Source organism: Lissotriton vulgaris, unplaced genomic scaffold, assembly GCF_964263255.1.
Source record: "Lissotriton vulgaris unplaced genomic scaffold, aLisVul1.2 SCAFFOLD_3358, whole genome shotgun sequence".
Lineage (NCBI taxonomy): Eukaryota > Metazoa > Chordata > Amphibia > Caudata > Salamandridae > Lissotriton > Lissotriton vulgaris.
The window spans coordinates 110,792-247,767 of record NW_028244284.1 but is presented as its reverse complement, the minus strand read 5'-3'; the positions used below and the strand labels follow the sequence as shown (position 1 = coordinate 247,767).

The following is a 136,976-nucleotide window of genomic DNA, read 5'->3' as shown; positions in this document are numbered from 1 at the left end:
ATTCGGAGCTCGGTTAGACAGGTAAGAGGAGCTGAGAAGCTGTGCTGGAGAGGGGGAGGGTTAGTAAGCGGGGTTGGAAAAGAAGGGAGATGCGAGGTGCTGGGCTGCGGGGGTTGGAGGGGAGAGCAAAGCTGAGGATACAGAGAAAGGGTCGTGCTTGGTGGAGGACAGGGTGGAGATAGTGGGGGAGCGCCGTCCCCGGCTCGTGCTGCTGCCTGCCCGGGTCCGCCCTGCTCAGCTCCGCCTGCAGCGCTGCACGGGTTAAACAGGACGGGCCTGGCCCCGGCAACTCTTGGAAAGTCCCTGAAGTGACGTGTCCGAGCTGATAATTAAAAGAGGTTTAATTATAGAGGCGAAGAGCGGGTATGCAGGGCCCTGGGCCCCCCCGGGGGGGGGGGGGGGGGGGGGGCAGGAAGCGGGCAGGACCCCCCCCCCCCCCCCCCAATGTCTGCTGGCATCCAGACCCCTGTACTCGTGGCCCCGATAAGACCCCGCGTGCCCCTCCGTAGTTTGATCATCTTTTTCAGACCGTGTCCTGGTGAAACTCTTGGGGGGGCACCGGGCATGCATTTTCTCATTCTGCAACCGGAGCACCCATCTCTGGTAGCAGCAGCAGCAGCGTGCCAGGCCTTCGAGAACCTTCCTTCCCGTAGCGTGCGCCAGCGAGGGCCAGGCGTGTGCGCAGCAGGCTGGCACTTGCCACCGCGATGGCTGTGGGTGGGACGCCTTCCAGATGTGCGGCATGTGTTACGAACTCTTAAACTTTAGCAGAGGCCCGCGGAAAAACGGCAACCCAAGACACTCGTTGCACGCAGCCCCCTTAATGACATGATGCCTACTCGGGGTAGATAAACAGCACCCAAAGGGGGTCGAAATATGTCAACCGGGGTGCAGGGCAGACCTGAGATTTGCATGACTGTGTATAAATTGCCCATACGTTTTTTTTAACCTCTAGTTGTTCTAGAATGGTCCAAAGACAACTACATGTCCCAGAATGCAGAGTTAACATCTGGAGTAGGTGGGCAATTAAATCGTGGATGCGTGAGCCGCCACGTGATTGGGAGCCGATAGCGTCCGCTTGTAGCACTGTTCACTCAAACAGTCGTAAGAAGAACGAATGCAAACTTTAAAGCCAGCACTAGACGGTCCCCCACCCCCCTGAGTGTCCAGGCCTTAGAGACATATACTGACAAAATGGCTCCAGGACACCACTTTTCCGTTCCTGTACTTTACTTTTACACCACTGCATTCTGGGAGTTGTAGTTTTGGTTCATATTGAGCCAGAAGGATATAAAGAATTGCTCCATTTCATGGTGCACCATGAGTTTGCCTGCATCCTGACCCAGTGCACGGGTTGCGCCATCCGACCCTGGCTGCTGAGGGTAGAGGTGAGGTGACCATGCACAATTCGGTGCTCTGTACTGGGAGACAGCCAGGATTACTGCTTGGGTACATGGTGGTAGCACGAGACGTCCACTAGTGTCACAGAGCACTGCATTGAACGGTTTGCAGTGCAGCGAAGCACGTGTGGCCAGCCGGAGTGTGCCGGGCCTTTTCCCGTGCTCGTCTGTAGTACTCCCTGTGAACTTTGATGTGTTGTGAGAAGACGCGCTGTACTTCTGGGAAGGAGGTCCTCAACCGAGATGAGGGGCGGGCTAGGCTGGCCTCGGGGCGGTGGGGTGGCAAGGCCAGATCAGGTTGCCACCCATCCTGACTGCACAGGGCCCACCCCTCCTTGTTCCTAAAATGTTTACATTTTGTTAGCCAGGCCCTTCATTCTTAGAGCCGCATGCCCCGTGCAATTCAGTGGTCTCGCTTTTGGACCTGTGAAGTTACAACATTTGCACCTTAAAAACATTGCTTTAGAAAAGTGGCAATTATAAGTAACGAAACGGTCGTACCTTTCGTGTTTAGTCAACACGGGGAAGGGCCTTTGCCCACGATCTGCTACCTCCATGCAGTGTCATACACGTGTGCGCGCATAACTCCGCATGTGTGTGATCAACAGGGCTTCTAAGCACATGAGAGGAATACTAAAGACGCTACTGGGTGAAGAGCACGGACTCACCCGCATACACTCCAAGAGGGCCACTATCACGTGGCCCCAGTGCACTGGTTTAAGCAGCATACATTAGAAACCACAGAAAAGAACGTTTTAGCCAACATCACACTGCATTATGGGATTTGTAGTTTTGCAGTCACCATCATATATATATATATATATATATATATATATATATATATATATATACAATTGATTGCACGCGTAGTTATTGCTCCCATGGTATTATGTATACCATGGACAAGTGAGCAGTCCTGGGTAGACGTCTCCACTCCTTAATTTGTAATACATGCTCATTTTTCATCTACAATAAACCTCTGGAAAAGTCTTGCGCGCCAAAAGTTTGGCACTCCCTGGGAGAGGGCAGTAGGCTGTACCCGGGAGGCGGCTGCATCTGTTGTTTACAGAGGGCACGGTTCCGACGGGCGATGCCCTTTGAAGTCAATAAACAGAGTGTGGATTACTGCACACTGCAAATCCCCCGGCCCGTGCCGGCGCCCTAATAGCCCATCAACATACCGGCGGGAAATAAATCCATAATTTTCCAGATGGTCACAGCAGGGTGCCAATAGCCCCCGAAAGGCTAGCGCGGAGTATGAGCCTATGTTCCCTAATCCTCACGATACAGAATTAAATTGAACGACGGCATATGCGCTCTCCCCAAAACAAGTCCTATTGGAAAGACGACTCGCATGTAGCGTATGCAATGTTAATGCCGCTTTAAGAAGATATTACTTTTGGAAACTCGATTGGATCTGACACGTCCATCTCCCCCTCCCTTTCTTTTACCGAGCGCATGCTTCTGAGCACCCAAGGGGACGTAAAAAAGAGGGGGTGGGAGGGTAAAACCACCGAGTACAGACCCCTCCAAAGCAGCACAACATGAACATCCGACGGCTTGGGGTTGAACAATAAGCCAGCCCGTCGATGGCGAACCAGCCTGAACCCGTGCTGTTCCTGACACGTTTCAGCTCCCTGCTCATGTGAAGGAGTCTGCCGCCGCCGGCAGTGCAGCCACAACTCACCACCAGGCTGCGACACCCTCACTACGTTTAACGCTCCATAAAATGAAGGTCACTGACCATTCCAGTGTATGTCCTGTGATTATCAGATTTTTTGTGGTCCCGATTTCTGCTGTGGATTGGGGTTGGCGCTTTTCTACCCAAAACGTGCAATCGTTTTAACTTAAGATATGTGTATATTATTGACAGTGACACAGTAGTGAACTAAAGTTCCGTGGTCGTACAATTTCTAGATGTGCCTCGTGATTTCCTGAACTGCTCTGCGTCTGTGACTTAACCCCTGGCATCCGTGCAAAGTTGTGCTTTTTCACCATGCTTCGGCTGTGCAGCCTGTTGCAACACCCTCCGTAGTCTCAAAACAGGAAAAGAAAAAATGACATTGTAGGTTATGAACTAAAAGCGAATGCGCGAGTATGTTTCCTCATAAGTGTGTCACGTGTGGGTGCACTTCTTTGTTCCACTGTAACACACCGCTTGGATTTTTTTTCTCTTTGCTGAACTTCAGTCTGCCCTCCCCCACGTCTTTAAGAGAAGCAGCCAACCGTCAATGGGAAACGTGTGGGGAGAGAGAACTCAATTTTTTAGTACCTGGGTCAAATATATATAATTTTCCCCGTACAGAAAGTCGCCAAAAAGAAACAAGTTGGAATGGCTGTCCAGAGGTAATGCCGCTAGCTGTCTGGTGCTTTATTTTTCTGCAGTGGCATTCCCCGTCTTCTAACCTCACTCCCCTCCCTCTAGATAGCGGTGGGGGTTTACCTTAACCCCTCCCCCGTTGCACACTTGTTACTTTTTAATGCAAATGAAGGCGATCCAGGGGATATGTATTTAAACCAAATAACAGACCCACTGGCACGTTTCCACTCCATGTGTCCCAGGGAGGCGTTACCCTAGCTTCAAATCCCGCCAAAAAGATAAAAGGGGGACGGAGCGAGCGAGCCGCAAAAAAAATAAATCTTAATAGGTTTACAGGGAAAAAAATACATCTGCTGCAATCTTGGGAGAGGCTGTAAGAGAGTACAACAAGTCCTACAGAAACGCGTTAAGGGTTTCTTAGCGTTTAAAAAAAAACACTATCAGGTGGGGCGTCTAGAGTTTCAACAAGGAGTGAAAAGAATATAAAAAGATTAGGGGAGGAGATATACACGGCCTTTGCTGCAAACAGGAAAGGGGGAGACCAGCTCTAAAAGTGTGCACCCCCGCAAGCAAATAAATACAATAAACAAACCCTCCTTCCCGGAAGAGGGTGGGCGGTAGGGCTGAAAGACTGCAAACAGTAGTGAAAGGGGCCAGCTGCTGCTTCTTGGGGTTGCAGCCGAACCAGGGTTGCAAATAACGACCCGAAACTGCATAACAACTTGAAACTGCACGGCATAGCGCCTTAAAGTTGCAAAGCGCGCAATCGCACAGTTAAGAACTATAACTACCGCAATACTTCAGGTCCACGGTTCAGGCATTAAGTTACCCCCATAAAACGAGGCGTCACAGCATGTGGGTACCTACGAATTTATCGAACTTCCATTGACAGGGCGTCGACATGAAGGGGTCCAGCTGGTAGACTTTAGGGAAATCATGCATGCGTTTTAACTGCTGAAAAATACCGATATTGTTGCAGAAATATCCGCGCAAAGAGCAGCGTAAGGTTTCTCCGATCTCCCCTACCCCTTAACCGGAAAGGCTAGTTCGTAGAAATAAACATAAAACGTACGCTGCACCTTATTGTTAGGAAACGTCCGTAAATGAAGAAATCTTGAGACACTATTTGGCTTAAAATTCGAAATAAATCCACGTTTGGCACACACCTCCTCTTCTGCAGGAACTCAAACATACTTAAAGCAACTTCAAAGGAAGCAATAACCAAAAAAATGTATAAGAAACGTCCAGTTTCAAGAATTTGATGAGTTCTGTTCCTTCTTCATATAGAAAAATAAATTAACTCGATTAATGCAGTGGCAAATGGCGGTCGTGAGAAGCATGTCCAAAAGTCTAAAGAAAAAAAATACGATAAAAGTGAAAAAAAGAACAATCGACATAGGAAGGGACAAGAGACGGAGAGATCTGGCAAGGTCTCCGAGGAAAGCAAATGTGAATTAAAGGGCACAGCAAAAGCCGAACTCTATTACTTTTTTTTTTCTTTTCTTAAGCTGCAAAAAAAGTTCCCGCCTTCTCCCCAAATGGCAGACAGAACAGTGGGTGGAATAAATTAAAAATCCAAAGCTTGCATATGCAACCCCTTTCACAGTTTGGACGCAACTTCTTTAGTTAGAAGGGAGGGGGGAAAGATTTCAAAGTTAACAACAGTCGTGCCAATGACTATCTTTTTATTTTTTTTAATGCAGGCGTGTGAGTGTTTCCGTGTATTTTTATTTTTTTATTTTTTTCTCCTTTCTGAGAGTGCGGTGGGTGATTCAGCCCTCGGTGTCAGTCACTTTTTTTTTCCTCGCTCCCCTTTGCCTCCTTCCTCATTTAAATGAGTTAAAGCCCCGCCCTCGTCAAGACTCGAAACTTTATAAGTTGGCATTTAAGCAGAGACTGGGAGCTTTGCTAAGAGTCCCAGGCAATCGCTGGAGGAAGGGGAGGAATTTACAAAATAAAGCACGGAGGAAAAGGGGAAGCTGGATCCTGTGGCCGTCAACCCCCCTCTCCCCCAACACTGTGATTTTCTTATTTTTATATATATATATTGTATTTTTTAAGTTATTATTTCGAGAGTAAAATTAAAGCAGACATGTCCACGGCCTTGATGTCGCCCACCATCTTCGACCTCAGCGAAGTTTTATGCAAGGTAAACAAAACTTTAAATGCACTTTGAGCCCTAAACCTAGGATTTTTGCTTCATCTTGAACTGGAATGAGGGGTTTTGCTGTTCTTTTTTTATGCTAGCAGCGTGGACTTTCCGCCCATGACGCGTCAATAGGAAGTTAAGTGTTTATATATACAACTTAATGTCGCCTTTCTGTCGTTTCTAAGCACTGTACATGACTTGGTCTCTAACTCATAATGGTATAGGAGCCGGATTTCTTTGTCATACACAAACCATTTAAAAGTATCTTTAAGATGTAGAGACTGATATGGTCTCTCGTACATTAAATAAGAGGACGCTCTTTTAAAATGCTTAAATTTAGTTTTACAAACTTTGCTTGTGTTACTTGTTAGAGCCGAAATTATCACATGGTGGTGTTAAATCTTATGAACAAAAACGCCCCATGCCCCCCCCCCCCCACCACAACCAATTCTTGCTATGTGTTAGAAAAAGTGTGTTTTTACGTTTTACAGCATTTTGTGCTAAATTTGTTCATTGTTTGCTGTTTTGTTGGTGACAACAGTATCGGTCTAGTATTTATATATTTTTAATTGGAACTCTAATGCTATTTTTCCCTGGTTATTAGTATTTTTTTTTAACGTCAACCCAGTTATGTTGATATTAAAATGTGGTAGCTTTATTTGTCTGTCCGAAACGCGGTTTCTCAGTAAGTCTCAAGGGTACATTTGTGAGTTTTTCTTAATGTTTTTGTTTTTTTGTTGTGTTTTAACGAAAAATGTACCTACCACGTTCTGCAGGGTGTTTTTTACTACCTATTTTAAAATGCGATCACTCTCGTTGTTGCCACGTTTGTAAACTCCTGGCATGAAGTTTTAAATCTTGTTGTGGGGGTGTTGTCCCTCAGTTGTACTTTTCTTTTTTGCTAGTGAATCCTCGACAGGACTTGTTGCATATTTTGCAAGTTTGGAGGGTGTGTGTGAACTTGTATTAGAGAGACAGGAAGAGGTTTTCTGTTATTTTACCAGCAGCTTTTCGTCTGCTGCTCGGAAGCTTTGAGACGATGTAGTTCATTTAGGCTTGTTTTTTGTGTTTTTAATGTGGGGTGCAGTTTCCACAAGAACGCAAATCGCACTCTATAGAGTTATTAGTATGTTCCTTTTTCGGGTGACTTTGGAGAGAGGCTTGCCTTTTAACTATGGGCAGCAGGAGAGTAGAGTGAGTGTTGTAAATAGTCACCGAATTCACAGAAAGGCACACCTCTTAACAAATGCACCCCACCATATCTATAGCATCTCTTTATTGTCCCCGCGTGCAAGCCACTCTTACCACCGCTCGCTCCCCCGAAGAACTGCTTTTGTTAAGTTTAGAGTGTAATGCCCCAGGGGCTGCCAACTGGCCCCAGAATATCAACCCGAATCTCGGGGTTCATGTTAGCGAATGGAACGCATTCTTGATAGACGTGTACTGTTCTCCTTTTTGATCAGAACCAGCGGCAACATTTGTTAAACTGTACCATGAGTGCACTCTAGGGGTTTGTGTTTAAAAACAAAACGCATGTTTTTCAATATTTGGTAGAAATAACGTAGAGACTACTCAAATTTTAAAGGCCGGAATTCTTCAGCACGTTGCTGCTAAACGTGGTCTACGGTTCGATATCCAACTATTCTGCTGTTTGTCTTGGAGGCTGGTGAACATTTGGAGGGGTTGGTAGTTTGTGTGGTGGAGGGGTTGGTAGTTTGTGTGGAGGAGCGGTTGGTAGTTTGTGTGGAGGCATGCACACAGCTCCATTCCCCCTCACTGCCAGTGGCACAGTTCAAACATACTGACATTGCATCCTAACACTATCCCTGGCCGGACCTTTGTTCTAGTTCTGACTTCTCTCTTTAACATTAAATGTGGACTTTATTTCTGGCTGTTGGGTTTTGCACGAGGAGTCATGTCTCTGTCCCTTTGGGTGGGGTTGGCAGTGTCCCTGATCTAAATATCGAGAAACCATCTATTGCCACGATTTAGGGATGAGAGGGTGATGGTGACCCGAAGAAGGTTGTTTGCTTTTGATTTTGTTTAATTGGGATCGAGTGTGGGTTTTGTTTACACGGTCAGCCCACACTGTTCACACAGTCAAGAAAATACATTTTTTGGCACATACCCTTGTTTAAGTGGAAATTAGATTGACCTGTGCTTGCTTATGCCTCTTACACCATCTTGGGGTACGAGCCGTCCACCAGGTGTAAAACCCCTCTTGGGGTACTGGCTAGCCACCAGGACTCTTCAGCCACCTCTGTCCTGGGCTTTTCTTTGCCTGACTCCAGGTGTAACCCATCTCATTTAGTAAGTGACCTGTAGGAGATAACTTATCTGGAAAAATATAGTGCAAATTGTGTTGACTATTGGGTTATAGAAGTTTTATTATATGGCTCAAAATCCCCATCCTGGCAGCTGAATCTTGTGTAAACCATTTTTAGTTACAATTTTCTCTATGTTGGGATGACAAAAAAGTTAGACTTTTTTGTATTGTGACTGTAAGTCTGCCCCCTACTTTTTTTTAATTGTGTGATCCTCCTTCCAATCAACAGTCCCTTCAATGACTTGGGTGGGATGACTATGGTTCAATCTCTTCACTTCTTAAACGTTTGTTTGAAGAGTAATGGAGTTGATTTGTGTGCTTGACCAGAAAACTCATCCTGACAGTAGTACTATGTAAAAATATCTTGCATATGAGTATTTCACACCTTGATGTGATGAGTTGGGCAGTGGTTATGTTTATAAGTGGCATTTTAATTGTGGGTTTTATTTGGTTTTGTGTATGGTCTGAGGTGTGTTGGGTGTTGCAGGCTTGAGTTGCTTCTTACAATTGTGTACTTTTCTCCCCTTCTGCAGAGCAATAAAATGATCAACTATAACAACAACATCATGAACCCTACGAACAGCAACGCCTCTCTGCTGGACAGGAAGGCTGTGGGGACACCAGCCATGGTGGGCTTCCCAAGGAGGCACTCGATCACGCTGCCCAAGTTCAACCAGAACCAGTTCCTCAACAGCCTCAAGATAGAGCCTTGCTCCACCGCCATGGGCAACAAGGAGAACAAGTTCCGCGACCGCTCCTTCTCTGAGAACGGTGAGAGATTGCTACAGAAGCCTGGTGGCCAGGTCAACTCCAGCCGCTACAAGACAGAGCTGTGCCGGCCCTTCGAGGAGAACGGTGCCTGTAAGTACGGTGACAAGTGCCAGTTTGCCCATGGCATCCATGAGTTGCGCAGCCTTACCCGCCACCCCAAGTACAAGACAGAGCTCTGTCGCACATTCCATACCATTGGATTTTGCCCATATGGGCCAAGGTGCCATTTCATTCACAATGCAGAAGAGAGGCGCCAAGTGTCCAGCCGGGATCAGATGCCCTTCTCGCTCTCCAACTCCAAGCTGGACAGGCCTCGGCTCCAGCATAGCTTCAGCTTTGCTGGCTTCCCCACCGCCAATGGGCTGCTGGACAGCCCCACCTCCATCACACCGCCACCGGCCCTCAGCACCGAAGACCTCCTCAACTCTCCCAACTGTGCCAGCAACCCTTTTACCTTCTCAAGCCAGGAGCTGGCCAGCCTGTTTGCCCCCAGCATGGGCATGCAGTTGCCTCTGGGATCCTCAAACATGCCCGGCTCCCCAACAACCTTTCTCTTCCGGCCCATGTCTCAGTCCCCCCAGATGTTTGACTCTCCTCCCAGTCCCCAGGACTCCCTTTCTGACCAGGAAGGATACCTGAGCAGCTCCAGCAGCAACAGCGGCTCTGATTCGCCTACCCTCGATTCCAACAGGCGCCTTCCCATTTTCAGCAGACTCTCCATCTCCGACGACTAAAACTGCCTCCCTGCTACTCTTCCCGCCTTTTTTCCCATTACAATGTTAAGCTGAACTGATCTTTGTCGAGGGGGTTAGAAGCTGAGTGGTCCACCTGCCTGAGGCCTGAAACGCAAGTGCCAAATTGTGTCAACACCAGCAACAAAAATGGTTTACAAAAAAAACAATTAGTGCCTTTATTAGACTATTGCTGGGACAATTTTACCTCTCCAGCGCTAGAGGGCGCCAACGTGCACTTGAAAATAAAGTGTTCCTGAACAGCAGCGCCCTCCACTGGCCATGATGAATACGGTGTCTTCTTTTGCCACTACCCTCTCCCTATGTAAGGCCATGTTTCTGCCAAGTCTAGTGGTGGTGTTGGTATGTGGACAGCCCTCTTTCCCCTCCACCTAATCTTCAACTCCCTGTCTTTTGAACATGTCTTGCCTGGTCTGCAAGAGAGAAATCAAAGCTGTGGATGGATTTGGAATTGTTGACTCAAGTGTGGACTAACTAATGAATGTGGGGTGGGGGGTAGGAAGGGAGACAGCCAGAATGGAGTAAAGACTCAGACTTTTGGTGCTACAAATATGCCCATGTAGACATGTGATCTCATTACGAAAAAAAAGGTGGGAGGGGGCGGGTGGATGGGCGGTTCATTCCAAGTGAAAAATGTAAACAAGTTCCATTAGAAAGACAGCTTTAATGGTATGCTCTAGAATACTTTTAGGCCAATCTTTAGAGCACTCACGCCAACTTTTTTTTTTTTTCCTGGGTTTTTAATTTTGTATAACTTTCAAAAACAAAAATTGGAGAACAAATTTTGCTTGTCACTGCACAACAATATAAAAAAGCTTATTTAACTTATCAAAACGTATTTATTGCCGAACATATGCTTTTTTTTTTTTTTTTTTGTAATTGTGTTCATATTTATCGGGATTGCTGAATCCATAGAATATATTCTTTTATGTTTAAATTATGATCTTCCATATTAATCTTAAGATTGTGAAGTGTCTTTTTTCCTTCCCTCCTCCCCACAGTTTAATATATTATACTACAATGACTTTTTGTAACTACACTTGGTTATTTTATTTTTAAAAAACAATGAAAATTAATTTAAAAAAATGCGAAAACCGTGTTGAATTTATTTATTGTTAGGTTTTTTTGTTGCCCCTCCCCCATCCTCTTCTGCCGCCATTGTGTTGGACTGCAAATTGAGTTAATGTGGTTACTGCCTTATATATAAATATATGTATGTTTTCCCTCCCTGTTGTCGGTCCTAGGCCGCTTACAACTGAGCTGTAGAATGTATGTAAGCTGTGCTGTAAAACAGTGCACAAGACATTAGTTTTTTTTTTTTTTTTGTATAGCTTCTTTGGGGGAAGAAAGCCTTGATGGACTAAAAGTGCCTAATTTTGAAGACATTCCAAACCGCAGTATCCTGTCTTTACGTTCCTTTTTTCCAAGTTTGGAAATTTCCCTGTAGAGGTGAACGTGACTGGCGCCATAAGAAGCAAAAACATGAATGTATTTTTTTTCCCTGTTACTGTTCACTACATTTTTCCTTTGTGTGAGTTTAAGAGAAAGCTTTTTGTTACGACTGTTTGCAGTTTAAATCAATAAACCCCATGTTTTTCAAGAATGCTGGACAGTTGTTTTTTTCTTCAAGTTCTTTCACTGATTGCTAATGTAGATGTCAGTAAGAATGCTCCAAGGTGGATAAAGGCCTGTACCAAAAACCCTACCAATGATCACAGAGGCATGTTTTCCTTCATCTTAAGTTAGTCTCTTCGCTGCATCCTTAAGTATCGCTGCAGCTGGCTTTTTTTTTGGGGGGGGGGGGGGGGGGCAACCCTCTGTAAATTTACAATTGATCCTAAGTCTGCCCAAGTTTGTGAGTGCTATATACTACTTTCAGTTGCAACATATTGTTTAACTGGTACTAAGTTAGACATTCGTATTATCATGAGACCTTGCTTAGGGCTAGGAGGCTGCTCTGGTCTTTGCACCCCAAAATGTTAACCAGATCCCTTTGTTCACCAGTTCATTTTTGCTTTAAAACTGGGAATGATTATACTTTCATCAAATTGTGAGACAAGATAGCCACAGTCTTCTAGCAAATTCCATATGTGGGTTTGGTTTGTGGGATGGTACCTCTACACACCACACGCTTTTCCAAGTCTGCCCCATTGAGAATTTCGTCTCTATGATCCAGCGATCCAATTCATAGATTACCCTCTTGACCTATAACCAGGCCTTTCTCGTGCACTTCTGTACAATTGTTGGCTCGAACTCCCTTAAAGGGAAAAGTACTAAAATCCTATAAACCTTTCAAAACTAAAGGGGCCAAGGTTGGACACCACGCCTTGAACGCTGGCTTTCTTTGCACTAACTGGACTGTACCGAAGTGAGACCTCTGTTGGCCAAGAGGAGAACTGACAAGGTGACGAAATCACTAGGGCTTGTGGAGTAGATCTGTTCTTTTGAAACCTTCGTGGAATTCAATTTTGTGTGTGTGTGTGTGTGTATTGATCTCTAACAACCCATCAGTGTTGTCCAGGTCAAAAATAAGTTAAGAAAGCCCCAGGAATAATTTCCTATATTAACTTAATGATCCACCTGCAATCCTGGTCAGTTAAGTAGTTAAACCCCACCTTTCCAGGAATCTGGTGTGGTCCAAAGCAACAGGTTTGTGCTTTTGTATAACTGATGGAAATTGAGAAGAATGCTGATGTGGGGTCTAGTCCTGGATTCCACTTGTGGGCACAATCGCTAACCAGGTTCAGAGTGTATTCAAACAGTAGGATTTCTTAAACGAGTGATCTGCCCTCACAAATGCTGTTCTAACGTGAAGGGTGCTACTTAGCTAGGAAAAAGTGAAGTGGTGTCCTATGAATTGCAGTAGTGCTGCTGTGTACTGGTGCAAATCAGTAAGTGTGCGTGACCTTGAGGTGAACCTAATATGATCATGGGAACAGCACTTGATTCTGCCTTTGAGCCTTGGCTTGGATGCCAGTCTGCCTACTTTTTCCTGGACCTGCTCCTGGCTGTGCCACTTTAGAGGTGTCACTTGTGACCGGATAACTCTTGGTTTACCGTAGGGATTACATATGCAGCTGTGTGACTGGTGGTGAGGGGTCCGCCGTGCTGGGGGGAGGGGGGCAGAGGGGTGTGGGGACAGCGCCTGAAGGACTGTTAGCCACTCAAAGCGCATTAGTCAGTTTGGCGTGTCTGCCATTGAGGTAAGCTACCAGGAGAGCCTAGATTTAGACAAGCAGGGTAAAGGCCTGGTCTTGTGGATCTGGCCCTAGACTAGTGACCCTTGGTGGCGGCTAGGTGGCGACACGGAAGTACTGGTAGTTTTATGGAGCTCTCGCCCTGTGGAGTGTGGACACTAGAGGTGGGCAAATCCAGCATGTGGGCTCTTCAGCAGACTCTATACATGAGGCCTTCTGTCCCTTTCTGATCTATAACCATCGTGTGCCAGGTCAACTGGGCGGGAAACAGCAGGCAGAGGCAATAATCCTATTGTATGTTGAGGCAATGCCAACATTCCGCATGAAACTGGCTCAAATGCCCAGCGTGGTATGCTCAGACACACACCTTGAATTCATTGAGGTTTTAGTGATGGAATGATGTCATTTAACATGTCTTGGGTGTTTGCCATAAATGTGCACATAAAGTACTCTGGACAGTTGTAAAGTAATTGTGTCTGCCACAATGAAACTGGTGTTCACTTTTAAGGGTGTAGGCCAGGAGCTGTAGAACTCCAAATCTGAGCAGCTAAAAAGGGACTACCTCAAAATATTAACTTTTTTTTTTCTTGTGCAGATATTTTTGATTTTCCCATTCGTTGAATGAACTTGCACTCCTATTGGCGTGCACAATTACATTATGGCTAAAGTTGTGAGCCAACAGGCCTTCAGCCGACTCGCACCAAACGCTTGTACGAGTTCAGAAACCTCATTTTCATTGGCTGGCTAAGGTTGTTTACACTCGATTTTATGTACCGATTGGGATGGTTCAATTTCACGGAGCATGGAAATACTTGTGGAAATTATAGTAAGTATTGGGTATTGCTAATTGTTCTTTATGGCCCCATTGTATTCGGGGAGGCAAGCTATGTGAGGGAGTCTGAACACTGCTCTGCAGGTTGCCACACCCCGCTCGGTGTGTGGTAGAACCATTGCTCAGAACACGACAATTACACACAATTGCAGTGCAATTAAGGGAGGGACTTGTGCGCGCAGGCTTGCCTTTGTTAAGCAGCACGTGGTACAAGAGAAGATTGTGGCTCTGTGGTTAGACATGCATACAAAGCCTTTCCTTTAGATACTCCAAACTGGGTTTCTAAATGCATGGGTATTCAAATCCCATGATGCTCGCTCTACCTTTCTCTCATCCACCGTTCCCCTCGCCCCCCACCCACCCCCTCAATTAACTGCATGTTGCATACAAACTGCACAGAGCAGACGTACTTTTTCGTCGGGCCAAATACTTCCAGTGTAGCTATGAATTCGACTTTAGCATGATTTGCAAAACGCTAAAATAAGTATAAATTGGAGTGTGCAGAGGTCCTGAGGCACTGTGGGCGGGGTGTCGAGCACAGCAGGGCCGGGGGCGGAGTGAGTCCAAACTTTGGACATAAAAGGCCACTCGCACAACAGGTTAGTTGTATATGCCTTAAGTGGACAGCGTTAAAATGCAGCCTGCATCCGGCTCTCCTGGGCTTATATTGGACACGCCACAAAGGGTCACGACTATGTGAATATTCGCCATGCCTTTCCCACGGCCAACGCCGTTCTAAATTCACCCCTAAACTAACTGGCACACGTGGTGCAGAACGTGGGAAAACACAGAAGCCCTTGTTCAAGGGTGTGAGAGAAGGAATATTTTACAGGAACTAGTTTTTCACATGGACAAAAGCATTAAATGTGCTGGAGAAATACCTTGACGCATTTTAATGTGACGCGAAATGCTCAGGGTTTTTAAAGAAAAAAATTCCCAATAGGCCATACGTTTTCCATGAATTAATATAGTTAGTAAATGTCTAAAAAGTAAATTATTGTGGCTGCAATTTTTTTTTAGGTTTCGGCTACCGTCCCACTGCTTAAGCAGTGGGTAGGCGGAGCCGAAATCTTTTGTTAGTAGTATAGGGGGCCTGAACACGCCCTCTTCTCCATTGGCTGGCCTCGTAAATGCTGGCCAGCCATTGGAGAAGAGGAGCGTCACTGAGTTCAGGGCCCGCCTTGACGCGATTCGGGGGCGTTTCCGTGTGTTTTTTTAAGTCCCGCCCTCTCCTCTTCCCATTGGCTGGAATTTTACCTTCCAGCCAATGGGAAGGGGAGAGGGCGAAAAACACGCCCACAAGGAGTTGTTGTGCCTTCTTTATCCCCCGCCCTCCCGTTGTCCGTGCCTTTGCCGTTGTGGGGCAGAATTTAGTGCTTGTTATTTATTGGCAGCCCTTGGCGCTGCTATCACCATAGCCGCACAGCCGGTGTGCAGGAATCCCCAGCTGTGAGTTTCCTCGCCGTGTTTGCAAAGACCGGGCACGCCCCTCCGTGATGTCAAGGATGTCCCCATGATGATATCACGAAAGGGGCGGGCCCGGACTCTGCAAACATTGAGAGGAAGCTCACAGCGGCCATGACGCTGCCTTCAAGTACACGTGGGGCACAAGGAAGAACCGCCAAGATCCCCAGGGTGAGTGCTTGTTTTGAATATATATTCAGTGATTGATAAAACGTCTTATTAACTGAACAGGACTTGTGCAATAAAAGTGGCACGTTCTGAACCTGCACCACGAAAGCGAATGACAAGACGGGCACCGTAGGAAGGAACAGTGTAATAAAAGCGGACGTGTCCGGGTCTTGACTACTTCCGGGCTCTGTAGTAGTTTATTTCCTGGAACGACAAACTACACACCCGCTCTGGGCGGTCACTTCCGCCGAGTGACAGCGAGAGCCGCCCGTGCCTACCCCATGGAGAGACATGTGGTGCGCATGCGCGCATAGCGACGGCGCTGAAATTCAAATTCGAACGTTCTGTGCTGGAGAAAAGATAGTGTGAGTCTGTGCGTCGTAGCGCTAGATCCCGAGAGAAGAAGACTCAGAATCTGCCGGTAGGATGGACCCTTTCACAGAGGTGCGTGACTTTTGTATTGCTTTTGTTGTGGAATAGGAACTAGGGCTGTGTTTGCACACTGGGGCTGCCTCTCCCAAAGCTGAGCCTGCCAGACCCTTGTTGCTGCGGTTCCTTCCAGCCCATGGTCCAACAGGAGGCGAGGACTGGTGGGGAGGGACTTGGCCCTTTTGGCTTCATCGCCAGCTGCAGACCCTCTGTTCTCTTCGCTCGATTAATTTCTGTGTCATGAGCTACCTTCATGTCTGTGCTAGGGGGGCAGCTACTAGCTACGACTGCGCAGTGCCTTAGATCTCGCTCGAAAGTGACCACATTTAATCTTTGTGGCCAAAAGTACCACTTTACCTGCGCAGGTCTGCTTAGGTCCATTTCAGTGCTTCTACGATTAATTTTCCTCTTAGCTGCGCCCAAAGTTGTTTTTTACCGGTGTAAGAGGAGCTCTCTACTTACACATGATTCAGTGAGTGACGCGGCCGGACGACATTGTGAGCCTTCAGCTGCACCAGGTGAGACAGGGCCTAAGTAAACCCTAATCAATCTGAAAGTTAATAAAGTTGTGCAACAGCCGGCAGTGCACTGAGACTGAGTCCCTCCCACGGCCTGGCCACTCACTTCTGTTCCCACTCAACTTGTCCCCAAGAAGTGAATCTAGGAAAGAGCATTACCGAGGGGCCGCGGTCGCGTTGTGTTTTGATGTACCCACCCACTGATTGATTAATTGTGTACTTTTCTCACCCGCTACACTTGCTCGTGTTGGCCTTTCACTGCCCCTGTGCTTCTCACACCCTTTCACATGATGCCCTGCTTGTGCGCTTATACCACCAAGTTGTTGTGAATCAGTGTTCTTCTGCACCCCAGGCCCACCTTGCGCTCTCTCTTGCCTGTTTGCTGCCCCCATGTAACCACGTTCCTCTCTCCATGTTCACTACACCCACGATCGCCCTCCGTGTTTCTTCCCAATCCTCTGTGCTGCTTCCCTGCCCACCCGTGTTGCTTCCCCCAGCCCTCCGTGATTCCGCTCCCCCATCGCTCTCGCCTTGCTTCCCCTTACTCATGCTATTTTTTATTATTCCATTTTGTTTACCCATACAACTAGGATCAGAAAACAAAGAACTTTTTTAAGCCATGCTGTAGAGGTTAGAGCACAGCATTGGGAGTGCTTTACAGGATGGCTAGAACCTTTGGCAATGACGGTGGTTCCCTAGGGCGAGCCCTATTGTCTTTGCTAGCTTTTTAGCTGCCATCTGTACCACAGTAAAAGTATTTGTGACACTAAACTGTAAATCAACTGCGTCTTTCCTGTTGCACTGCAAGTTGCCTGCACTGTTATGAATCAATGCACACTGCCTGCAACACAGTTTTCTGTCTGTGACACATTTGCAAGAGATTAAGCTATTGGCAATGTAAATGACAATGCCATTTATTTATCTGTTTTCAGAACCAACACCTAAATACACATTTTGTCATTTACAATGCCAATAGCTCTAACTTTTCCAAAGTCGAAACCGTTGCATTGTAAATGCTTGTTTTTTTTGGTGTGTGGGCAGATAAGTGAAGGCCCTGCTTAAGCCCAACCTGTTTGCAGGTTTCTTTTGCTTGATATTAATTACAGGCCACACACTATTAACTAAGACCGTCTTTGCAACGATGCATAATGTGGGTGTCTCAGGTTACCTAATGGAGATGACCAACGTGTCTGGAGTTGTGAAACACTTAACTAGGAAAGAAGCCACGTCGTTCAGCGTATGGCCTACATTTCGCTAGTCTTAACACAAACCTGGCAGAGTCTGGGGAAACCGGCTCTTCCAGTTTTTAACTGCAGATGCATGGTGTCATTTTAATTAAATTAGTTTGCTTGTTTGTCAGCGTATATAAGGATTTATTTAGTCCACTCCAGTGCCCACACGGTGACGTGAAATGGGACACTCCTTAACCACACCCCAGCCCCCACAATTAGTGGGGATATACACTTTAAAAAAATATATATATATTTCATTATTTTTTAGAATTGCCACCTAGGCGCCTTGTGCATGATTGCAATGACCACTAAACGGTCGCAGAGCCCCACAGTACAACATTATAATTCTCTTGGGTCTTCTAGATCTGACACTAGAAAATAATTATTTTGAGGCCTTTCCACTTTCTTACCTTTAAAGCCAACGTCTGCTTACATATTTTACCAACTACTCTATTAAAATAATACATTTGGACATTTACAAGTCTACGGATGCACACCACTATTGTGAGAACATTAAAAAAGCATTAAAAAAGTATGGGAAATAAAAAGTAATTAGTTCCTTTAGTAATGTAAGTTTCAGTAAGTAAATTACATCAGGTAATTGCATCTGATTCGTACCTAAAATGCAGTAAATTATATGGGTAACTGGCTTGTATGTAACGTGTTCTGCCATATTTAGAGGCAGACCCATGATTTCATGCTTGAGGCCTCTTTGAGAGGAATGAATTGCCTGGCCCCAGGGTGCAAAGAAAAGTCAACAACACCCTATCACTATAGTCTGAACATACAAACACTCCAGACTGACTGGTTTAGCATTGCCACCCAAAAGCAGGTATGTCTGTCACTGAAAGTTAGCGAGTTGTGCCATCTCTTTATTTTTTGGCGAGTTCAGTACAAGGTTTCAGAAGCTAGGGAGTTTGGATGAGGTGGTTACATAGGCGACGTTTGATACTCCAGAATTCGGTGATGGGTTAAATCTCAGTTTGTGTAATCGCATGCAGTGCAAAAGGTAATTTTTGGTGATTAGGCCCCCTTCAGATGTCCAGCTATTTAAGGTTCTCTTGCTTTCTGCTCCCTCTTAACCAACTGTTAACCTTCTGCCATATGGTGGCAGGGCTGTTACTGCAAGTAAGCTGCCCATTTTGCCCAATAGAAGCTCTATATCCAAAGGTTAAGCACACAGCCATCACCAGAGTGGGAACACTGTATACATTCTCCAGTTGACACTCCTCCTACCGGTCGCCCCACTCAGTCGGCCATCCCTTGCTAGACCATACATCACCAATGTGAATTGCTAGCAGCACCAGTCGTCCACTGTCTGCTTTTTGCCATGCTACAAAATGCCTCATACGTGTAATCCCAGATAAAAATAAAAAAAAATACCCTACTTGTGACTAGCAAATAAATGTGGGTTAATGTGGCATAGCTAGTTGTGTAGGTCTCGATGCGCTATCATTCCTTGTTGGTGAAAGAGTTGTAGTTTGCCTGCATTCTCATGAAGAACCTATCTCGTCTTGTGGCATCTCTCAGAATGCGATTTAATGTCTTTACAAAGTTGGCCCTACTTGCGATATCCAGTATTAACTCTGGGTCTCAGTGGTACTACTGATGCCAGTGAAATGTTCTTACATGAGCCTGCTGGCTGCCTGAGCAGTGTCCAGTAGTATATAAGAGAGGCAGGGGTTGTGGGAATTGGTTTTTGGTAACCATGTGTGCACGCCTCTCGGGTGCTCAAATCTTAGTCGCTTTAGCTGAACCAATATCTTTGTTGCATGTTCAACAGGGAGCAAAACGTAGATTGCAAGCTAGCTGTCTTCATAATGTTCAGTAGGGCCTTGTGCTGGTTGCTGTGGGATATAAAGGTGCATCTGAGATCTTTTTCTTGGGCCTTCATGTGGCTCATGGTCTGGCATTATCTAGAACAAGATCAGCTCTTGTATCCCTACCCCCGCCCCTTGCACTGAACCAAAGGGCCCATGTATGTTGACCACCCACCTGCAAACCCTAAGCAACAGCAGAATTTCTTCTGCCTCCTCAATATTTCAAAAGGGAGCAAGCCCATCAATGGCTTGGTAAAATATTTACTCTTGGTTTTATCTTGTCTATTGCATGGATAACTGTGCATATTGAATATTATAAGTTGGAAGCAAAATTGGAATAAAATAGATCAGCTGTTGTGAAAGGATGGGGAGGAAGTGATGTAATTGGTGATCCATTATCCACAGCATATTGCACTCCAAGTTCACCTTTCCCTCAACTCGCTTGCAGACAAGTACATACGAATGTCAGGCACAGGAATTGTATAGTGAGGGAAATCGCATTGGCCAATTGTTGACCTTTTCTTTTGTGAGCAGATTACGTAAAGTTTCTGTATGCTTCGGAAGTTAACTTTCTCTTTATATTTCTTAGTACATATGTTTGAATTTTAGACCTCTGCCAAATATCTGCATTAGGAAGCAACCCCATTCTCCCTCAGAAAATGAATCCCTGCCAAAGCATGGGTGTACAACATAGGTCTAGGAGAGCTGAATCCATGCCAACATTTAGGGATATTCAGACAAGATAAATATTCGTATAATTTGAAATCCATTCTATAGCCCGTGCTCATTTGGGCTTATGTTGGAAACTCTTGCTCGAAAATAATTTCTTATTATGGCGAGCTACATTCCTCTTTCCGTCTGCACAATTTCACTTTAGTTTGCTTGTCAAGAAAGATAGCCACGTTTTTTTTGTTTTTGTTTTAAGTCAGTACGTTTTGAGAGGTCTAATCATGCAAACATCTAGGCAGGAGGGCAAAAAGGGCTACAGTTGCCAGTTCTGTGTTAGGATAGACCATTTTCTGCAATGCCACTTGAACTGCTCCTTCACAAACAGCTTCATTTGAGTTGTTAATTAAAATTATTACAAACCCTAGTAGAGAAGCATGCTCTAAACACGTTGCAATATAGCATTTTCTGTAGGCTTGTTTGTTAGTTATGCTGCATCTGTTCTGTGAGCAGCAACCTTTGCCCCCATCTGAACCTCCGCCCAGAAGCAAATTGACCAAGCAGGCTATTTCAGCAGTGAACAAACAACATTATGGTTGTGCAGCTATAAGTGCAGTGTCAGGAACACTGTGGGATGAAAAGTAAACTGGAATAGGAAAACCAAATGTTTAACGAAAACAAACACTGCATTTGACCGAAGGGACATTGGCATTTCAGTCTTGGAACTTACCAAGGGTGACTTTGAAAAGGAGCGTGACATCATTTCAGTGGATCTGTCGTTGACCTGTTTCAGTGTTTACTTGTGAAAGTTTGTTGTTGGGCATCATACAGTTATACAGTATTATACATTATAGTTGGTGCCAAATGAACAGTGGTTGTCTTGAAAAGAAAAAAAAAAAGAAACTTAACCCTCGAGAGTCCAGCTGTGATCCAGATGAGCTTGCCCCAGGGCTGATTTTCAGCAAGGCTATTGTCTATGTAAATGACGTTTGTTCAGATGCGTTGTATGTAAACTTAGGATCTGTGTCTGTTCTGAAAATCTGGGATGGATCTTGCCCTTCTGTACCAATACTGGACACCCATAAGAAATCCCTCTCATACTCGGCTGAAGACGCAGCTTTCTCACAGTACTTCGAGCATTAGCTCATTTTCAAATCGATATGGGTGCCATACACTTCTTAAAAAAAACCTTTGATACCATCCGGGGCAGCTCCTCCGTTGTGCACTGCAAAGGAAACATGAAATGATAATAACCTTGTTATCATCATTTCTTGTTGCTTGGCGGGGTTGATTTGCCCTCGGAGAAATGGTTTGCCCACTTCTAAGCGCACAAAACCAGTCAAGCACACTTTCCCCGTTCTCCATGCAGGTTGCATTATATCCTGCATGGGGAACAAGCCCAGGCCCCCATTCCGAACCAGGATGCTCAAAATCAATCACAACACTGCATTGCAGCATTGTGATTGGTCCGGGGAGCCCTTTCTGTGCTTCGTGTGCCTTGGCGAGCAGGAGCAGAGACGCCCCCCCCACCTCTTCGTGATCCACCTCAGCAGCCTCTCTTACCCCCTGGATAAACCCCCACCATCAACCCGCATACCATGCCGGCTGCCATTGGATACAATGCTGGTGCTGGACTTGGAGGAGGGTGGTAGAACAAGGAAAGTTGTAGGAACCTTATGACCACAGAATAATACTAAAGAAGCCTCACAAAATGGAGATGTATTTATATAGAGGTTACTACCCCTGACGAGGCATCAAAGTGCTTTTAAGGGGAGTAGCACGCTACTCCGGTACCCATAGAGGTTTAGTGTTGAATTAGTACAGTGAAACATGCAAGTACATTTAAGTGGTGTATAGGTTAGTCAGTTATTTGGAATGATAGCCGAAGGATAGAGGAGAAAAAAGGTTTGTATTTAGATAGCGCTTGTTACCACTGATGGGGTGTTGGCGCACGCTATTCAGGAAGCCCATAAAGGATTAGAGGTGAATTAATATGGTGAAATATGAAGTAATTTCAGTGGTGGATATTAGTCAGTTATTTGGAGTGAGAAGGATAGCGGAGGGATAAAAGGGGAAGAAAGGTTTGCATTCATAGACTAGTCTCTATACAGACGAGTCTAGATAGTGTTGATACAAAAAATGTATGGACTATTCCCTAAGAGTGGAAGAGGCTGGGAAGGGTTTACGTTGTTGTTCTGACGAGTGGCCTGCTCTCCTGTAGAGCTGCCACTCTAGAAAGCAACACAAGAGTCAGGGCACCAGCCAGGGGAAATAAAAGGTACCTGGTGCACACCCTTAGCAAGCCTAGGTCTTGCAGAAGCCTTGCTTGTGTAGTGATACTCTAGATTTCTTTAATCTGCCAATCACTGGTATGAGTGACACAATAGAGCCCGAAACACTGCCTGTACATCATCCAGGCCTGGATGTCCTGTGTCTACATAAAGCTCAACCCACCCAAGACTGAATTCCTGTTAGTTGCCAAGAATAAACAAGAAACAATACAAACCTGGCTCAATGACCAGGACCTTGACCGCTTTAAACTCCACTCTCACAAATGCAAAGCAACTTGGATTCACCCTGGACTCCACAAAGACAGCCACTCTTTTCTAAAGAAAATGAAACCACTTGTCCTAGAAAGTGGCTTCAGAATTGCTTTCAAGCCATTATGCTTTTGCATCTAGATGATGGCAGTTCCCTCCCCACTCCCTGCCCTCCCAGACTCCACACTGGCACCAGTTAAGGGCATCTTGCATGCTGCTTCATGTCTCATCCAGAGCCTGAAGAAATATGATCACATCATCTCCATGCTCATGGAATTCCATTGGCATCCCTGGCTCCCCTGCACCATCTCCAAAACCCTTTCTATCATTTACAAAGCAGTCATCACCAGAACCCCCACATACCTTGCAGACAAGATCACAATCTCTGGTGGTTGGTTCTCGGCACACCAGCAGCCAGGACACCATCAGACTGCAGACTAAAACATGTAAAGAAGGAAAAAAAAGTAGGTAGCTTTTTCCATGGATGCACCCAGGATCTGGAACAGCATCCCCTTATCCATCAACACCACTCCGGCGCTGCTTCAATTTAGGAAAGAGTTGAAAATACCTCTCTTAATGGAACACTACATCACAATGCATTAACGGTTCACAAACCCAGGTACCTCTTGCATCCCTTGTTGACTTTAGGCTTGTCTGTAGACTGCTCCACTGCCTTTCAACTAGGTTAACGCTATAGAAATACCATGAACCTACATAGACACTGCTGTGTTTAGCGACAGTCAGTTGGCCTAGAATCCACACCCCATGCTCCGGCGGCAAACCAAGGAACCACGGACAAAAATTTTTGGAAAGTTAGGACTATCCTGACTAGGCTCAGAAAGGAAATGCTGATCTTTCTTTTTATTCCAGATCCTTCATAGACATTCACTATATGGGTTTCTTCCATCCCATCTCTGATTTGCAGGTTAGGCTACACACTATCAGATAGATTCATGAAGCCAAATTGCGATCGCAATAGCTGCGAGTTGGCAATTGCGATCACAATTTGAGTAAAAGGAATTCATGATAGTGAAAATAGCAAAAAAGCGAAATCGCAAAATCAAAATTGCGAGTTCGCAAATAAAATCGCAGAATCCTGGAACAAGCCCATTAGCGATTTTGAAATAGCGAGAAACCATGGATTCTGCGAAATTATTAGCGAACTCGCAAAATATTCGCAATCCCCATTCAAGAAAAATTGCTGTTTGCGAAAAACCCGATAATCGCTATTTGCGACACGCAATTTAAGGAGAACCCAAACCAGGTGGTAACCAGTAAAAAATAAAACTTAAGCTAACTACAAACAGGCGCAGGCCTGACCAAACACACTTAAGGACATGCAGCTGGAGCCTGAGGACTCTCACAATGCCAGGACTCTACATGGTGGTCAGGGGGCGAAGGCTACAGCAAGCAGCACGGAATAGACGTAGGATCCAGGAGCGGATTTTCCGTCAGCGGGTCACCCTACTGGGCCAAACCAGGGAGCAAATCTATGCTATGTACCGCCTAAATGGGCCAATGATCATTAAGCTGATCCGGGACCTAGACCCCCTGATGCAGCACCCAACAAGGAGGACCAATTCCGTTCCCATGTGGAAGTATTGTGCAGCCTGCACCTACTGGCCTCTGGAAGCTTCCAGGGGATAGTCGCTGTTGCAGGGGGGATATCCCAGCCCATCATGTCCCGCTGCCTAAGGAGTTTCCTGGATGCAATGCTGACCCGGCTACACCACTACATATCATTCCCCACGACCCAACAGGACTTGAATGACACCAAGCTGAAATTCTACAACATTGCACAATTCCCACATGTATTTGGATGCTTTGACTGTACCCACATCTGCCCACCAGGTATGTTACACTTACAACGCAACTTGTACGTCGTAATGCTGTTACAACGCAGCTATTACAACGCAGGATCCATTACATCGGAAGCCATTACAACGCATGGCATTACATAGCAGATGCTATTACAACGCATACCATTACATCGTAAGTATTGGTAAGTATATAATTTTTTAAAATTTTATTTAATATTATATAATTGATTTAATTATTAATTATAAATAAAAATATTTATTTATGTTTTTAAATATTATAAATTAAATATATTAATTTAAGTAATTTTTTGAATAAGTATGAGTATAGGAGTATATGTTTTGGGGTACTGAGGTATATGTTTTGGGGTGTTTGGGTATTTTTAGGTTTTAGGGCAGGGTTTGGGTTTTGGGGTACAGGGGTGTTTTTAGGTTTTAGGGTTTGGGTTTTGGGGTACAGGGGTGTTTTTAGGTTTTAGGGCAGGGTTTGGGTTTTGGGATAATTAAATTATAATTACCATTTTTAAATTAATTAAAATATATTTAATAAATTAAATTAATTTTATTACATTAATTACATTTTTAAATTAAATTAATTAAATTAAATAAATTATTTCAATTAATTTTATTTAATTTCAATTATAAAAATATGTACATTAAATTAATTTCATTATTTAAATTAAATTATTTCCATTTTTTATTAAAATTACATTTATTAAATAGATATTATTTTTTTAAATTAAATTAATGGCTATTTTAAAATGTATTTTAATTAAATTATTTAAATTAAATTAATTAAATTAACTTAATAACATTTTTTTTAAAAAGGTATACTTACCTATACTTACGATGTAATGCCATGCGTTGTAATAGCATCTGCTATGTAATGTCATGCGTTGTAATGGCATCCGATGTAATGGATCCTGCGTTGTAAAAATTCAGTTGTAACGGAATGCGTTGTAAAAATCCGCTTTGTACTGACACCAATCCGCCCACCAGCACAAACTGAATACATGTACCGCAACCGCAAGTCCTACCACTCCCTCAATATCCAGATGGTGTGCAACACCAAGAATTACATCACGGACATAGTGGCACAATATCCGGGCCGCACACATGACTCCTTCATCTTCCGGCACAGCGGCATTCACACACGACTGGCCAGGGGAGACTTTGGCGAAGGACACCTACTAGGTAAGTACACATGCCCCCAAATAGTACACTGTGAACATGTATCTGCGCAGAACAGGCACTCACCCTGTGCTTCTTACCCTCAGGTGACTGCGCCTACGGTCTATGTGAGTACCTCCTCACCCCATACCTCTACCCTACCACACCACAGCAACGGCGTTGCAATGCTGCACACATATGCACTAGAAATTGCATTGAGAGGACATTTGGCCTATTGAAGAGCCGTTTCTGCATACTGCACAAGACTGGTGGGGCCATCAAATACACACCTGAGGTCTGCGGCCGCATCGTGGCTATGTGTGCAATACTCCACAACATTGCTACCAAGCACAGGATACCAGTGGAGATATCTGGCAGTGAGTCGGAAGGGGACAACCGCCCGCCTCCACATGTGCGTCATGCACGCGAAGAAAATCCTGCAGAAGGACACAGGCGCCGCAACCACATCACTATTAGCTGTTTCTAGTGCACCCATTCCCCTCACACAACACTGCACTCATGCATGACAAATTTAATAATGACATGAGTGTGAATCAAGTCAGACCATTAATCTTTATTGTTCATGCACAATAAATTGGCCTTTACTAATTTTGGTGTCTCATGAAGAGAGTATTACTCCATACCTCCCCATGCTGGGGTAGTGGGCTTGCAGGGGTGTACTGCATGGCCTCCCTGAGAGTGTCTGAGTTCTCACTGTCGGTTACGACGAGACGCCCCAAGTCGTCTATCTGTGTCCTGAGGGACGGTGTTGGCCCTAGTTGATGCTGTTGGCCTGCTGCGGCGGCGACGAACAGGCACAGGTGGCAAGGATGCGCTGCTGTTAGTTGAGGCTACCTCGCTCACGTCATCAGGCCCCTCTGGTTCTCCATGGGCAGTGGACTGGCTGCCGAGCACTGCTGCTGTAAGCAGATCTAGTGACCTGACCACATCCTGGCAACACTGCACCATCTGGCCCTGCATGGCAAGTGACCTGCGTGCCAGCTATGATGTTGCATTCCCAACAATGTGGTTTGACCTGGTGTAGGCCGACAGGCGGGCCAGTAGTTGGCGGTGGCGGCGGCGGTCATGTCCTGCTGGGCTACCAGCAGCTGGCTGTTCTCTCTGACAGCAGCGGTCATCTGGGCAATATTTTGGCCTGTCGCCTGCAGCTGGGTGTGAATTGCTGCCAGGTGACGCGCCTGTGTACGTTGCACCGCCAGCATGCGGCGTTCAATGGCCAGGCCAGGATCAGGTAGTAGGAGTGCCCTGCCTGTGCCTGCTGAGCCCTGACACTGCTGGCGCCTCAGTGCGCTGGTGTGTGATCTGGCTCCAGCTGTGCGCCTCGTCTGCCTCCTAGGCGCTGGTGGTGGGGCCTGTACCACTGCTGTGGCTGTTTGTTGGGGTGTTGGCTGCACACCTGTGGCTGCAGGGGTGGCCCTGTCCGCACGGGGTGGTGGTGGTGGAAGAACTGCTGGGGGCTGTGATGGACCGGGTCGTTGGTTGGACTGGCCCTGCCCCTCAGTGTCCTCCTGGGTCTCGGCGAAGTGCAGGGCCTCGCTATCTGTGCTGGGTTGCTCAACTGCACCTGTAATGTGAAAGGGTGCATGATTAATGTTATGTATCTTGCACAAGCAATGTTGATACATGCATGCAGGCTTGCTTTCCCTGACTGGCTTTTGGATTAACTTTGATTTTACAGCTCTGGCTGTGTTCAGCTAACTGGGGGTATATGATTTCACTACAACTACCACAATGCAATGGGGCATTTCAGGTGTGCATGGGCTGCATTGTTGGGGATGTCATATTGCTAGCTCAGGAGTCATGGGCATTGTTGGGGGACAGGGTCGCAGTCGCATGGCACTTACCTTCAGATTGTTGGCTGGGTCGAGACGAGTCCAGCTGGATGACCCCCACGCAGGCTTCTGGTGCAATGGTGTCCTCTATCAGGTCCTCCAATGGGATGTTTGGTGTGGCTACAGGTTCCCCTCCACCGGTGGTCAGTCGCTCCCCAAGCCTCTCGGCAATACGCTCCTTAGAACGGCCTCTCAGGTCGTACCAGCGCTTTTTAAGGTCCTCAATTGACCGCTGGGTCACCCCAACCGAATTAACTTTAGCGCGGATGCGCTGCCAGATCCTGCACTTGTTTGCCTCTGGCACCCTCTGGGAGTCTTTGCCAAAGAGGCGTGCATGGTCCTTGGTGACCCCCTCAATCAGATACTCCAGTTCAAGTTCTGAAAACTTGAGTTTTCGCTTCCTCTCCGGCCCACTGCTCCCTGCTGCATCCTGGGACATGTTGGTGATTTTTGTCCTGCTGGGGTGCTGCACAGTCTAAGGTTTGGAGCTCTTCAGTATCCTGCTTCCACTCTCTGGCTCTGTGTTCAGTTTGTGGGTGGGGTAAGCCTACTTCCTGGTTGTGATGTCATCAGTGGGCTCGAAATGCGACGTCCTGTTTTTGCGATCTTGCAGTTAGCGAGATCGCAAAATGCGATTTCGCTAATTGCGAGGTCGCAATTTCTACATGGAAAAATGCAGATTCTGCGATTATTAAGCAATTGTGGCAAGATCGCAATCGGCAATTGCGATCGATTGCGATTCGCTTTTTTGCATCGCATTTCTACATGAATGCCATTCTGCGATTTTCAAAATGCGAATCGCAATTTTTCGCAATTAGCTAATTGCAGAATGGCACCTTCATGAATCTGGCTGAATGTCAAGGCAAAGTGAACACTGGTCGACTGAGCGTGTGTTATCAGAAAACAAAGTGCTAAACATCATAGAACAGTACATCCCAAATCTTTTATAACTGGCCCAATTTTTAGAACAACCAACGTTTGCGACCCACCTAGCTTTAACAGATTATTTGCAGATCGCGTTTTCCATTAAAATAGCCACCAAATGTGCACAGACTTAGTTTTACTGATAAAACTACATTGCACACAACTGATATGCGGAAATGGGGTTTCAGTGAATATTTATAATCTTACTACTATGATCTCCCAAATAACACTTTCTAGACTCTTCCCTCTTCTATCCCTGCATTATCCTATTCAATCCAACTAACAGGCTTGCTTGTCCACCACTCAAATTATCTCATATTTTCTTTTACTAATCCTTGTTGGGTTCCGGATTAGTGTGCTACTTGCCGAAAAGCGCTTTGACCCCTTGTCGGGTGTAGTAAGTGCTATATAAATACAATTTGTACACCACACACATCAGATTTCAAAACAAGTGTGCTTCATGTTTATTTTCCTAACTGTTGAATTTGTACAGTTCATTAATAGGTATTTACATTTTGTTCTCCCCGATCACTAAGATTCCTAATTCTAACTATTTGGGTTTTTCTACTCCATGCAAACCTGACCTGGAACCGTTTAGTTACTCAAAGAACACTTAGATGGTGGCTTTTTGTGAAGCAATCTTTGGTTCGCCAAAAATCTAGGCCATAAACACTATAATAAGCTGTTATAAAAGAGTGAATTGACTAAATGGTAAGGTGGGGAGCGCACAGCCAAAATTTAGCCACAATTATAATGTCAGATATTCCAAATCTAAAAGGGTAGGGTGCTCCTTCAGGAGGCGTGTCAGTCCTAACACGTCAAGGTTAATAGACAAAACAAGTGCACCCACTGTTCGGTGGATGCATCCCTGATCTAGGGCACACCATAGGTTCTTCCAAAACCAAGACTCCAAAAAGTTTGTAATCAATCCATTTGTAGATTTTTATTTTCAATTCATTAGTTAAAGTTCATCATGTGATAACATGTAAATTCCATAAAGTTAAATTTCACTTGTGGAACTGTAGCGATAATGCTCCAATGCATTTCGGGCTAAGGAGCCCTTTATCCGGGAGCTCTATAATGCAAAACATAGCTTTAAAATATAACTTTAGATTATATGTCAAAGAAGTGTGTTTAGTGAATGACTCAGTGGGTAATAGCCCAGGGTTCCAAAATCGTTCGCAGAGGGAGGTGAAAGATCACAAAGGGAGGTAAAAGACACCCGATTAGTGAACTAGTTCGACAAAAGTATGAGGTGCTATTATCGGACATGGGAAAGTGTAAGTATTAGGTATAAGGTGTGTACGATATACAGAAACATGGGGTGGTGAGACGTGTGTAACGTCGGGATAAACGTGTGTGTTAGGCACAGGGGTCAAGGCTCAAATGTACGAAGTAGAAACACGTACGTTACTGTCAGACCACGAATCCGACCATGCTATAAACAAAAGTGGGTGAATTGCGTAAGTAAGCATAAAAGGATCAAGTTTGTGCCAACATTAAAATCGATTATCAACTAGCGGCCACAATGTGGCGACTTACTTAAGTTAGTGGACTTGTTCTGTCTGGCCGGACTCGCTGTTCGAAGTTCGTGGATAAACAGCCTCTACGTATCACTGTGCATATAACGTTATCGAGTGAAATCTCGCGATCATACTTAGACATGGTGGAAGGACTAGGGGGGTGAGAAACGTGAGTGGCCATATTGGAATGGTGAAAGAGAGGTGTAAAAGATAGAGGAGGGGTGAGCTATACGGCATCAAATGAATTCTAATGCTTTGTTAAGCAGACACATGAACATAAAAATAAAGGTCAAAATCTCAATGTGAGGTAGCAAACATGATAATTCATAAAGGTGTACATAATAAAGCAGCACTGTGGAACAATTGGCAGGAGGCAAATGTACTCAGTAGAAGATATCTAAATAAAGTTTGAAAATTCAAGGCGGTCATTGAGTCCAAAAGGTTTCATTGATTGCATTTTAAATATCCATGACATTTCACGCTGCAAGAGCAATTTGTTATTGTCAATTCCTTCACATCTGGTGACAGTTTCAAGGATCATGAATTTCAATTGAGAGATGTTGTGGCGTGCCTCATTGAAGTGAGCCGCTATGTTAGATCTAGCATTATTGGTTCGAATATTGGACTTATGTTCTTTGATGCAGATTTTTCTTTTTCTTTCAATCTTTCCAATATAGATTTTTCCGCATGGGCATTTGATAAGATAGAGTACTTTTGACGTATCACATGTGGCATTCACTTGCAGTTTTATGTCAAATCCTTTCAACGGATGGGTAACAGTATTTCCGCGTATGACGTTGTTGCAATTACTGCTGTTCATACATGGTTGTGTTCCTTTCGTTTGTCTTTGTTGGATGGTCTTTTTTTTAATAATATCTCTTTGATGTTAGCACTTCGGGTGTATGCAAAAATTGGGGGTTTTTTAAATGCTAGACCAAAATCAGTTTCCATGCTCACAATTTGCCAATGTTTTAATATAATTCTTTTGTAGGTTGCACTCATCGTGGAGAATTTGGAGACTAAAACTATCCTCGGTTCTTCAGATTTTTGGGATCTCTTTAACAATTGTTCACGAGGAATCTGAGATGCCCTTGTTTTTGCTTTGTCAATGATGTTATCTGGGTACCCCCTATCTTTAAACCTTATTCCCTTATTCCCATCTCTTCCAGGCGGTGATTGGTTTGTGTTGAGTCAGATGTAATTCTTTTCACCCTTAGCATCTGAGAGTAAAGTAAAAGTTGTTTTAATGAAGGATGGTGTTATTTCTGTCTGTACTTTTCCGGTATAAGTCAGTTTCGAATCCTGTGGCGGTAAGGGTAACTTTTACATCCAAGAGGTGATTTTTCTTCTGTGTTCTTCCATACGATGAATATATCATCTATATAGCGTACACATAATTTCAAGTTGTCATTCCAAGCAGGGTTGCCTAAAATGTTAATTTCCTCGTATTTCTTCATGTAAACATTAGCGTACATGTGCGCTGCACAATTCCCCATCCCGGTTCCAGACAGTTGTAAGTAATAGTCATTGTTGTATTCAAAATAACTCTGATAAAGTGTGAAAATCATAAGTTTCATAAAAAATTATTGCATGGCTGGCTTGATATTGCTCTTTAGAATGGCATGTTCCATCGTTTCAATCCCACCAGCATGTGAGATGGACGTATATAAGGCTTTCACGTCTGCCGTGCATAGTATTAATTGTTCATCTGTTTCAATGGCAACTTGTGATAATTTGATTAAAAAGTCTGTGGTGTCTTGCACATCACTGGTCATTTTTTTGACTGTCGGTTGTAGGTATCTGTCTAGAAACTTCCCCACAGGTTCATGTAGTGATCCTCTAGTTGACACGATTGGCCTAAAAGGAGGGTCATCCAGGCTCTTATGTATCTTCGGTGTCATGTTGATCTTCGGGCTTTTGGGATGTTCTTTTTTTGGTTCTCTCATCAATGGTTCCTAAATCATAGTCTTTTTTAACGATATTGGTAAGTATTTCTTTGAACTGGTTTGTCAGATTATTAGTCAATTTCATGTAAGTTTGTATATCACTGATGTGTTCAGAAATCTTTTGTACATACATCTCAGTATCGATGATAACCAAGGCGCCACCTTTATCCGCCTTAACACATTTGATATGATCATTGTTCGCTATCTTTTTCAAAGTGTCAAGATCCTTCTGTGTGATATTTTTCTTCTGAGTCTTCTTGTAATTCAATTTAGCAAGGTCTTGTCTAACCAAGTTCTTGAAAAGGTCAATACATTTATGACTAATTGCAGCTTGATAAGAGCTGTGTGGTCTTAGGCCTGTCAATTGATCCTCTTTTTGAGGGGCTGGTGGAAGGATGTTGTAAAAAAAATGTTGCAGTCTGAGCTTGCGTGTGAATTTGAATGTAATTATTTCTAATTCCAATTGGTTGGTTTGAGTAGTTGGAATAAAAGATGTACCCTTCGATAAGAGTTGCATGTCATAAGGATTCAATTCAGTGTTAGAAATGTTTATCACTAGGTGTTCTTCTTTTTCTTCGGTCCTGTGCTTTCGAAGATTGTGTTGTGTTTTCTACTTCTCTTTTTCTTTTCCTAATGACCCTCGTGGGTCGTCTCTGTCTTCTGGGCTTTGGACTAAAAAAGAAACCTGGGTAGATGAACTGGCTGACAGTGATGTAGATTGTTCAGTGGACACTTCTCTGGATCTAGTTGAGTCTTCAATTGGTGGATTCACTTTTCTCAGTGGTCTATTGGACATATCGCTCCCTGATGAGGATGTGTCCGTTTGTTGGCTGTAGGGCTTGTTTCTTCTTCGTTGGGCATACACGTCAGCCCACGTGTACACCTCTCCCAACTTATAGTCTAGGGTGTCTCTCCTAAACTTCCTAATTTTTCTATCGTTTATCTCTCTTGAATGTTTTTCTAACTGGATATTGATGTCCTCAAGTATCTTAGACCAGTCTACTGTTGGAACCATTTCAATTAGTTCTTTTTCTATATCACTGATTTCTTTCTTGAGTTCAACCAGGATGTGAGACAGTTCTTGGACGATAAGTAAAATTCGATCCAAACTACATTTGTTTAGAATCTCATTCCATTTATCTTGGAAGGTTTTTGAATTTTTACACAGAGAAGGTTTGAGTGCTATCCGTAAACCTCGGGGGATTCGTAGGGTTCGCTGGTATCTTAACAGCGTGCTAGCATGCAGCTTCTGGTTAATTTCGCGTTTAGAGAGGTACAGTAGTTGCCTGATGCATTGTTCCTTGGTGCGGCTGGTTGTTGTGTGAGCTATATCTTCATTAATGAGAGCATAGATGCGGGCAGTTTCTTCTTCATCGAATGCTAGAGTATCCGCTTTAGCTTCAGTGTATCGTGTTATTTCATCATAAGGTGTGTACGATATACTTATGCAATTCACCCACTTTTGTTTATAGCATGGTCGGATTCGTGGTCTGACAGTAACTTACGTAAGTGTTTCTACTTCGTACATTTGAGCCTTGACCCCTGTGCCTAACACACACGTTCATCCCGACGTTACACACGTCTCACCACCCCATGTTTCTGTATATCGTACACACCTTATACCTAATACTTACACTTTCCCATGTCCGATAATAGCACCTCATACTTTTGTCGAACTAGTTCACTAATCGGGTGTCTTTTACCTCCCTTTGTGATCTTTCACCTCCCTCTGCGAACGATTTTGGAACCCTGGGCTATTACCCACTGAGTCATTCACTAAACACACTTCTTTGACATATAATTTAAAGTTATATTTTAAAGCTATATTTTGCATTATAGAGCTCCCAGATGAAGGGCTCCTTAGCCCGAAATGCATTGGAGCATTATCGCTACAGTTCCACAAGTGAAATTTAACTTTATAGAATTTACATGTTATCACATGATGAACTTTAACTAATGAATTGAAAATAAAAATCTACAAATGGATTGATTACAAACTTTTTGGAGTCTTGGTTTTGGAATAACCTATGGTGTGCCCTAGACCAGGGATGCATCCACCGAACAGTGGGTGCACTTGTTTTGTATAAAAGAGTGAATGCCTTTCAGGCGGTACATATGGGCCAGTGGTATGAGGATAGGCATGCTCGGGCTCTTTGCAGGAAGCCGAAAATACATTTCTGCCCAGACTTTTATATATGTACTTTAATGTTTTATTCTAAATTGTCTTTATTTCTTTTTTTTAAAGTTTTTTTAATGATTCTCCTGAATGATCTCTCCTAAATGCTCTATCTGAGTATTATCATCAGAACTGGCTTTATGTACGTTTTTAATCATGTAGTTTTGGAATTAATGTATTGAACATTTTAAAATGGGCTTTTAAGGTCATAAATTGAGACGGCCTTGGTCACCGTGTTGGATGATCTGCGAACGCGAGTCGACAAGGGCAAGTCTGCATTTTTGGTGCTACTTGACATGTCGGCCGCGTTCGACACGGTGGACCATGAAGTATTACTTGGCCGTCTTCGGAATGCGGGAGTGAGTGGTCTGGCTCTAGATTGGCTCACTTCCTATTTGGACAACCGACAACAAGCCGTGGCATTACCACCATTTCGATCAGCCACTAGGCAGGTGAAACAGGGAGTCCCTCAAGGATCGGCAATTAGCCCGATCCTATTTAATATATATCTCCGTCCCTTGGTAGCACTGATAAAGTCATTCGGCATATCTGTCATCAATTATGCCGATGACACTCAGTTGATTTTTTCATTTGAGGGATCGGAGATGATTTTAAGGGATGCCTTTCATCGTTGTATGGCAGCAACAGCAGCCTGGCTGCGAGCCAATGCGTTGCAATTCAACGGGTCAAAAACAGAGGTACTCCACTGCTCCTCGGACCGAATCCCCCGTACACTACCGGCCGATTTTTGGCCAGCGTCTATTCCGGGCTCGGTGGAGGCGGCAGAGTCAGCTCGCAATTTGGGAGTTCTATTCGAACCCAATTTGCAGCTTGATGCTTCCGTAAACAAGACGGTAGCGACATGTATGGGTCTGCTCCGTGCTTTACGGAAAATGTTGCCACTTTTTCCACGGGGCTCCAGAGTTGAGGTCGTGCGTAGCTCGATACTCAGTAGGATCGACTACTGTAACGCTCTACTTCTGGGTGCCCCCAAGATTCTGATCCTTAAGATCCAAAGGATCCAGAATATGGCTGCCAAATTGGCCTTGTCTCGACCGCGGTCTGCCTCTTCGTCGACAGCTCTGGCCGATCTGCATTGGCTCCCAGTTCAGCAGAGAATCGCATTTAAAGCTCTTTGCCTTGTTTTTAGGGCCCTGCATGGACTGGGACGAATACCTCTTCAGAAACTCTTCTGTTGGTATCAGGCAGCCAGACTTTTAAGATCGTCTTCGGCGTTCTTGGTAAAAATCCCTAAAATTAATAGAGTGAGAATGGGTGGTCGCGCCTTTAGTTTTACAGCTGCCACGCTGTGGAATACTCTCCCTCTGAAATTGAGGAGCTGCCATGATTTGTCTAGTTTTAAAAAGGACCTTAAGACTCACTTGTTTCCCAGAGTAATGTAGCTCATGTAATCAGATGCATGGATAGGTCTCAGCGCCAGGATACCCTTTGGGTGACAGCCGCGCTTAACAAGCAATAAAATACATACAAAATACATACATACAATAAAGAACTTTGACTGACTGGCGTTATGGTACAAAAAGTTATATCCTCCAGTTTTTCCTTTCACACTCCCCAGCAAGACTGTCGCAGAATTCCTTTTACTTTGCTCTCTCTGATTGCAAAGTGAGAGGAGTTTGTAAACCCAACCCCCATATTAAAAAAAAAAACCTTGGCAATTTGTCATAAGAAATTGCCTGATATTCGACCTGTCTTTGACGACAGCAAATGTGACAAGATAAATACTGAATTTAAATGCAGCTTTATTTATTACTTGACCCTCCAACCAGTGGCGGCTCCTTCGCTAAGGTGGATGAGCGTCGCCCCACTGCTTTTAAGCAGTGTTACTAATGGAAAAGTAAAATAACTCTTAAGTTATTATCATCTTATTTTTGCTTGATCCAGCAGCTTTGCAGGCGGGGGAGGGGAGGAGTAGTTTGCACTCCTTAAAGTGTGCATGAATGTTTAGCCGGCGATCTGGGGCCGGCTAAACATTCTTGTGCACTTTGTATGTTCTCCATGCAGGGTGCATGGACTACATGCCCAGCCTCCCATTCTCTGGCTGAATGCCGATCCACGGAGCTCAGATCAGTCACAGCCGGTGCATCCTGCTTCCCGCCCTGGAAGCGGGGGAGAGGACCGAGAGGAGGCGGAGGCTTACGGCAGCGGCAGACAGGTACGTCTGTATTTCTTTTTTTTAAATTTCATGCCCTGCCCCCGTGACCCGTCCTCCCACCACCTTCAAATACCAGATGCCACGGCTTACGACTCACCAGTGAGTCGTGACTCACAGTTTGGGAGACACTGCATAGAGAGTGCCTCTCCTTCCTAATTAGATACTTGGTATTGCTCTCAGTAAGAGATTGAAATCAAATATACTTTTTTGGATGGTTTGTATAAAAATGCAGACCGTATCCAGAAAGGCACTAGACCTTAGACCTTACTCAGTAGGGTAGTAGAATACTGTGTATGGCCACCAGTTACATATCTCAGTTGAAAAATAAGCAGGTATGTTTGCAATGAGAAGTTAAGTCAGTTGTAGAGAGAAATATACAATAAAACAACATCTTACTGGAAGGAGGCGGTGGGGTGAAGGGGGACTCTCTAAGATGTAGATAGATCATGAACATTTAGGTTTTGTGTATTTTTTTTGTGTTTTTCTGAAGTGCCCCAATAAAGACGAAAGGTGGAAGCTGAGGTAATTCTCCATATGCCTAAGAACCTTGTTGCATTCTTTATAAATCTTCTGGATTCCCACTCTGGCAAGGGATGTGCCTCTACCAATGTGAGTGCCTTCATTGTGGCGACCACGAGCTCAGCTTTTTCCAGGTGAAGTGCTTTCTAGATCCGGCAGCTTAGTAAAACATGGTTGCTGAGAGAAAGATGGGAGCCCTGTATTGTCGTTGAGATGTTAAATGATTAAGACCACGCCCTGCAAAGTAAGATAGGCTAAAATCTACATTTCATTTCTTTAAAATCTTTCACAATAAAAAAAGATATCTGGTTGCTTCTACAGAAGTATATACTTATATCCGGTGACCTATTTCAGTAGAAGAAACATGGTAGGATTGTGAGCACCGGTGACAGTCTTGATATAATTTACACTGGTGCTTGTGTCCATTTACATTGTTGAAAATATCTGAAAAAAACACGAGCCAATTTATGATTATAGGCAAATACAAAATTCATTATGTAGGCTACTACTTCTTTTTTGCATGGGTCACGTGACCACAAGAAGAAACTACACTCTGGCCATTCCTGCATGATCAGATGTATTGCATTTCCAGAAGAATAAAACATGGAAGAAGGATACTAGAATCTTTGTGTCCTTACTGTGGAGCAAGCTGGACTTGCTTCTGATTGCACAATAGATTCACCAAAATAGCATCCATTTAAAAAAGGAGTGGGGTGGAGATCAGCCCATGCCCCTGGAGAGGGACAGCCTGGGCCTTAGGACATGTCTAGGCATCTAAAGGTAGCTGGGCGTCTGCACATTTTGCCACGGTCCTGGTCTAGAGAATGCCCTGATCCATTATAGATTTTGGAGAGAACAATTATGGACAATGAATGGACTATGTGCTCTGGTTGGCTCCTATTATCAATTGCCACCTTATGACACTTACATTCTCCAGATCTCTCCACCCAGGTGGATAAAGCGATGTTTTAGGTAGGTGCGACACCACTTGATATCGAAGCTCACTGTTGGCCGTCACTTTGGAAGAGGAGAGCAGCATATTGTGCACTGTAGTCTAGTCTCTAGCTATCTACATGCCAACTTATCTTTGTAGAGGTTTAATGTACCCTCCAGTGATCCTCAATTGTAGGAATGGATGGCTACTTTATGTTGCCTCGTCTGAAGCCCAAAGGGTGCCTGAGAAAAACAGGACCTACTTCGAACTGCGGTTGGACAACTTCACTGCACCCCTTTCATCTAGGAAGCCTGGAGTCCAATGGTTCCTCACTGGGCATGTGCTGTAGTACAAACCTTGAACCTAGCTCCAAGCTCACTTGGAGATGCTTCTGCATTCCTTTTGCTTTAGGAACACCCAAATGCCCCCCTTACGTTCTCAACTGCAGTGAGACAACTCATCCATCTTAGCATGGATGCCCGGGCCCCAGAGCTTGGAGGGTTGATGCCTTTCAGTGCTCATCCCATCTTTCCTCCCTGCTCAGGGATCCAAACAATGATTTATTCCACTGCGTGGTTGCCACCCTCTACACCCACCATCTCTGGTGCTCATTCACCACTACTATAATTGCCACAAGCTGGGGCCCAGGATCTCACTCTGTTGCCAGCAAACACGTTGCAGGCCTTTTCTCATTTTGAATCCCATGCAAATTTACTTAGTTTTTCAGGACCTTGCCTCCTTCCAGCAAGGCTGCACCCTTTTAAGATCACATAACAATTGATTGGTTCAAAGTTAAACATACATTGCACTGATTTACTTGTACTGCGTTTGCGGTTTCCTAATGGAATTTTAATTTTGATCATACAGATTTGGAAGTGTTATATTGCAATATATTTGGTACTGCTATTTTAACTGACTTAATGCACAATTTGCAAGACATATTGTACACATTTTCAAATGTTTGCTGATTGATGATATTAACACACACGTGCAGTTATTAGGAAACTTTTTAATAAAAGATGTGATAAACGAAAGGGGAGTAGCTTAATGCTTGACCTTCTAGAAATTAATCTGGCTTTGGAGAATGGTTGTTTAAGGAGTGCAGTGCCAGGCAACCTAACAAGGAGAAAAAGAGGAACTTCTTCCCTTTTCGACTATGGGCCTAATTTAAAGTGAAGTTAGGAATCCAGTGAACCTAAGTCAATTGGGCCTGCAGTGGTAAATGGATTTAGTAGCGACTGGTTACCTGTCAGGAAAATTGGGCAGATAAATTAGGAGGTAAATACGTTAAGCATTTTAAAAAAAACCAACTAAGATAAAGGAAGAAAGAGCAATTCTATCCAACTGTCATAAAACCAAAATGAAGACTTGTTGTCTCTTACAGCTAGAACGGTTAGAAAAGGTGCGTAAGATACCGGCCCTCATCTTCGAAGCAGACTATTGCTCTTATTTTGCCGCCTTATATGGCAAACAGGGTAGTTCACTGCAGACTGGCGAAGCAAGCATTGTCGATAAAACAACAAGGGTGACAGTAAGTGGAAATTTGGTAGACCTGTTGAACGTATCACCATTGATCAAATACTGTGCTAAGCTGAGCGAGTTCATCGAGATCTCAAGACAAATCCACTTCTTTGGGCCTCAGTTTTGTTGTTTAAATACTGTATCATAAAGGAAGAAACACCTAATACCTGGAGAAGAAGCCATGTTGCTCCACCTTGTAAGAAAAGAAAAAAGTTAAATGCATCTAATTATCGACCCATTGGATATGGCCGGAAAAATTTACTCAGAGGCTCTACTAAATTTATATGGAATCTTGGATAACTGATTATCATTGATTGCCTCTAGAGCTAGTAGTGTTTCACCTATCTTGCTCTTACCGAAAGAGTTATGAGAACGATTGCGGCATGTATTGTGGTTTAAGAGAGTGACTTACAGTCGCCGCTTTGCATTGCCAGGTCATCCTCATTTTTTAGTCCAGGCAAAGCGATCCATTTTTGAGGACATTTTTTACAAATTTCAAGGTTGGCGGTTTGCCATTAGGATATATTTTATTAAAATCAAATTCTGGCAATAAACATGCTGTTCATAAAATTTGCAGATGTCCTCAATGTTTGAGTCATGTATCGTTTTGTCCTGCTTAACTAATTTTTCAACTTGTGCATGTAACTTCAAACTAGACCCAAAATATCTGTTGCAGCTCTGATGCGTTAGAACTATTGCAATGCCCAGGTTCAGTAAATGTTTGTTATCGTATACTTTCATTTTAAAAATCATTTTTTAGATCTGGCTTGACTGGGCTGCTGTCGCCAGATCGTATGCAAGCAACTGAAAAAAGCTTAAAGGAGCAACATATAGAAGGGACTTGGCTCCATCCTCACGTTGGTAGACCCAGACCACATGTATTGATTGGGCAGAAGTTATGTACTTCCAAAGAAAAACTACTTTCCATATACACAGCTGTGAGCATTTTGTTTGTTTATCTAGCTGCCCGATCTAGCAGCAGTATGGCTGTCTGGGGAAGGCTCACTTACATGCATGCAGGATCTATATTACAATGGGGCGGAGATTGAACTTTCAGGGGCATGCACATGGCACAGTTAGCATGTCTCAAATAGGTAAATTATGTACGGTATTTGTTTTTGTCTGCAGCAGCCCAGATCCCCTTTCCATCATTAACTTTAGTAATCCACATGCATTCAGTGGCGGCTCCTCCGCTAAGGCGGAGGAGCGTCGCCCTACTGCTTTGATGCAGTGAAAGAAAGGAAATATAAAATTATAATAACTTAATGTTATTACAGCGTTGTGATTGGTCACAGGAGCCTAGGTGCTTACCAACCACAACACTGCATTGCAGCATTGTGATTGGTCCGGGGAGCCTGGCTGCCTGCTTCCTGTTCCATGCCCGAGGAAAGACGATGGAGCGACGCTATGGTACGGTACGTTTCTTCTTGTTTATTTCTAATCCCCTTACCTCACCCCCAGCTCACCACCCCCGATCCGTGCTGGCCGCTACTGCATGCATTTTGTATTCGGCCTGACAGCACAGCTTTTGTTGAACCTTATGTGATCACAAAAAAGAGCTTTCAGACTCCAACTAAGAGAGGGGCTTATGCTCCACCCCATGTTGGTTTCCCTGAGTGAGGATTTGATTGGGCTGAAGTTGTATGCTTTAACTAAAAAGAGTGCTTATATTGCACATTTTGGCTAGTTGCAAAGCTTATACTCTACACAGCAGGAATTAGTTAGTTATGGTGGCAAGCCAATGATCATGGATATGATGAAGGCAGTCAGCCTGGCATATTGATTGTCAAACGCATATGCTAAAGTCAATAGGCATCTAAGAGGGGATGGTTATCCCTCTGTATTAAAGACTACAGATATGAATTTTGTTAAAAGGAATTTCACAGATTGCTGTTAGTTACCCGGACTGAAAAACTATGGGTATGGATGATTTGCACTGTAACAATCTTTGGTAAACCCTCTTAGGTGAGATAGTATTTTGCTTTGCTGACTTTAATTTTGCATACTTTTGTAATTTATGCCTGATGATTGCCTTGTAGAAAAGCTTACACTCAGTACAGTAGGCCTGAGTTGGTTATGATGATAAGTCAGTGATAACACCCATAGGTCTGACTGGTGTGCACAGAAAAAGTATGCAAGAGGTTCGGTATCTTTATTATGAAATGGTATGACAAAATCAGTAAGGCTGGCTTAATTGTTAAAGTTGATACTGGATTGTTATGACACTATTACAGGCTGTGGACGGGTATTTGGTTACATATAATATCACAGAATATCATAGTTAGCAAGTGTTTTGAATATTCCCTTTGGCAAACCCTAGGGGTTGAAGATTTATACTATAATAATTCTTGCTAGTATCTCTTCTGAATATCAAGCTTAGCTGTGTATCATGATATTGTGATAAAAATGTAATAAATAATACAAACATCCATATGAATATATATATATATATATATATATATATATATATATATATATATATATATATATATATATATATATATATGTTCCCAAAAAATGCCCTGATGTGAGGACACAACTCCAAGGAAGACGTTTTCACAAACCCTTTTTTTCCAAAACTGGTACTGGCATTCTAATTATTTCAAAGTCCCTGTCACGTTTCGAAGCGCTTGCTTCTTAATCATAGGGAAAAGGTTTGCAGTCACGGGAGGCACTCAGCTCAGATTTCCTCTTTTTTGCATGCACAGGTCAATTGCCCTCCGGTGGGCCTCCCAGATAATTAAAGTCATTTGTGCATGCCGGGAGTTGTAGTGCTTAATTATTCTCTGAAGAGATTCACAAAAGCATCGAAATGAGTCAGGCCAAAGGATTAAATAACCGGAGGGGAAACAATGTGCTTGATAAATAAAGATTTGATACCTAACTTTCAGCGGTGTGCGGCTTCAACCTCTGGGCAACTCTTTTGGAAATATATATATATATATATTCACTGAAAAAAACATAGGTTTCACACTCGTTATAGTTAGGAATTAGCATTTAAAAAACCTTTGAAATTCACTGAAAAAACCATAGGTTTCACACCAGTTATAGTTAGCTAAACATTTTACTTATACAAAACCATTGAAATTCCCACGTTGTAGTTAGTTGGACTCACTATAACTCGCGCGCCCGCAATCCACTGCTGATGATGTCACATATTCCATCATTCATGACATGGTCAGTGACATCACTGATGACATCACTGATGTGATTCAGAAGCTTTGTATAAACTGCCAGCGTGTAAGGTTGAATTTGTCGCAGTTTCCTTTCTAAGTAGCGTGGCTTCAACCTTGTCATTTCGAATATATATTTCTGTGTCAAGAAAAATTGCTTTATCTTTACTGATGTTGTAAGTAAATCTTATGTTGGTACTTGATGAATTAAGGATCTGAAAATAGGCCTCGAATTCCTGACTAGTTCCTTACCACACAATTAGTAGGTCGTCGATATATCTGACCCATTTTGCTACTTTGTTCACATAGATATCATTATCCGGGTGCCATGCGACCTGTTGTTCCCACCAACCCATAGTAAGGCATGCATACGCCGGGCAGAAGTAAAATGAACTAGGTTAAAACCATAATTGTAAAAATTGATCACATAATGAAATGTTCAAAAAAAGTGAGGATCGAAGTTAATATTTAGAATAAATACAAAGGCCCATTGGAGGGCAAAAGTGTTTAAAACTAAATAAAATTGTTTAAAATCTAAAACGGACATATCTATCGGACTTTACCAAGCGCCGGAAACGGTCGGTAATGCGTTATTAAAAGTAAATGGACGTCCCCAGGATTTTTAAGGTAGATCACAGATGGGGTATATAAAATAAAAATATAGAAAAACATTGACCAAATGATGCCAGATTGTCAACAGATATTGATAGGCCAAATGGTATGTAAAAACTACATTTCCCAAGTTACTTCCGGTATTGGTAACAGGAAGTGATGCAATGATAATAGAATGTTTGGCGGGACCTCCGTAGAAATAGGAGGGGCTCAAATTTTTCATAGCATTAACCGTGAGCAAGCTACACGTTTGTAGCGAAACGCGTCGGATTTATTTGCTTGTATGCTGGAAATTACTGCGAATAAAACTTTGGGAAACGAAGAACTTTGTGAGTGCGTACTCATTTCCTTATTCGAGGAGGTGTGTTGAATAAATTAAAGCGTGGCTCTGCAGAGGAGTACGGCACCAGAGACGGGAGCGCCAGGGGTCTGCAATTGAGAGCCGAATCGGTGGATATATATATTATATATATATATATATATTGTTCTCCAACTTGAAAAATGGCAGCGCCTCTGCCCGTTTCCCCAGCGCGCAAACAGCAATGATCGTCTCGAGTCAGGCTTGTGAAATAGCTTCTTTTATTTTGCCATCAAAGTGCAGGGTGCAGAAACCATCAAACAGACGCGTTTCGGGCGCGGACGCCCTTGCTCACTTTCAGCGAGAAAGTGGACATGGTAACCAATAAATAACAAACACTAATGTTCAAAAAGCACGCCAGTGCATTCACAGAGGTTAACATAGACATAGGACTAATAGCTTAAAACCTGAGAATAGGTAACTACCACAGCGGCCATTGGTAAGTGGTAAAACATACATTGCCCCTTCATATATGTACAAATACAATAACATTACTAATGGTGACCACATTAATGCAAACAGCATTATAATCAATTAATATTAATGTAAACATATAACACATGTGCAAATACGCAAGTTGATGTGCAAATAGGCAAATTTATAAAGTGTCACGTGCAATTACGTAATGCCTAAGTGAACATGAATTAAATATATATATATATATACACATATACAGGGCACAAGTCGTAAAAAAAGAAGTGGGGGGACCCTGTCACCGGAAGTGACATCACGACCGGAAGTGACGTCACGAAAGGTGCCGAGCTCCTCGTCCCAGAGAGGCCAAAGAGTTAAGTCCAGCTGTTTGGCAGGGGGGATGGCACCCCCCCGGTAAAATAAGTGGGGGGATGCTGTCCACCCGCGTGGTACCCCAACTCGAGCCCTGTATATATATACACGAAGCACTTTGAAGGCAAGTGGGAGTTTATATATATATATATGTATATATATAAATATATTTATATAGTGAGATACATAAAAGGCTTTGAGACTGCCTTCTGCCATTGATCTGTCTGTCATTTACACTCAGCTTCCATCAATGACAGTGTACTGACCGGGGTAATGGCTCAGTCCCCATCATTTGTTGGTTGTCATGCCCTGTGAATGACTGCAGTTTCTGATCACATGTGCTGATGCACCTGAACATGAATGCGCTTCAGTGTCAGGGCTGGTTGAACAGTCCATTAGTTTTCAGTTTGCTCTTTTCATTTCTTTGCTTCTCCTTTTTAGGTCGAGCAGACCTACCCTCAATGCGTGAGCATTGAAGGTGTCTGCTTCAGACCTATTGTGGCCCGTATTTAGGAATGTGGACAGCTACCAGACGCGCGCTTTGACGAGGTCAGATTTCACCTCGGGAGCGAGCGTCTGGTAGCTGCGCATGCGCGGTGCAAAGCCCTTGCTCACACACAGACACAGGCAGCCCCCACCCCTCTGCATGCACGCACGCACGCACACACACACACACAGGCGCGCGCATGCACACGCAGGCATACGGCACACATACAGGCACACATACAGGCACACTATCCCCTACCTCGCATTCTCTCTCAATCACACACAGTCACGCATGCGCACACACATTCCCTCGCGCACACACGCACACATGCGCGCACACATGCGCGCACACACCCCACCCCCTCCCAGGCATACACACAGGCACGCACGCACTTCACATCAGCCCTGGGCCCCACTCACCGACTGCGCTCTTCCGGCGGGGCTCCTCAGGGCGCGTCTCCTCATCTAAATCGGGGCTCCCTCAGGTCAGAGGAGCCCCGCAACAGGCGCCACACTCCTCCTTCTCCCCGGCCCCCTCCTGGGGACCTGGGCTACCCCGGACGGCAGGGCGCTCAATGCGCCGGCAGCTCGCGGACCTCGGGAGGCGGGACTTCCGGTCTGCCGCAAGCGGATTGGCCGGCCGGCCAAGAGCTTCCGGGTCGCCGCGGGCAGCGCGGCGGCACTCTCGCGGCAGGACAAAGCAGGCAGGACAATGGTAGTGGGGCAAGCACTCCGCAGCCAGCCTCGCTAGAACAAGGGAGCGAATGAGGAGAACACCTAATCTGAATCTGGCCAACACTGTAACACACACGGAGACCGGAAGCCTGACCCACGAGAACCTAATAACACACAGGGATTCCAAATATCCACTCAAGCGCAACTCCATGGGGGAACGTTTTGTTACAAGGGAATGTTGAGCCAAGAACGCCGGAGAGTAATGATTATGTATAATACGTGCAAAAAGTGCAAAATATGACGTGAACAATAAGCAGTATATACGTGTATCGACTGTCTTGAAAAAAACAAAATCTGGTTGGAAAAAAAAAAGTGAATCTGTCACTTACACATCTGCCATTAACTAGATTTCCAAGGTAAGGAGCAACATTTTGGTTTCTACTATAGGTGCTGTTAATACTGTAGCCTTTTCTGCTGTAATCTTTGGGAATTCTAGTTGTGCTATGCTATGCCTCTAGACATGTTGATCCCTCGCAGACTGTGCTGACTCTGCCCCTCCTGATTATGAAACTCACCAGCGCAGTCACCACGCAGTCTCATCTCTCTGTCTTATGATGTCTGCCCTGCCACCATTTACTTCTGACCCTCACCCCTCCACACCCTCACACACCCTCACACCCCCTCAACCCCTCACCCTCACACCCCCCTCACCCTCCTGCACCCTCACCCTCCTGCACCCTCACCCTCCCGCACCCTCACCCTCCTGCACCCTCACCCTCCTGCACCCTCACCCCCCCGCACCCCGTCACACCCCTGCACCCCGTCACACCCCTGCACCCCGTCACACCCCCGCACCCCGTCACACCCCCGCACCCAGTCACACCCCCTCACACCGTCACACCCCCTCACACCGTCACACCCCCACACACGTCACACCCCCACACACCGTCACACCCCCTCACCCCGTCACACCCCCGCACCCCGTCACACCCCGTCACACCCCCGCACCCCATCACACCCCCGCACCCCGTCACACCCCCGCACCCACCCCTCACCCACCCCTGCCATTATAAATTACAATAACTTTTATTTAAGTATTAATTATTAAAAAAAAATTAAAAGCCATTATTATTTGTAATATCAATACACGTATGTCACGTAAATACAACACATATTGCATTACAAATGCTATAGGTGTCACATTTGCGAAAGTTATAACTATTGGCATTGTAAATGACAAAGCTATTAATTTCGCTATTTTCAAAAACAAAACCTAAATAAAAAAATTGTCATTTACAATACCAATAGCTCAAACTTTCCTAATGCGAGATTTATTGCATTGCAAATGCTTGTTAAATATATTGTTTCTTAAGAGGATACTACAGCTCTCCAGGCAGTGCTTACAAGTCACTTGCTTGCCACCCATTACATCTGCAGCATTCTGCATCTCATAAGGCCACTTCCTGTAAATCAGACAAGCGTTTTGGAATGCTGGAGTCCGTAGTATACACTTGTTTTTACCATTCCAAGATGCCCAACACTTTGGTTCTAAACATGACGACCACGCTTCAACTTTAAAACATTAATGATAGACTATGTACAATACCTCCCCAAGCTGGACACCCACTGCCATATTTAGTTTCATTATTGCAAGCATAGGCCTTCCATGATTAGACAGCAGCAGGTTTCTTTTGCCTGCTTGTATGCTATTAATTTATCTTAAATATGTTGTTGAGTGTGTTTGTTTTATAGTGGTTGTGTGAGATGGTGAATGCAAAAATAAATCAGTGGATGGATGAGTGGATGCATGAGTGAAAAGAGGAATGGCAGAGTGAATATATGATTACAATTTGAGTGTCTAAACGCATCAATAAACCAAAAATCACTTTAATTTATTACCAGACCTATTGTTATTGCCATTGCTTGTTGTAATTGTTTACATGCTGTTGTATACCCATTAGGTATTGTGTACGTCTATGGAAATATTGCCAAATTAAAAATAAATTAAATATCAGAAAATACTTCTAATACCTCTACAGTAGTAATATAAGTATCTAAATGTCAAAACATAGTGCCATGACAACAGGCCAATCACAATTTTGCACTTTTTCTTGTTTATGTAGTTGCACTATCCAAGAAGGGTGCAGGGGAACAAAAGAGGAATGGAGACGTGGAAGGAGGAAGGGAAGGATAAAAGCATATTAAAGAGTGGAAGGGAATGAAATGAGGGAAAAGATAAAAGGTGACATGGGTAACTAGTACAAAATATTGAATGGTGTCATGGAGTGTAAGCAGTTCATCAACATAGTCCCTGCACATAACAATTCGACTATCTATATAAAAATTAATCTACAAATGTAACCGTGTAATCCTTTAACCCTCGCCGTAAGCAGACTGATGTAAAATGGCTGCACCATGGATTGCGTGCAGCCTTTGGGGTGAACGGTGCTAAAGAGAGTCAGGGCGGGGACTAAGTGGATGTTGTTGTCTTTAACTGCCTGTTTAGTGGGTTAAACTAGGCCTCGAGGAGATGGCTATAAGAACGAATATCCAAGACACAGTGGAGTCTTCAGAAAGGGCAAACAAGGAATAATATTATGACAGCTATTTATGACTGCAGAGCACACACTACAGTCCACGTGCTCGTCTATATAAAAAGCAATGGTGAAAAGTGCACCTCAGAGTCAATATGCCTGGTATTTGTTGTGCTGTCATATGATGGTGAAGTGATGTTGTGTTTATATTCTTAGTTTATCAGATTCAGTTCCTGGCTCATGGCTGACTGTATGTGTGACCTTATGGCAGTCATTTCTCGTTGTTACTCAGAGTGCCCAGGCAGGAAAGTTTCATCAATTCATTACAAAGGCTGAGTTACTCGGGCTTATGTTTATTGCCACGGCAGTCTTTAGAATATGCTTGGCCACAGCTTGGCTAGACCCCAATCCTCCTGCTTTTCAACAATGGCGGGCGAGACTCTTGGCCACATATCATCTAGAAATGGCTATATATCGGAGGAAGGGTAGAAAGAGACAAAGGACAGGGCTGGAAATCTGGGATCCCCTGACACGCTGGATACAGAATCTGGCTTAATAATTTACCTATGTCAAATATTGTGAACTTATATAGGAAATGTATATTATTAGTCTCAAAATATTGTTACAAAATGTCATATCATTAACCGTGTACAAATGCCTGGGGGAGACGGGGGGGGGGGCGAAGTCTATATTTGCTTTTTTGGGGGGATTTTATGTAAAATTGGGGTTGAAAAAATATATCAATAAAGACTTGTTTAAAAAAAAACAAAGGCTGAGTTCAGTGTCAAGGAACCTTTGAGATAACACCGTATGTTTTCCTTCCATGAACGAAAAAATTAGAACCATAAAATTAAGAAATGGTAACACATTGTCTATACCCCAAAAAAAGACTTTGTGACCGACGCTATTAAATGACCAGTGCTATTTTATCGTAAGACCGCCTCTGTCCAATTCTTGTGAAGCTGGCAATTTTGCCCACACAGACCAAAAGATACTCAGATCCTTCTGGGAGATCCTTGGGTCCAGGCCGGGCCTCCTGGTTTTGTTTACTATGGGTTGCTTTGCACCACATTTGGAAATGCTGGTGATCTAGATGGTCTTGTGAAACAGCGATGCTTCCTCAGCAATGGATGTCTGGGGTGGAGAACCAGCTTATCTTGTCTTTCGCTTCGTGCCTGTGAATTGTGTGGGCTTTTGAGTCTGAAGGTGGATTCAGGGATGCCCCGCAGTTGGGAGTTATGCCGTTGTGGGCCACCCGCTGCATCCAAAGGGGTTAAGTAATTCTTTTTTATGCCCCTATAAAAACAGTGTTCGCACCGCTTCCAATCACAGAAACTATTTAGGGTGACCACATCCCTCCCGGCCATTACAGACACTGTTTCTAGTCCACTACTTTTGTCTGATGGCCTCATTCTGGGTACTGTAGTCCTATTTTGCTTCTGTTTAAATAATTAACCTAACTCACTTGCAATCAATGAAATGTAGGTGAAAATGCCAGGACTGGAGACAGAGTTTATAATTATGCGACTTGAGTTGGTCACACTAGTACCACTGTCATCACAGTGGGCAACACAACACATTGCTCATATTCACAAAGTCTGACCCCTCTCTCTGTAGACACGAAGGTGGTTTAATTGCCAGCAATGGCTGCTCGTTTCTTTTTTTCTTTTATCTCTACATTTTCGTGAATTTCTTTCACACAATTAAGTGACTTCACTAAACAGGGGTGTAGATGGTAGCTGTGTGAGCCCAGTAACTCATATCATACTTCAGTAATTGAAAGAACTGAGTAAAGCTCCCTTCTTTTTAGCGCCCCGCCCATCATTATGTACACGGTCTAAAATCGTGTTCCAACCCTTCACCAAACAAAGGTAGTGCTGAGAAAGCGGTTCTGAAACATAAAAGAAGAATTATGGCTCACAGCACAGCAATCACAGTGGCTTTCTGTGTTGCCCTCCTTATAGACATAAAACCATTGCAAAGCAAGTCAACAAAGCACCTAATAGTCCACACTCCTGAATATTCTGTGCCATATAAACAAATAGGTGGGTCAGCGAGTTGACAATCAGCACTGGCATTCTTAGTCCAATCCAATCCAAAAAATCTTTATTTCGGCCATTTAGGCCATAAAAGATACATAAAAATACATACACAGTGTTAAAATCAGCAAAGAAATGCATACAAGAGCAAGTAACAACATTTCATGTCATTTAAAATCAGGTAAGTAAAGTGCATAAAGGGAGGAGCAACAACGAGTCATGTCAGTAAGAATAAAATAGACAGTGTGATGGAAGTCGTTGCCAACGGGAGTCAAAGGTTGCAATAAGACAGTGGCAGAGACATTCATCCTATGATGGTTTGGCCTTGATTAACTTGGACCTAATGCGCCACATGGCGAGGAGATATTTTGAGACTGCAAAAACAATGTGGGGGGAGGAATCAGATTTCAGTATTCTGTATGATATTAAACAGTTCCTTATTGCCATGTTCCTACATAGGGGCACCAACCAATAATTCCTTGGAGACTTATAGGTCGGGCAAAAAAACAGAACATGGATTTCCTCCTCATCACACGAATTGCAGCCAGGGCATAGTTTGTCCCCTCCGTTGGTCCATTTGCTAGTGAAGGATTTGATAGGTAGGGTGCCAAACCGCCACTGTATGTAAAGCTTCCTTGCCGTAATCGGGTAGATAAAATCCATAAAAGTTTCAAACTTATAAGAATTTTTGGATTCAGTAAAACAGTGGGTTAGGGTGCCGATACTAGGTGCAGTCAAATGGGATACAAGATTTTGTTCCTTGTATGCTTCCACAAGTCTTTTCCGGGGGACCTTGTTACATCCTATTTCTGGAGCCTCCCACAGCTCATTAAAACCAAGCCGGAACAATTCTTTTTTAACAAAGGCTAGCCAGGGGATCTTGTCATTGTGGTTTAAGTTCATAACATGCACAAGATCTTGCCTATAGTGACTAAGCTCCTTTGTTGACCAGAGTCTATGCCAGAATCTTATAGGTTTGGATTCAAGGTCCTCCCTAATGGACGGTAAACCCAGATCTAAACGTAAGGGAAACAGAGGAGTTGCGGTTGGGATGGCCAAAAGACGCCTCATGAAGTTGTTTTCAACACGTACCAAGTCAATTCCAGCTTGGTGTCCCCATAATTCGCTACCGTAAAGTGCAGCAGATTTCGCTTGAGTTTTGTACATCTCAACTGCAGGAGCATTCTTAGTGATCTAAAGGTCACAGATCTCAATCCTAGCAAAACAGACTCAGTCTTACACTTTTTCGTGATCAATAAATGGACTGCAGTTAAACGGGGAACTTGTAACATCCTTTGCTACAGTGCTTAGAAATGGCAAGAGTATGGTATGAAGCGCTATATGAAAACAGATTGCTATTGTTGGTCTTCTCATTGCTGACAGGCACCAAATCTTGAGAGTCACTTTTAGTCTGTCCTGGGTTTTTAGCTCAAAGCACTTTGTATTTTGTATTTACCTTAATTCATGAGAGCATCGGAGTCCGAAGATGCAAAGAAGGTTTGGCTATAAAGCCAGGACTGGGTGCAGGTTTTCTTCATGGCATGGGGCTAGTGGCCATCTCTTAAAATACCTCCTTCTTTAGCAACATAGATAATGGGGGGGTTTAAGCAAGGTGCAGCCTATCTCTCCGCTATGAATATTTTTGGCTAGAATACCTCATTATCATTTTTTTTTTATTTCAAAAGATTTTATTAGAAAATTTTGTATGTACAGTACAGATATAGTGAAGGCAATACTGGTGTCGTTATACGCCGTTGGGGTTACAGTAGGCATATCGTTGACATGATTGGTCACATGTACATTAGCTAGGCAATCACGACCTTAGCGTATGCTGCATTGGTGGTCTTCTGTATTACCCTCGAAGGTAGGAAACGGAAGCGGGAAAAGAGAGAAAGGAAAAGAGGACAGGATGGGTAGCGCGGTTGTTAGCCGCCATACTTTCAGAGTTTGCGATGTGAGGAGGCTGGGTGTGAGGGTACCGTGCCCCGTGACCTTCCTATGGAGGTTTGTGCGAGCCCTGGTAGTTGTCCAAGGAGTACAATGATGGGACACTGTGATAGTGCCCCCAACCATGGCACAGTTGCTACTGCATTTGCAGTTTTCAAAATTCATTTTCATCCGTTTAAATCATATTAATCCACGTTTCAACATCTTTAGTCGTAAAATCAGTGTAAACAAGTATTAATATGCTGTGCGCCATTATATGTACATGATTATCAATTGAGACTCATTTTAAAACAACAATTATGTAATCCAATACCACGCTCAACTCAAACCTAATATCTAATGAAGTTGTCTCTTTGGGTTAGAGATGCATTTGTACTTTAAATACTGGTATGATTCTTAAACTTTCCTAGTGCTCGTCACCTGTATCCTCATATGTTATTGCAGACCCTCAGAGGGAATCACTATGTGGGGAATGGGTTTAAAAAGGAAAGGGTGAGTCTTCATGAGGCAATAACATATGAGGATAGCATATTAATACTTGTTTACATTGATTTTACAGTTACCCCTGACGAAGGGCCCCTGGAGGCCCGAAATGCTTTGGGCGTTTTTAAATAAACTGCTTTGGATGAAATGTGCACCTTTACGTATTTTTGAATGAAGAGGCTCGGATGGCCCATCATGAATATGAGAAACCCAGGAAATTGGCTTTAAACTTGCACGTGGATTAAGAATGATTATAAACGACTAAAGATGTTGAAACGTGGATTAATATGATTTAAACGGATGAAAATGAATTTTGAAAACTGCAAATGCAGTAGCAACTGTGCCATGGTTGGGGGCACTATCACAGTGTCCCATCATTGTGCTTATCGTATCACGTGCCATGGGAGCTGGGCGCGTTACCAGTGAGCACGCTTTCTTAAAGCGACCAATTAACGGAGGAACTGGAATTATTAAGGTGTGCAACCCATTCATATAAATAGTTGTCCAAGGAGTACCACATCTCGCCCTTTGAGGTGGGGTTGGGTGAGTGTTTTGATGTTATGTTGTCCGCCCCTGTTAGGAAGGTGATCCAATTGAGCCAACTTTTAAAGATTGCCGTCCCTGTGTCTTTCCAGTTCGCTAGGATAGTTTTAACAGCCGCTGTGAGCAGGAGGTCGATCAGTTCACTGTCGTCTTTGGACTGAATTTCTGGAGCCATGAAGGCGGCAACCACCCCAAGGAAGTCTGGTTGTAGTGAGTACCCCATTATGCTGTTTATGAATTCTCTTATTTTACCCCAGAATGCCTTGACCTTGGGGCAGTAGAAGATAAGGTGTGCTAGGTCTCCTTTTTGTTTATGACAGTTCCAGCATAGGTCCCTATCACGGAGCCCGACAGCTGCCAGGCGTGCTGGGGTCCAGTACGCTTTGTGGAGGAGCCAGTATTTAGTTTGTGCTAGGGTTGGTAGTGACTATTTTTGGCTACTGAAGTCCACAGGCAAAGCTTTTCCTTCTCGTTGAAGCGCCTATTGTGTTGGGTTTCCCAGTATTCTAGTGCTTTGTCGTTTAGTCTTGTCGTTACCGGGCACAGGAGTTTGTATAGGTACGATGTTTGGTGGCCGGTTTTGTTTAAGTTTGCCGTGTATTGCAGAATTGATGGGACCTCCTTGTTAAGTTCTGCTCTCGTGAGTGCCGCCCTTATTCTTAGAAAGCTATAAAATTCAATATCTGGTAGGTTGTGCAAGTGTTTTAGGGTGTCGAATGTGAGTGGGGTATGGAGCTTTTCTAGCTAGTTGGGCGTGGAGATGCCCTGTTTGTACCAGGAGTTAATGTTAAGTATTTTGTCTTTATACTTTATTTTAGTGTTGAACCAAATAGATTCCCATCTTGTGTTTTTAATGCTCCTCTCCATTCTTTTGTCGACTTTTAGGAGGGCGTTCTTGGTGTTTTTGAGTATGGTGTTATTGGCCTCTGGGTGTTTAGGGAGAGCATCGTCAGACAACACAGGAGCTGGAGGTGCTGAGGACAACTGAGACTTCCGACAGGAGACCACTAAACCTGACATTTTGAGGCTTCACTAAATGGCAGCTTTAAGGCTTCCCAGTGTATGGTTTATGTACAGACTAAACTAACTGAACTACCTCAAGATACAACAACTACCTCAATCATACATACGCACCGCGCCGGTCCACGACCAGAGGGAACGATTGCGCAGCAGGATCATATCCTTTATGTTTAAGTGAGCTCCCCGATGTAAATGCCGTGAGGGGACACTGGGACAGGGGGAACCTCTAACAGCCACAACCTGAACCATAGAAGTGACACCTTTAAAGAAGGCTTGGACTTAGCTCACCACAAACCCTAGGGGGGGGAGGGAACTTTGCTGTCGCACGCTCGTATTGCAATCATTTGGGGGTGGGTGGAGGGGGGTCTCCAAGTACAGTTTTTCTTGTTTTCTATGCTTTCCTTCTTTCCCGTTTCCATCTCTTGCTCTATCTTCCCCTTCTTCATCACGGACAGAGGCAAACAACTACTAAGCCATCCACCACGAACAAGCAAGCACCATAGGGAAGCAACAGTAAAGGGTGATCTGGGGCCATATACAGGGCAGCTAGACACGCACAAGAGCACCTCACTAGCGAGCGATACCTCATTATTATTATACCAAGCACTCAAACAGTGCACAGCAGGTCAGCTCGCCAGCTGTGGGACCCTGGGTGATCACTTGTTCAGCAATAAGTAGCTCGGTCTTCTGTCTTCACAGAAGTACCTATTGTGTGTGTGTGTTTTTTTGTGGAAAAAAACAAAAGTTAAAGTAATGTTCTAGTTGGGAGAAAATGTCAATATTGCTCAGATATGAGTTTACTCGTCACATTTAGTCTGTAATTTACCATCGCCTGTTCATTTATGCAAGGGCGTTGTTTCTTGGGTGGACTCACGAATGTTCATTGAATTCAACTCAACTAAAACAGTCCGACCTGGCTTTGCATCAAATCTTTTTGTCAGGTGAAATCTGGTGCAAATAAGAGGAAAATCAGTATTATGGGTTGATAACTACTCAGCGAATTGAAGAGTCGATAAATTGCAGGAAACGACGATAAAATGCCAAAATAAATGTATTAGAAGTATCTAACAGCCTCTTCCTACCAGTACAGCGTTGTTCCCTCTCAATTACCGATCAGTCTAAATTACAATCCAAATTCTACATGACATCACTTAAGAATGCATTGACATATTACAGAATGATATGACAATATCTTGGAATGGCATGACCTTCCATACTACACAACACATATGTCAATTACAGAATGATATGGCAATATCATGGAATGGCATGACCTTCCATATTACACAACACATATGTCAATTACAGAAAGTCCCCATGACAGGGCTCAAAATCCTGCATTTGTCCGCACATCAGCATTTGTACTAGAATGTATCTCACGTACAACCGCACACTAGGCGCCCTGTATTTATGCCTCACAACAGTTCTTTATGCAATACTCTGTTGGGTCGAGGATAATAAATTTAGACCAATGTGTCTAAAACAGCGCTACTGAAAAAGCAGAAATGGCTGCTATCGTCAAACATGATACGTGGCAACGTGGCAGCGTTTCAGGGAGATTTGTACCAGTTTCTATGCACTTATGTTCTTGGACATCGACAAGGGGAAGTGCAAACTCTGCTTACTCTTTGATTCTCTCCTTCCACACCTGACAGTCTCCATGGAGTCAATATGCCTGTTTGTATCCAGCAGAAATCATTTGTAAGTGGTCTACTGGATTTTCCACAATAGTTCTATGTTTGGAAGCCCTATAAAGCAATATTAGGTATATTGGCGCATGTATCAGAAGTACTTTGAATTAACTTAATAGAAACTTGGGTAACTGGGCAATAGGCAGATGCCTCAGAACGGCTGGTAGGACTGGGGCTGTCAACTTGTCAGGTTGATATCCTACCTACGGCTGACCAAGAATCAATAACAAGTCAGTCCCGGTGTCTAGTGATGGCGGGTAGACAGATTCAGTCATCTGTTATGCCGATGTCTATGATAGGCTGCTAGGACTGGGCTACTAAGTCACCAGCAGATCTGTCATCCTAAAGGTCAGTAGGGCTGCCAGTCATCCCCATACCAGATAGGACCTGCCATGCGACTGGCTCTCCACGGCCATATGAACCTTCGGGAAGAGACACTTTATTAGGAAATCTCTCCGTTTATCCCCCAGACCTCCAAATTCTGCTGACTGAAAGAGTGATAGATCTCCAGACTTTGAATGACCTGCTTTTTTGTGCAGTACTTGTGGCTTCGCAACGTTGTAAATATTCTACACTCCTACTCAACTCACTGCTAGATAAGGCAGCGGTTGCTGCAGTTCCTACCACTGAAGAGGTTGAGCTAATGGGTTTTGCGCTGCTTGCTGTTCTGGCCACTGATTTGATTGAATTGACTTTTTAGCTGATCAGATGGCTCAACAGCACCTCTTTTCAAATGAATTGTTTCTGCCACTGCTTTGGGTAAACTTTATGGTCAGAAACTTAGGCCCCACTAGCAAAATGTGCCTAGAAGCGTACTATCTGCAATTACATTTACCTACAAACCCTTTTGTGAAAAACCTCCAGCCTTAAAAGTTTGAAAACCTTAAGAGGATTTGAAAATGGTACTTGTTTAAAAGTGCTTGCGTGACCCAGTCAATAATGTCCATTGCAAAGGCCCACACTTTACCTGCACTCTTCCCTCTGGTAGGAGGCCCCATGGAAGGGAAGGTACACCGTATTGACAATGCAGGCACAGGAGAACACGGGAAGATCCAGGAAGTGGCGCGAGGTTTGCATGCCCCCGGAGGTGCCATTTGGAAGGAGGTAGCAGGAGGATCTCTCCCCTCCCACTTCCAGGAACTGCTATCACTGCTATCACTGGATTAGGGTGCAGTGGGCCCCTCCCACACCTGGGCTCCGGTTACTCTGCGCCTGCTGCACTGCTGGTAGCTACGCCCATGCTCCATACAACATATGACCTCGTTGTAAAACAGGAGCCCATTTTGCTATCGCTGGCCAGGCTGCTGGCGCAAGACGCCTCTTAGTTTCCATTCTGAATAATTACCAAATAAAGAGACGGGCGCTGGAGCAGGAATCAAGAGCAGAGTTTATTTCTCATGAGGAGAGCCTGTCATTTCGGACACGAAACACGGTGTCTTTCAGGAAGTGCTCTAACAAGTGAGCTGAGACTCCGTCTTTTATACTTTACAAAACACGTGGCATTACAATCACGATATTGTGAAACAAGGAATAGGACATCCCCATAATCCTCGTGTCAATCCTACCCCACATGTGTTCACAATAGGGACCCTTGACCTGCTGATAAGAGGGGAGGGCAATCACGCAGCTGAGTGCTCCGTCAACTGTTTAGGATGTGTGCGCCTGATCATGGCCCAGGGGGTGGGGTGGCCAGGATCAATAGTGGGTCCTTTGAAGAGGAGTGACTCCATACAATGAGCAGTAAACAGCATCTCCTGGCTTAGGTGATGACCTTAGACATGTGTGGACAGCCAATCGCGGAGGGAGGGTTTACTAACAGAGGGGTTATTCATGAAAGGAGAGGAGGTGCTGGTCAGGCGCGGCCGTGACTCCCAAGGACAGGGTCTTGCAGAAGAAGAAGGTTTATGACTTGCCCATGTGAGGAGAAGGGAGGGGGAGCCAGGGTGGACACAGGGACAGAGTCGCATAGAGAGAGAGATCTTATGACCCGCACATGAGAGAGCGGGGGCAGTCAGGTGCAGCTGGGGAGGGCTATGTCAGCTAAGGCGAAGGATGCCTCTTCAAGAGGGAATGGGGGGGAGGGTTTGCGTGGGTCAAGCAGAAGGGCTGCCTTTCAGGGCAGGGTCGCGCAGAGGGAGAGGGCTTCATGGTTTATGCATGTGAGAGAGAGGGGGGGGGTTTCAAATACACGCAGAAGGGAAACCGGTGATTCTAATCTTAGGCGGGCAAAAGGCCAGGGTGCCTAAAATGGCTGTCATGTACACATGGGTACAGGCCTTTGCTGGCAGAGGGATGCAGTCAATGCTTTACAGTATTCATGGTGCGCGCAGGGAGAGGAGTGGGAAAAGGGAAATGAACGTTGCTTATGTACATCAATATTTCTAATTTTCTACAGTCGCCCCTTTTTACATAGCAAAAGTTCATTTTCGTAATCGATGATGGTACATATAAACAGGCGCGGTCGCAGAATTAGCATTGTCAATATTAGCATATGGCATATAATCATGGGCAGTTGATGTGTTTGGCAGAATGCAGCACATAGGAGATTGCATTTGTCGAGTTCCTATCATTTCAAAGCACTACATAGCATAAATGTTTCTGACTTAAAAATGTGACCAATGAACATTTTGACCAAGTAGTTGAGGGTGGAATTCAGTTCAATACACAAGATCTCTTCGTCACAGTGTCTTTTTTGGTAGTGAGCCATCACTGGTAGGCTCTAGTCCGTGTACTTTCGTTGGCGCTGTTGAGCACCGGCGGTGGAGCTATAGGTCCAGCTCGGTTCTATCCTTACGCGTTGCAGGGTGCGGTCAGTCCTCTGCTGTTAGACCACAGTCCTGTTCCCTAAATAATCCGTTTGGCGGCGCCTTATGCTCGGCACCTATATTTCCATGGCAACACCCTATTCCCACTTGAATGCAGTTCTTCCTTTTGGCAATAAGTCACGTGAAAAGAGGGTGTGTGTTGTTCAAATAGTCGATAGGAGAGAGGGCGGAGTTGGGTCAGAGTTCCTGGGACACACAAAAGGGACCAAGGGAGCAAAAGGATAACAAGCAGGCAGGCCCATCAGTCGGGCCCAAAGAAGGGGGACGGAGACTTCAGGCACACGTGGGTTAGCAGGCGGAGGGCTTCAGGGCAGCCCGCCAAGTTTCATTTTCCACGTTTGGAATTGCTGTCTCGTCCCGTATCTTGTTGCTCTGCAGCTCCACCTTTGGTCGAGGTCACACGTGTCCCAAGATCTGCAGCCAGGCTGTACGTCACGTCCGACCCTTCTCCTCCGGTGATCATGAATCTTTGAATAGGTACAAAACAGGTTTTTAGAGAACTGGCAGAAGAAGACATCTATGCATGTGAATTCCTCCCTCAATCCTACGCATTTGGGAGATACGCTCATTGGTCACAGTCAGAGGTCTATTACCAGGCAGTGCATATGTCGGCATTCTTATTGAGTTCATGTCAAGTTTATTCATCATCTATATATGCCACATATAGAGAAAAGTCAGACTCTTATCAACTGTGCATTTCATCAAATTCAACATTTCGGAACTTCCAGGGAGTCTCGTTTTTCTAACCTTAGCCTTAACAGTTCTAACATTTTCCTTCAAGGCTGGCTAACCTTTTCAAAGCAGGGCAGGGGTGCCATCATCGAGAGTCAAGTAAAACAGGGTTTTCTCGAGGGACGACAGTTACTCATGGTCATCATGTTTTATATCCGGGACAGCAGCTGGGGTCTATCAAATGGGGCGGGGATGCTTCGGGTGCTCGCGCTTGGGTGCAAAAGGGGGTGGGGCAATCTGGGCATTGGGGGTCAATCTAGACGTTGGCGTTCGTCTCTAATGAACAGAAATAAGGTGCCACTGACATACAGTTCCCCTATAAATGGCCAGATTGGGGGACCTTAGTCGTCTTACCTGTCCTTTCCTTCTCAGCCAATTTGAGTTCAATTATTTTGCAGAAGGGAGAGGTAGTAATATGGCGAGATACAATCATTTTAGTTTCGGTCAATTTCGCTGAACACCTTCGCGTTCAATAAGTATCCAATCAGACTGGTGCCAGCGAGGCACGTTTTTACCATAAAAAGGAAGAGGAAATAGGGAGACTCTCGTAGAGAGTGAGAGTCGTCCGTAATCTAAACGAGCCATTTGGTACACGTATGACATGTAGAGAGAGAGAGAGATAGAGACAGACAGACAGAGACAGAGACAGACAGATATAGGAAAAAGGGAGAAAGATAGAGAAAGAGAGAGAGACGTGTACAAAAATGGGTCATTCAGTGCGTTCTCAACACAGAACAACAGGGGGTCAGGTGACGGAGAGACGCAACAGAGGGAGAACATAAACCCCTATAGTACACACACACACTCAGACGAAGGAAGATAGTACATGTATTACATATATATAAGACATTCATGACAAAACAGAAAACAATAGTTGGCCAACAAAATCCATATTATATCCTACGTATCTTTACTATCCTATTTATCTACGTGCTTAGCTCTTTCTACCCTTCCCTCCTTTTCCTTCTCGCTTGTTATCTCTGCGAGCGTTCTCAGTTGCCAATACTTACACCTCGGTTAGTCGATGAGAAATTAACCTGGTCGCGCTATTTACCCATGGTTGGATCTTAAACCATTTTCAGTTTCTTCCTTCGGTGGGAAGTTCCTCAGGCTGGGGCAACGGCAAGCATTGATCGGGAGAACAGTCGGACAGCTTAGTTATATCTATAGGAGTGTGAGAAAGGGGGCAGTGCATTTGAACATCAGCAACATTTCTAACTTCCCAGACGGGTGGTGCCTGGGTACCCTTACCTCAGGACTTTCCCTAGTCCTTTCCCTATCTAATTAAACGTCATAATCGCGTTATCTAGCGTGCTAATGTCGAGTCAATTTCCGCCATTACAGTACCCGTCAAGTTTCTTATGTCAGTCCATCCTCCCAGTCGTTACGTTCTAAGGAGGAACAGTCATGTTTAAGTCTACGTCTTTTAAAAACTTATCGTCATAAGGACTATGCACATATTCCCTCCTTCCCTTTTCGTCGGTGGTTCGATCATCGCTCTCCCACACTTCAGCCGACGTTTTGACGTGACCTGCAGAAGGGAGGAGAAAGAAGGGGTGGGGGGCAGCATTCAAAGCACATCAGCATGCAGTAGTCCGAAAATGTTTTTACCTACCACATACTCGACCTATCTCCACGTACTGCATTTCTTTACCATCTCGGCGTTTAAGCCCAGAGGGACCAGTAATGTCAGATAGATAACCATTGGCGATCTGCGTATCTACATGAGTTACTTGGTCGCAACCCCTTTTGTTGGGTGCAAGGGTGGCGGTCAGGTGGCATTTCTGTGGTGTCGTTTTAAGGGCGTCTAAAACACTTTTCCGGCTGCCTGCGACACATAATGTAGCTGCTAAATATCTGGTCCTTTTTAACCTTCAGCTTTCATCATACTTATTCTTCGCTCACAGTAGCAAAACATCCAAAACTCATTAATGCAACCGCTACAACTATGCTTTCTTTTTCAAAATACTTTTAATAAAAAGTGTTGATGTATAAATACAGGGCTACAACCCAGTGGACCGGCCACGGAGCAGATTGGAACTGTACATAAAAAGAACGAAGTTGGTGGCAGTTCATTGCATAAAGTGCAGCAGTGCAATAAAATCGTATCAAACTTCCCTACAGAGCAAGCATGATGCATGTCAAGAATTCAGTTTTTCAATTAATTCATTAATTCATTATCCAAATGCTCATTCACTGTCTAAATTACACCAATTCATTTTCCAAATCATAATTAGTACCCACCCTAAGTCAGTTCATTGTCCAAACATATGATCAATATCTGTATTGCTTTCTTCTCTAAGCACATAATCACTATCCATCTTATCGACTTTCATTGTTCAAAAATGCACACGTATCTCAGAGCATCAAGATTCGAGCAATCCGGGTGAACAGGGAGTTTGAAAGTTTTGTTTCGTGTATCGGCGCCATTTTGGGCGAGGTCAGGCAGGTTCCAGCATAGTCAGAATGTCTCCAATGACTCGTGGTTGGACCAGAACCTTCCGTTGGTAGTTCAAAAAGTTTTGCACAATGTGGTAACAGTCTAACAACAGTCAAAGAGTGGGGAGGGCGGCAACAATTTTTCCTACCGGGTCATTCTGGTGTTCCTCCGGAACTGAACAAGTCTGTGCCGTGGCTGCATTTTAGCCATTTCCAACCCGAGGCTGGCGCCGGCAGGAGTGCGTCGATGTCGCAGATCCCAGTGAGGGGGACGGGGGCGCCCATGCAGAGGGGTCGGGGGGCCCCCCGGCTCTCATAGAATCTTCAAAGTTGAGGAGAGAAGGCATGGGACGTGCGCTCGTCCCGGGCAAAAGACCGCTTTTCGATGTGGACCCTCTTTAAGCAAAGAGCGTTGGGGTGCCGCTGGAAGCCTCCACCTGGAGGGAGGTGGGGGCGGCTCGTTCGCGTCACCTCCCCCTTCCAGCGACTCCGCGCCGCTCCTCGGCTCCACCGCTTCGGTATTGGCCGTGCCGGCTATTGAAGATGGGGGGGGGGGTCGGTGGCTGAGGCAAGACATTCCCCCCCCCTTCTGACATGTGGCGGGACTACTTGCAATTGTCCAGGCGCTGACATGTGGCGGGACTACCTACAATTGTCCATGCATTGACATGTGGCGGGACTACCTGTAAGCGCCGCCGTCCTTGCCTTGGCTTCGGCCTTCTTTGCGGACCGGATCAGGTGAGAGTGAGAGGGGGGGGGGGTGGTCGGAGGCTGAGGCAAGACAGCCCCCCCCCCGTGGCCTGCAGGGCAGCAGAAGAGGAGAGATGGAGAGGTCCTTATGATTCTTTGGGCCGTCTGCCCAACAGCCTCTCCTTCTGACCGCGGCCAGGCGAGCCCCGCATGCCTCGAGGCCTCGCCTTCCGGATGGGCGTAACCACGGACCTGTTGCACTTCGGGAGCTTCCGGAATGGGGGTAGGTACCTATTGATTTGTATCTATTTCATGTGACCGTTATTTGGGCGTGGTGGGCAATGAGGCAGACATGTTTGGAGCAGGAGTAGGCAGCGTAACCTAGCTACCTCGTGGCTGTCTTGCTGTCAAATCTCCGCCATTTTATATTTCTTATTACGAACTTTTTCTAATGTTTCTTATTTTTAGTGAAGTCAAGAGCTCATCAGGGGGTTACTGACTTAGCCTGATTTCTTTTTATTTTTCCTTCTCTTCCTTAGCGTGTTTCGAGCTAAAACTTTCTGTTAGTAGGGAACGGTGATCACTTCATATTTTTATGTGTCCTTTTCACTAGGGGGTACTTCTGGACGGACCAGACGAGTTCCCTCCAATAAATGGTCCGGGGTGGAACGAGATTATCGATCAAAAGGGGAACATATATTCCTTCATTAGGGTATCATCCTGGACAGACCAAGCGATGTACTTCCACTTACTAGGGTAGCCTCCTGGACGGACCAGATGGTCTACTTCCACCAAATGGCCCATGAGTGGGGAGCATATGTCCTCCATAAGGGTAGTCTCCTGGGCAGACCATGCGAGCTACCCCCCAAATAACCAATCAGTGGGGAGTGGGTAGGACTGACGAATTCACAAAGGGGCATAACCTACCCTTTACTACTTGCAAAGACTAGATAGAATATTTCTACTCCACGTTGTTTGCAGGCAGAAAATACCTCAAACGAAACAATTCCTGGAACAACAATGTCCAGGCAACCAATCAATCAGTGGGGAGAAAAACAGGCATGACGGATTACAACGGGGACAAATGTCTGCATTACCTGCCCTTCGCTATCCAAAAAGGAAGACAGAATATTTCTACTCGTCTCAGTTTGTAGATAGGGAAGATCTCAAAGAGCAACGATCGATTATTAATCGATTTCAAACAATCAGTGGGGAGAAAAGTAGGCATGACGGATTACAACGGGGACAAAAGTCTGCATTACCTACCCTTCTCTATCTGCAAAGAGGGACGAACGTTCCTATTCGCCGCTGTTTGCACACAGAGAATGTCTCGTTCTCAAGAAGAGAACCAATATTTCAAGTAGCATCCAAAGCTAAATGAACCAATACCAACAATATCAGTATACAAATACCGATTCCAATACAATCAATCAATCAATCAGATGGATAAAACCATCCTTCCAATCAGGCGCAAAACGCCCTACGTAATCTTACCCGGACCGGACCATACGGACAGTTCTTCGTTTTCCTCCTCCAGCGCCCGATTGTTCTCTTTCTCCATGCAGCATTCCTGTGGGATTCCAGTCCGGACAATAGGTCACTCAAGAGAGGTCCGTTCAGAATCGGTGAAGTTCTTTCGATCGGCAGCCGGGCGAGGGCCCTCTCAAGGCAGGTATACTCCGATCATTGTAGATGTTCACTTCTTCGTCTGGATCTCTCTTACCGGACCTTATGTCACTGATGGGCCCCACGTTGGGCGCCAATTGTAAAACAGGAGCCCATTTTGCTATCGCTGGCCAGGCTGCTGGCGCAAGACGCCTCTTAGTTTCCATTCTGAATAATTACCAAATAAAGAGACGGGCGCTGGAAGCAGGAATCAAGAGCAGAGTTTATTTCTCATGAGGAGAGCCTGTCATTTCGGACACGAAACACGGTGTCTTTCAGGAGGTGCTCTAACAAGTGAGCTGAGACTCCGTCTTTTATACTTTACAAAACACGTGGCATTACAATCACGATATTGTGAAACAAGGAATAGGACATCCCCATAATCCTCGTGTCAATCCTACCCCACATGTGTTCACAATAGGGACCCTTGACCTGCTGATAAGAGGGGAGGGCAATCACGCAGCTGAGTGCTCCGTCAACTGTTTAGGATGTGTGCGCCTGATCATGGCCCAGGGGGTGGGGTGGCCAGGATCAATAGTGGGTCCTTTGAAGAGGAGTGACTCCATACAATGAGCAGTAAACAGCATCTCCTGGCTTAGGTGATGACCTTAGACATGTGTGGACAGCCAATCGCGGAGGGAGGGTTTACTAACAGAGGGGTTATTCATGAAAGGAGAGGAGGTGCTGGTCAGGCGCGGCCGTGACTCCCAAGGACAGGGTCTTGCAGAAGAAGAAGGTTTATGACTTGCCCATGTGAGGAGAAGGGAGGGGGAGCCAGGGTGGACACAGGGACAGAGTCGCATAGAGAGAGAGATCTTATGACCCGCACATGAGAGAGCGGGGGCAGTCAGGTGCAGCTGGGGAGGGCTATGTCAGCTAAGGCGAAGGATGCCTCTTCAAGAGGGAATGGGGGGGGGGGTGTTTGCGTGGGTCAAGCAGAAGGGCTGCCTTTCAGGGCAGGGTCGCGCAGAGGGAGAGGGCTTCATGGTTTATGCATGTGAGAGAGAGGGGGGGTGTTTCAAATACACGCAGAAGGGAAACCGGTGATTCTAATCTTAGGCGGGCAAAAGGCCAGGGTGCCTAAAATGGCTGTCATGTACACATGGGTACAGGCCTTTGCTGGCAGAGGGATGCAGTCAATGCTTTACGGTATTCATGGTGCGCGCAGGGAGAGGAGTGGGAAAAGGGAAATGAACGTTGCTTATGTACATCAATATTTCTAATTTTCTACATCGTAATGCGGAAAATGTACTGCTTGAGCCCCCCACCTTCAACAGGGAAAGATTGATGGCTCAATCCTTCTCAGGCAATGCAGTTAGAATCTGGAACTCGCTTCCTCCACCTCTAACCGGACCTTCAAAACTGACCTCAAATCTCTTCTCTACCAGAACTAATACATCCCTTTTCATTCCCTCAAGGAAGTTCTTTCAATATTGTGAATGTGTAATCTATGCCTGTACGGTCTTCATCCTAATGTTTTTTTTGTGTGACTGCCATCTATTGTATTATTTTACTTTTTCTTCTTTCTCGTTTGCATCTGTCACGTGTAAATATGTGAAATTCTCCTCTTATAAGGTACATGGGCCTCATTTATGAGAAATGACGCATCGCTGCGTGAAAGCAGCGATGCGTCACTTCACAGTGCGCACTCCTTGCGGCATCAATGATGCGTCATATTTAGAGTATGACGCATCATTGCGCAAAGATTTACAGATACGTCAGTATTTCTGACGTATCTGTATGGCGCAAAAGTGACGCATTGCTGGAGTGTGACACAAAAGTGACGCAACTCCAGCAATGTGTCCTTTCACATGGGGCAAGCCCCATGTGAAAGGGCCTGCGTCAGTCTTACGCCTGCTGTGAGGCAGGCGTAAGATATTGACGCATTTGCATCCTAGAAGTGGCGCAGTGAAATCTTATAGATTTCACTGCGTCACTTCCATGACCCTTTCTTGCGTCAATACGCCCCCCTTGCATACATTATACCTGGCGCAGGTATAATGTGGCGCAGGGGTTTACAAAGTGACGCATCAACCTAGATGCGTCTCTTTGTAAATATGGCGCAACAAGGTGCATTTTTTACGCTACTGGTGCGTCACAAAAAGTGACGCAACGGCGACGTAAAAGTGACGCACAGCCTCATAAATGAGGCCCATGGTTCTACTGTGAAGCGCTCCGACGCCTTTGGGTAAAGTCCGCGCTATATAAAAATGCATTGAATAAATACATTAAATAACATGGACCTAGGTTGTGTCAGGCTCGCGCAAAGCGGGGGTCCCTGGTTCAGACCGGACCTTGACGCACGCACATACGTGCACTTTTACATGCTGTCAACGCTGCCCCTGAGTTACTCCTACCCTCCACTGAGACGTCAGCTTAGCTCCCGGTTTATTACCGAACTACAGCTGCCGGTGTGTTTGGACACGGATCTGTCACCGACGGTCCTGTACAGATGCGGGGAAGCAATATAAAACGTATCTGTTCGAACATGTTACTGGGTTAACGTGTCCGCTCTCCCTGCTCATTGTATTTTTTTTTCTACTAGCCTTGGGCTATTGTGTAATATCCGTTTTCCCCATGTTTAGACAGAGTCTTTAGCTGTTAGCTATACTGCGCAAAATGGCCCAAAACGCTTCAGGTGCAAAAAAATCCATTAAAACACAAAAGGGCCCCGCCCCCTGCTTGGTTAATTACAGGCAAGCTGACATGTCAAGAGCTGAGAAGTAGCAGCTGCCCGTTGGCATACAAGCGCGAGACTTTAGAGGCCTGGCTGATAAGGCGTGGTGACGCAAGCACGCATATATCAACCTCGCGCGGTTCCACTACAGATATCCCTTCGATTCTCGGCGAAATACCGCAGATTCTTGCAGCTTTCTTCCAGATACACTTAACATCTGCCTTTCAGCAGTTGCAACATATGAAATTATACAAGTCAGCTAATTTTGCATGTTCCTGGAAATTGAAACGCTTTCAACTTGCCCTAGAGTTCCTTTCTGTAATCATGTGTTTTCTTTCTAATTGCTCTTCACCGTGAAGTGGGTTTGAGGCTGTCATTAACTCTCGCATGCCATCGCTCTTTAAATTGCTCAAATTAAATACCACGCGCCCTGCTTTCTGGGTGTTGTGCAGATTAAATTATAACATCTGAACTCTAGGCATTCTCCTGGCGTGGGAGGGTTTTAGGCAGAAGATGCGTCTATAATGGGGGGCAATGGGTTCAAGTAGTGGGCAATATTAATGTAGTGGTGGAATGGAAGGGCACACCCAAATGAGGAGTCACCAACCCACCCGGAAGTGCTTAACCACACTGACAGAAAACACAACTACACAGAAGGACCCACCCAACAAAAGAGCCCCTCTCCCACTAAAGACACCCAGTACTTATCATACTACAAAATGTTTATTTGTTGGTAAATTGCCAGATAAATATACCAGTAATCCCCCCTCCCCCTCCGAAGATGTGTACTGCCCCCGATACTAGGACCAGAAGCAACAAAGATGGAGGTCCATTGGGTGTGTCCAAGACACTAGACTGGGAAAACAAAAAACGACCTCCCCCCTCAAAGCCCTAACCCACTGATCTTTGAAGGTTAGAGTTACTACAACTCACCTCAAAGTTCTCTCACCTGGATCTCTGCCTACCTTATTTATGGTCGCCAGAACAATGGTGCTCAATGCAACAAGCCCATTCCAACAGCCACACCTACTCTACCAAACCTCTCGCCTGCCCCTGAGAGGCAAACCCTTCTTCCCAAAGCTAACATTAAGCTTGTCTTACCCTCGTATTTCTGCTGATCACCACCATGGATCCTATGCTGTGATGTCTACGCCACGCCCCATCACCCTGAGATCTGTAATTGACTTTCATGCCATCCTAAAAAATAGTCTTGTCAATACTCTTTCAGCACAGAAGCTGAAATAGATGCCTACAGCTTCCTGTGAGAAACCAAATGTCATACTGGCTTGACAACAGCTCCACCGCCTTCCTATAAAACCTTCAGCATAGCCGCCCACTGCCTTATCCACCCAACCATTCACGCTCGCCATTGTAGTGGTGTTCTGATCCCCCATTCTTCGATGATTTTCTTGCAGTGTCTCTTTTCCTGGAAACCTATGCAATTGGAATTGTGACCATGGACGATTTCAGACTCTGGGCAGACTGTATACCTACCAGAGTCCAACTCAAGAATAGAAGGTCCTATGCTTCACCCAGTCAGTGACCCTAAGCACAGAGAGGGACACACATTCATTATGTTTACTCACAACCTTGTTAAGTCTGACAACGCTGCCCACCTCGGATCACTCCTTTATTTCTATGCATTTCTCAAGCCTGAACTACAGCTACAACCATCACAACAGAAAAATTGCACCTATTATCCTAAAGAGCCACTGCAAAAGGTGCCAGCAAGGATTGGTTTAAGGACACCAATTTAACCTTTGATACGAACCCTTTAAACCTTGATGCCCACTTGTACAAATAAACATCCACTGCCCTGAAGTTGATCGCAGTCAACAGAAGAAAATTTACAGTGGGCAATAAACCGACTAACAAATAGGTCAGCTATGAGCTAGTGGAAATGAAGCAAACTAGTCACAACATGGAGCACACATTGCACATGTCTTCATTGACAGAAGATAAGTTTCTATGCAAGAGACACAGGGGAGACCCCCTGAAGAAAGCCTAAAGGCCTAAGTTGCAAAATGCATTAATGAGGACTCCAGCCAATGGAAGGAGATTTTCAGCATTTTTTTAGAACTGTCCAACACAGATATGCCTGTGCATCACAGCAAACATACATTATGACTCCAAGATTATCAATGTCCCTGAGTCTATTCCTAATAACAGAGTAACATTTCATTATCCTTCCTCTGCTGCATCAACTCTTACAACTTTCAGGCTTTGAGAAGCCAAGGCATCCAAAAAACTATTCACTGAAACTAAAGACCTCCAACCTAGCTATGGAGCCGTTCCCAGCCACATCCATTAAACAAATCCTCTTTTTGCTTGTTAGGGACATCTTGAATATGATAAATGCAGCCCTTTCCAAGACAAGTGTTCCTGGCAAACGGCAACACAACCTCATTACATTGCTTCTGAGAAAACATCAGTAGTTCTGAAGATGTTGGCAAGTTATCAACCAATCTTGAACCTAGCTTACCCCGGCGAGCTCATGGGAGTGAAAGACATGACACTACTTCAGGAACATATGAAATCGCTCCATCTACTCCACAATCTTCAGTCAGTATGAGTCAGTATGCAGGCCAACCAGGGTCAGAAAATCAACCATTACCAATCTCAGAGAATCTACTGTACGTTAACTAACTGCAGATAACTATTGTACCTTAACCAGCGGCAGATAATCTACTCTCTAAGGATGAAGAGTAGCAATCAGCCTTAATTCTCCTTGACCTCGTCGCTTCCTTTGACATGGTGGATCATTGGAATCCTGCAGGAAAGGCAGGAATATTGTGCAGGTTAGTCAGGAATTGCCTAGGATAGTATATATTGTTTTTTTCAAACAACTCTCCGAATTTAATCAGCTTCTTGATTGTGTCATGTGGTAAATCCTAAGGATTGCCACTCTAATGCTTGCTTGTCAACGTCTACTGGCGACCTCTTGCACAGCCTACCATGCAAAACAGTGTGAGAGTCCAAATGTTTCAACCCTAACACGTAAATCTACTTGAAGAACGATCTTGATAACTGAGGTAACACTACTCCACCATTTTTTTATTAACTGAGATATGGATTAAGATCATCAACTGAAATGATCATCAAAGCCAATCACATTTTTATTACGGCAGGAGAATACGCCTATCAGTGTAAAAATTATGTTTCACCTGAAGACCGTTAACAAAATCATGACAACCCTTTACGTGCTGCGCAAATTTTCGTGCTGTGATGGCGAAATAAAGAGTGGGCGGGGTTCGGACGGCCCCTGGCCGTCCTCCGCGTACACGCCCACTGTGACATCAGACGGCCGGGGCCGTCCGCATCACGCAAGGGGTTAATAAGTACTGTGTCAACTCTCCACCCAACCCTCCCAACCCAACTCGCTAATGTGTAAGGGCAGGGATCCTAAAAAATATCTGGGAATTGATACTAATGATAACTTATTTTTATATAGGTCTTCAGTTGACTATATAGCACTCCACTGCTTTTTGGCTAGGTTCCTGCTACATATAAAAACATTGCTAAGTACAGTAAATTACAGATTACCCAGTCTAGAGTTACTCAAATTGTAAAACTTAATTCAAGGGATAATTATAAGTTTTGCCTTTGGAAATATAGGCTAGTTCAAAATGTGATGTTCATTAATTTCGGTATTCTTAGTTTTTAGTAATTGCTCTGGTTCTAACTTCTCTGTTATAAATAAATAATTTATAAATTATCAATAGTCATAAAAATAAATACTACAAAAAATGTCATGCCACGACGAGGACAGACGTGCCGTGCTTCCGAAGTACTGTTGGAAAACATAAAAATAGCTCAGATAGGGTCCTGATACTAGTTATGTGTTGGGAGCTGCAAGACAGGAACCGAGAGCTCCCTAACAAAAGAAGACAAAGAGATGATAGGTATAAAACTAACCAGTTATATAAGGGTCGCCGAAGATTCACCACGTACGACACCTAAAACACCATGCAACGTCGACCACAATCAACCATCATAGCCTCACATGCACGAGCAGATAGATGGGTCATCCCACCAAAAGTAAACAAGTAAACAAAAAATAAGGCAGAAAGTAGTTGCAGCTGTGACGTCATTCGGAAACTCCAAGCCTCCGTCAGCAAAGCACCCTGAGCACGCATTTCTGAAGAGAGTCTGAAAGATTAGCTGACCCGTCCTCGGTCAGCAGGGCTTCAAGCCACCTCTGGACTAAACTGCACGGTGCTTGAGGCAGGGGAGATGTTACCAGATGACACTCAGACGTCTCCCACCCGAATTCTGATAGGCCAGGAGGCTCCGATTATGCTTCTCTTTTTTTTACTACTTTATTACAGCAGCCAATCACAATAGACCTTTGTAAAACACTACATATCCTATGATACTCGACTATCACATGACCAACCATAGAGCCAGTGCCCTATATAACACCTTCGCCACGTCATAGTATCCTCTTTCTTTGCTGCTTCGCAACCGGTTAAGTGCACTTCAAATTATTATCTGTTGCGATATTGGTTTTCAGTTCAGGTTGTTTTTCATGTGTAGATATTCATAACATTGCCTGTTTCATTATGCCTATTCACTGTTGTTTCCTTTGATCTGGTGTGCATTAGCGTGCTCGGCGTGACCCCCCTCGTCTATTTACCTGTCCGCGGGGCCACGCCGAGTTACTGGTGAGGGAGCAATTATCCTCCCAGCAGAGCGCTTGCAGCCCATGCTTGATTTTGGTGGTGCGGGAGCTTGGAAGCGAGGCTGCGCATCTGCCTGCCGCACGGTACTCTTTCATTGTTACTCACGCTGGGCAGCCTCCGGCATATGCGGCAACCATTTTGGATGCTAGGAGGCTTGAAATGAATGCGCAGAGATGCGTATAAACATTCTCCTGGTCCCTGGCCCTCGTGTTGCTCCCTACTGGCGCCCTGTGGCTCGATCTGTCTCTGGGTTGGAAACTTGGCAGAGGCTTTGCCGAGAGTGGTGTATGCAGGCAGTCCCTCCACATTTTAATAATTATATATTGCCTGCTTTGGGGTATATTGCTGCTCCACCATTAATAATCCTACACAGGGTTAGTTTGATTCCATCCCTTCCTCCTGGGACCTTGTTTTCTCTGCTTTGCAGGCCCTGACTTATTGACAGGATTTTATGAGGAGGATTTTTCTACAATGACCCTGCTGAGTCATTGGAACAAGACTTGGTTGAGTCATTTGATATGGGGGGGTACAACATTCATTGAACAAGGCCCTTTATAAAGCCATTGGGCCTCTAAAACGCCACCTCTGTGCCTACGCAAAGCAACAAGGTTGGGTGCCGGCCCCTCAGGTGCGAACCAAGTCCAGTGGCAAGTCCCATAAGGGCCCTCACGCTACTGACTTTGCGAGACTGGCCGACTCGCTTACCTCTGATGACGCGTACAGTGTCCCTAGTAAGCCATCTGTATCAGACCCTTTCCAGGAAGATGAGTCTATATCTTCATCTAACCAAGGCTCAGACCAGGAGGAGGCACCTGGACCCAGCAAGCGAAGACGCAAAATGCATCACGCCGAGCCCCACCCTCAACCGAAACTGCTCACGTTTGAGCCCACCGACATTGTTCACCCTAAGTCCACGGCCTGGCTCCCACCTCAGCAAGTGGCGGTCTACGTGCAGGCCAAGCCTTTGACAAAGAGGTTCGTGCGAGGCTTTGCTCCGATTGCCCAGGGCCGGATTTACCCCGGAAAGTTGCGGAGACTCATGAGGTGGACCCGACCCTGGTCACATACCTTGAAAAAGTTTGCGAAGGACCCAAAAAAGGGGATTGCAGGGCCTGGCGACTCTGCCAGGACAAATTCTTGGGTCTCTGACTAAAATCCTTGGGCCCCGGTTCCAAACGAAGGAATCGGCCATGGCCATTGACCCTGACAAACTCATAGGGTGGGCACAACGTACGGTCTGCCAATTGGGCAATGTGAATTGCGCTATGTCCAACAAGTGACGAAGGTCATTTTTACTGAAGCTGGACCCCAAACTTGCAGAGCTGGCATCATCAGAGGCCGGCCCAATTGTGCAGGGGTTCCAGTTTGATCCGCCATTCTTGAAAGAGCTCTCTAGGTACGTTGCTATCTTCAGCAACCTGGACAAAGTGCAGGGATCCCTTCGCAAGGTATTCAGAACAGGTTTTAGCAGGACCGGACCATTGCGAGGGCACTGGGGTTACCAGCAGGGCCCTCAGAGGGGTTAATATCAGCAACAGCTTGGTGGTATCAGGACCCCAACAACCCCACCTTCTACTCCTCTTGCCTTGCCAACGAAACCCCTTCAGGTAGGGTCACTATGGAGAACCCAAGGAGACATTCAGGACTCAGCGACCACAGGTGAGACTGATTCTCTGTTCAGAAGTAGTTTCGGGGGGGGCAGGATTCAGTTTTTTCTGCAGGCTTGGCAAGCGATCACGCAAGATGCTTGGGTTCTAGAGACAGTGCAGGACTACGAACTAGAACTTTACAGCTTCCCTAGACAGTTGTGCCTTCCCCCGTAATGTCTTTTTCCCGTCAAGAGCAAGATTATATCTCCTCCAAGGTTCACACCCTCCTGAAAAAAGGGGCATTGGTGATCATGGACCCTCATCCACTTGGGTTTCTCAGTTGTGTCTTCCTGGTGGAGAAGATAGGGGGCAGCTCTCGACTTGTACTAAATCTCAAAGAATTCAATGGCTGGGTGGTATATCGTCACTTCAAGATGGAAGTCATCCATCGGTTGTGAGCTCTTCTCCGAATGGGAGATTGGATGGTCCGATTGGATTTAAAGGACACATATCTTTCCGCCCTATCCTATTTTCCTGCCTCACCACTGCTTTCTGCAATTCAGGTGGCAAGACGTCTGCTATGAGTACAAAGTCCTGTCCTTCGGCCTTTCCTATGCTCCGTGGTGCCTCACAAAGCTCCTGCAGCCAGTAGTAGAGTTATTGAGGGCTCGGGGCGTCCGGCTAATTGTTTACCTGGACAACATCATTATTATAGTGCATTGCCTTCTTCTAGTAGTCACTCACCTGGAATGGTTGATCTCCCTGCTCCAAGAGTTGGGATTCATTGGGAACTCGCAAACATCGATTTTCATCCCTTCTCAAAGCATAGAGTTTCTGGGGTTTCAGATGGATTCTCTCAGCTACCAACTGATTCTTTCACCTCAGAAGGTCAAGAATATCAAGAAAGAGTTGAGATTGATTCTGAACAGTCAGCCTGTCTCCTGGCGTTCAATTGCCCGGGTATTGGGTTTGCTAGCCTCATCGATACAGGTCATCGTTCCTGGCCCCCTTCACTATCATGTGCTGCAGAGACTCAAAATTCAGCATTCCCAGAAAGGCCTCAGCTATGCCGAAGAGATTTTTCTCTCAGAGGAAGCGAGATCGGTGATGTCATGGTGGTTGGATCACATGGAGGCTTGGAACGGCAGAGCAATCTTTGGCTCAACTCCAGAAATTGTGATTGAGTCAGATGCCAGCCGTTGGGGTTCCGGAGCCAGGTGTGGCCCAGTTTCCACAAAGAGCCGCTGGTCTCAGAACAAACTCTCCCTGCACATCAATTGTGCAGCGGCCACAGAATATAGCTGCATGCCCGCTTTTCGCACCACCTAAGCACGGCATGCATCAGACCTTTTACTCCAACTCCATTGGCTACCGATTGAGCAGAGAGTCCATTTTAAGACCCTGTGTATGACACACGATATCTTCTTTGGCCTGGGGCCACATATTCTGAGTGAGCTGTGCTCCATGTATGTCCTGACGCAAGACGTGCGCTCGACAGATCTGTATTTGGCCTGTGTTTCACAGGTATGCAGGTCAAGAGCAGGGGGGCACTCGTTTAGGGCACTTGCCCCAACCCTTTGGAACGCAATCCCTCTTGCCGCTCACTGCATGCAAGACCATTGGGCCTTCAGAAAAATGATCAAGACGTGGCTCTTCTCCAACCATTAGCCTCCTACCCCTACCGTTCTGCCAGATTTAGCGCTGGGACACCCTGTTGCCCGGGTAGCCATGCACTCTATAAGTGTCCCTAACATAACATAACATAACATAACATAACATAACATAACATAACATAACATAACAATAGCTCCTGGCAGGTTCCTTTGCAATTCGCAGTCTCTTGCTGGTGAAGACGTATTCCTGCATCTAGCTGCACGGTTCGCTATGTGAACACACCGGGTGGGACGAAATCTCTCAATCTGGGAGAGATTGCCAAGGATTTTTGGCACTTTTGCCTTCAGCACTGAATCTCAGTGGTGGCAGAATATCTTCCGGGCCAGAGCAGCACAGTGGCGGATTGGCAGTCCCGACATCTATGGGATTTCAGTGACTGGAGGCTCCATCCCAGAGTTTTCCATGCATTAAATCATCTTTGGGGCCTTTGTATGATAGACCTGTTTGCTTAGCATCTCAATCGTTCCATTCTAACTTTCTTCAATTGGTGCCTGGATCCAGAAGCCCTGGCCACGGATGCCTTTCTTCAGGACTGGACTCCCAGTCTGTGTTATGCGTTTCCTCCATTCTTGATGATTCCCAGGGTGCTGACACGTGCACCATCAACATGAGGAACTGCTGTTGGTGACGCTTTTTTGGGGAGCTCAGACCTGGTTCCCAGTTCTCCTGGAATTGACTTGTGCTTGTCCGATCCTGATACCCTTTTGTTGGAATCTCCTTCTGGATCCAGGGGGATTTCCGCATTCGTTGATCTTGATCCTAGTGGCTTGGAGGGTTTCCTGGACAGATGGAGTGTCCCAGCGAATGAATTCATCAGTCAGGCCTGGTCTGCAAACACCCACATACGGTATTCCTCCACTTGGAAACGCTGGTGTAGCTGGTGCTGTGAACGGGATGCTGATCCCGTTGGAGAACATTACTCTTTGGTGATTCATTTTCTGTCTTCCCTCACATCTGCAGGTATGGCATACAGGATGGTTAATAACTTTAAGTCTGCCATTTCGGCGGGTCATGTTCCAATTGATGGTAAACCGATAAGGGAGCATCCCATAGTGTGCAAACTTTTGAGTGGCATCCATATAGTCTGTCCACCTCATCCTAAGTACTCGGTGTTGTGGGATGTGTCCATTGTCCTTCAGTTTTTAGAGTTGTGGCTGGACAACAAGTATCTGTCGCCGAAGCAGCTGTCAGCCAAGCTTACTATGCTGCTCTGCCTCGTTTCATGTAAAAGAGTGTCTGACATCTGTGCCTTGAATTTGGCGGGCCGCACTTTCTCCCCTGTAGGGGGAATATTTCTCCAATTCTAGAGGCACCAAATACAATAATGATTCAGTTCCTTAACCTGATTTTCAGGATAATACCAAGCTCTGTGTGGTACAACGTTTGATGGTGTACAAAGTGAGTACTGCTGAGTTTCCGTCTGATATGAAGGGGCAATTGTTGATCGCCCTGCAGAAACCCATTCGCCCAGTGACACGGCCATGCTGGTGAGATGGGTGCTTTGGTTTATGGGCGAAGCAGGCATTGATGTGTCCATGTTTGGGGCCCATTCAGCGCGATGTATGATGGCTTCAAAATCATTTGCCTTAGGCTCTACCCTCTCTGATATTCTGAAAGCAGCCAACTGGTCGACAGAGTCTACTTTTAAAACATTCTACTGTAAACCCAATGTTGATATTTCTACTGTTGTGGTGTCTAAGCTTTGAACAAGCATAATCAGAGCCTCAGGTTCTGACATAGAATTCAAAATTTGCAAACATTTGTGACAAGAATTTTCAATCCTATTAAGGACACGGAGGCGAGGATTATCCCATCCAAACTTCATATGTTTTACAGTTCATTTATGTAATCTGTTTCCTAATGTTCCCTCCCTAATTTGAATGTCCTGGCATTGTGACATGTGTGGTGAGGTCAATTTTACAGCTTTCTTTTTGCCTTTAACACGTTCTGATGGCAAATGATTACTGGAGTGTCGGAGGTTCCTGGGCTATTGGATCCCTGGGTCGGTGAAGAGCTAGTTCCTCATGGAGATGTTCAGATCGATTTCCAGATGTTTATCGGTTACCGCTGGATGGAGTTATGAAGCAGACCCAGGTTGGGTCTCAAGTTGCCTGTGTCTTGAGAAGGGACTCCCTGTCGCTACAGGATCCTGATATTAGATGTTTCTAGCTTTGGGCGGTTTCGAATTGCATTAACTGTTTCTGCCAAGATTTTTACAAAGAAAGAGGATACTATGACTATGAAGGTGTTATATAGGGCACTGGCTCTATGGTTGGTTACTTGATAGTAGAGTATCATGGGATATGTAATGTTTTACAAAAGTTCAATGTGATTGGCTGCTGTAATAAAGTAGTAAAGAATTGAGAAGCATAAACCTTGCCTCTGTGTCCTTAGTAAAATTGAAAATTCTTGTCACAAATGTTTGCAAATTTTTAATTGGGGCCGTTGGCGTGTATTAATAGGGCACTTGGTCAGTGAGTGTGCGGTAGGGTGACCAACTGGCATTGGTGCAAATTCAGGACGGTGAGTGTAAAAATTCAGGACAAAGGGTCGAAATTCAGGACACAAATTCAGGACAGGAAGTCAAAATTCAGGACAAAACTTCAGGACAATTGGATACGTTTTACAGACACATCAGAGGTCGCGCAATAGTATATAAATAAGCCCAGCCATATCCAAACATATTCAACAATTTGCAAATCTATCCACCATGCATCCTTCCATCGATCATTTCACTCATCCATCCCTCCATCTACTCTTTCACTCATCCATCCATTATCCATCCATCCACGCTTTCACCCTATCCATCCATTCACTCATCCATCCAGCCATTTACCCTTTCACCCATCCAGCCATCCTTTCACTTACTCATCCATCCACTCACCCTTCACCCATTCACCCTTTTAGTCATCCATCCATCCTCCCTTTCTCTCTCCATCAACCCTTCACTTAGCCATCCTTCCTTCCATCCATCCACCCACTCATCCATCTACTAATCCACTCATGAATCCATCCATTGACCCTATCACTCATCCATCCATTCTCTCATCAATTTATCCTTTCACTCCTTCACTCATCTATTTATCCTTTTGTCCATCTACCCTCCCTTTCACTCACTCATCCATCCTTGCATCCACCCTTTCACTCATTCGTCCAGCCATCCACCCATCCCTTCACTTACTCACTCGCCCACCTTTTCATATTAATTTTGAGCTGAGCCTTGTTGAGAAGAGGCCAATCAAGAACTTCACCTGCGCTGTATGAGCCATTCCAGGACTGGGACAGAAGCCACCCAGGGCAGAGACAGGCTCCACCAGCGAGGGAGGGGGGGGGGGGGAAGGAGGGGTGGGGGGAGAGCCATCAATGGGGCGGGGAAGGAGCCATCACAGGAGGGGTAACAGGATCCACCAGGGTGGGCACAGGGGTGGGCGTGCAGTGTCCTAGTATAATCTTGGTCTCTTCCAGGGTGGGGGAAGGCTCCTCACCCCCTCCTGGTCAAGACAACGAGAAATCAGGCTCTTTCCAAAATGTTAGTTTTTCCATCCCCCGCTGTGATGTACAGTACTTACAGGAGATACTCCAGGAGACTGATTGTCCTCCATACTTTGCTAATCTGTGTGGGTGCGATTGTGCCATTTCTTTATTTTATTAAATTAAGACTGCATGTTTGAAGAACCGAGGTTTGTTCACAATGTAGTGACAATATTTAAGCTCTGTGAAGAGAACCACGTGCTGCCTCAGTGTAATCAGGGGTGTAATCTGGCCGAGTCTCGGATGTTTGGGGCCCTGGGTAGAAATGGAACGTGTGAGCCCCCCTCTAAATAGCAGAGACATGACACATTCAGGGCTGTTTGCATGTGAATAGATGCCCCTGCTCCTGAAGCTGCAGCCCCTCCCTCTCAATCACCTTCAAGCACCTCTTAATGGGTCATCAAGGGCAGAAGGTGTGAGGGTTGCCATCCCGCTGGGCCTCTCCAATAATGCTGGTTTCTGAGCTTTGGAACAGAGTCAAGAAGGGAGGTGGGTGGAAGCTGTGCCGGCTGTTGGGTAGTGCGGCCGGTGCCTGGGGTTAAAATTACGGACAAATGGCATCCGTTAAAGAATCCTTCACGGACAACGGACAGACGGCCGAAATTACGGACTGTCCGTGAAATTTACGGACGGTTGGTCACCCTAGTGTGCGGGCGGGGGCAAAGACATGGCTAAAGACAGGGCCGTACTGGGAACCCAAAGCATCCCTGGCAAATTTTGTCAGACCAGCGCGCATACGGTGCATAGCGAATGAGAGCAGCGAGCGAACCTGGCCACTACAAGAAGTCCTGGAGGGAATTTCTCCCCTCAAGAAAATTTGGGAAAAAATCACAAAAAAGGTGCATTCTACAACACATTTTTCATTATATATTCAATTGTATTGGTTTTTAAAGCATAGTTACTGATGACCTTACAGTGCACCAGGATACAGCAATCTTTATTGGGACTCTTCAATGACTCCCTCACTATCAGTGCCCCTCATCTCTCCATAGCCCATATCTCACATGCATTTAATTTGTTTTATAGCACACCTTATGTAAGTGTAGGGTGTCGGAGCCTTTTACAACACAAACTCATACAGAGACAATGAATCATACATGTGTAAATCAGTGTATAGAAAATGTTATATAAGGCAAAGCAGACTACAAAGTGTAGTATACACATGTGATCCATTCTGGTATGTTTAGGGAAACAATGGTTCAGGGTAGGCCTTACTAGGTCCTGAATAACCTGCCCGTGACTGCAGTAACTACAGCGCGCCGGCCGGGAAGACAATTAACCGCTCTGGACTCTGTGAATTAATTTCGGAACCAGAAGTTCCTGAAGAATCTACCGCGAATCAGGGCAAGTCACACCCATGGTCTCCGTCCCGGTAGTCAGCCCGGTTTCATCAGTCAGCAGCACCCTAGATTGAACCTTGCAGATCACGGCCCCAATTTTCTCTACTTAGTGCTTTAACCCATATGACCAAATAGAAGGGCTAGCTTCACTCCCCCGAGTGGCGGCATTGCTCAAATGAGACAAACCCCTACAGTTCAACACGGGTTCCAGAACTTGACTGCCTACAGGATCCTGTTCTGCCCTAATTCTTCCACTGTTCCACCTGGGAACCAGGATAAGACTGCCCGCTCCTTCCAGCTAATCCAGGGTCGGACACACCCTATCCGTAATCGCGGTTTCTTGACGACCAGCTTCAACCACCACATCATCTGTTGATCGCAGGCGTCCATCTACTCACTAACTTCCAGCACCTTGGTTGATACTAATTGGCACCAAGTTAGTGACAATAGCCCCATCCAATTGGAATTTCAGATTGCTCACTCCCTTGTCCTGAAGATGATCTTAACTAAAAGATTGAAACGTCGCGGACCCCCCCACAACAGGAACCCCTCCTCATTGTACATATTTACGCGGAGTTCCCCCTTTATGTTGTAAATGTGATGTTATGTTTTTGAGTTCACCCTCACTTTGTCACAACACACTCCTTGTCACTTATGTGAGCACCTGACGGTATCTTGAGAAATTTGTCTATCATCTGTAAATACATTTCTTATGTCTCTCTACACTCTTGCTGCCCTTTTTGATTAAATTTCCAGTTTAAATTGATTGCTCACCGCCCCTTTTGGACTGTTATTCAGGACCTAGTAAGGCCTACCCAGAACCATTGTTTCCCTAAACATATTACAACCCCAGGTTTGCATATCGGGGTACCCTTGTTTTCTTATCCATTCTGGTAGGCATTGTTTAAGAGGGCTTGGTCTAGGGAAGCACAAACTCTGGATTCAAAAACTAACACAGTGGTTTGGGTTGACTTTACTTTTAAGAATATATTTCTACCCAAACAAACCCTTTTTAGCAAAAATAGGATAATGAAAGACTGGGACAAAAAACCTTTCTTACCTAGATTACGATTGTAACTTATGAACTGCACAGTAACAAAAGGATCTCTGTGTCAAAAGCAGCAACACACTGAGCTGATAGAATTCACTTTTCGATGCTCTAATTACCCTATGATGACGTGTAAGTTAGCATCATATGACTAACTAATGCATTTCGTATATACACCTATGCTGAATACATATTCTTACTTATTGCTTATATTCAAATGTATGCGTGACCATATTAGTTTCTTAGCTTAGCCTGTGTGCCACCATTTTGTGTAACTCTCTGTGCCTGCGGGCTCTGCTCGCTCATGCCCCTCCCGCAGGAATACAGAAATATACTAAGACAGCAGTTTTCGTTTCTCGGCTTACTGTGGTCGAAACTAGCAAGTTTCGTTATCAGTAATGTTCTCATGCCCAGAGACGCCGAAGCCTAGCTCCCTGGCCTTGAGCAGAGATAATAATGTATCCCTTGCAGGTGCAGATGCCTGCTGTATGAGAGCATTGTCCACCGACTTGAGGCTCGGTAACTTTCCACGAGGGGCGTACCCCATTTACTGTATTGCATTATAATGTATTGCTGTGATGCAGAGAGTCAGTCCTCTCGTTCGCACTCCTAGGGGTGAGGTCGGACAGGGCCCTCTCATATGAGTGTTGTTTGGCCTAATAAAGACTTTTGTTTATACTTCTCCACTGTCCGGCTGACTTCCTATAAGGTAATTATAGGTGAGTGCTGTAAGTCACTCCAGTGGATTTGAGCCACGCTTATCAGATGGCGCCCGAATAGGGACCCCGCGATAAGGATCTTTCTCACCCGTAAGTGGGTAGCAGAAGACCGGGGACCCGCTGGTCGGCACGGTGGGCCCGGGATCCCATTTGATGCCGAGCTTGGTTCTCGCAGCGCTGCCCCACCCTGCTGATCGGGAGAGGTCCCGGTTCGGATCTTACGCCGGGGTCCAGAAGGCGGAACTTGAAGCTGACCGTGTTGGTCCTGGCAGCCGGAGGTGGAGAACGGTAGAGGTCGGTGCCGCCTACGGAAGGTGAGTGGTCCACCTGTGATTGCTGCAGGAACGGGAGTGTTCCGGGAGACTAGAGTGTCTCCGATGGTTTGAGGAGCCGGTGTGCTCCTGGGGCTAGTGTGCTCCGGGGAACTCAGAGTACGAGTTGGTGCTCTGACAGACTTGACGGGGTTGGGGATGTATTTCGAGGTAATTGTTTGTAGTGATCCGACCGGATGGTACTGTGGTGAAGGCGTGGCTCATTGTGGGTAGACTCTGGCGCGCTTACCCTGAACTCCTAGTGTGGTGATTCAGTGGGGGGCGTGATCCGGGTTTCCCGCGGTAAAGTGCGCAGTGGTCCACAGTGCCGCACGGGTGGCGGATTCGTTCCCCTTCCTCAGAACAGTTAGCGTACTGTTCGGTCTGCGGTAGAGTCCAGGTTCCCCAGGACTTGGTCGACGGGCCTTGTCCCATTTGGTAACACGTGTTTGGAGATATTGTATATGTGTACGTGGTTCTCTGATGTACGTCTATATGTTTGTGTGTGAATGAACTTGAGTTGTGATTCAAGATAAAGTAAAGATGCCGTGTTTTAGCAAGTTGCGATGTTTTGGATGCTGTTGTCGACCCTCAGATACTAGACGGGCCGAGAGCCAACCTGCACCCCCTGAAGGGACACCAAGTTTTGATATGTATGTTAAACATGGACTGGTCCCGATTATGTTTGGTACTTTGTGGCATCGGTACACTGCTGATAATGTGGATTTACAATGGCCTTTGACGGGTTCTTTTGATGAAGCTAAGTTGGATTATTTGCAAGACAAACTGTTTGCTAGGCGTAGCCGTCAGAGTATGTTCGACTCTCTGCGAGTGTGGCAGAAAGAGGTCAGGAAACGCAAGATGCGAGAGGAGAAAGAGGAGTATAAAAGGTCCACCCAGACTATGGCGCAGAAAGCGAAGGAACAAGTGGGGAATGAGAATGCACTACGCATGGAGCGCGCAGATAGACTTTGTAGGTTGAAGGAAAATAAAAGTTACGTAGTGAGAGAAGACGACCCAGATGAGATGGAGGACATTTTGAATGCCCGGCCCCCTCCCCCTTATGCCCCGCAGCCCTTGTACCCCTCCTTGCCACTTTCGGCCCCCATTCCAGGTCCTTCAGCGAGTGCCCCCCAACAATCCCTACCCTCGACACCCCTCGTTTCCCTACTCCAGACCACTTCACCCGCCCCCTCACCATTTTCTTTAGCACTCCCTACTGTTTCAGCTAGTACCACCCCCAGTCAGGAGATGCTAACACCGAGTCGCGGCGCAGGTAGCGGATTGTTTTCACAGGTACGGAAGTTGCTTACACGTTCTACAGTTGGTTTAGATGAAAAAAGTATGGTGGCTAATCAGGCATGTCAATGGGCCAGGAATAATATTTATTCGTTCGAAGATATTTGGTCCACCATGAAAGATTTTGAGCCTTTGATGCAGCAGCACGCTCTGTGGCACATGGCTGGTGTATTGATACAGCTATGGGAGCAGGGATATGGAGGTGTGGCTCCGGCGGTTTTACGGGATATACAGGCTGGAGCGTACAGAACGAACACGGGGGTGAAGGAGGTGATGAGTAGTTTGCGTGCACTATTGCAATACAGGAATGAATTGTCGGTACACCCCACTTCCCAGGTCTCCACCCAATGCGAGAGGTGCACCCTATTTTTCATCCTGAGGTCCCCGAGTTGTTAGACCCAGTAACGAGGGCTGTCACACGGAACAGAATTGATGCGCATTTTCAGGAGCAATGGGTGTATACGCCATGGAAGAGAAGCGAGGTGTTGTCATTGAAGGCTCAGCTACCGGATTCTAGAAAGAATCCGACCGCCTATTATAAAGAGCTCACGGAAGCAGCGTCTTCTACTGTGATGACGTTGGCTGATGTGGAATTATTTTTCGGGCTTTTGGTCCCGGTTGATGTGTGGCGACAGGTGAAAGGTACGGATCATACGGAGGAGCTGGGAGGTACATGGCAGGAGTTACAGGATTGGGACAAGGAACGTAAGCCAGGGGAGAAGCCGAGGGCTGAGATATTAGCTCTGCCAGGACGCATTATAAAGTATATGCATTCTCTCATTCCCCCGAAAAAGGTAGATTGGGACAAATTGACGGCTTGCAAGCAGAAAAAGGATGAGGCGGTCTCAGATTTCTTTACGAGGTTTGAGGAAACGTTCATGGATTTTAGTGGACAGGATGTGTCACAGGATGGAGGGTTACGACTCTTTGTTAACAGGTTTGTCACAAATTTGTTGCCTGAAATATCAGCTAGACTGCAAGCGTCCGAGAGCACGTGGACGACGTCCTCTCCTTCGGGAATACTAAGTATGGCGCAATATTACGAGCACAGGGAAAATGAGAATAAGGACAAGCAGGAGAAGAAGGCTAAGGATTTGAAGACAAGGGTTTTGTTGCAGCAGGTGGCCAGAGGTAGAGGAAGAGGTGCGGCGCTGAGTCGCGGAGGTGGTTTTGGGAGAGGTGAGAGTAGGGAAAGGCTGGGACCGAACCAGTGCGCCAAGTGTAAGCAGGAAGGGCATTGGTGGCGAGACTGTCCGCTGCTCCAGTCAGGTACCGGTCCAGGAAGAGGACGAGGACGAGGTAGTGGTGATTTTGGGAGACAGGCTGCGCGATCAGAAGGGGGCGGGAGACCAGGAGGCAATTACTTTGACAACGGGACAGATAGACAACAGTCACAGAGGAGCGGGGGCCAGTATTACAATGATGATTACTCAGTGGACGATTTGACAGGGATCTCCCACAACTAGGACAGCGTAGGACAGAGCATGGGACCAGTACTTATGGAAGTTGATCAGAGGGGACCTTATGTCGAAGCCGACTTACTAGGGTCTCAACAGAAATTTCTAGTGGATACGGGTGCAATGAAAAGTTCAGTGGCTCGTTCTCGGGTCCCAGGGGCGGCTCTGTCTGGCAAGAATAACATATCTGTGGGTTTCGCAGGAACCCCGGTGATTAGCCCCATTTCTAAACCTCTCACGTTAACGATTGGTCCTTTTACTGTTGATTCACCGTTTTTATTGACATCAAATTGTGGAGAAAATTTGTTGGGTTTAGATTTATTGAAGAGATTGCATGCCACCATTTATTGTTCTCCGGATGGCGTGTACCTTACTCTAGGCCCCAATGTTGCCCGCCCACTACAGTGTTTCTCAAAAGACGACCCGCTGCCACCTGAGTTTCGAGGCATACCCGACAGCTTGTGGGCTGTCAGTGATAATGATGTAGGGAGAATGGATATTGCCCCGGTGTCAATAAGAGTGAAGGTGGGAGCCAAATTGCCCAGAATTCCACAATACAGAATACCTAGAGAGGGTGAGAAGGCTTTGTTACAAATAATTCAAGATTTAATACAGTCTGGAGTAGTGGAAGAGACTGATTCGAATATATGTAACAGTCCTATTTTGCCTGTACTTAAAAGACGGTCACCTGATGCAACTGATAATACTCCTGATGTCTATAGATTTGTGATTGATTTGCGGCAGGTGAATAGAGTAGTGGAGCCACAGTATCCGGTGGTCTCGGACATCACTACGATATTAACGATGATTCCACCTTCGGCCAAATATTTCTCTGTCCTTGATTTGAAAAATGCTTTCTTCAGTATTCCAGTACATGAAGAGAGCAGGTATCTCTTCGGATTCTCATTGGCTGGCCGAAGCTTCCGCTTCAAGAGAATTCCTCAGGGGTACACTGAGAGTCCTAGTATATACAGTCAGGCTCTAAAGGCACAATTGGATGATCTGGAACTTCCACCTGGCAACGTAATGTTGCAGTACGTGGATGATATCCTAATAGCATCGGATGATGAGCAGGGTTGTCGGGATGCTGCTGTAAAGTTGTTACACCATTTGGCAAAAAGGGGGCATAAAGTATCCCTTCCGAAATTTCAATACTGTCGAACGGAGGTCACCTACCTCGGTCACCTCCTTTCGAAAGTGGGGAGGAGATTGACGCCGGAGCGCATAAAAGCGATCACTAACATGCGAATACCTAATACGCAGCGAGAGGTGCGCGCGTTCCTAGGCATAACATCGTATTGTCGTCAGTGGATACCTAACTATGCGCTACTAACAAAACCCCTATTGTATCTGACTACCAAAGAAGTGCGCGAACCCCTACCCTGGACCCCCGCATGTCAGGAAGCGTTTGAGTCACTAAAAACGTCTTTGTGTTCTGCGCCAGTTCTTGGAACACCTGATTACCAGAAGCCTTTTGTTCTTTACGTGCACGAGGCAGAAGGTTGCGCGTTGTCTGTCTTAACTCAGTGTTTTGGGGGGAAGCAGAGACCGTGTGCATACTTCTCTGCAATGCTCGATAATGTGGCAAGAGCGCTGCCGAGCTGTCTGAGAGCCACGGCGGCTGCTGCGGTCTCTATAAGACAATCGGCAGGGCTCGTGCTGGGATCAGATCTCACAGTAATGGTACCGCATGCTGTGGATATTTTACTAAACAGGACACAGACGCAGCATTTAACAAGCGCTCGTCTGACGGGTTACGAGATGACTCTTTTTGCGCCCCATGTAACAATTAAAAGGTGCGCCACATTGAACCCCGCCACCTTGTTACCTATCCCCACAGATACTGACACGAATGATGATGACATACATGACTGTTTGTATAGGACTGAACAGGAGACAAAGGGGAGGGTGGATCTGACAGACAGGCCCATGGAAGAACCAGACGGGGAACTGTATGTCGATGGATCCTGTTTTAAATTACCAGACGGGACATCGACAGCAGCATACGCAATAACAACATTACAGACGGTGGTGGAGACTTCTAGAATACCTTACAATTCTGCTCAGGCTGCCGAGATTATTGCCTTACTGAGAGCATGTGAGTTGAGTGAAGGGTTGAATGTGAACATTTACACCGATAGCCAATACGCCTTTGGCGTGGTTCATAATTATGGGCGACTTTGGGCGGAACGGGGATTCTTGACCTCCCATGGACAACGCATCCAACATGGTCCACTGATATTACGACTGCTAACGGCACTGACATTACCCAAAAGATTGGCTGTGATAAAATGTAGCGCACACAAGACAATAGTGGACGATGTCGGGCGAGGCAACGCTTTTGCCGACGAGACAGCAAAAGAGACTGCTAGAGAAAAATTACCACGAATGTTTGTGGCAGGGCCAGCACGATGGGTCCCAGATATTCATATGTTCGCAGACACGGTACAGAGTGTCAAGAACATACAGGGCAAAGCGACGGATGAGGAACTGAGAGCATGGAAGGATGGGCAGGGACGACTGGATGCGGATGAATGTTGGACAGACGTGACAGACAAAAGACGATGGATGTTACCAAATGCGTATGTCCTTCCAGTAGTGACGATGGCACACGGGCCTGCCCATGTGAGTGCCAAGGGCATTTGCAAATTGTTAGACCCGGTGTGGAGCAATAAAAATATCTCTAAGATGGCCACCAATTTGGTTCGCCAGTGTATGGTGTGTTTGAGACACAATCCTGGAAAGGGTACCCCTGTCCCAATTGGAAATTTTGCACCCCCCTCTTTCCCTTTTGAGGTGATTCAGATGGATTACATCGAAATGGAAAGAGTCAATAACTTGAAGTACGTCCTTGTAGTCGTATGTGCTTTTAGTAGGTGGGTGGAGGCATTCCCAACGAAAGACTGCACGGCTATGTCTACTGCAAAAATGTTGATAAAGGAGTATTTCTCCCGCTTCGGATTACCTAGGGTGATCTGGAGTGATAATGGCACGTCCTTTAATGCTGAATTAGTGAAAAATATATGCAAAGGTCTACACATCACCCAGAAGTTCCACTCAGCCTTGCATCCTCAGGCGGCAGGACTGGTGGAACGGTTTAATGGCACACTCAAGTTAAAAATGGCCAAAATATGTGAGAGTACAGGTCTCCGTTGGCCAGACGCACTTCCCTTAGCTTTGCTTTCCACAAGAGTCACTGTAAATGCAAAAATGGGCGTCTCCCCGCACGAGGTGGTATTTGGCCGCCCGGCCAATATCTGGGGAGTGCTCCGACCTAAATGTTTTTCCGAAGTTCCTTACCCTCTGTTGACAGATTATCTGTATGCTTTGACTAAAGATCTTCGTTCTATTCATCAGCAGGTAGCAGACACTCTGAAGCCGTTGCCGGAGGGGCCTGGACACACCATCCACCCAGGGGATTGGGTCGTGGTGCGACGATACCAGCGGAAGTCCTGTTTGGAGCCGAGATGGTCTGAGCCTCGTCAGGTGCTTCTCACCACGCGCACAGCGCTGCGGATTGACGGCAGAAAGGCGTGGACCCATGCCTCTCATGTGAAGAGGGTCCCGCTCCCGTTGCCCTATGATCAATGGGTACAAGACGGCATCGCTGACCAGGAGTTCGAACATATCCCGAGGTATGTTCCTTTCTCGGATGCTTCACTGATTGGAGAAGAGCGAAGCGGAATTGAGAATACTGTGAGCTCTACCACTCCTTTTGTTGCTAGCAAAGAGATACCGGAAAGTTCAGCGTCTGCCACTGATACACCTGCTTTGTTTTCTGACCCCGAAGTGCCAGGGAGCACTCGCTATAATTTGCGGCCCCGAAAAAAATAAGTACAGTGCTGGAATATGATGGACTAAATACTGGAAGAAGGGCTTAGTGGACATTCTGAAAAAGAAGATTTAGTGGTAGGGATGGACTTGTAAGAGCCCTGGTGTTTAGCCGAAGATTGTGTGCTTTGAGACTATAGAGTGGCGCGGGGCCCGAATTAAGTGTTTCCCTTATTTCAAAGTGTTGACCAGCGACGTTGGAGTAGGTATGAACGGTAAAAGCCTGCCTGTGAGGCTTTGAAGGACACAGGGAGAAGATCCCTTTTTAAGGGTTGAAGAACCCCTCCGGCCGGTTGAGGATTGTCTGGGACTATTTTTTTAGTAACAGTGTGTGATTTTTACTTTTTGATTTTTGATACTTTTGTACGATTATTAGAAATGTATCCCTTTGGGCGACCAATATCTGATGAGGAGCAGCCTTTTGCAGCTCCCCCGAGACGTGAGCCTGATTCCCCCTGGTTGGCCCTTTCCCGAAAGGGAAAGATAATAGTGGTAATAATAGTTTTAATTGCCTTTCTGGTGACTCTTGGAATACTGTTTTTCCTAGATAAACATTATCCCGTTCATACATTTGCACCCACACCTACTGCTGTTCCGGAACACAAAATGTTAACTGTTGAGTATGGTGAGAGAATGATACGCAAAAATTATAAAGATAATGTTTTTATTAAGACTTTGCATCATGCACATGCCACTACCAACATGACAGATTGCTGGGTTTGTGGGCTCTTGCCTTCTGCTGCTTATAAAAAAGATAGGTTCCTTGCTCTCCCTTTAACTCCAGTGAATAGTTGTGTGGGGTGGTATACTCTTATAGGTCTTGTTAAATATTTCCAGCAGCCAGATTCTTTGACTCCACGCCTGCAGAATAGGGGGTGGACACTGACAATGCGAGTGCGGCCTTTGCCTTCAGCTTCCCTTGGACGAGTATATACTGACGGACGTTTTGACCAGACTTTTATACAGACATGTGAGAAAAAGTTGGGTCGTTTCTTGACACCTAATGATACTGATCGACTAAGGGATAGTTTCATGAAATTGAACGCCACTTTGTCTTACAGGCATCCCCCTAAGAGTAACAACAGCTCCAAGTCTTTGATACCCCTGGCTGTGGTAGGTCCTCCTCCATTTTTCTGTATAGAGGGAAGGGGTCCCATCAAGGTTGGAAATAGCTCTTGTAACGTGACTGCTTCAATACGCTTGCTCGTTAGCCCCTCTTTGATTGCCCCACCCAGTGTCTATTTTGTTTGCGGTGAAAATGGATACTTATGGTTGCCCGAGGGTTGGGGTGGGGTGTGCTACCTGGCTTACATAATTCCTCCCGTGTATGTGGCTCCCTCTGATTATCACAGAACTCATCGACGATTCCCCAGTCCTCAAGAGCAGCCGCAAGAGCAGCGTAAAAGGAGGGAACTTCAGGTAGAGGACGTTGATCAGACAGATACCTCGTATCAGCAATGGACTGATTTTTCTAAGGGTCTACTTCCTTTCTGGGGTCCTATATTCAACAGTAGAGCCATTAGACGACTATCTAGGGTAATGGAAAAGGTGGTTCTGGTTGAGGCTGACATTACGACTAACATCTCTGTTGAGGTTCAGGCTATGAGATTATTTACGATCCAGAATAGGATGGTTCTTGACGTCATACTAGCTGATAGGGGCGGGGCCTGTCGCGTCATCGGGACCTCTTGCTGTGTTTATATCCCTGACTCCGCCCCGACTGTTAACTTGGCAGTGCAAAAATTGCATAGATTAGCGACTGAACTGCATCAAGATAATGGGACATGGTCTCTCCAAGGGTGGCTCTGGGGTGCCTTTTCTTCCTGGGGTTGGAAAATACTGATGGGTTTGGTTGGAGTGGTGAGTGTAATTCTGTCATGCTGCCTTTGCATATATTGCCTCCCTCCATGTTGTTCAATGTGTGCTGCAAATATACGTCCGAAAAAGAAGTTACATGGTCAATATGCTACTTCTATGATTACTGAAATTCCTGCTGATGCAAGTTGGTTAATGTTTATTGCAGAAGATGCTCTAGACTGAAGTAGTAAAGCCCTGCCCCTAGAATGGATGTCGGCACTACCTTTGGCAAATAAATGAGGCTATAGTTAGCCAATGATGCTAAAAGGAGGGTCTGATAGAATTCACTTTTCGATGCTCTAATTACCCTATGATGACGTGTAAGTTAGCATCATATGACTAACTAATGCATTTCGTATATACACCTATGCTGAATACATATTCTTACTTATTGCTTATATTCAAATGTATGCGTGACCATATTAGTTTCTTAGCTTAGCCTGTGTGCCACCATTTTGTGTAACTCTCTGTGCCTGCGGGCTCTGCTCGCTCATGCCCCTCCCGCAGGAATACAGAAATATACTAAGACAGCAGTTTTCGTTTCTCGGCTTACTGTGGTCGAAACTAGCAAGTTTCGTTATCAGTAATGTTCTCATGCCCAGAGACGCCGAAGCCTAGCTCCCTGGCCTTGAGCAGAGATAATAATGTATCCCTTGCAGGTGCAGATGCCTGCTGTATGAGAGCATTGTCCACCGACTTGAGGCTCGGTAACTTTCCACGAGGGGCGTACCCCATTTACTGTATTGCATTATAATGTATTGCTGTGATGCAGAGAGTCAGTCCTCTCGTTCGCACTCCTAGGGGTGAGGTCGGACAGGGCCCTCTCATATGAGTGTTGTTTGGCCTAATAAAGACTTTTGTTTATACTTCTCCACTGTCCGGCTGACTTCCTATAAGGTAATTATAGGTGAGTGCTGTAAGTCACTCCAGTGGATTTGAGCCACGCTTATCAGAGCTATGCACACAATATACTGTTCATTGATCTGCATAGTATGAGAGTGTGGCCAGAGTGTTAATTCTTCTCCAAAGAGACAAAGGGTTCATGTACATGCTCCTGGAGTATCTGGACCAGTGTTAAAGCGTCGACGTTTCGACCCTGGTGCACCCCAGTTGGTGGTCGCGGCGGGTCTTTATCAAGACGGGGTGGAGGGGTGGAGGGGACAGTATGTGAAGCAGGAGGAGAATTCTCAGCCTGGTGGGTTGCCAAATGGTCAAGCCCTGTGTTCATGGAAGAAGACGGTCCGGAGAAGACGGGTGTAGCGATCCGCCCGCATTCAGAAGAACGTGCTTCTGAATGCCAGTGTCGAAACGTCGACGCTTTACCACTGGTCCAGATACTCCAGGAGCATGTACATGAACCCTTTGTCTCTTTGGAGAAGAATTAACACTCTGGCCACCCAAATTCCTTGTATATAATTTGTACATATGTGTCACTGTATTTGATGCACTGAGCACTTTGTTCACCAACTGTCACATTTCTCACACATTTGTGTTTTTTGACGGTCTTATCATCATTTATTGAAACAATTGGCATCATTGAATGAATCAATTCAGATGTAACATGTTTGCTTTTCTATAAATATAAAGCATTTTTGGAAATCAATTTCAATTTCTCTATATGTCCTTGTTTCAGAGAGTTTGTTTTCAATGTGTATTGAGCGCACCTAGCCTTATTTTTCAAAGTGATTGTCTTTACCCAACAGAACCACCTTTGTATTTAACTACGATTACCCAGTTTCTGAGGGACACAGGGTCACCCCTTTCTATGTAAACCGGGCCTCATTTATGAACCCATGCGTCACTTTTACGCCGCCGGTGCGTCACTTTTTGTGACGCACCAGTGGCATAAAAAATGCGCCTTGTTGCGCCTTATTTACAAAGTGACGCATCTAGGTAGATGCGTCACTTTGTAAACCCCTGCGCCACATTATACCTGCGCCAGGTATAATGTATGCAAGGGGGGCGTATTGACGCAAGAAAGGGTCGTAGAAGTGACGCAGTGAAATCTATGAGATTTCACTGCGTCACTTCTAGGACGCTGTTGCGTCAAAATCTTGCGCCTGCCCCACAGCAGGCGTAAGACTGATGCAGGCCCTTTCACATGGGGCTTGCCCCATGTGAAAGGACGCATTGCTGGAGTTGCGTCACTTTTGTGACACACTCCAGCAATGCGTCACTTTTGCGCTTACAGATACGTCAGAAATACTGACGTATCTGTAACTCCTTGCGTAATGATGCGTCATAATGTAAATATGACGCATCATTAGTGTCGCAGGGAGAGCGCAGTGAGAAGTGACGCATCGCTGTTTTCACGCAGCGATGCGTCACTTTTCATAAATGAGGCCCCAGATGCCTAGTATGGCCAGTCCGACCTCAGCAAAAAAGAACAACATAATTTGCAATGTTTTTGTTGGCCTATCTCCTACAGGTAACTGCATATAAAATATAATGCACACACCTTTAATGGACAATAATTGCAACTTAAATGTATTTGTGGGAAATGCATATTGATGGTGGGACAGCTCGGTTGGTTAATGAGATCACTTAGGATGTCACTAGGTGTAACCGAACAGTCATTGATTTGTATACTGGTCGGTGTATTGGGGAAATAGTGACGCATTTATAGTGCTAAAAGATCTAAGCCTATGACAGAAAACAATGTGAATAAATCAGTGAGTTCAAAGAATGTATTATATAGAGCAAGTGATAAGTTGCACTGAGTGTAACTAGGTTGTCCCTAAATGAGCAAAAATATTTCCTTTACACTCCTTTCAAAAGTTTACACCTTCTTAGGTTTTCAGTAATCTGCTGATTGTGCCCAGTGCAAACCTTTTTTATTGGCTTCCATTAAACAGACAAATTCCAGATTCTATCAATGAAATCCTTTACAGGTTCCGTAGAAGCCTTTAGATTTGCTGACCAAACAATTACGTATATTTACATTTCTTTCAAGTAGCAGGCACTTTGGAGAGATGGCTTTAGCTGCCTCATCCTTTCAATCTAAGCAACTCAACCGTCCAGACACAGTTAAAAAAAAGTATAGGAGCTGTTCTGAGCTAATTAGTATATAGGAAATGTTGTTCCTCTGTCCACTCCAGTCTCTAGTTATAAAGGACATCATAGTCAATTCCAATTGTTCCTATCACAAAACGTTGTGATCTAGAATCTTAGTCATGTTTGGGGAAGCAGAACCTCAACTCCCAGAATGCACTGTGATGGTAATTGAATACCCTGGACTGGAACAGTATGTCCTGATGGCATGGCATCATCTGGTAACCTTAACAGATTAACGCTTCAGCGCCACTGTTTGAGGCAGTCAGGAACAAGAGCTGGCAGGCAGTTAATGACAGACGAGATTTTTAGTCATACCAACTCAGTTCTGCTCATTTGATCACATTCAGAAGGATGGAAGTCTGAGTGGATGCACTGGGGTTTAAACCTGTGGCCAGGGATCAAACACCTTTCTCTATTATTTGTGCATGAATCCGTTGACGCACTCTGATGGATCACCTCCTTACTCACCGTAAGAAGCCAGGGAATCCACTTACCACCTTTCACCTCTGAACCCAAGGAGATCACCTGCGGTGTCCCCCAGTGCTCATCCCTGAGCCCCACGCTCTTCAACGCATACGTGATCCCATTGGTCAACATTGTCAGAACCCACGGTCTGGACATCATTTCCTATGAAGACGACACCCCGCTCGTCCTCTCACTCACAGGCAACCCCATCACCACCAGAACTAACTTCCACAGATGCATGACAAACATTGCCAACTGGATGAAGAACAACTGGCTGCAGCTGAAAACAGATATGATGGAAGTACTGATCTTTGGCAAAAGCAGCAACACATGGAACGATTCCTGGTGGTCATCAGACCTAGTACCCTCACCCACTCCCTCCAACAATGCCAGAAACGTCAAAATCTCAATTGACAACAAGCTCACTATGAAATCACAGATCAACTCGGTCTTCTCCGCCTGCATCCTCACTCTGCACATTCTACTTAAGATCTTCAAGTGGCTACCCCTACACACAAGATGCACTCTGACACGAGCCCACATCACCAGCCGAATGGACTATGGCAATGCCCTCTATGTAGGAATTGCCAAACACCTTCTGCAGAGACAACAGACCATACAGAACGCCGCAGCCAAACTCATCCTCGGCCTTCCCAGACAAACCCACATCACACATCACTTCAGGAACTTCCACTGGTTCCCCGTACAGAAGAGATGCCAATTCAAGCTGCTGACCCACGCACACAAGGCTCTACACAACCAAGGACCCGTCTACATTAACCACTGCCTGACCTGCCACCAACCATCGAGTAGACTATACCTCCCTTTCACTTGCCTATACTTCCACATCTACCGAAGCAGAAGTAGATGATGCTCTTTCTCCCACATTAAAGCAAAGACCTGGAACAGCATCCCCACGCACCTCCGGGTCATCACCTCACTTCTGGAATTCCGAATGGCCCTCAAGACCTGACTGTTCGAATAAGCCTCCAGGGCCTGCAAGTTCCTTGATACCCTAACGGGTGATAAGCTGTGCTTTATAAATCTTGATTCATTGACTGAGCCAGCAGATTTAGATTCAGAGCACAAAGGTTTTCTCTCTCTGCATGCATTTTATCCTTTTTGTTAAGCTTTTAGTCTTTAATTACCATATAGCAACTATTTGGGAACACGTAGTATAGTAATGTCAAATTGACATTGTCTTGGTTACTAGAATGTTTACTGATGTCATTTATTCCAGAGCCCTGACTCTCCTGTGTTTTGTGGCAGTCAGTTGTTCTGCATCGTGCTGTGAGCAGTCCTGTATTTTGTGGGCTCCAGTCAATAAACATTCTTGCTTCCCCTCCCTCTGGTTTTGCTGCATTATCAAAATACCAAATATTGGCAATGACTATATTCAGTGGTACTATTACGGTAATCTGGAGCCGATCAACTTCGAAACGATGCTTTATTCCTGGAAAGCGATTGTTTACTTTGAAGAATTGACTGCTCGGAAGTAGTCAAGAAAGTTTTACTGAAGGAAGATTTGACTGTAATTCAAAGTTGATGTGAGCACTGTTTTGGGCAAGCTGTTATGACGTGTAATGGGCAGTCCCACATCCCCTATGCTTAGGCTGTAAGCATGTGGCGAGTTAAGTCAGCACGCTTTACAACCATATTGGATTGGCTATTACTGGAGTTAGAGTTCATATGTTGTCATCATGCCGCCCACCATTTTTGAATGGGCACATTTTACTAGAAGAAAATCAGTTTTACAAGTTGAACAACTCAAGAAGTTGAATAGAGTTTTGTCAATATATTTATATTTGGATTGGTGTGGATTTGGCAATACATTATTTACATTAAAAGACAGAGAATAATCACCATTATTTACAACATAAACACCAAGCATATTCAAAGTAATGGAGTTTAATGCATCAAGTTATGCAACCACCTCTTTTCCTGGAAAACTATCCATCAAATGGAAATCACGTCTGTGTAACTTTGAAAACTATCTTGTAGCAATCGATGTGATGAAATATCCTTCAAGGAAAGCTTCACTTTTATTCAACTATCTGGGCAGAGCTGGTCAAGAAGTTTCTACATTTTGCCACAATAGGAAGTTACCTTAGGATCAATACGTTGCTTTGGATGAGTGCAGTGAAAAAAGTCTAGAATGGCCAAACAATTTTCTGAGGTACCTAGAATTCTGCTTTGAAATCACAATTTTTTTCAGTAGAAAACAAGTAAGTAGTGAATCGGTCAAACTGTTCATTGTGGCATATCGCATACTAGAAGCCACCTTTGAATTTTTTTCTGGATGTGACATTTACATTAGCAATCAATTTGTTTGCATTACTTCTCAAAGAAAACACACAAAGGTCTACTGACTTGTAGACGTTCAGCTCTTTACTAAGATATGGATTTAGCTAAAAGTATAGAAAGATAGCTAATAGCCTACCAAGCACTTGCCTTTGATGAAAAGATTTCACATATTAGTTTGGTGGATGATAGCACATACATTTCTGCTGGTAATGTCAAAAATCAATTTACTGGCTTAAATTCTAGAACAAACTAGTAATTCTTGTTTCAGATGTGGTTAAAGAAATCACATAGGCAACAATCATAACTTTCTTACACAAGGAAAACGTTACAACAGTTGTAAGTATGGCCATTTTGAAAAAGTTTGACAATGTAACACGTCTAAGATTAAGAGTGTTGATTTATAAAATGAGTGTATAGAGCAGTTGGATAATGAGGTACTTAAACAATTGAGATTAACTCAGTGTCTGAGGGTTGAAAGCTGCTAAAAGTTCCAGTAAGTGATGTTTGTATTAATGGTGTGAAATGAATTACTATGGGAGTTTCAAGGTCTCCCATAACTATACTTTTTTGAATATTGGGACTGCAAAACACATAAACTAGAATCTAGTGATGTCAGTGTCATGGCATATGGTGAATTCAACATCATCATGGTTGGATCTTTTATGGTACATTGGCGTGTTTAGATAAGACCACCAAAATATATGAGGGTGAGCTTTTTTAGGGTGGCAAGATTTAGCACAATTCGATTTTATTTTTAAACCAGGATCTGTTGTTCCAATTGTGTGATCTTTCCATATCAGCTGTTAAGCCATTTTGAAAAATGATCACTAAGTATCTTGAAGTGTTTGACAATAAAGTATGTTCTGTTCTTGGTTTTAAATATTCAGTTAATTTAAAAGAGTATGCTGGACCGATCACACACATAACGTAAGACCGGTATCAATAAGTGTTAGAGTTGATTTGAAAAAAATGTTAGAAGACCTGCTGGAGGCAACTGAGTGACGGTATGATTGTTGCATCAGAGTCTTCTGAATGGGTTTCCCCTATGTGGTGACAAAAAAGAAATCTGGTGCTTTTTATTTGTGTGTTGATCTTCGTTCTTTAAATAAGAACATTATTATGGATTGCCATCGTTTTTTACATCATACACATGACATGCTGGGAAATTTGTGGAAGGCAAAACATTTTTCTATGATTGATCTTCATTCAGCATATTACCAAATTCCTTTCAGTAAAAACTGTCAAGAACTCAACAATTTTATTACACATTTTGGACCATACAGATATTTACGGTTCCCTTTTGGGCTAACCTCTTCTGCCAGTGTTTTTCAGCCAATGGTGGTACTATTTCCTGATATGGAGAATGTACACGCTTTTCAGGATGACATCTTAATATTTACAGAAGACCCTAATGAACTGCTTGCTGTTTTTGAAAAAGTATTCAGTGTTCTTAGAAAACATGGCATGACAGGCCACATAAATGAAGACACTTTATCAACGAGTTAGGATATCGTAAACAAACAGATTGTGCTGAAGATATTAAACCTAAAGTCAATCAAGGATGCTGCCATTCTGAAAGACAAGGATGCTTTAAAATCGTTTTTAGAACTTTGCGAATATTACATGGAGTTTATTCAGGATTATGCTGTAATTGCACAATTACTTGGTTCTCTGCTGGAAAAGAGGACACAGTTTGAATTGTCTTCTATCTAACATAAATGTTTGAGAACATCAAAAACATGCTTATAGATTCTGCCTTGACACTTTTGTTAGTGGTGATAATTGTGTTATTAGTGTGGATGCAAGACTTCTAGGTTTAGGGGCAGTCTTATGTCAGTATAGTGGTAAGAAAAATTGTATTATCGGTTTTGCTTCCAGAACATTACAGGATTCCGAAAATTATCACAGCACTACAGAGCGGGATGCAGTAGCTTACGTGGGGCAGTGGAGACATTTAAAGAAATGTAAAAAGTTAATTTGAGATACTCCATTTGATATATGTATTGATCACAAACCACATATTTACTTACTGAGTGGCAGTGGCTCAGGTAAGGCCACTGCTAGGGTAGTCGGGTTACTGTTGACACTTCAATGATATAATCTATCTGTAAAGTACATTCCCAATTAAAGAAATGCCAGGGCTGGACATTATCTTGTATGCCAATACCTGCTGATTCTTGCACTGACAGCTTAGAAGAGAAAACGTGTGTTGTGGCTGTAATTGATACTCTAGGTAACAACAAAAGGTAATTTCTGAAAGTCATTGACTCGAAGCCACAAGAAATTATAAAGTCATTTTACCTGCAATGGATTATGTTAAAAAAGGATGGCCAAATGATATTTGTTAGAATCCTAAACTTCATGGTTATGTTCAAGTGGCATCTGAATTTACGATTGAAAACTATCTTATTATGAGACATGATTTATTGGTTCAACCACAGCAATTGAGAACAGTTTATTCATACAGCTTATACAGAGCGTGAGAGTCATTTAGACGTGTCAACCACTTGTAAGAAATGTGTGAGATATTTTATTGGTGGGCATACTTGGACAGTCAAGTTTCTAATCTGAATAATAAATGTCAGGAATGCTCACTTTCTTACAAGCATTTGAAAGTGAGAGAGAAACCATTACAGCTGGTCCCTTTCTCAGATTATCCATAGGAACATTTTGCCATTGATGTTCTTTGGTCTGTACAGTTTACTACCCAACACAATTAAATATTTCTTGGTTTTAGTAGAATATTACTCAGTGTGGTTCTATTTTTCTTTTGTAGAATCTGCATCTACTGAAAATACAAAAACATTTCTGACTAATGTTTTTAAACTTGAAGGGTCTCCAAACTATATTGTAACAAATAACAGTACTCATTTGTTTCTGCAAAAATGTGTAAATTTATGGAGTTTAATGCTATCAAACATTTAAAATGAGCCCTCTATAACCAATCCTCATATTGACTAGTAGAACGAGTAAATCGTATTTTGAAAGAGTGTTATCAGACAGCTCTTTCTTCTGGCTTAAATGTTGAGGAATATTTCAATGAAAACATATGGGACCATTTTACACACCTCACTGTGTAACTAGTGTTTCTCCATTTAAACTGTTGAGAGGAAAGGGAGCGACTTATGCAGATGTGGTTGTAACCTCATTTAAGGCAAACAGTGAATACATTGGAAGATTTATGTGAAAGAGTTTGTTTGAGTCACCACTGGCACCATTATGTTCGAGAACATAATCCGAGGCAACTTCAGGTCAAAGTGGAGGACTTTGAACAGTCAGTGTTGATTCTCCACTGTAAAATTTAGGTAATTGGGATGGCTCCTGGTGATGAGAATATGCAAATACTCATCCATGAGAATCCGCGGTCATTAGGAAGTGATTGGCAGGAATAAGAGGAATAATCATCTGTAAAGTCCCTATCTTGAATCTGATGTTCTGTATGAAATTGTTAAGGTTCTTTAAGTTGGTTACCAGATGGTGTACCCTTGATGACTCTGGGACTGGAAAGTACACTCCCGACCTCTTATTTTCCTTGGAAACTGGGACAATTGCTCCTTTCTTCTGAAGAGCTGATACTCCCTTTAGCAGAGCCTCCCTTATGACTGGATCTTGAGGGAGCGGAGTACAAAATGTCCCAGTGGACATTCAGTCCGATAAGAATTCTATCAGACAATCCTTGCTGACCACCTGAAGAACCCAACTGTCCATCATTATTTCTTCCCATTCTGAAATGAATTGTTGAATTCACCCTCCAAACTTTGGTGGAGCATCCTTTGTCCCAGCATAGTTAGTAGCACTGATTCTTGGCACATTGCGTCTTGTTTCTTGTAAGATTTGAAAGAGGATGATTTTCCCTGGGATTTGGAATACTGAACTTGGGGGTTTTGTCTCCTTGACGGTTGGTGGAAAGAGACTTTAGAATTCTAATAACCTAAACTTATTAATGACTGATGATGGAAGAATGAAGAGTGTTTCCTTTGTTTAAAAATCGGGTAGAGATTATCTTTGAACTCCTCGCCAAATAGCCTGGACCCTCAAATGGCATTTTTTGTGCTGTTGTCTTTTGTGCCAGTGTTCCAGCCTTTGAGGTGCAGATTCCTTCTGACAGCTATGGAATCAACTCCAGCTAGTGCTTATCATCTGACAGTGCTTAATTTGTAAAATATGAAGTGCAGGTGCTCACATTTATAAAAGGCCACACCCACTTCACCATCTCCACCCACAACATCCAGTGGCCCCACCCACTTTCTTTATAGGGCCCCACCCACATCCACAAGCCTAAACACATTAGAGCTACCTCCTCACGCCTTGAGTTTCGCCAGAAGCTGAAGACCTAGTTCTTCACATAAGCATTTCGAAAACCTTACACGTACACACCTGCCGTGGGTGATTAGTGTGATATACGATTCAATATAACATAACATATTTTAGAATTTGAGAAGCCTATGACAACAACTTAAAAGTGAACTCAAATTAGAAAATGTGTGTAAATCTCAAAATTAACCATCAGTAGGATCATTTGAGGGCCAGAAGCAGCTTTATAAACTAAAGAGAATGTGCATGTACTGTGCTGTTCAAAAGATTTGAAGGTATGAAGGAAGGAATACATTAAGGAAGATGGCAACAAATGCAGGCAGGAAAGTGAGTACTGAGTGAGGGTTCAAATGAGTAATGGAGGAAATAAGAAAAGAATGAGAAAGGAAGACATGAAGGGATAGAAGAAATGAGGGAGAAAGGAAGTGGACGATGTGTGATGAATGTAATGACAATCAACCCTCATAAAGGTTTTAACAAAGTTTTTAAAATAAATGATGAAATTATTGAAGAAGTCCCTAATTTTAAATACCTTGGTATCATTTTAGATAGCAAAATAACATGGAAAACTCAATTAGAAAATGCAAAACTGAGGTTGACTCAAAACCAGTTCCCGATTTTAAAAAAGCACAAGAATAGTCATTTTAAATCAGTTTCACCGGCCATCGAATTATTTAAATGTAAAGCACAATCATCCTCCCTCTATGGAGCAGATCTTTGGGGTTATGCATTAAAGGGCACCTTTCTAGTTCGAGAGAATACCTTCATTAGACAGCTCCTAGGTGTACCTGGTTCCACGCCATTGACCCCTGTACTGTGGGACCTCAATTTTCAACGCACAGATGATTACGCTTCTCTTCGCCCGTTGCTTTACTGGGTCCGCCTGTGGTCTACAGAGGAGCTGGTAGACTACAGAGAAGCACTGAAAGAGATAATGGCTATACAAAATATCATTTATCTGCCATGGTTAGTGTACGTCGAAAAATGGTTTGGAAAACTGGGTCTGAGTAACTTCTGGTCAGACCCAGATTCCCTCACTAATAGCTCAAAAAAGCTTCTGAAACAAAGGTACTGGGAGTTTATTAGTGACTCAGTGTTAGCCAACCCCAATATAGGGACTCTGACTTCAAAATTCTTTGAAGTAAAAATGAATATGCAACTAGAGCCCCTTATGGATGAAATCTACCCCCCGTTGGCTAAAAGTCTATATCTAAAATTCCGGTACAGCATTTTGCAAACGAGGGACAGGATAATCAAATGGCACTGTAATAAGGGTGCAGACAGGAATACTGATTCAGCTTTATGTGAGCATTGTGAAATGGGGTTGAAAGAGGATGAGTCTCATGTTTTATTTATATGTCCTGCATATCTCAAACCAAGGAAAAAATGGTTAAAGCCCATATGCAAAATGTTAGGCATTCGCCACATTGGGGTTGGGCTTAGAATTTTTAAGGGAGACACCTCTCAACCGATAGTGTTCAGTCTGAGCCGTTTCCTCTTATGTGTAGCTTTGATCAGAAAGAGGAAAGGTTTTAAAATCTAATTTTATCTATTATTGTATTGCACTATCGCTGGCTAGAATTGAACGTATAAGTTAGGTGCAGAAGTATAATGAACTGGCTAGCTTGACATGATACTGGTCGCCAAATGACAAAGTGTTGTTGTTTTTAGTGATCCTGGTACTGTTTTATATAGAACATTTGATTGTTTTATTTTGTATATTTATTAAGTGATCTCGTTAGATGAGGCAAGTTGACTATGATGAACTGTTTTGCAACCAAAAAAAAAAAAAAACCCTCAGGGAAATGTAATTGTATACTCTGTACTATTTGATACAAGAAAAAGTGCTGCTAATTGTACCCAAATTATACTGTGACTTTGTATCCGCTTGTATTTATTAGTTGTATGTATTGTATCTTACAAGGTTTTTTTTAACCGAATAAAGATTGAATTGAATTGAATGTGAACAGAAAGACGAAAGGAAATGATAAAGAAAAGCAGAAGGAAGGGTTGAAGATAAGAAAAGAAGAAATTAAAGAAGGGATGAAGGAAGGAGCAGGTAAAAAAGAAAGTAAGGAATGAAAGGAGGAAGAGGGAAGAAAAGCACCAAGGGAGGGACGATGAGGAATGAATGAGGGTGTAAGGAAGCAAGAATGGAAAGAGGAAAGGAGGCATGGCTGCATGTGCTGAGGATGAGAACAAGGAAAGAAAAAGATGGCACAAAGGAAAGAAAGGAGTTCAGGGGAATGGATACATGTTTGAAAGGTACTGTATCACGGAAGGAGATAGGGAATAATGGTTGGGTAATATGGCAAAGAAATTGAAAAACAAAATATTAAAATACATATCTGTGTCCTTAACACACCAATTATGTTTATAAAGCACATATTCACCAGAGGGGGCCTTGACACTGAATACAAATGTTATCCAGCTCAATGGCACTCATTTTATTGACCTCAGAAAGAAAAAAGATTGAGTGGCCCACCAAGATTTAAATTTATGACCCTGACATCAAACACGGATTCCTGGAGTGGATATAGATATATGGTCAAGAAGGAAAAACATAAAAGTGAGAGTGTGGCAGGAGGAGAGGTCTGAAGGCAAAGATTGATACAGTACACACAGAATGTATGTGAAGAGAAGTGGGAAAAGCAGAGATTGGGAGTGCATGTTGAACATGATGAGAATGAAAAGTGGAAAGAGGAGAAAGGCAACGGAAGAAGAGCAGACAGCATGCAAAAGGAAAGTGGAAGCGAAAGAGGGGAAGGTGAAAAGGGAAAAGGTGGAGATTAAGGTGAAACATGGACATCGAGCAGATAAGTGAAGGAATAATGGAGAGAAAGGAAAGAGTAAGGTGTGAATGGGAGAAAGAAAAGCAGATACTGAAGGAGAGCACTAAAAGAGTACACATCTGCTTTATTACCTATACAGTAATTCATTATGTAAAGTTGAGGGGTGACAGGGCTGTATCATTCTTGGTCTGTCTTATCAATGCATAGCTGTGCTGTCCAAGACACACAATAGCGATTTTTTAACTGTGTTAAGGTTTCATCCATCAAAAGATGTTTTGTGGCATCACAATTGGTAATCCTCATAAAAGTGTCAGTTAAAGGACCAAGTTCAGGGCTGAGGTGGCTCAGCAGAGCTGTGAGTGAAGGGCCACTGCCCAGCCAGTGAGAACTACGGATTAGGAGAGAGCAGCACTGGCAGAGACGGGGATGCACTGATGCCCTGGAAATAGCAGAACATTGTGCTGTGACTTTCGGAGGAGAGCAGTAGAGCTGAGCTCGGCAAGGCCTTCCAACTTTTTTTCACCAGTGTTGTGTAGGTTCCTAAATTAAGCAGCGGCATTAAAGGCCACAGATGAGACCAGGACTTCACATCCTGGGCACAGACACCCTCTGAAATATTATCACTTGGTGCAAGCCAGACTGGGCACTTCCCACCTCTGGGCCAGGGTGCATTTTACTGGCTGTACTAGTGGCCACTATTCCCCTGCTAGCATTTATTAGAACCGCCTTTTCTTGCTTCTGTTCCTCACTGTTTTATAAGCTTGCTTCAAGTTCATAATGTGTTTTTTGTGAAACGTACGTTCACTCCTGTGTTTCCAACTGAAGAATACTCATATTGTCTTGAGGAGGAAAGCCTGCATGGACTTGCCAGGTTTCAAACTTATGCTATGAGGCCAAACCCAGATCGATGCAATGAATGTACTACTTCACTGACTCACCAGACCCTGCTTCCAGGCACTATCTCAATCATCATATAAATTAAAATTTGCTGACTTTTCTGTTATTTTCTCAACAGTGCCTGGAGAGGGCCTCTCTCTGCTGTCGCACATGTACACTTCTGTGTGTGCATGGTTCTCGGCAGTGGGGTGTCTGTTATTTCGCTCTTGCTTCACTTGTATAGTTCTTGGCAACTCCTGTGCAGGGCCTCAGCCGCTCGGCTCGTCTAGGTGTTAGTGTTCTGCATGCAAAGCATGGGTGCTGCCACTCCTCCAGCCTCAGTCATCCACTGTTTCTTTAACCCCTCCTTTGCCTGATATAAAGTTAAAAAAAGCGCAAGACTTACCAGAAGAGCCCAAAACAAGACAGGCCCCATATAACGAGGAGATTGGATTAGATATAAAGCATTGGGGTGCATCAAATTGGATTTCCCATGTTGAATGTTTATGAATTATTAATTCTGCCCACCCCTGCAATAGAACCGGCCCTGAGAAATAAGTGCCGGTGCTCAGCACCTGCACAAAGTAAGCACTGTCATCTGACCACATCAGATGAAATGTCTGATAGAAATTCTATCTGTGCTCCATGTTTTCCAATAAAGGGAGGTAATCTGACTTATTTTGAACTACTGAGATCAGATTCTTAAAGGCTGAGGTGAGAGATTGAGCCATATATACCCCATACATTCCAGCTGTCATTGCCACATCAGACCCTGAGAAGAATTTCATCATTGCTTAGTCCAAACTTTTATGTGACCAATCCTGTAAAATATGTTCTTCCATCTTGGAATAACAGTCCACCACACTCATCACAACAAAATCCACACGTACATTGCCTGGCAACATAGAGTACATGTTTTCAGGGGGATAAAGGTTGGCTGTAAATCTCCGTAACAAGATCCTGTCAGGATCATTCCACCCCTGTTTGACGACACTAGGTGTAACCGAACAGTCATTGATTTTAATACTGGTCGGTGTATTGGGGAAATAGTGACGCATTTATAGTGCTAAAAGTTCTAAGCCTATGACAGAAAACAATGTGAATCAATCAGTGAGTTTCAAACAATGTATTATATACAGCATGTGATAAGTTGCACTGAGTTTAACTAGGTTGTCCCTAAATGTGCAAAAAGATTTCCTTTACACTCCTTTCAAAAGTTTACACCTTGTTAGGTTTTCAGTAATCTGCTGATTGTGCCCAGTGCAAACCTTTTTTATTGGCTTCCATTAAACAGACAAATTCCAGATTCTATCAAGGAAATCCTTAACAGGTTCCGTAGAAGCCTTTAGATTTGCTGACCAAACAATTAGGTATATTTACATTTCTTTCAAGTAGCAGGCACTTTGGAGAGATGGCTTTAGCTGCCTCATCCTTTCAATCTAAGCAACTCAACCGTCCAGACACAGTATAGGAACTGTTCTGAGCTAATTAGTATATAGGAAATGTTGTTCCTCTGTCCACTCCAGTCTCTAGTTATAAAGGACATCATAGTCAATTCCAATTGTTCCTATCACAAAACGTTGTGATCTAGAATCTTAGTCCTGTTTGGGGGAGGCAGAACCTTAACTCCCAGAATGCACTGTGGTGGTAATTGAATACCCTGGACTGGAACAGTATGTCCTGATAGCATGGCATCATCTGGTAACATTAACAGATTAACGCTTCAGCGCCAGTGTTTGAGGCAGTCAGGAAGAAGAGCTGGCAGGCAGTTAATGACAGACGAGATTTTTATTCATACAAACTCAGTTCTGCTAATTTTATCACATTCAGAAGGATGGAAGTCTGAGTGGATGCACTGGGGTTTAAACCTGTGGCCAGGGATCAAACACCTTTCTCTATTATTTGTGCATGAATCCGATGACGCACTCAGATGGATCACCTCCTTTCTCACCGTAAGAACCCAGGGAATCCACTTACCACCTTTCACCTCTGAACCCAAGGAGATCACCTGTGGTGTCCCCCAGGGCTCATCCCTGAGCCCCACACTCGTCAACGCATACGTGACCCCATTGGTCAAGATTGTCAGAACCCACGGTCTGGACATCATTTCCTATGAAGACGACACCCAGCTCTACCTCTCACTCACAGGCAACCTCATCACCACCAGAACTAACTTCCACAGATGCCTGACAAACATTGCCAACTGGATGAAGAACAACTGGCTGCAGCTGAAAACAGACATGATGGAAGTACTGATCTTTGGCAATAGCAGCAACACATGGAACGATTCCTGGTGACCATCAGACCTAGGACCCTCACCCACTCCCTCCAACAATGCCAGAAACGTCAAGATCTCCATTTACAACAAGCTCACTATGAAATCACAGATCAACTTGGTCTTCTCCACCTGCTTCCTCACTCTGCACATTCTACGTAAGATCTTCAAGTGGCTACCGCTACACACAAGATGCACTCTGACACAAGCCCACATCACCAGCCGAATGGACTATGGCAATGCCCACTACGTAGGAATTGCCGCACACCTTCTGCAGAGACATCAGACTATACAGAACGCCGCAGCCAAACTCATCATCGGCCTTCCCAGACGAACCCACATCACACATCACTTCAGGAACTTCCACAGGTTCCCCGTAAAGAAGAGATGCCAATTCAAGCTGCTGACCCACGCACACAGGGCTCTACACAACCAAGGACCAGCCTACATTAACCACTGCCTGACCTGCCACCAACCATCGAGTAGACTATGCCGCCCTTTCACTTGCCTATACTTCCGCATCTACAGAAGCAGAAGTAGATGACGCTCTTTCTCCCACATTACAGCAAAGACCTGGAACAGCCTCTCCACGCACCTCCGGACCATCACCTCACTTCTGGAATTCTGAATGGCCCTCAAGACCTGAATGGTCGAATAAGCCTCGAGGGCCTGCAAGTTCCTTGATACCCTAACGGGTGATAAGCTGTGCTTTATAAATCTTTATTGATTGACTGAGCCAGCAGATTTAGATTCAGAGCACAAAGGTTTTCTCTCTCGGCATGCATTTTATCCCTTTTGTTAAGCTTTTAGTCTTTAATTACCATTTAGAAACTATTTGGGAACATGTAGTATAGTAATGTCAAATTGACGTTGCCTTGGTTACTAGAATGTTTACTGATGTCATTTATTCCAGAGCCCTGACTCTCCTGTGTTTTGTGGCAGTCAGTTGTTCTGCATCGTGCTGTGAGCAGTCCTGTATTTTGTGGGCTCCTGTCAATAAACATTCCTGCTTCCCCTCCCTCTGGTTTTGCTGCATTATCAAAATATCAAATATTGGCAATGACTATATTCAGTGGTACTATTACGGTAATCTGGAGCCGATCAACTTCGAAACAATGCTTTATTCCTCGAAAGCGTTTGTTCACTTTGAAGAATTGACTGCTCGGAAGTAGTCAAGAAAGTTTTACTGAAGGAAGATTTGACTGTAATTAAAAGTTGATGTGAGAACTGTTTTGGGCAAGCTGTTGTGGCGTGTAATGGGCAGTCCCACATCCCCTATGCTTAGGCTGTAAGCATGTGGCGAGTTAAGTCAGCACGCTTTACAACCATATGGGATTGGGCTATTACTGGAGTTAGACTTCATATGTTGTCATCATGCCGCCCACCATTTTTGAATGGGCAAATTTTACTAGAAGAAGATCAGTTTTACAAGTTGAACAACTCAAGAAGTTGAATAGAATTTTGTTAATATATTTATATTTAGATTGGTGTGGATTTAGCAATACATTATTTACATTAAAAGACAGAGAATAATCACCACTATTTACAACATAAACACCAAGCATATTCAAAATAATGGAGTTTAATGCATCAAGTTATGCAACCACCTCTTTTTCTAGCTATTCCTGGAAAACTATCCATCAAATGGAAATCGCGTCTGCGTAACTTTGAAAACTATCTTGCAGCAATCGATGTGATGAAATATCCTTCAGGGAAAGCTTCACTTTTATTCAACTATCTGGGCAGAGCTGGTCAAGAAGTTTTTACATTTTGCCAGAATAGGAAGTTACCTTAGGATCAATACGTTGATTTGGACGAGTACAGTGAAAAAAAGTCTAGAATGGCCAAACAATTTTCTGAGGTACCTAGTATTCTGCTTTGAAATCACAATTTTTTTCAGTACAAAACAAGTAAGTAGTGAATCGGTCAAACTGTTCATTGTGGCATTTCGCATACTAGCAGCCACCTTTGAATTTTTTTCTGGATGTGACATTTACATTAGCAACTACTTTGTTTAATTGCTTCTCAAAGAAAACACACAAAGGTCTACTGACTTGTAGACAATCAGCTCTTTACTAAGATATGGATTTAGCTAAAAGTGTAGAGAGATAGCTAATAGCCTACCAAGCACTTGCCTTTGATGAAAAGATTTCACATATTAGTTTGGTGCATGATAGCACATACATTTCTGCTGGTAATGTCAAAAATCAATTTACTGGCTCAAATTCTAGAACACACTAGGAATTCTTGTTTCAGATGTGGTTAAAGAAATCACATAGGCAACAATCATAACTTTCTTACACAAGGAAAACGTTACAACAATTGTAAATATGGCCATTTTGAAAAAGTTTGAAAATGTAACACGTCTAAGATTAAGAGTGCTGATTTGGAAAATGAGTGTATAGAGCAGTTGGGTAATGAGGTACTTAAACAATTGAGATTAACTCAGTGTCTGAGGGTTGTAAGCTGCTAAAAGTTCCAATAAGTGATGTTTGTATTAATGGTGTGAAATGAAGTACTATGGGAGTTTAAGGTCTCCCATAACTATACTTTTTTGAATATTGGGACTGCAAAACACATAAACCAGAATCTAGTGATGTCAGTGTCATGGCATATGGTGAATTCGACATCATCATGGTTGGATCTTTTATTGTATATTGGCTGTTTAGATAAGACCACCAAAATATATGAGGGTGAGCTATTTTAGGGTGGCAAGATTTAGCACATTCGATGTAATTTTTAAACCAGGATCTGATGTTCCATTTGTGTGCTCTTTCCATATCAGCTGTTAAGCCATTTTGAAAAATGATCACTAAGTATCTTGAAGTGTTTGATAATAAAGTATGTTCTGTTCGTGGTTTTGAATATTCAGTAAATGTAAAAGAGTATGCCGGACCGATCACACATAACTTAAGACTGGTATCAATAAGTGTTAGAGATGATTTGAAAGAAATGTTAGAAAACCTGCTGGAGGCAACTGAGTGACGGTATGATTGTTGCATCAGAGTCTTCTGAATGGGTTTCCCCTATGTGGTGACAAAAAAGAAATCTGGTGCTTTTCATTTGTGTGTTGATCTTCGTTCTTTAAATAAGAACATTTTTATGGATTGCCATCCTTTTTTACATCATACACATGACATGCTGGGAACTTTGTGGAAGGCAAAACATTTTTCTATGATTGATCTTCATTCAGCATATTACCAAATTCCTTTCAGTAAAAACTGTCAAGAACTCAACAATTTTATGACACATTTTGGACCATAAAGATATTTACGGTTGCCTTTTGGGCTAACCTCTTCTGCCAGTGTTTTTCAGCCAATGGTGGACTATTTCCTGATATGGAGAATGTACACGCTTTTCAGGATTACATCTTAATATTTACAGAAGATCCTAATGAACTGCTTGCTGTTTTTGAAAAAGTATTCAGTGTTCTTAGAAAACATGGCATGACAGACCACATAAATGCAAACTCTTTATCAACGAGTTAGGATATCGTAAACAAACAGATTGTGCTGAAGATATTAAACCTAAAGTCAATCCTACCAAACCCATCAAGGATGCTGCCATTCCGAAAGACAAGGATGCTTTAAAATCGTTTTTAGGACTTTGCAAATATTACATGGAGTTTATTCAGGATTATGCTGTAATTGCACAATTACTTGGTTCTCTGCTGAAAAAGAGGGCACAGTTTGAATTGTCTTCTAACTTAACATAAATGTTTGAGAACATGCTTATAGATTCTGCCTTGACACTTTTGTTAGTGGTGATAATTGTGTTATTAGTGTGAATGCAAGACTTCTAGGTTTAGGGGCAGTCTTATGTTAGTATATTGGTAAGAAAAAGTGTGTTATCGCTTTTGCTTCCAGAACATTACAGGATTCTGAAAATAATTACAGCACTACAGAGCGGGATGCAGTAGCTTACGTGGGTCAGTGGAGACATTTAAAGAAATGTAAAAAGTTAATTTGAGATACTCCATTTGATTTATGTATTGATCACAAACCACGTGTTTACTTACTGAGTGGCAGTGGCTCAGGTAAGGCCACTGCTAGGGTAGTCGGGTTACTGTTGACACTTCAATGAAATAATCTAACTGTAAAGTACATTCCCAATATAAAATATGCCAGGGCTGGACATTATCTTGTATCCCAATACCTGCTGATGCCTGGATGCCCTCTTGGGTGATTAGTGTGCTATACGATTCAATATAACATAACATATTTTAGAATTTGAGAAGCCTATGACAACAACTTAAAAGTGAACTCAAATTAGAAAATGTGTGTAAATCTCAAAATGAACCATCAGTAGGATCATTTGAGGGCCAGAAGCAGCTTTATAAACTAAAGAGAATGTGCTTGTACTGTGCTGTTTAAAAGATTTGAAGGTATGAAGGAAGGAATACATTAAGGAAGATGGCAACAAATGCAGGCAGGAAAGTGAGTACTGGAGTGAGGATTTAAATGAGTAATGGAGGAAATAAGAAAAGAATGAGAAAGGAAGACATGAAGGGATAGAAGAAATGAGGGAGAAAGGAAGTGGACGATGTGTGATGGATGTGAACAGAAAGACAAAAGGAAATGATAAAGAAAAGCAGAAGGAAGGGTTGAAGATAAGAAAAGAAGAAATTAAAGAAGGGATGAAGGAAGTAGCAGGTAAAAAAGAAAGTAAGGAATGAAAGGAGGAAGAGGGAAGAAAGGCACCAAGGGAGGGAAGATGAGGAATGAATGAGGGTGTAAGGAAGCAAGAATGGAAAGAGGAAAGGAGGCATGTGCTGAGGATGAGAACAAGGAAAGAAAAAGATGGCACAAAGGAAAGAAAGGAGTTCAGGGGAATGGATACGTGTTTGAAAGGTACTGTATCACGGAAGGAGATAGGGAATAATGGCTGGGTAATAATGCAAAGAAATTGAAAAACTAAATATTAAAATACATGTCTGTGTCCTTAACACACCAATGATGTTTATAAAGCACATATTCACCAGAGGGGGCCTTGACACCGAATACAAATGTTATCCAGCTCAATGACACTAATTTTATTGACCTCAGAAAGAAAAAAGATTGAGTGGCCCACCAAGATTTAAATTTATGACCCTGACATCAAACATGGATTCCTGGAGTGGATATAGATATATGGTCAAGAAGGAAAAACATAAAAGGGAGAGTGTGGAAGGAGGAGAGGTCTGAAGGCAAAGATAGATACAGTACACAAAGAATGTATGTAAAGAGAAGTGGGAAAAGCAGAGATTGGGAGTGCATGTTGAACATGATGAGAGTGAAAAGGGGAAAGAGGAGAAAGGCAAGGGAAGAAGAGCAGACAGCATGCGAAAGGAAAGTGGAAGTGAAAGAGGGGAAGGTGAAAAGGTGAAAAGGTGGAGATTAAGGGGAAACATGGACGTCAAGCAGATAGTGAAGGAATAATGGAGAGAAAGGAAGGAGTGAGGTGTGAATGGGAGAAAGAAAAGCAGATACTGAAGGAGAGCACTAAAAGAGTACACCTCTGCTTTATTACCTATACAGTAATTCATTATGTAAAGTTGAGGGGTGACAGGGCTGTATCATTCTTGGCCTGTCTCATCAATGTATAGCTGTGCTGTCCAAGACACACAATAGCAATTATTCAACTGTGTTAAGGTTTCATGCCATCAAAAGATGTTTTGTGGCATCACAATTGGTAATCCTCATAAAAGTGTCAGTTAAAGGACCAAGTTCAGGGCTGAGGTGGTACAGCAGAGCTGTGAGTGAAGGGCCACTGCCCAGCCAGTGAGAACTACGGATTAGGAGAGAGCAGCACTGGCAGAGACGGGGATGCACTGATGCCCTGGAAATAGCAGAACATTGTGCTGTGACTTTCGGAGGAGAGCAGTAGAGCTGAGCTCGGCAAGGCCTTCCAACTTTTTTTCACCAGTGTTGTGTAGGTTCCTAAATTAAGCAGCGGCATTAAAGGCCACAGATGAGACCAGGACTTCACATCCTGGGCACAGACACCCTCTGAAATATTATCACTTGGTGCAAGCCAGACTGGGCCCTTCCCACCTCTGGGCCAGGGTGCATTTTACTGGCTGTACTAGTGGCCACTATTCCCCTGCTAGCATTTATTAGAACCGCCTTTTCTTGCTTCTGTTCCTCACTGTTTTATAAGCTTGCTTCAAGTTCATAATGTGTTTTTTGTGAAACGTACGTTCACTCCTGTGTTTCCAACTGAAGAATACTCATATTGTCTTGAGGAGGAAAGCCTGCATGGACTTGCCAGGTTTCAAACTTATGCTATGAGGCCAAACCCAGATCGATGCAATGAATGTACTACTTCACTGACTCACCAGACCCTGCTTCCAGGCACTATCTCCATCGTCATATAAATTAAAATTTGCTGACTTTTCTGTTATTTTCTCAACAGTGCCTGGAGAGGGCCTCTCTCTGCTGTCGCACATGTACACTTCTGTGTGTGCATGGTTCTCGGCAGTGGGGTGTCTGTTATTTCGCTCTTGCTTCACTTGTATAGTTCTTGGCAACTCCTGTGCAGGGCCTCAGCCGCTCGGCTCGTCTAGGTGTTAGTGTTCTGCATGCAAAGCATGGGTGCTGCCACTCCTCCAGCCTCAGTCATCCACTGTTTCTTTAACCCCTCCTTTGCCTGATATAAAGTTAAAAAAAGCGCAAGACTTACCAGAAGAGCCCAAAACAAGACAGGCCCCACATAACGAGGAGATTGGATTAGATATAAAGCATTGGGGTGCATCAAATTGGATTTCCCATGTTGAATGTTTATGAATTATTAATTCTGCCCACCCCTGCAATAGAACCGGCCCTGAGAAATAAGTGCCGGTGCTCAGCACCTGCACAAAGTAAGCACTGTCATCTGACCACATCAGATGAAATGTCTGATAGAAATTCTATCTGTGCTCCATGTTTTCCAATAAAGGGAGGTAATCTGACTTATTTTGAACTACTGAGATCAGATTCTTAAAGGCTGAGGTGAGAGATTGAGCCATATATACCCCATACATTCCAGCTGTCATTGCCACATCAGACCCTGAGAAGAATTTCATCATTGCTTAGTCCAACTTTTTATGTGACCAATCCTGTAACATATGTTCTTCCATCTTGGAATAACAGTCCACCACACTCATCACAACAAAATCCACACGTACATTGCCTGGCAACATAGAGTACATGTTTTCAGGGGGATAAAGGTTGGCTGTAAATCTCCGTAACAAGATCCTGTCAGGATCATTCCACCCCTGTTTGACGACATTCATGACAAAGTGATGTATTGGTATACCCACATTAGATGACTTTTAGAATTGTTGTAACAAAGATTCATCTGAAGGTCCTGGTTTCTCCACATGATGGAAGTTCATGCTGTCTCTGATGTGTGCCAGTATGATGAATGCCAACATATCTTAAGCATTGTACTTGCCCTTTAAATCATTTAAATAAGGTGCCTAGACACTACTGTCAGAGCCCCCAGAATCGAGACGCGCGAGCGCGTTAACCAAGATGGCCGCCGCCACCGGAGCTCCGTGATTCCCGGAGCTTTTAGCCCAAATTAATGACGAATTACCGGCAAGAACCCAGCGAAAATACCGGCGCTTGCCTCCTGAAGCCTCCACCTACCTGTGAGTTCGTTTCTGAGCATTTTGGACGACGGAGTTATTTTTCTTCACCTCACAGACTTCTGCTCCATGCTTCTCATCGAGGTACTGCCGAGAATGTGAGCCTGGGGGCGGAGTGTCATTTAAGAAAGAGGCTGGCTTGGGCCTAGCTCCGCCTACAGTTCTGTTTAGCTGCTGCACCTGGGTTTTTTCAGTGTTATTTGACGCAATTGTCCATATTTACAATACTTTTCCTCATATTTTGAGGTTATTTGTTTCAATCTATTTTTCTTCATATTCAGACATATTTTTTCACCTCAAAATGGATTCAAAAAATCCTTCCGCTAATAAAAGGAAGCAGCAGGTTTCTCCTCCTCCCACAAAATCTAAAGTGGTGGAATCCTCAGAACCTTCTTTGTCTTTGATTTTGGAGGAAATTAAAGACTTGCGTTTGAATACTGACTCCATTGCTTCAGAGGTTAAAAATGTTCGTAAAGATATGGCTTCTATGTCCATGAAGGTGTCAGACAATACCATTAAAATCCAAGATAATAAGAATAAATTGGATGCTTTTACACCTTTAATGACTAGAATTATGCCAATGCATACTCAGCTGTTGGACTTAGAAAATCGCAATAGGCAATACAATTTGCGCATCTTTAATTTGCCTGAAGAAATTGAAGGGACCAATTGTCGCCTTTATCTTGAATCTCTTCTGCCTGGTCTCCTGAATATCAAGTTTGCAGAAAAATTTGAAATTGATAAAGCTCATAGAGTTCCGTCACATCGTAATCCTCGTCATTCAAAGCCAAGGCAGATGATATTTAAGGTCCTGCGCCATCATCACCTGGTCCTTATTCGGAAAGCTGTTCGTGAAATACCATCTTTGGTGGTGAATGGAACCAAAATCTTCATCCATCAGGATTTTGCTAAAGAAACTGTGGCTATTCGTAAAGAATTTTCATCTCTTCGTCCGCAACTGAGGAGCCTTGGTTTCAAATATGGACTATTTGATCCTTCTACAATGCGAATCTGGAAAGACAATGTCTCTAAATCTTTTCAACGTCCTGAAGATCTTCGTCTCTTCCTTGAACAGCAGGCTCCTCCATCAATGGATACACAAGACCCTAATTCTTGACTTCATCTCGCTGGTTTCTTGTGACAGGTCTATTACTAAATTTCTTCATGGGCTCCAATGGTAACTGGCCATGCTTGAGGAACGGGTGTGCGTTTCCTTGTCTTTATTTATGTGGCATGTTCGTACCTTACTCTCTCTTTTTTGTTTCTCCCTTTCCTATCTTTCGATCAGAGTTACTCTATTAACCTGTCTTATCCTACCTTCTTCTTGTTCCTATTCCTGTCTTTTTCTTCTCTTATATCCTAATGGCTAACATTCATAATATAAAAATTGTTTCTCTTAATGTGAAAGGTTTACGACATCCAGTGAAACGTTTAAAAATTTTGGATTATTTAAGTAATTCTAACGCTGACATCTGTTTTGTCCAAGAGACTCATGTTGATGATAAAGTTTTAAGTTATATGAACAAAAAGTGGGTGGATTCTATTGTTTCTTCACCTGCTGCAGGTAAAAAAAATGGGGTCGCTATTTTCTTTTCCAAAAGGTTACATTGTCAGGTCTTGCATAAGATCTCAGACTCTGATGGAAGATATATTATAGCTAAAGTTAAAATTCATGACTCTATTTTCTTTTTGATGAATGTTTATGGTCCTACGTCAGAGGATCCTGTTTTTTGGACAACTGTTACGTCAGAAGTTTTAAAGTTGGGAAATGCTCCATTGATTTTTGGTGGTGATTTAAATATTTTTGTAGACCCCTTGCTGGATAGATTGTCTACATCTCGATTTTGACCGTCCAAGACTTTTCATGCCTTTAAGACCTTTCTTCAAACTACTAAATTAGCTGACATTTGGCGATTACACTATCCAACTGGTAAAGAGTTTTCTTTTTTCTCCAACCCACACAACTCCCATTCCAGAATAGACTATTTTTTCCTTTCCCCTTCCCTTATTCAATTTGCTAATGATCCTATCATTGGTACCATCGACATTTCAGATCATGCTATGATTTCTTTTGTATTAAATGTATCATCTTCATTTTCTAAGCAGTCAAGATGGCGTATGAATTCTGACATTGTCCTTAACGATACTCATAAGCCTAAGTTACTCCAGGCTATTCAGGAATATTTTACTTTTAATTCAGAAGGGTCTACCTCCATTACCACTCGATGGGATGCATTTAAAGCTTATATTAGGGGTACCACTATTTCTATTATGGCTCATGAAAATAAGAAGTTTAATTCACATATCAAATCTCTAGAAAAACAAAGAGCTCATTTCGAGCGTTTATTTGTTTCGTCTAGTGATCTCCAATATAAAGTAAAATTACAAAAGCTGCGGTATGAATTCAATGCAATCCTCAGTACTAGAGCTGGGATACAACTCTCTAAATCCAATGCCAAATTTAGTTTTAATACCAATAGGTCTGGTAGACTTCTGGCTAATTATTTGCGTATTAAATGAGATAAAACTCAGATTACCTCCATCAAATGTCCTCAAGGTAAAATTGCTTTTTCTCATAATGAGATTGTTAATGAGTTTTTTAATTTTTATTCTACTTTATATAATAAGCCTGACTATTGTGATGTTTCTTTAATTGATTCCTTTTTACAACATTCTGATTTACCTCACATTTCTGCCTCTGATAAAATTAAATTAGATTTACCCATTACTAATGAGGAAATTCTCTCAGCCATTCAATTGCTTCCAAAGAAAAAATCCCCTGGTCCTGATGGTATCCCTGCAGAATTTTATAAAGAGTTCCAACATCATCTTTTACCTTTTTTGAATCAGATTTTTTCTCATTTTTCCTCATCAGGTACTATTTCAGGTTCTTTTTCTGAAGCCTTAATTGTTGTACTTCCCAAACCTGATAAAGACCCTACCCTTGTTGCTAATTACCGTCCCATTTCCTTAATCAATCAAGATTGTAAACTATATGCTAAAATTATCGCTTCCAGGTTAGCCCCTATCCTTCATTCAATTATTCACCCTGATCAATCTGGTTTTATGAAAAATCGATATTCTACTAATAATACGAGAACGTTATTACATGTTATTGAGCAAAGTTCCTCTATCCTTAACCCTGCTGGTGTTATGGCATTAGATGCTGAAAAAGCTTTTGATAAAATCCATTGGCAATTTTTATTTAAAACTTTGTTATCCTTTAATTTTGGGCCTTCCTTTATTCGTATGATTTCTGCTTTATACTATGCTCCCACAGCTCGACTATTTATTAATGGTCAGATTTCTAACCAATTTTCTCTTTTCAGAGGAACTCGACAGGGTTGTCCCCTCTTCCCTCTTTTGTTTTTACTTGGTATAGAACCATTTCTTAATTACATTTGAAAATGCGAAAACATTCAAGGGATTACTGTCTGTGATATTACTGTTAAAACTCTAGCATATGCTGATGATGTGTTATTATTTATTAGTAATCCTGATTCCTCTGTTCCTTTTCTGCTTGAAATTATTTCTAAATACTCTATTGTGTCAGGTTATAAGTTAAATGTTACTAAAACTGAATTTTTTCCACTCAATATGTTGTGTACTCCTGATATGCTACCCTCTCCAGATATAGTTTGGCAAAAGAGCAAATTGAAATACCTTGGTATTTTATTTTCATCATCCCTTCATGCTACCCTAAAATTAAATTCTGATTTCATTCTAGAACATATCAAACAAAAAACTTCCAAATGGTCCTCCCTTCATCTTTCCTGGTGGGGGAGAATGGAATCTATTAAAATGACTATTGCACCTGAAATATTTTATTCTCTTGCAATGATCCCAACTCAATTTCCACTCAAATTTTATAAAGATGTTGACAAACTTTTATCAAAATTTTTATGGAATAACAAGCCTCCCTGTATTGCTTATAAAAAATTAAAAATTCCCAAATGTAATATTGGTTTTGCCCTACCTGATTTTCTTCTATATCATAAGGCATTTATCCTTAAACAGAGTTCGTTATGGTTTAATATATCTCCTATGCTTAATCCCCCTATTTGGTATCATATTGAGACTTCCCTTGTTAAACCTTTTCCTTTATTATCCCTATTAACCATGTCTCCCGTATCTAAAATTGTACACTCTTCTTCCATAATTAAATCATCAAGATTAATTTTTAACGATTTGGACTCCAATTTTGAGTCCCCTCTACTTTCAACAGTACATTTGTCCTTATGGCATAGTGCCTTGTTCAAATTAAATAGGAATATTTCGTTTTGGTCTTCATGGATTGCTAAAGGTATTTTTTATCTTGGAGATGTTTTCATGGATGATGCGTTTATTCCATTTATTCAACTCCAATCAAAATTTAATCTGCCTTTAACTGATCTGTCTAAATATCAATTCCTTTGTAATTCTATTTTAGATTCTTTCCCACATGGCATTCCTTCTAAAATGACAGCTGATTTTATGCTATATGTTAATACTGTGTCTTTATCCCCTAAAGCGGTGTCTGTATTTTATAAGAAGCTCACTGTATCCTTAGGTTCCAATATTGATACAATTTCTACCTTTTGGAACAATGAGTTATCTTTATCTCTGACAAGTGATTCCTGGTCATTAATATGGACTCTTTCTATTTCTGGTTGTTTACCAGTGTCAATTTATCAAACTAATGCTTATATTTTATTTAATTCCTTATGGACACCACTGCGTTTATTTAAAGCTCATTTATTACCATCTAATGTATGCTGGCATTGCAATTTGCATCCTGGTTCCTTACGTCATATGTTATTTGAATGTCCGCTTATTTTGAAATTTTGGTCTGAAGTATGGACTGTAATACATAAAATTCTACCTATTTCTGATTTACCCTCATATACTTTAATCATATGCAAATCTGTTATGTTGAGTGTACCCCTTGATGATAATGAAGCTAAACTATTTAACTTTTTGGTATCGGCTGCATTGAAATCCATCACTTTTTGTTGGAAGGATGTTACTTCCCTTTCAGTCCATGCTTGGTGGTCTTGGATTATCTTTACAAGAAGAGGTGCTCAATTGTCACTACAAGGTGTTCATCATAATTCTTCTACTTTTCAATCTTTCTGGTCTCCTATAGATTCATATGTACAGTTATAACTATTGTTGTTCTTTCCTTAATACTGTATCGTATTGGTAACTCTGCTTGTATAAGTATTTATGCTATGAAATGTATATTTCCCCGCTCCCTTCCCCTCCTTATTTTCTCCTTAGAATGTCAAATTTTTTCTTGCGATGTATTTTATTAATGACTGTATTTCTTATGATTAGTCTTTTTCACTTCTTTGTATTTTAATGAAATCCTTCTTCACTTTTTTGTATGTGTTTATGTGCTTCATCATTCTTAAAATTTCAATAAAGTCTTACTGAACTAAAAAAAAAAAAAGAGCCCCCAGAATCAGAGGTACCCACAGTTGTCGTCTTCTTTTGATCAGAAGCAACTGTCCTTTAAGTGCCACCAGCGTTTGTAAAACTATTCTGTAAATGTTCTCCTCATCCTCCCTCCTATGTTTTTGGCATTTGGGAGAAGAAGAGCCGCGAGGAGATCGAGAGGAAGATAAAGATGGAAAGCCATGTCTCATTTCAGCAGAATGCTTGCCCTTATTAATAGAGCTCTCTCTGCAAACGATCAAGCCAGCCAATCATGCATAAATGTCCAGAAAAGGCTTACCTGCGGAGTTAGATGCTGTCAGACGGGAGTGCGGCCACTGCGCTTCCAAAATCAAAGGACGCGCATATGCAGAAGCAATTTATCCCTCTGCACGTGCTGAAGCAGGAAGTTGGCAAGAATGCGCGAGCATCCGGAACTTTCTCTGATTGTAAGGGAGTGACGCATGGTAATATCCCCAGGACCTCCAAACGGGGGAGGGGGGAGGGAGGCTGCCACGAGGAAGAAAGAATCACCAAGGTACCTACCTAGCTGCCACAAGGAAGAAAGAAGCACCAAGGTACCTACCTAGCTGCCACAAGGAAGAAAGAAGCACCAAGGTACATACCTAGCTGCCACAAGGAAGAAAGAAGCACCAAGGTAGCTTCCACAAGGAAGAAAGAAGCATCAAGGTACCTACCTAGCTGCCACAAGGAAGAAAGAAGCACCAAGGTACCTACCTAGCTGCCACAAGGAAGAAAGAAGCACCAAGGTACCTACCTAGCTGCCACAAGGAAGAAAGAAGCACCAAGGTAGCTTCCACAAGGAAGAAAGAAGCATCAAGGTACCTACCTAGCTGCCACAAGGAAGTAAGAAGCATCAAGGTACCTACCTAGCTGCCACAAGGAAGAAAGAAGCACCAAGGTACCTACCTGGCTGTCACAAGGAAGAAAGAAGCACCGAGGTACCTACCTGGCTGTCACAAGGAAGAAAGAAGCACCGAGGTATCTACCTGGCAGTCACAAAAAAAGAAAGAAGCACCAAGGTACCTACCTGGCTGCCATAAGGAAGAAAGAAGCACCAAGGTACCTACCTAGCTGCCACATGGAAGTAAGAAGCACCAAGGTACCTGGCTGCCACAAGGAAGAAAGAAGCACCAATGTACCTACCTGGCTGTCACAAAAAAGAAAGAAGAACCAAGCTAGCTACCTGGCTGCCACAAGGAAGTAAGAAGCATCAAGGTACCTACCTAGCTGCCACAAGGAAGAAAGAAGCACCAAGGTATCTACCTAGCTTCCACAAGGAAGAAAGAATAATCAAGGTACCTGGCTGCCACAAGGGAGAAAGAAGCACCATGGTACCTACCTGGCTGTCACAAGGAAGAAAGAAGCACCGAGGTACCTACCTGGCTGTCACAAGGAAGAAAGAAGCACCAAGGTACCTACCTAGCTGCCACATGGAAGTAAGAAGCACCAAGGTACCTGGCGGCCACAAGGAAGAAAGAAGCACCAAGGTACCTACCTGGCTGTCACAAAAAAGAAAGAAGAACCAAGGTAGCTACCTGGCTGCCACAAGGAAGAAAGAAGCACCATGGTACCTACCTGGCTGCCACAAGGAAGAAATAAGCACCATTGTACCTACCTGGCTGCCACAAGGAAGAAAGAAGCACCAAGGTACCTACCTAGCTGCCACAAGGAAGAAAGAAGCACCAAGGTACCTACCTAGCTGCCACAAGGAAGAAAGAAGCACCAGGGTACCTACCTAGCTGCCACAAGGAAGAAAGAAGCACCAAGATACCCACCTAGCTGCCACAAGGGAGACAGAAGCACCAATGTACCTGCCTGGCTGCCAAAAGGAAGAAAGAAGCACCAAGGTACCTACCTGGCTGCCACAAGGAAGAAGGAAGAACCAAGGTATCTACCTAGCTTCCACAAGGAAGAAAGAAGCATCAAGGTACCTGGCTGCCACAAGGAAGAAAGAAGCACCAAGGTACCTACCTGGCTGCCACAAGGAAGAAAGAAGCACCAAGGTACCCACCTGGCTGTCACAAGGAAGAAAGAAGCACCAAGGTACCTACCTGGCTGTCACAAGGAAGAAAGAAGCACTGAGGTATCTACCTGGCAGTCACAAGAAAGAAAGAAGAACCAATGTACCTACCTGGCTGCCATAAGGAAGAAAGAAGCACCAAGGTACATACCTAGCTGCCACAAGGAAGTAAGCAGCACCAAGGTACCTGGCTGCCACAAGGAAGAAAGAAGCACCAAGGTACCTACCTGGCTGTCACAAAAAAGAAAGAAGAACCAAGGTAGCTACCTGGCTGCCACAAGGAAGAAAGAAGCACCAATGTACCTACCTGGCTGCCACAAGGAAGAAAGAAGCACCAATGTACCTACCGGGCTGCTGCCACAAGGAAGAAAGAAGCACCATGGTACCTACCTGGCTGCCACAAGGAAGAAAGAAGCACCAAGGTACCTACCTAGCTGCCACAAGGAAGAAAGAAGCACCAAGGTACCTAACGAGCTGCCACAAGGAAGAAAGAAGCACCAAGATACCTACCTAGCTGCCACAAGGAAGAAAGAAGCACCAAGGTACCTACTTGGCTGTCACAAGAAAGAAAGAAGAACCAATGTAGCTACCTGGCTGCCACAAGGAAGAAATAAGAACCAAGGTACCTGGCTGCCACAAGGAAGAAAGAAGCACCAAGGTACCTACCTAGCTGCCACAAGAAAGAAAGAAGCACCAAGGTACCTACCTAGCTGCCACAAGGAAGAAAGAAGCACCAAGGTACCTACCTAGCTGCCACAAGGAGGAAAGAAGCACCAAGGTACCTGGTTGCCACAAGGTAGCTTCTTCACTACAGTACACTCACTTTGAGGCCAACATACCCCCAGGCCCATCAAGGGAGGTAATTCAGCTCTGTGAAGGGTCCGAACCTAGCAGGGATCTCCCATGTTCCCACTCCACTCACATGAAAACAAAACAGGCGGAGCCTGGAGGGCCAGCCCCATCTGTTGTCCCCAGGATGGGTGCAAGGTGCCAGAATCCTCCTCCTTTGTTCCTGTCAAGAGGTGACATGCCTCATTAGTAACGACTGGGATGAGGACAAGGGACATAGAGGTAATTATCCATGGAGGATATTGTCCCAGTCAAGCTCGCAGTTGATCACTCCTTCCATTAACCTCAAAATACCTCTCTGGAGGAACAAGAAAGAAAGAAGAACCAAGGTACCTACCTGGCTGCCACAAGGAAGAAAGAAGCACCAAGGTACCTGGCTGCTACAAGAAAGAAAGAATCACCAAGGTACCCACCTAGCTGCCGCAAGGAAGTAAGAAGCACCAAGGTACCTACCTAGCTGCCACAAGGAAGAAAGAATCACCAAGGTACCCACCTAGCTGCCACAAGGAAGTAAGAAGCACCAAGGTACCTACCTAGCTGCCCCAAGGAAGAAAGAATCACCAAGGTACCTACCTGGCTGCCACAAGGAAGAAAGAGTCACCAAGGTACCCACCTAGCTGCCACAAGGAAGTAAGAAGCACCAAGATAGCTACCTGGCTGCCACAAGGAAGAAAGAAGCACCACCAAGGTACCTACCAGGCTGCCACAAGAAAGAAAGAAGCACCAAGGTACCTACCTGGCTGTCACAAGAAAGAAAGAAGCACCAAGGTACATACCAGGCTGCCACAAGAAAGAAAGAAGCACCAAGATACCTACCTGGCTCCACAAGGAAGAAAGAAGCACCAAGGTACCTACCAGGCTGTCACAAGAAAGAAAGAAGCACCAAGGTACCTACCTGACTTCCACAAGGAAGAAAGAAGCACCAACGTACCTACCTGGCTGCCACAAGGAAGAAAGAAGCACCAAGGTACCAACCTGACTTCCACAAGGAAGAAAGAAGGACAAAGGTACCTGGCTGGCTGCCACAAGGATGAAAGAAGCACCAAGGTACCTGCCTGGCTGCCACAAGGATGAAAGAAGCACCAAGGTACCTACCTGCCTGCCACAAGGAAGAAAGGTTGCACCAGGGTACCTGGCTGCCCCAAAGAAGAAAGTAGCACCAATGTACCTACCTGGCTGCCACAAGGAAGAAAGAATCACTAAGGTACCTACCTAGCTGCCACAAGGAAGTTTGAAGCACCAAGGTACCTGGCCGCCACAAGGAAGTTTGAAGCACCAAGGTACCTACCTGGCTGCCACAAGGAAGAAAGAAGCACCAAGGTACCCACCTAGCTGCCACAAGGAAGTTTGAAGCACCAAGGTACCTGGCTGCCACAAGGAAGTTTGAAGCACCAAGGTACCTGGCTGCCACAAGGAAGAAAGAAGCACCACCAAGGTACCTACCAGGCTGCCACAAGAAAGAAAGAAACACTAAGGTACCTACCTGGCTGTCACAAGAAAGAAAGAAGCACCAAGGTACCTACCAGGCTGCCACAAGAAAGAAAGAAGCACCAAGGTACCTACCTGGCTGCCACAAGGAAGAAAGAAGCACCAAGGTACCTACCTGGCTGTTACAAGAAAGAAAGAAGCACCAAGGTACCTACCTGACTTCCAGAAGGAAGAAAGAAACACCAACGTACCTACTTGGCTGTCACAAGAAAGAAAGAAGCACCAAGGTACCTACCTGACTTCCACAAGGAAGAAAGAAGGACAAAGGTACCTACCTGGCTGCCACAAAGACGAAAGAAGCACCAAGGTACCTACCTGGCTGCCACAAGGAAGAAAGAAGCACCAAGGTACCTACCTGGCTGCCACAAGGAAGAAAGAAGCACCAAGATACCTACCTGGCTGCCACAAGGAAGAAAGAAGCACCAAGGTACCTACCTGGCTGCCACAAGGAAGAAAGAAGCACCGAGGTACCTATGTAGCTGCCACAAGGATGAAAGAAGCACCAAGGTACCTACCTGGCTGCCACAAGGAAGAAAGAAGCACCAAGGTACCTACCTGGCTGCCACAAGGAAGAAAGAAGCACATAGGCACCTACGTAGCTTCCACAAGGAAGAAAGAAGCACCAAGGTACCTACCTGGCTGCCACAAGAAAGAAAGAAGCACCAAGGTACCTACCTGGCTGCCACAGGAAAGAAAGAAGCACCAAGGTACCTACCTAGCTGCCGCAAGGAAGAAAGAAGCACCAAGGTACCTACCTAGCTGCCACAAGGAAGAAAGAAGCACCAAGGTACCTGGCTGCCACAAGGAAGAAAGAAGCACCAAGGTACCTACGTAGCTGCCACAAGGATGAAAGAAGCACCAAGGTATCTACCTAGCTGCCATAGGGAAGAAAGAAGTACCAAGGTACCTACCTGGCTGCCACAAGGAAGAAAGAAGCACCAAGGTACCTACGTAGCTGCCACAAGGAAGAAAGAAGCACCAAGGTACCTACCTAGCTGCCACAAGGAAGAAAGAAGCACCAGGGTACCTACCTAGCTGCCACAAGGAAGAAAGAAGCATCAAGGTACCTACCTAGCTGCCATAAGGAAGAAAGAAGCACCAAGGTACCTACCTGGCTATCACAAGGAAGTAAGAAGCACCAAGGTACCTACCTAGCTGTCACAAGGAAGAAAGAAGCACCAAGGTACCTACCTGGCTGTCACAAGGAAGAAAGAAGCACCAAGGTACCTACCTGGCTGCCACTAGGAAGAAAGAAGCACCAAGGTACCTACCTGGCTGCCACAGGGAAGAAAGAAGCACCAAGGAACCTGGCTGCACCAAGGAAGAAAGAAGCCCGAAGGTATCTACCTAACTGCCATAGGGAAGAAAGAAGTACCAAGGTACCTACCTGGCTGCCACAAGGAATAAAGAAGCACCAAGGTACCTACCTGGCTGTCACTAGGAGGAAAGAAGCACCAAGGTACATGGCTGCCACAAGGTAGCTTCTTCACTACAGTACACTCACTATGAGGCCAACATACCCCCAGGCCCATCAAGGGAGGTAATTCAGCTCTGTGAAGGGTCCGAACCTAGCAGGGTTCTCCCATGTTCCCACTCCACTCACATGGAAACAAAACAGGAGGAGCCTGGAGGGCCAGCCCCATCTGTGGCCCTCAGGATGGGTGCAAGGTGCCAGAATCCCCTCATTTGTTCCTGTCAAGAGGTGACATACCTCATTAGTAACGACTGGGATGAGGACAAGGGACATAAAGGTAATTACCCATGGAGGATATTTTCCTAGTCAAGGTCCCAGTTGATCACTCCTCCCATTAAACTCAAAATAACTCTGGAGGAACAAAACAGATCACTTTGTGCAATTGACTGAGCGTAAATAATGACTCTGACCTGCGGATCCTGTTTGAGTTGTGCCTCAAATTATCTTTACATTTTTTAACTCATTCTGACTTTCAAAAATTGGGCGCAAATAGTGACTACACGCACTAGTGTAACGAAACCTGAGGGCCCACCTAGCAAACTACATGGAGAGACCCCCCTCCGGACTCAGTCAGGAGCTCTCAGGCAAGTGTACTGTGGTAAGGGGGCCCCCTGGAGGTCGGGGGCCTCTGCACCGCTGGGGCCTATGTTACACCACTGACTACACCTGTATTTTCAATTCTTTCATCGCGCTAAATCAACTCTAACATCACAATTTTACTCTGCAAAATTCCCCCAAGTGTAACCATAGGGTAGTTTTTGCAGGATATTTCACACTTGTGCTGGCACACTCACCAAAAAAACGGTATTATCGAATTCTGATTCAGCATATGGTTTTACCGCCTGTTAAACCATATGCAGTTTTGTCGTGTGAAATTTTACCATGTGCAATAAAATGTCATGCAGTTTTGGCATGTGTGCTAAAATCACATGCACTAACACCGCTTGCTGTAAAATCACACTCATTAAAAAAAATCAAATGGAACGGTTTTAGCTTGTTTCCTTTTATCATTTTTTTTTGTTTAGGAAATTTTTATTAAGCATTTATTAAGTAATACAAAAAAAACCAAGTCATGAATAATTAGTAAAAAGTACAATGGTAAATAGCAATTAAATGACATAAATAATCATAAAAAAGAGTTAGAGACGAAAAAGAAAAAGAAGAAAGAAAGAGAAGATAAGGAAAGGGGAAAAGAAAAGAGAGAAAGAAAGAAAAGAGAAAAAAGGAAAAAAGAGAAAAGAAAAAGAAGAGCAAGAATTATTATGTGGGATTAATAGCACGCAATAAGGGTGGGGGATTGGAAGAAAGGTAGGAGGTGAAAGGAAGGCAGAGTAGATCAGATTTCATTTTTAAAGGGACAGAGGTGGAGGATGCAATAGAGATTCTGTTTTCATCACAGATAAAGTTCCACCAAGCGTGGACAGAAAGCTTAGAGTTATCCTTCCAACACGATAAAATAACTTTAAATGCAAGAGCAATAAACAGGTCTAATAACTTAGTAGACGAAGATACGATTTCAATATCATCAGATAAGGAACCTAATAACACATTCAGTAGAGATAGATAACGGGGAGGAAAAAGAAAACATTGGCATGCAAATGTTCCATACTTCAGTCCAAAATGATAAAACAGGGGAACAGTTGTATACTTGATGTTTAAGAATACCAGGTTCCTTGGAACATGACCAACATAAAGGTGAGGAAACTTGAGAAAACTTATGGATACTAACCGGGGTAATAACCACTCTATGATATATAAAGAATGAAGATTGCGTAATACGTGCAGCAACAGATATTTTACAAAGTTTGGACAATATACGATCCCACAATGCAATAGATAAGGAGACATCAAGGTCAGTCTCCCAAGCAATCTCTACATTTGATTTAGAACGTTCTGAAACATTAGATAACAAAATGGAATATACAGGTGCAGCTTTAGGTAGTTGAGTAGAAAATAAAGGGTACAGTGGAGTGGTGGGGGTGAAGGAAGAAAAAGAAAGAGAAGGGGAGAGGGAGAGGGATGACAGGTAAGATTGGATAGAAGATGTTATAATGGTATATTCAGTAATAAATGATGAAGGCAAATGAAATGTATTTTGCAATGATGGGAAGGGAATAAGGGATGAATCAGTAAAAAACTGATGTACAAATAGGATACCCTTTTCTTTCCAGTGTTTAAAGTAAAATGATTTACCTTTGTATCTAATGATTTTGTTCGACCACACCACAGAGGCTAGGAAACATTGAAGAGGGGATAAAGTAGAAGAAAAAACAGTATGTAGTAGAAATTGGGAATATTTCAAAATGGGACATTTGGACAGAAAAGTACAATTGGACATGAAAACAATATGCTGAAAAGAGAAATCTTTGAGAAGGGAGCGTTCTAGGAGAACCCACTTAGGTACAGGGATATCAACAAAGTCATAAGCCAAGGAAAAGGACTGTTTGATCTAAAAGGCAGAATGGTATGATTTAAAATCAGGAAAACGAACACCACCTTCTTGTTTAGGTCGAATTAACTTATGCCGTGCAATGCATGGATGTTTGTTATTCCACAAAAATTTTACAAAGAGAATTGATTCGTGTAAAATAGGATTTAGGAATTTTAAAAGGGAGCATGGAAACAGTATATAGAACATGTGGGTAATCATCATTTTAATAGTATCTAATCTACCCCACCAGGAAAGGAATAAGGGGGACCAAAGTTGAAGAAGGGATTGAATTTTGTTAATTAATGAATCAAAGGTTAATTTAAGGGTGTCTTTTAGGGAGGAAGAAAACCATATACCAAGGTATTTAATTTTGGAGGGACACCATGCAAAATCAGTATCGTTAAACATGTATTGGAAGCAGAGTGGATTAAGGGGTAGAACTTCCGTTTTGGATAAGTTAAGCTTATATCCTGATATGTACAAACTAACCTCATTCAAAAAGTGTGGAAGGGAGGATTCCGGATTGGACATATATATCAGAACATCATCTGCATAAGCAGACAGCTTAGTTTCTGTAGAAGAGAACGTAAGGCCAGTAATATTAGAGTTGGAACGAATACGCTCTAAAAAAGGCTCGAGACATAAAATAAATAACAAGGGGGAAAGGGGACAACCTTGTCTCGTGCCTCTGTTCAATGAAAAAAATCTGGAGAATTGGTTGTTGACAAATATACTGGCACGAGGGGAAGAATAAAATAGTTGAACCAAGGAGATGAAAGAGCGACCAAAACCAAACCATTTGAGAGTACAAAACATGAATTGCCAATTAATACGACCAAAAGCTTTTTCAGCGTCTAGGGAAAGGGCCGCCAATGGGACTTTAACATGTTTGGCTTGCGCAATGACATTGGAAAACAAACGAGCATTATCAGCAGCGAGTCTACCCTTCACAAAACCCACTTGATCTGTTTTAATTAAACAAGGAATCATAGAATCTAGACGAGAGGCAAGGATTTTACCAAAAATCTTGCAATCATAATTAATTAATGAAATGGGGCGATAGTTTTTACATTGCGAGTGGTCTTTATCAGGTTTAAGAATAATGACAATGAGAGCATCCAAAAAGGAGCCAGAGGCTTTGGCATCTGAGATAAATGAATTAAATAATTGAAGGTGCTTAGGTGCAAAAAAAGATTGAAAAGAGGAATAAAACTCAACAGGTAAACCATCAGGGCCGGGAGCTTTGGATTTTTTAAGATGGGTAATGGCTGTAGTAATTTCCTGTAGAGTGATGTCCCGTCCAACAGAGCAAAATCCATCTGAAGGAAAGGGGGAGGTGGGAGGCCCTCAAAAAATGTCGATAAGTTCGCTTCAGAAGGGTGTGTATCATCTGAGTATAAGGCCTGATAATAATTATGAAATACCTTGGCAATGTCTTCATCAGAATTGACTAATTTGTTTGAAGAGTCATTAAAGATCGGATCAATCGTTTTACGTTCGGATTTAATTTTTAAATAATTTGCCAACAATTTCCCTGCTTTATTCTGGCCTCCATGGAATTTAGATTTAATTTTAAGAAGGGTGTGACAAGCTTCATTGGTGATAATGTTATTAAGGTCAGTTTTGGCTAGGATTAGCTCCTGAAGAGCCGAGGAGGACTTAGAGGAAAACTAAGAGTGTTCAAGGCTTTTGATCACTTTAAGCTGGTCTTCATATTTTTGTCTATTTAGCTTCTTCCTTTTGGAAACATAGGATATAGTAAATGCTCTAAAGGAAGCCTTGAAAGCATCCCAAGTGATGGGAATGGAGGTGTCCAAAGGATTATTAAAGGAGAAAAACTCATTGAAAAATTTCGCACTCTCTTTCATAAAAATGGCATCAGATAAAAGAAAAGAATTACATTTCCAACGACTGAATTTAGAGGAAATAAGGGAGAGATCCAGGGTAGTATACACAGGAGCATGATCAGAGATAAAAATAGAGCCAATGACAGACTTTTGAATGGAGGGCAAAAGAGACTTACTAACCATAAGATAGTCAATTCTTGAGCGGGTGTGGTGAACATTAGAAAAAAAAGTATATTCAAGCAAATCAGGGTTGCACATTTTCCAAGAATCATATAAAGGACGAGAAGCAATGGCAGATTGAAAACTCTTATGGGATTTATCAGGTTGAAATTTACTAGAGGATAATCTATCAGAGAAAGGGTCTAACCATTGATTAAAATCACCGGCAACAATAAAATCAGGGCAATCTATGGACGAAATTAGAACTTTTATATCTTTCCAAAATTTTGGATCAGGGCGAACAGGACCATATATATTAAGCAATACCATTGTCTTGTTTTGAATGACAACCTTAGCCATTGCCCAACGTCCTTCAGCATCATTAGTAGAAGAAACAATTTGAACATTTAAAGCTTTATGAAATAGTATAGCAACCCCTCCTTTTTTATGAATAGCAGGCGAAAACACAACCTGGCCCACCCATTGTCTTTTAAGCGTAAGAGATTCAACGTCAGAACAATGAGTTTCCTAAAGAAAAACAACCTGTGAATGAAATTTAGATAAATGAGACAGTACCTTTTGACGCTTGACAGGATGACCAAGACCTCGCACGTTCCACGAGACAAAATTACACATGGTGGTAAGAGGTGAGGATGGGTGACAGGTGAAGGAGACACATGGCAAGGAGATCACTACAAAAGGGAAGACAAAAAATGCATAAGTAATCAAAAAAGGGGATTTCCAAAATGCTTACAATAACAAGACCAGAGAAAACCATGGAGATAAAAAATGACAATATGAAAAACAACAAGAGAAGTAGAGATCGCTCAGGAATAGCACAACATGGAAAAAGGGAAGAAAAGCAAAGAAACCAAAGAGAAAGAGAAAAAAAAATAGAAAGAAAGAGAAAAAGTAGAGGAGAACAGAAAGATAAGAAGTAAACAGATCAAGGCACAAAGGCCTGATCGGAAAAGGAGAGAGTAACCAAAACATCTGAGGCGAAGATGCGCCAGAGAAAGAACTCAGCCCATGAGCTACCAAGAAACAGGACAAATACAAAAAGGAAACACACAAGGATGTGAGGACAAAACCTCAAGGAGTAGATCCAGAATAGAGGAGAAGAAGCAAAAGAGGTCAGGAAGAAACGAAGAACAACAGTGAACAAAGGGAGGAAGAGAAAACACTAATGAGCAGTGTCCATATTGGAAGGAGAGACACTCAGAAGATATTCGTGGAGGTTTTGCGGATCATCATAGGATCTGGTAAGGCCATTATGCGTGATCTTGCAGAAACAGGGATGCAGTATTCCATATTGAATGTTCAGTTGTCGCATTAAAGGTCGAAGATTCAAAAACTCCTTGCGTCGTGCGTTCGTAGCCGAGGAAAGGTCCTGAGAGATAAAAATGTTATGTCAAGTCAAGTCAAGTCAAGTCAGGAATTTATATAGCGCACTACATACCCAGAGGGTCTCAAGGCGCTTAGGGAGGGGGGGAGGAATTACTTGTCAAATATCCACGTTTTAAGTTGCTTTCTGAATGCTAGGTGGTTCTGGGTAAGGCGAAGGTAAGTGGGGAGTGAGTTCCATGTTTTAGCAGCCAGGTATGAGAAGGATCTGCCTCCCATGGTGGTCTTGTTGATGCGAGGTACAGTGGCGAGGGCTAGGCTGGAAGAACGTAGTTGGCGGGAGGGGGTGTAGAAGGACAGTCGTGAGTTGAGGCATTCTGGTCCGATGTCGTAGAGTGATTTGTGTGCGTGGGTTAGCAGTCGGAAAGTGATCCTCTTATTGACGGGTAGCCAGTGGAGGTCTTTCAAGTGGCCAGAGATGTGTTCGTTGCGCGGGATGTCTAATATGATCCTGGCTGAGGCGTTTTGGATTCGTTGGAGTTTCTTCTGGAGTTTAGCGGTAGTACCTGCGTAGAGGGTGTTTCCGTAGTCCAGTCGGCTCGTGACCAGAGCATGGGTGACTGTTTTTCTGGTTTCGGTGGGGATCCAGCGAAATGTTTTTTTGAGCATGCGGAGAATGTTGAAGCAGGATGAGGATACGGCGCTGACTTGTCTGTTCATTGAGAGTGAAGAGTCCAGGATAACGCCTAGGTTCCGTGCGTGGTCTGTCGGGATGGGTGCCTTTCCAAGGGCTTCCGGCCACCAAGAGTCGTCCCATGCAGAGGGGGATGTACCTAAGATGAGGACTTCTGTTTTATCTGAGTTCAGTTTCAAACGGCTGTGTTTCATCCAATCGGCTACTTCTTTCATTCCTTCGTGTAGGTTAGTTTTGGCGGTGCTAGGGTCATTGGTGAGTGATAGGATCAGTTGGGTGTCATCCGCGTAGGAGATGATGTTGAGGTTGTGTTGGCGTGCGATGGCCGCGAGGGGGCTCATGTATACGTTGAAGAGGGTGGGACTGAGTGAGGATCCTTGTGGTACGCCACAGATGACTTCAGTGGCCTCGGACTTGAATGGTGGAAGGCGGACTCTCTGGGTTCTTCCGGAGAGGAACGAGGTGATCCATTCAAGTGCTTTTCCTTGTATTCCGATGTTTCTGAGGCGTTGTAGAAGGGTGCTGTGGCAGACTGTGTCGAAGGCTGCAGAGAGGTCGAGGAGGATGAGGGCGACTGTGTCTCCGTTGTCCAGTAGAGTTCGAATGTCGTCTGTTGCTGCGATGAGGGCGGTCTCAGTGCTGTGTTTTGCTCGGAAGCCAGATTGTGAGGAGTCGAGGGATTTGTTGGCTTCGAGAAAAGCGGCGAGCTGGTTGTTGACAGCTTTCTCGATTACTTTGGCCGGGAATGGAAGGAGCGAGATGGGGCGGTCATTTTTGAGTTCGGTGGGGTCCGCTGTGGGTTTTTTCAGAAGGGCGGTGAGTTCAGCATGTTTCCAGCTTTCCGGGAAGGTGGCGGAGTTGAAGGAGCAGTTGATGACATCTCGGAGGTGCGGTGCTATGACGGAGTCTGCTTTGTTGAAGATGTTGTGAGGACATGGGTCTGTGGGGGATCCTGAGTGGATAGAGTTCATCAGACGGATGGTGTCCTCAGTGGAGATTGGTTTCCAGTCATTGAGGATGTTCATAGGCGGTGGGGGTCCTGCAGGGGATTGGGTGGGTTGGTCTCCGGGTTGGTTGTCGAAGCTGTTGTGGATGTCTGCAATTTTGTTGTGGAAGAATGAGGCTAGGGAGTCGCAGAGGGCTTGAGAGGGGGTGATGTCGTTGGAGTTGGCCGAGGGATTGGTAAATTCCTTAACGATGTTGAAAAGTTCCTTGCTGTTGTGGGCGTTGTTGTCAAGTCGATCCTTGAATGCTGTTTTCTTGGCCTTTCGGATTAGTTGGTGGTGTGTGCGGGTGGCGTTTTTGAAGGCGTCCTTGGTGCTGGTGGTTGGGTCTTTTTTCCAGGCCTTTTCAAGGGAGCGGCAGAGTTTCTTGGACTTCTTAAGATCATCGTTGAACCATGAGGCCTTCTTGCTGCCAAGTTTGCTTTGACGTTTTTTCAGTGGTGCTAAGGTGTCGGCGGTGTTGGATAACCATAGGGTGAGGTTGGCGGCGGCTTGGTCTGGGTTAGAAGAGTGGGCTGGGGTGTTTAGAAGGAGCGATGAGGAGATCTGGTCGATGGTGATTTTGTTCCAGTTTCTTTGCAGAGTTGGCTGGAGGTGGTTGATGTGTTTTGGCTTGTTGTAGGTGAAGTGAACGCAGCTGTGGTCAGTCCAGAGGAGATCCGTAGTGTGGCTGAAGGAGACATGATTGCTGGAGGTGAAGATGGGGTCGAGTGTGTGACCTGCGATGTGGGTGGGGGAAGTGACCAGTTGTTTAAGTCCGAGGTTGGCGAGGTTGTCTAAGAGGGTGGTGGTGTTGCGGTCGTTGTTCTTTTCAAGGTGAAAATTGAGGTCTCCCAGAAGGATGTAATCTTTGGAGGGGAGCGCGTGTGGGGTGATGAAGTCCGTGATGTCCTCACTGAATTTTGCGCGGGGTCCTGGTGGCCTGTAAAGGAGGGTGCCTCTGAGTGTGGTCTTGGGGTCGATGTGGATCTGGAAGTGAAGGTGTTCGGAGTTGGCGAGGTTGGCGTCAGAGCTGGTTGAGATGCGGATTGATTTCTTATGGACGATGGCGATCCCTCCTTCTGTGTGGCCGGTACGGTCCTTGCGGATGATCTTATAGTCTTCAGGGATGGCAATGGTGATGTCTGGGGCGGAAGAGGCGTTCATCCATGTTTCTGTTAGAAAGGCGACGTCCGGGGAGATGGTGTCTAGTAGATTCCATAGGTCAATGGCGTGCCTGTGGACCGATCGGGTGTTGAGCAGGATGCATTGTAGGTGGTTGACCAGACCACTGGAGACGACGTTTGATCCTGGCGGCTTTCAGGACAGACATTAATTCTGTGAATTCGAAAAACAGCAGAATGATACCACGTGGTTTGGAGGAGTTGGAATTAATACGAACAAGACGATGGGCCCTCTGGATATTAAGAGGATGTGAAGCTGGTTAAAGATCCAAAAGTTCCTGAAAAAATTTACGATTAAAGGACACCATGTCAGGGCCCTCCAAATTTTCCGGAACACCATAAACGCGTAGGTTGTTCCTACGATTACGATTCTCCAAATCCTCAGTGTGGAGTTTGAGTTTGAGGATCTCCTGTTCCAACAATGGAATTTTAGTTGAGACATCTTGAATATCGCTCACACGTTGTTCCAGATTCAAAACTTTGCCCTCCATAACAACCCAATAATTTGTTGAAGTTTTGCATTAGTAGCGGACATAAAAGTTCGGAGACCACGCACCTCTTCAAGAATGGAATCCAAAACAGTATTAGAAGAAGATGCAATAGGAGAAGGCGGATCATTCTTAGGCCTCTTAGGTTTGGTTCCAGTTTGTGACACTTTAGGAGAGGTGGAATTATTTGCCATAGTGATGGATGCCTGTCAAATTGACGTATGCAGGTAGGTACCAACAGAGAACAGCAGGGTCCAATGCACTGGCTCAGAGATGCTTAGGCAGTAAGAGGGGCATACAGAGTGTGGCTTAAAATGAAGCAATCAAAAGGAGCAGCCAAAAACGCACTACTGTTGAGTGCTGATACCCTCACTGGATTGAAAGTGGCAAGAGAAAACCAGCAATACTGTGTAAAAGGAACCACAGCATAAAAAGAGAGCATCAATGGAAGCCAGCACAAGTATATAATGGTAGTACGTAAAGGCAAAGTCACTTTAAAGATGGTGTCACCAAAGGAAGAAAGTAGAGGCACAATGAAGACTAAACCTAGTATCTCCTAAAATGGCGGCCATGGTTTCTCCACACAAAAAGAAAAAAAACATGTCCAATATAACAAACAGAGCGCTGGGAGACACAGGAGGCAAAGGACGTGAGCCCAATAAAAAAAGAGCAAAGAAGTTCAAATACGATGTCTCAAAAGCAGGCACATGACAGACCCTCAAAAAGACGTGTAGCACTGCATATGTATTGATCCTAAAATGGCGGCCATATCTCGTCAGAGAACGTGTATTAACAGCAAAAATCAGAGGCAAAATGCATTGGGCACCCAAAAAGGGTTAAACGCTGCTTAAAATGATGAAGCCATGCCACATTGATCCGTCAAAGTCACCAGCATTAGGCAGGAAGAGGCGCAGCATTAAAACATGTGCAGGGAGACATACGCGGTAAACAGGAAACAAAATGGCGGCCGCCCGAGTTGAAGAGACAGTTCAGATTACCGGGTCAAATATCTGCTTTTCCACCGCTGGGAGACACTATACAGTTGCTTCCCCATATTCTGTACACCTTCCGACGCCACTGCCGTTCAGAAAATCCGTTCAAAAAACGGCTGGAAAGGACCTCACGGCATCCGCGTTTTCGTCCAGAGCGGAGCTCACGGGAAGTCCGTCCTCTGCAGCTGGCGCGCAAGTATTTTGTTTTCCAGTTGAGCTAGAAACAATGCTTTTTTATTGATGGCTGAAAATGATGTGTCGGATGGTGAATTATGTGGCAAGAAAACTCCACAGCTTTGGAATCAGGTAATTCTTTTGTCCCTGGCTGTGTAGCAGGATAGGGAATGTGGCCATGGCGTACTCCCAACCATGTACAAGTCCTCCGTGAAAATAATGAGTCCATCGTAAAATCTTATAACATTGAGAATCAATTTATCATAGTTATGATTATCGTTAGACGTAGGCCTTATTTTCCCACTGATGTTAGCTTTGATGTGCTACCTAAGAGTGTTTGTGGTTCATTGCCCATTAACATTAATGCCTCAGTAGGATAGCTCGCAAGACTGGCTTAGCCTTTCATCCCTCCATGATGCATATTAGGAGTTCTAATTACTAGTGGGTAATAATAAATAAAAAAAATCATAAAGTTCCTTTGCTAAAAGGTCACATTAATACTAGGATATTTTTATTCTAAGAAGTACACTAGATAATTTGTGATAATTTATATCCGGTTTATTTTATCATTAAACATGTTTTGCTCAAACTGAAAGATTGTTTTCATCATGCTAGTAAATGCAACCAATTATGATTTTTCAAGACCACTCTTTTTGAAAATATTGAAGGATTTGAAAAAATTTATAAATAAATTAATGTGTTCTAGGAGTTCAAAAGCTTTTGCTCCTCTTTTAATAAGGATAACTGCTGATTTTAAATGAGAATCATTAACAGGGCTGAGCCTGTAGACAAATTTTCTACTTTCTTGCAAATGTCAACAAGCATTGACATAGCCAATAGATCTTGCCTTTGGGACCTTATACGTGATTAGCCATGTAGCACATTATCCTGAGTGCTGCGCCGCCAGGGATTGAAGAGCTATGCAGTTACTACACACTGGGCCATATTCTCAAGGAGTTATCACCAAGTTAACAGCACTTTATCGCAGCCAAGGTGGCGAGAAATATATCACCTATTCACAAGCTGGTGCAAACAGCCCACTCTTTGGAATTCCTTCCCGCTAACTATGAGAAGCAGTAACAATTTACTTGGCTTCAGAAAGGCACTTAAAACTTGCCTTATACGACGACAATTTAAAGCATGATTAGCGCCATGAAACCTCTGGTGTCCGTGTGCTTTACAAGTTACTGATAACATAACATAACATAACATAACATAACATAACATAACATAACATAACATAACATAACATAACATAACATAACATAACATAACATATCACCAGTTAACCTGCGATAGCAGCCGCAAAAAACATCGCCACAGGTGACCCTTGCAATTATCGCTAATGAGATGCAGAATAGGCGTTCCCGTGCCAAAAGCCACGACAACACCGCTCTGCAACATTCTCAACGACCAGCCAGATCGGCTGAACCTAAAACAGGTGATAAGGCGTGTTTGCAGCAGGAAATTAACACCTGCTCTGACCTGGTGCAAAGTCGGATGATAGCCTGCACCAGAAAAGGGAGCCCAGCCCAGAGCCACACCTGAAGGGCAACAGATGCCATGGAGACAACGCTCATGCACCTGGGAGCCCCAACAGGGCCACAACCCCCACCGTCACCACCCACATGACTCCCCCTCCCCGGGCACCCACCCCTACATGAAACATGTACCAAATATTCCGCCTGATGCCGCACAATCACATTTGGTGACATGCATGTGTCATACATTCACCTTCGAATTAACAAACGAAAATGTATTGAAATAAACACAGAGCAGAAATGAAGACACATTGCGGCTCTCCTCGGGACAATCTGTAGGTCACAACCTGCAAGATAAAAATCCAGAGGAGAAGGTGTGACTTG

General features: G+C 44.1%; 1 protein-coding gene and 1 long non-coding RNA gene across 2 annotated transcripts; both read left to right on the top strand.

Annotated features, from left to right (window-relative positions):
- The first annotated feature begins 5,611 nt into the window (after positions 1–5,611).
- On the top strand, positions 5,612–11,321 carry LOC147668109 (mRNA decay activator protein ZFP36L1-like). Its single transcript, XM_086948779.1, has 2 exons — positions 5,612–5,869; positions 8,729–11,321. Exons 1-2 carry the CDS (start codon positions 5,813–5,815, stop codon positions 9,698–9,700), a joined length of 1,029 nt encoding a protein of 342 aa, XP_086804905.1. The 5' UTR covers positions 5,612–5,812; the 3' UTR covers positions 9,701–11,321.
- Positions 11,322–15,285: 3,964 nt separating this feature from the next.
- On the top strand, positions 15,286–90,726 carry LOC147668108 (uncharacterized). The gene is made up of 2 exons (XR_015304158.1): positions 15,286–15,382; positions 87,526–90,726. It is a non-coding gene; the product is annotated as an uncharacterized LOC147668108 (long non-coding RNA).
- Positions 90,727–136,976: the final 46,250 nt, after the last annotated feature.

Excerpts from the sequence above, each read along its gene's own strand:
- LOC147668109 (XM_086948779.1), top strand. The coding sequence starts at position 5,813 with ATGTCCACGGCCTTGATGTCGCCCACCATCTTCGACCTCAGCGAAGTT. Across the intron at positions 5,870-8,728 it reads TCAGCGAAGTTTTATGCAAG|AGCAATAAAATGATCAACTA; the intron begins GTAAACAAAACT and ends CCCCTTCTGCAG.